The sequence below is a fragment of the Anomaloglossus baeobatrachus genome, chromosome 2 (assembly GCF_048569485.1).
Source record: "Anomaloglossus baeobatrachus isolate aAnoBae1 chromosome 2, aAnoBae1.hap1, whole genome shotgun sequence".
In the NCBI taxonomy this organism is placed as follows: Eukaryota; Metazoa; Chordata; class Amphibia; order Anura; family Aromobatidae; genus Anomaloglossus; species Anomaloglossus baeobatrachus.
This window is the reverse complement of record NC_134354.1, coordinates 592,607,604-592,751,782: the sequence shown is the minus strand read 5'-3', so window position 1 is coordinate 592,751,782 and position 144,179 is coordinate 592,607,604.

Here is a 144,179-nt window from a genome sequence, read left to right as displayed (position 1 = left end):
TGCTACATACATACACACATAGCTCTGCTGCATACATACACACATAGCTCTGCTACATACATACACACATAGCTCTGCTACATACACACATAGCTCTGCTACATATATACACACATAGCTCTGCTACATACATACACACATAGCTCTGCTACATACATACACAGCTCTGCTGCATACATACACACATAGCTCTGCTGCATACATACACACATAGCTCTGCTACATACACACATAGCTCTGCTACATACACGCATAGCTCTGCTACATACACACATAGCTCTGCTACATACATACACACATAGCTCTGCTGCATACATACACACATAGCTCTGCTACATACATAGCTCTGCTACATACATTCATACACACATAGCTCTGCTACATACATACATGAATCTGCTACATACATACACATAGCTCTGCTACATACATACACACATAGCTCTGCTACATACAGACACACATAGCTCTGCTGCATACATACACCACACATAGCTCTGCTACATACACGCATAGCTCTGCTACATACATACATAGCTCTGCTACATACACACATAGCTCTGCTGCATACATACACACATAGCTCTGCTACATACATAGCTCTGCTACATACATACACACATAGCTCTGCTACATACATACATGAATCTGCTACATACATACACATAGCTCTGCTACATACATACACACATAGCTCTGCTACATACAGACACACATAGCTCTGCTACATACATACAGACACACACGTGGCTCTGAGGGGCCCACACACGCGGCTCTGGGGGGCCCACACACAGCTTCAGGGGCCAGCACATACAGCACCGGGGGGGCAGGGCATACACCTTAGGGGGGAGAAGCCCATACAGCTCACCAGGGCCCATAAATCGGGGGGCGGGGAGGGCACATACCGCTCAGGTCACGGTGGAGAGGGGGCCCACACAGCACCGGAGAGGGGGCCCACACAGCCCCAGAGAGAAGAGCTGTGCTGGGGGTCGCTGGCTGGCACTGCAACTCCTTCATCTGTGGGACTGAGCAGGCCGGTCGATAGCTCCGCCCACAGATGAAGTTCAAACCAGGAAGTCTGCGCGTCCAGGAAGGGACGGCGCTGCAGATTCCTGCCGAGGACTTCGGTCCCCGGAACTCGGCCCGGGGGCAGCAGAACTAAGGCGAGGGGGCCCCGGCCAAGGGGCACCAGAACTGACGAGGCCGAGTGGGCCCCCTCGGCTCTCCAGGGCCCCGGCATTTGCCCGGGTATGCCGCGTGCTGACGCGGGCCCTGACCCTAGTGATGTAAAATTGTGGAGAGGGTAATGTCATTAATGTTTGTGGTCTAAATCTGTGCTCATTTCTTGGTGCTCAAGGATAGAAGAGGAGGAGATAATGAATTTTTCCACAGTGATAGAAGTATATTCGTGGGGTTGTATAAAAAAAATAAAGGGTATTATATATTGTTCCCAACAGTGACATACCAAGGGCCTATACAGTTAACTGTTGTAGTTGTCCAAAGTTCATAAAGAGCCCTTGTACATTTATTGTGGAATCAATCACCAAATGTGTCTGGTGTCTTACATGTTTAATGACTTTCATTTATGCCACTTAAACTTTTTATGCACAATTTTGCCAGCTCTACACTTTAGTAAAAATTATTCCAATAGCCACAGTACTTTATAAGGGTGCCTATTGCAGATTTTATATGAAGCAATAATGAGCTACACTGATTTTTTTGTGTCCTTTATGATCACAAATAAATGTGGGCAAACAAGGACGGTATCAAATATGTATCCTATATGTTGAATATACAGAGGAAATGTAGTAGATCAGCTTTTGTCTGGGAGACCGTGACTCTTCTGCTTAGTGTAAATCAGCTTGTTATCTAGGTGTAGACAAAACAATCACTGATCTCGGGGAGACCTGGTCTACTAGGCATTGCTCCCACCTACCCAGAATCCTACTCCACACTGATGAGGGGCAATATCCCGAAACAGCTGTCTGTGGATGGATACCTGGCCTTGGTATTTCCCTTGTCATATTTTTAAACTTGTCAAAGAGTTGGATATTTACTAAAAGGGCCACTTAATATGGTGGTTATGGTGGTCTCCTAAAAAGAGCCACTCCTTGGCTAAGTCTTTCCCGGAGGGATATCTGGCTATTTTCTGCATCTAGACTCCTAACAGAGGCTCCACGGACCTTTTTTGATTTGTTATCTAGGTGGGACAGTTTTATTTTTCTTCAGCCTGTGCACCAAAGATCCATTCTATTAATCCTCATATGAACAGAAGCTTTACCTAACCTGCCAGCAACATCAGTTCTGTCTCTCCTGATCAGCATTAATTAGAGAGAGAAAACTATGCAGCCGCTTAGTTATCTCAGCGATAGCAGCACAGTGCTTATGGATGTGTGGCGCCCTATGCCTGGGTCGCCACAAGGAATAGCTGCATGTGTATTTCAGTATGTTTAACATGTATTGCCAGCTTTAATGAGATTTTGTTTTCTCTGCTGTTCACCACATACATACATTTGCCCACACTGCCTTACTGGGGCTGTTCATCTGAGCTGATAATAAGACTTGTGTGCGCTCCCTAGAAGGAGAAAAGGGAGGAAATTGGGTGTGAGGTAAATTCAGAGAGTGGCAGTAGAAGTCAGGGTGAGCATGTGAGAGGAGTGTAATATGGCGACGGTCCTACCCTGAGGTAACTGTTGAAACCTCTGGAGAGGCCAGTTACAAATTGGCAGGGTATCAGTCCGTAGGCCACCAGGACTTTCAAGGTCAGTTTCAAACTGAGAGACTGCTATTAGCCTTTTCATAAGGAGCAGTGAAATTGCCCAGGAGCTCAGTGTCTGTAAACTTCTAGAAAAAAGTGAGTTTTTCCTTAGGATTCAAGTTGCCAGCTCGCTGGAAGGGATCAAAGATCCAGAGTTTTCTTGTCTTGAAAATCCCAGGATTTCAAGACACCTTTTCCCAGGTAGGGAATTAGCGGCAGGAGGAATACACTACCACTACAATACAGAGAAACCAAACTCTCATTGGGGTAGGTCAGACCACCATCATTGTGAATGCTGTAAGGAATCTTCAGGACTGTTCTACAGAACTTCAGTAAAAGGTAAAAGCTCCCTGTCTGGTCTCTGACTGAATTATTCTCTGCTGCGCCATCCCTACCTCAACATCCCCAGGAACCAGCCCTAGTTGGAGTGGTGAGGGGACAACCCTCCGACACTGTGCATGACCACATAACTCCTGGGGACCTTCAGGTCCACCCGGCCATACCAAAGCCGAACATCCCAACTGACGTCACAAACTATTTATTTTATTATTCTTCTCTCCCCTTTTTATTATCATTTTTAATGCGCATCACAAAAGCCTATTGCACGCGCCCGGTATGGCCACATTGCCACTTGGACCCACCACCGTGATATCAGAGGTCTACCTGGGGCAGCACAGATACTCTACTCTATCATTAAACAAAGCAGTCAGGTAGTTCTGGCACTGCTGACTTTTCTGACTCCGAAAAAAAAGGCGTCTTATAGTCAGAAAAATACATCTGACTAACCTTGCCAACTTTCCCACCTACTGATTGAAAAGTGGGACACTGCCTAAGGCCCGCAACACACATCCGTGCCTCCGGTACGTGTTTGGTATGTTTTTGCACGTACCGGAGACACGGAGACACGTTGACCAATGTTACCCTATGGTAGATGGCACACACACGTAAAATCACACGGAACGTGTGTCCGTGTGGTTAGTACGTGTGTGCGTTTTTCCACACGGTCGACATGTCCGTTTTTGGCTGTCAGCACGCAGGAACGGACCCACTAAAGTTAATGGGTCCGTGCCTGCACGGACGGCACACGTAGCATGTCCGTGTTCAGCACGTACCGTTCGTGTGCATTTTTAAATGAACGATGTCGGGTTTTTTTTTTGTTTTTTTGTTAGATGTCAGTCTACTTACCTTTTTTCTGCTGTTCTTAGTCATCATCCCTTTGGCGCTCGGTCTGTATCTTCCCCTGTCGCATACTCACCGATCCCCGATCATCAGCGCGGCGAAGAACAGCTGTTCCAAAGATACGCGGCTTCAATTAATTTGAAAATGCCGGCCACTCATTAATCAATCTACTATTCCCTGCTTCCTCTGCCCACAGGCGCCTATGATTGGTTGCAGTTAGACACGCCCACACGCTGAGTGACAGCTGTCTCACTGCAACCAATCACAGCTGCCGGTGAGCGGGTATATACTGTGCACTAAAATAAATAATTAATTAATTAAAAAAAAACGACGTGTGGTCCCCCCAATTTTGATACCAGCCAGGGTAAAGCCATACGGCTGAAGGCTGGTATTCTCAGGATGGGGAGCTCCACGTTATGGGGAGCCCCCCAGCCTAACAATATCAGCCAGCAGCCACCCAGAATTGCCGCATCCATTAGATGCGATAGTTCTGGAACTCTACCCGGCTCTTCCCGATTTTCCTGGTGCATTGGCAACCGGGGTAATAAGGAGTTAATGGCAGCAACCCATAGCTGCCACTAAGTCCTAGATTAATCATTGCAGGCGTCTATGAGACACCCCCTATGATTAACCTGTAATTTAAAGTTAATAAACACACACAATGAAAAATCCTTTATTTGCAATAAAAAACACTAACAAATACCCTCGTTCACCACTTTATTAAGCCCCAAAAACCCATCCATGTCCAGCGTAATCCACGGGGGTCCCGCGTCGCTCCCAGCCCTGCTACATAAAGGTGACAGGAGCTGCAGAAGAACACCGCCGCACCTGTCAGCTTCACGCAGCAACTGAGGTGAGTAGCGCGATCAGCGATGATGTCACTCAGGTAACTCGCGGCCACCACTGGATCCTCCAACTGTGACAGCAAGTCTCACAAGTGACAGCGATGAAGTCACAGGTGAGTTGCGGTCTCGGGGGGAGGACTGCAGCTGGCCACGGATAACCTGAGTGACGGCAGCGCAAATCACGCTGCTCACTTCAGTCACTCAGGGGATTAGCGGTCACCGGTGAGTCCTTCACGGGTGACCGCTAATCAGTACGAGACACCCAGACAGAGCCGCTTTATGACAATGAAGTCGGGTGAAGTTCACCCGAGTTCATGCTCATCGCGCAACTCTGTCTGCTGTCAGCCGACATGTATCAACGACATTGAGCATCAAACACGGATCATTTCCCATGGACATTACACGTACGCATACACAGCCATTCCACACACACACACGGCTACCATACGCCATCACACAGATGTCATACATACCGGTGAAACGCCCATAAAAAACAAAACACGGACCCGAAAAACGGAACGTGAGACAAGTACGTTTTTTATGCGGAAGTGTGTTTTTGGCCTCAATGAAACACTGGCTTACTATATAGAATTCCAAAAAATATTAGCAACTTAAATTATTGGGTTTTGTTATCAGTTATCAGTGTAAGGCTGCAAGGCTGTGATTGAGCTGCTGTACAGTTTTTTATATGAGACAGCTGCTTGCTGAGTGACCTGTTCAATTATTAATGGAATCTAAGGCTCAGACGTCCCCTCACAAGTTAAAAGGCATTTGTTTGCCTGTAGAAAGGGCCCTGTAAGGATTTGGTTCACTCAGCTGCGGATTGAGGTAGTCAGAGAAACAATTTATACTTAAATCTTTGGCTGGTTTATTAGACTTCATAAACCAGTAGCTCAGATCAAACTTATACAGGCCCTTTTGGCATAAAAGACAAAGTGAATTCAAATCGGTCGTATACAGCTGCTGGGTCCGCCCTCTCACGAACAGGGTTCATGTCTTTCAGTGTGAACACAGATCTAGAGATCTGCTCACCTCCATACACAGACAACACGTGAATCCAGAGACCTTTTTTTTTACCTGCTGGACCACACCTTAGAGTGGAGATACTGTATGTAAACAGTTGTCCCATCCAACTCTTTAGCTGTTCACAAACTTGGCTCTTATCATGGACATTTAACTCTCTCAACATCTATGTTGAAGCATCTCCCAGGTTCATATCACTGAAGCTGACAACCTCAGTGAAACATATCTCCCCTTCAGGATTTCTACCAGTGACCATCTTACAGGTCCTGATCACAATCTATCAGTTACAACAATATTTGATATCTGATAGCTGTAACCTTCATGTCAGTACCTGTGCCACTGTTCAGCTCCTGTCACCGGGTGATGCCACACCTTTGTATCTGGCAGTGTAGGACGACAACCTGACAATCTTATCTAATTCTCTGGACTTGTAAGCTTGGAGATTTATTTCTATCTTTGATTTTGTATTAACTCCCTAATGTGAACCCTTGTCTGGACTGCTTACTGTATAAAGTACTGAATATCTGTCTTTCACTGGCTATTATATGTTCTGCTTAATCTGGTCCACACCCAGGTTCTCTGCTCCTGTTGCTCTTGTATTGATTTAAGTTTTTGAAGAAAGAGGGAAGCGTCAAGCGAAAGGCTAGAAAAATAATATCTCAGTAATTTTTTATGTACCAATGAACTTTGGTCTTACTTTGGAAGAAGAGTCATTGAGTTAGATATTTTTGACTGACCACACCTTGTCCCTTTTGCCAAACCTCAGCCCATTTTTGCATTTTTTATTAGCAGAAGAGGACTGTCTAATCTATATTCTTGTCAGGTTTCCTCAGACTAGATAAACATCAGTTTGTCTACAGATTTACTGGCCTTTGGAGTATTCAATTCTCAGGGGTTAAAGAAGTTTTTCACTACTAAAGTTACCCCCTTTCATTTGTCCTAACTATTCCTAACACTTTTCCAATATACTTTTGCTACCTACCTTGCTCCTATAAGCAGATCTATCTGTGGCTTTTATATTCCTAATTTGATGTTCTGGCTTTGATCCTTATGGTCTGGAGACCGGAATTGGCCAAACTGAGCAGGACATGTCACTGATGGGAGCGGGGATGCCTCTCTGTGAGTGACAGCAGTCTGGGCTTGCATACACAGATCACACTTTATTCTCCTCTCAGCCTGCTTTACAATGTGGTGCTTTCACCTCACAAGCGATACGATGTGCTGATCATTTAATTGTACATCACCCTGTGATATCACCTGTGATATACTGTACTATCTAATGATTGGCACATCGCAGAACTTGTCAGATGAAAGCACCGCTCTGTAAAGCAGGCTGAGAGGAGAATGAAGTCTCATATGGGCATGGGTTCCCAGACTGCTGTCACTCACAGAGAGGCAGCCCTGCCCCACCAGTGACGTGCCTTGCTCAGTTTGTCCTATTCCGGTCTCAGTTCTAAGGATAAAAGCAAAACATCAACAAAGATATAAAAGTGCAGAGAGATTAGCAGGGTAGGTAGCAGAAGTATATTGGGAAAGTGTTAGTTAGGAATAGTTAGGACAAATGAAAGGGGGGTCAAATTAATAGTGGAAAACTCCTTTAAAAACAAAAGCGAGAGTGATGTCTAAGATTACAGTTACAGAGGGGTCTTAATAGACTCTTGATATTGTTATTTATGCAAACTCGGCTAAAGGTATCTATTCCCCTTAATCAGACTAATGGTCAGATACATATCTCCAAAGAAATTGCTCCAGTGTCTGGTTGGTAGGTTCAGTCTGACCATTGGTTTCTGGGAAGTAAGCAAATGAAAAGGACAATTCCATATTGCGCTTATTACAGAATGCCCTCCAGAACATATAAATCAACATGGAAAAGCTGTGTACCTTTGTGATAAACCTGGACAACCTCTTTAATATAAACAATTTGCTAGTGAACACTGCAAGGAAGGAAATCAAAACAGACACAGAACAGAATTAGATAGAGTTGTGAATACGGATCAAAAGAATTGAGGGAATACTGGGTTCATTACCACCAGTCAGAAACAGACAGACCTGTAAATGAGGGAGATGTTGATTGGATCAGAAGATAGTGATGGTAAATTAAATGAAAATAGTCCATGGGATTACATTCTGGTATATTTCTTTTGTGCATTTAACAAGCTGTACTTGAAGTAGCTGCATGCATAAACCACCAGGTTATACCATTAAAATAAGAAAAAGTGCTGGAATGATTAATCTTAGTATGTTTTTTTAATACAACAAAAGTCTGGCATTTTAACAGGGCTGTAGACGTTTTTCATCCCCTGTAATCAGACCACAGCTGCAGATAGGTTTTCAAGAAAAAAATAAATAAAATGCAGTGTACTAATAAACATACACATATCTGTCACGCTCCCCGGCTCCTCGGCCATGCTCCCCGGCTCCCCTGCCTTGCTCACCGGCTCCCCCGCTCCACAGCCTCCATGCCCCATCACCTGCGGTCCCCAGGCAGCCCGGTCCCCGCTCCCGGCGCCCGGCGGCAACTGTGATCCAGCCCGGCACTCCTGCCTCCTGTGCACCGCTCCCTGCTCTGGCTTCTGGCACCCGGGCCTCGCGCATGCGCATTAGGGCGCGCGCGTGGTCATTGACCCTCTCTTAAAGGGCCAGTGTCCTCCAACAGGATATTGAAGTATCAGGTACAGGGTATATAGGGGGATCCTTTCCAAGTGGGCGGGGCCTGTTCTTCGTGTTTGCTAAGCTAGGAGTCAGGTCTCCTTGTGTCTTGTGCCATACTTACCTATCTCTCTCGTAGAGTCGCTCCTGCCACGCCAACCGGTCCTGACGATACCCGAACCCCGAACGGTGACTGTCTGCCATCCCGTCAGTTCCTACCATCTCCGATCCCTGCGGTGACCCACCTTCTCGCTCCGTTGGTTCCGGATTCTGCCTGACGTCATCTCGGCCTCCGAACCTGAGCTCCGTCGCCCGGACTACCATCAAAGACCCCGTGGTCCCAGGGACTTCTTCACTCCACTCCTCTGCACGGACTGTCCTGCTACCTGTAGTGCTCCGGCTACCGGGCACCTTGCCCTCGGTGAGGTGTTCAGCCCAGTGGATCCACCTCCTGGGTCTGCCCCGTCCACCTGGTCCTAACAATATCCTTAGTGATAGACTTCACCAAACCCTGGATGAGAGGTTTAATGTTAAAAGCAGTAATTGTTATAAGAAAACATAAATTTAGTAAAGGCAAACCAAGATCCTTTGGCATAAAAAAAAATTAGCTGGATCTATTCATGTTGATTTGATCAAATGTCCACCCTTTACCACATCTGGTTTCCTTCACCATGGCTGACAGACCTATCATCCTATGTTTTGCGCATTGTGAACAGGTGCATAAGTAGCAATATATTCCAAACAACTATTAAAGGGGTTGTCCAGTCTAAAATGATAAGTCTGCAGTCAGCCTATGTGACTGAAGACTTATGAATCCTCCAAGAGCACATATTGTACACTGTAAGGTTGTACCGATTTCTGAGTTGGGAATGGCTGTCACGTGACAGCAATTGTGCTACATGCATATTCCTAGCAAGAAAACGGTGAATCCTCGTAGTGCACAGTGTGCCCGACTTATCATTTTAGACCACACAATTGCTTTATGTTGTGTACCTATACAGCTTTTCTTTGGATATCACTGGGGCAGTGATATAGAGCAGTGTAGTTTATCAAACATTATGTAACGTGCAGGTCATCCACTGAGTCAGTGTAAATTTGTATACAATTGATCTTATACTATTGATATTATTTTTTGAGTAAAAACTGAGCAGCTATACACTTATTGCCCGAGGCCACCTGAGAGAGTATGAATTCCTATCATACATTCATACCCAGTATTACTATTTTTAGTGGATGTGGTGGTGTTTTTTATTTTAATTTTATTGGTTATGTGGTAATACTGTTCAGGCAAAGTAACGCAACGGGTGTTTTTCTAAATTATGTTAATTACATAATAAAAGATATAAGTGGTCAATATGTGGTTGTCACATGTCCTATGTGTACACATTGTACTTCAAAGTCTCACACTCAATTCTGTATTTGCTAAATTAATAATTGTTTTCCTAGCTCAAGAGGCAAACTTTCTAGGTATCTTCTGTGCCAATGGTTTCAAATTGATTCCTGTACAGCCTAAACTATTATGGATTGACTTCAACCCAAATCTCTGAAATCTTTGCAGTATTTTTTAGGGTTCACTCCACATTATCGTAAATTTCTTAAAAAAACAAATTCCAAGATGGACAAACTTTTGATTGACTTAACTAAAAAATGGGCTGATGTGACATTCTGAAAACATAAGGCAGTTTGGGCTTTCACTCTGTTAAAGGAATGTTTCTCTTATAACAAGGGATGAGCGAACTGTGTCGGGGGCTTGGACCCAAACACAGACTTTAAAAAAAAAAAAAAACTGTGTCCAAATTCAGTGTTCAGGTACTGTTACTATATTAATAAAGCTTGTTGAAAGGCTGCAGTGCAGCCAATCAACAAGCTTTATTGCATTCGAAAGTTGCCTACCTGCTGCTGTGAACAAAAAAGAAATAGATTAAAAAAATGACAAGGGCTCCCACCTTTTTGTGATAACCAGTGCAGGTAAAACAGACAACTGCTGCAATCCTCAGCTGTTAGCTTTATCATTGCTTGTTATCAAAAATAGAGGGGAACCCATGCCATTTTAAAAAACTAAATACATAAATAAATAAATAAATGATTTGCAAAAATGGTGAGGGGTCCATTCCAATGTTTAATACCAGCCAAGGTAAAGCAGACAGCTGGGGTGTTATATTTTATTAATAAATTAGTGAACGAGGGCATGTGGGTATTTAGTAAAATTTTTACTTTTTTTCCTGTGCTGCTATTTTTAGACTGGGAAGGGCCAAACCATGGGCCCTCCCACCCTGCTAATATCAACCCCCCAGCTGTCTGCTTTAGCTTGGCTGGTTATCAAAAATAGGGCATAACCCACAACATTTTTTAAAAATTATTTATTTTAATAATTAAAAAAAATTGTATAGTATCTCCTTTATTTTTTATAACCAATCAAGTAAAGCTGACAACTGAGGGACGCAGCCCTCAGCTGCTGCTTTACCCATGCTAGTTATCAAAAATAGGAGGGACCGCAGGTCATTTTTTTTTATTTATTCATTCCCTATCTGCGTTTATTTGCCTGTGTCACGCTCCCCGGGTCCTCTGCTCCGTTCCCCGGGTCCTCTGCTCCGCTCCCCGGCTCACCTGCCACGCTCCCCGCTCTCCAGCCTCCAGTCCCAGCGCTTCCCAGGCCCCCTGGTCCCCGCTCCCGGCGCCCGTCGGCTTCCCAGTCCATGGCCGGCTCTGCTGCGTCCTCCTCTCAGCTTCCTGTGTTGGCTTCTGGCACCCGGGCCGCGCGCATGCGCATTAGGGCGCGCACGGTCACTGACCCTTTCTTAAAGGGCCAGTGTCCACGAACAGGAAATGATGCACACAGGTACAGGGTATATAGGGGGTTAATGTCCAAGGGAGTGGGGCCTGTTCTTCGTGTTTTCCCAAGCTAGGAGTCAGGTCTCCTTGTGTTCTGTGAGATACTTACCTCTCTGTCTTCTAGAGCCGATCCTGCATCGCCATCCGGTCCTGCTGTGTCTCGAACCCCGAACGCTGCCCATCTGCCATCCTGACAGTCCGCACCATCTCGGTTCCCTGCGGTGACCCGTCATCTCGCTCCAACGGTTCCGGACCCCGCCTGACATCATCACGGCTTCCGAACCTGAGCTCCGTCACCCGGACCACCATCAGTGACCTCGTGGTCCCAGGGACTTCTCCATTGTCTTCCAGTGCACGGACTGTTCTGCTACCTAAAGTGCTCTGGCTACCGGACTCCTTTCCCTCATCGGGGAGTTCGGCCCAGTGGATCCACCTCCCGGGTCTGCCCGTCCATCTGGCCCTAACAGTAAGAACAGGCCATGGATCCCGCCGAAGCACTAGCGGCCTTGCATGAGGAACTCCAACGCCAGCGTGAAGTCCAGACCCGCATGCTGAACTTTATGACTTCCATGGACGCCCGCTTGAACACGCTACAAGCATCGGTCACATCTTCAGCACCTCCGGCCTCCACTAGTCAATCCACGGCCCCCGCTCCCGTGGCAGCCTCCTCGGATGCTTCCAGACTGCGTTTGGCCTCACCACCCCGGTACGCCGGAGATCCCAAGACCTGCAGGGGGTTTATAAACCAATGCTCCCTCCATTTCACGCAGCTGCCACATTTGTTTGCCTCCGACCAAGCCAAGGTCGCCTTCATCATGTCTCACCTAGAGGGCGAGGCACTGGCGTGGATGAACCCTTTGTGGGAGAAGGAGGACCCTATGACCAAGAACCTCCAGGACTTCCTACAGGCCTTTCGCAGCACCTTTGACGAACCCGGACGCGCCTCCGCGTCTGCTTCATCTCTTCTCCGGTTACGTCAGGGAACTCTGACGGTGGGTCAATACGCCATCCGTTTCCGCACCTTGGCTTCAGAACTCGGGTGGAATAACGAGGCCCTAACCGCCGCCTTCTGGGAAGGACTCTCGGGTCGAATCAAGGATGAGCTGGCTGGACGTGACATACCGTCCACCCTGGACGCCCTGATTACCCTAGCGACTCGAGTGGACATACGCTTCCAGGAGCGGTCCAAAGAGGTGTCCCGTGAGAGACGTCCGGTACGGCATTCCTCTCCTCCACAGAAGCCCGCCGTACTCCAGTCAACGGCCTCAGGCGTCTCCGTCCATGAGCCCATGCAGATCGACCGTGTGCGACAGTCGGAACAACGTCGAGCAGAGCGGCTCGCCAAGGGTCTCTGCTTCTACTGCGGAGAAAGCACACACCTGCTACGCGCCTGTCCTGAGAGGCCGGGAAACTCCAAAGCCTAGGGTTGGTAGGAGAGGCCACCCTAAGTGCTGGGACTCTCTCAGACCCGGTTACATGGACTGTGCAAGTGACAACGGGAGAGACGCGGTTTACGGCTGAGGCGTACCTCGATTCTGGGGCAGCAGGCAATTTCATCCAGCAGGCCACGGTGGACAAGTACCAGGTGCCTGTTACTCCACTCGACAAACCCCTCGTGATTGCCTCTGTGGATGGAAGACCCCTCTCTGACACCATCTCCTGGATCACCAAGCCGCTTGAACTGCGTATCGGTGCTCTGCACACCGAGAACATCGCTCTCTACGTCCTCCCACATATGTCACATCAAATCCTGCTGGGCCTTCCCTGGTTGCGGACACACGAGCCTTCAGTCAGCTGGGGCACTGGCGATATCACTCGATGGGGGTCTTCTTGCCATGAGAAGTGTCTGAAGACCATACAACCTATCCGGCGACCTCCGGTTCCCGAGTCCCTACCGGGACTGCCTTCAGCCTATTGGTCCTTCGTGGACGTCTTTGATAAGAAGGAGTCAGAGGTACTTCCGCCACATCGTCCTTACGATTGTGCCATTGACCTGCTCCCGGGAACTACACCACCTCGAGGACGGATATATCCACTGTCTCCAGCCGAAACAAGAGCCATGTCTACGTACATCACAGAGAGCCTGGCTAAGGGATTCATTCGGAGATCCTCCTCTCCTGCTGGAGCAGGCTTCTTCTTCGTAAAGAAGAAAGAGGGCGACCTACGCCCATGTATAGACTACCGGGGATTGAACCTAATCACCGTAAAGAACAAGTACCCCCTGCCGCTCATCCCCGAATTGTTTGATCGGCTCAGAGGAGCTCGTGTGTTCACCAAGTTGGATCTTCGGGGTGCCTACAACCTGGTCCGTATCCGCTCAGGGGATGAATGGAAGACCGCGTTCAACACTCACGATGGGCATTATGAATACTGCGTGATGCCCTTCGGCCTGTGTAACGCACCAGCAGTCTTCCAAGAATTAGTGAACGATGTGTTCCGGGACCTTCTCTACGTTTGTGTGGTGGTATATCTGGATGACATCCTTGTCTTCTCTCCGGACCTCCAGACCCACCGAGAGAACGTGCAACTGGTCCTACAAAGACTGAGAGAGAATCGTCTGTACGCCAAGTACGAGAAGTGTGTCTTCGAACAGTCTTCTCTCCCCTTCCTGGGGTACCTCATCACCGACACCGGACTGCAGATAGATCCAAAGAAGGTCTCTTCCGTTCTCAACTGGCCTCCCCTTTCTGGACTGAAGGCAATCCAGCGCTTTCTGGGATTCGCCAACTATTACCGCCAGTTCATTCCTCACTTCTCGGCTCTGACTGCTCCTCTCTCCGCCTTGACCAAGAAGGGGGCTAATCCAAAGGACTGGTCACCTGCGGCCGACGCCGCGTTTGGCTCTCTAAAGCGAGCCTTTGCCTCCTCTCCTGTACTCCACCGTCCAGAGTTAAACCGCCAGTTCACCTTGGAGGTGGATGCCTCCTCCTCGGGAGCCGGAGCAGTACTCATGCAGAAGTCCTCCTCCGGGAAGATGGTGACTTGCGGTTTCTTCTCCAAGAGCTTCTCCGCGCCTGAACGCAATTACACCATCGGTGACCGAGAGCTATTGGCGGTCAAACTGGCTCTGGAAGAATGGCGCTATCTTCTGGAAGGAGCAGTGTACCCCGTCATTATTTACACGGACCACAAAAACCTGGAATACCTGCGGACTGCTCAGCGACTGAACCCACGGCAAGCCAGGTGGTCCTTGTTCTTTGCCCGGTTCGACTTCCAGCTTCATTTCCGAACCGCGAACAAGAATGTACGCGCTGATGCCTTGTCTAGGTCTTTCATGCCCATGGAGCAGGAGGAAGAGACATCTCAACCCATCATCTGTCCAAGTAAGATTATTCCAGTGGCTCCTGTCACCCTGGCCCAGATACCGCCTGGGAAGACCTATGTCTCTGAGACTGACAGGCAAAAAGTGTTACACTGGGGCCATGCCTCGAAAACAGCCGGTCATGCAGGTCAGAAGAAAACATGGACTGCGATTGTGCGTCATTACTGGTGGCCATCCCTTCGCACGGACGTCGCCTCTTTTGTCTCTGCCTGCCCCTCCTGTGCCAGGAACAAGACTCCCAAACACCTGCCATATGGCCGTCTTCTGCCTCTGCCCATACCCTCAGTTCCCTGGCAACACATAGCGATGGACTTTATTACGGACTTGCCATTGTCCTCCGGACACACAGTCATATGGGTCGTGGTGGATCGGTTCTCTAAAATGGCCCATTTCGTTCCTATGGCTGGACTGCCCTCTGCCCAGGAACTCGCGGACGCTTATATACATCCCATCTTCCGCTTGCATGGCTTTCCATCACACATCGTGTCCGATAGAGGAACTCAGTTCACCTCCCGCTTCTGGAGGGCTCTCTGTAAACATCTGGGAGTGACTTTGGACTTTTCTTCGGCCTACCATCCTCAGTCGAACGGCCAAGTGGAACGGGTCAATCAGATATTGACCTCTTTCTTACGTCACTACGTCAACGCCCATCATGACGATTGGTCCACGCTTCTTCCTTGGGCTGAATTCTCCCATAATCACCACGTCAGTGAGTCCTCCTCCAGTTCTCCCTTCCATGTCGTCTACGGACTTCAGCCGTCTGTCCCATTGCCGGTATCCTCTTCCTCGGACATCCCTGCTGCTGATGCAGTGCTCCGTGACTTTGCTACCATTTGGGACTCAGTTAAGGCGTCCCTTGCACGTGCATCCCTGCGGATGAAGAGACACGCGGACAAGAGACGTCTGGATCCTCCGTGTTTCTCTCCGGGAGATCTCGTCTGGCTTGCTTCCAAGTACATCCGACTGAAGATACCATCCTACAAGCTGGGACCTCGCTACATCGGACCGTTTAAAGTCCTCGGCAAGATCAATGAGGTCTCCTACAAACTGCAGCTCCCGGCCACGATGAGGATACCCAACTCCTTCCACGTCTCTCTGCTCAAGCCGGTTGTCCTTGGTCCCTTCTCCGCTGCCGCCAGTCCGGCTCCTCCCCCTATTGCTGAGGACGACATCTATGCGGTAAGGGATATCGTGGCCATGAAGACCGTACGAGGTCGACAGTTCTTCCTGGTGGACTGGGAAGGGTATGGTCCTGAGGATAGGTCCTGGGAGCCCAGGGAGAACGTGGGCACTCCTCTGATCCGTGCCTTCCTTTCCCGGTTGCGGGGAGGGGGGCGTGGGGGGGGGGTACTGTCACGCTCCCCGGGTCCTCTGCTCCGTTCCCCGGGTCCTCTGCTCCGCTCCCCGGCTCACCTGCCACGCTCCCCGCTCTCCAGCCTCCAGTCCCAGCGCTTCCCAGGCCCCCTGGTCCCCGCTCCCGGCGCCCGTCGGCTTCCCAGTCCATGGCCGGCTCTGCTGCGTCCTCCTCTCAGCTTCCTGTGTTGGCTTCTGGCACCCGGGCCGCGCGCATGCGCATTAGGGCGCGCGCGCGGTCACTGACCCTTTCTTAAAGGGCCAGTGTCCACGAACAGGAAATGATGCACACAGGTACAGGGTATATAGGGGGTTAATGTCCAAGGGAGCGGGGCCTGTTCTTCGTGTTTTCCCAAGCTAGGAGTCAGGTCTCCTTGTGTTCTGTGAGATACTTACCTCTCTGTCTTCTAGAGCCGATCCTGCATCGCCATCCGGTCCTGCTGTGTCTCGAACCCCGAACGCTGCCCATCTGCCATCCTGACAGTCCGCACCATCTCGGTTCCCTGCGGTGACCCGTCATCTTGCTCCAACGGTTCCGGACCCCGCCTGACATCATCACGGCTTCCGAACCTGAGCTCCGTCACCCGGACCACCATCAGTGACCTCGTGGTCCCAGGGACTTCTCCATTGTCTTCCAGTGCACGGACTGTTCTGCTACCTAAAGTGCTCCGGCTACCGGACTCCTTTCCCTCATCGGGGAGTTCGGCCCAGTGGATCCACCTCCCGGGTCTGCCCGTCCATCTGGCCCTAACAGCCTGTCAATTACCCCAATTTTGCTTCCTTTTGCAGCCTAGTAAGATAGCAAAATACCCGGGGGATCCACAGTATCAACCGTAGTAAATAGCTGAATCCAGGCAATAGAAAAGGTACATATGTATGAAACCTAAAATATAACTTTTATTAGTGTATAGCTAAAAAGTGAATCTCAGTTCACTAGGGGTGAGTAAAACAGACAAACATTAACAATAATAATAGTCATGCTGCCATAGGGCTACAAGTACCCCGTCAGCCACCCACTGGTATAATACGGCAGTACTCGCCTCAAAAGCTTGTTTGAGAATGCCACTTGAAATAAGCTGTCATGGTATAATATAACTATAGATAGACACACATTTCATTGTACCCTTGAAACTGGAACATTCATCAGTTTGTGGAAAGTGTGTCCAAAAATAAACATAATTGTGAAAAGCATGCGGGTATCAGAATTAAATCCCAGAAGGGAACAATCTTACCCGGTCTTGTAGATGCGAGAATGGGCAACCTTTTTAAGGACCACACGGCTCATTGATAGGGGGGGCTGTCCACCAGCTCATCAAATCCCATACCTATTATTGCCGAGTATTCAACTCCAAATAGTAGCGAAACACATTACTCCCGACGCGTTTCATATGGGAAATCATCAGGGGAGTGTTGGTGAAGATAATGAGATATGGCCCATATACACTTTATATGGCCATATTATTATGCCCAGTATTGCTGTAGGCCAAAGAAAAAAAAAGGTACACAATAAGCCCAAATACCATATAGAGTAGCCATATCATGCTGCCCTATCTGTAAGATACTCACCGCACGTGTGCGTGCGTCAGGACTGAATCCTTTTTAAAAGTGCCGCGCTCGACATTAGGGAGCCGGCCCCTTTTATACACCGGCGCATGCGCAGAAGCACCATATCGGCTGATGACGCGCGTTCCCAGAAAACACCGGGACCGGAAGCACGCGTCATCGGCCGCCGCGTCGCAACAAGGCGGGCGAGGCCTCACCAGGTAAACGTCACATCCTGGAGAGTCACGCCTGCTGGCTCAACAAATCAGAACCCGGAGCGTGTTGCTATCGCAACAATAACAAGGTCCGGTTCACCCAGCCAGGCATCATAATAAAGAATCCATGCTGGCTGTAAAGCACAGACATGGTGGGTAAATAAGCTTGTACCGGCAGGTGTGTAGTATTATTAATAGGACATAGACCCATCCACGGAGGGCATTTATTATTTTCGGATAATAAATCAGCTGTCAGTATTGTCTCCTGATACAGGGGATAGTGCAGCTGAACTATAGCATGGACCCAGCAAAGAACACATAGGTGCCGGCACCACAAGCTAAAGAATACAGAGTAGGGACATGGAGGGCATCACATAAAGAGAATAGTAATATATAAAAGGAAGACCGCCTATATAATCAAGTGCACATAGACATGATACATACCATGGCATTACATTCATGAACGGATTCAAAGCCGAGACATGTATCATATTATTATATTCCCCAGAGAGTGGTCCCCAACCAGGATCAAGAATTGGTGCCAGAGGAGGTACATCAAATGAGGACGGGCCAGTTGGAATCAAGCAAGCCTATGTATACAGACACAGCATATGTGGGGGGGAGGGGGGGAAAACTACAGTGCACACTAAGATCTTACCCTTATAAAATCTGACCTTACCTAACATGTGGGTGTCGGCACCCTAAGTATGCCCCACGCCATTGGTGCCCCCACTCGGTCATCGTCTTTCCCTCCTATACTTACCCTACTTGCTGAAGTGCTCCTACAGAAAGGTCGTGAAGGACAAAGACTCATTCAAACCTATTGGTGCCATGGTGTTGAGAGTGTAAATCCAGTAGCATTCTTTCTGGAGTATTAGCTTGTCCCAAGCCCCCCCTCTAGCCGGAGGGCGAATGAGATCAATTCCCATGATTTTAAAACTCTCCAAATCACCACCATGAAAATTGTTGATGTGTCTAGCAACCGGCGTGTCGTTCTTCCTAAGGATGTTATTCTTGTGTTCGCCCACACATCTTCGTAGCTCCCTGATGGTTTTGCCAATATATAGTTTGCCGCATGTACACTCTACCCTATATATGACACCCTTTGATTTGCACGTGATCAAGGATCTGATGAAAAAATTCTTTCCATCATTATGGTTCGTGAAGGCCTTTCCCTCCTCAATGTATCTACAATTGACACAATCATAACATTTGAAGCAACCATAGGTTGCATTTACTGTTCTTCCTGGCCCATCCTCATTGAAGTGGCTATGGACAAGCCTGTCCCCCAGGGATTTAGTCTTTCTGTAAGTGATGGACGGATATGTGAGGAGGTGCTTCTCGATGAGAGAATCCATCTGTAGGACATGCCAATATTTCGAGAGGGTTTCCCTGAGGTCTCCCGCCCCATTATTGTACGTTGTGATAAATCTAAGGATATCAACCGATTCCTCCTTCTTATGATTGGGGTTCAGTAGTGTGGTACGGTCCATATTGCGCACAGAGTTGTACGCCTTATGGATAATCCCCTCAGGGTAGCCTCTTTCTCTCAGGCGTCCCATCAGATCAGTGGGCTGTTGTTTAAAGCCTGCTTCCTCCGAGCAGTTATGCCTCATCCTAATAAACTGCCCCTTCGGGATTCCTCTCTTCAAGGGGCGAGGATGGGCGCTCTCCCATTTAAGCAAAGAATTGGAAGATGTAGCCTTTCTAAAGGTGGAGGTTACAAGTCTGCCATCCGATCCTTTTTCCACCATTACATCAAGGAAAGCCAGTTTATCCCTGCCAATTTCACTCGTAAAGCTCAAGCCAATCCTGTTGTCATTCAGATTAGCCATAAATCGATGGAAATCACACTCCTGGCCCTTCCAGATAACGAAGACGTCGTCTATATATCTCAACCATATGACGACGTCCTCGGTATCTAGAAGGCCACCAAACACCACTGTATCCTCCCACCAGCCCAGTAGGAGGTTAGCGTACGATGGGACACAACAACTCCCCATCGCAGTCCCCCTGAGCTGGTGAAAGAACCTCCCCCCAAATGTAAAAACATTTCTAGTGAGGCAGAATTCAAGTGCCTTGATGACAAAATCACTATGATGGCAGAACTGACTTCCTCTTGATTCCAGATAATACTGAACAGCTCTCATCCCTGCTGAATGTGGAATAGACGAATATAATGCCTCTACATCAATACTGCATAAAAGCATACCATCTTCCAAATAGATATCCTCTATATGACGCAGGAAGTCTGTCGTGTCCCTAAGGTAGGAATTAAGGGACAGCACGAAGGGACGCAGAATTTTGTCAATGTACACACTCAGTCTTTCTGTTAGGCCACCTATGCCTGAAACAATAGGGCGGCCTCTTACAGGGTTTAAACCCTTGTGCACTTTGGGCAAAATGTAAAAAGTCGCCACTATTGGGAAAATTGGTAAGAGATACTCAAATTCATTTTTATCAATAATATTAGACTCCAAAGCCTCCCCTAATAGAATCTTAAGTTCTTCTTTATATCTCGGAAGCGGGTTGGAGTCCAATTTGGCATAGCTTGATTTATTATTGAGGATGTTCAAACATATCTGCTTATAGTCACTTGAATCCAGTATCACCACATTCCCCCCTTTGTCCGAGGGTTTTATGGTGATACTGGAGTCCTTCTCTAAATTTTTGAGACTGAGCATCTCTGTTTTAGTTAAATTATAGTGACTTCTCCGTCCCCACATGCTGTTCCTTACGTCGTCCGACACCAAATTGACAAAAATATCAATTGCGTCCACCTCTGTCATAACAGGAGGCATCTTAACACTCTTGTTCTTTAAATTTGTAAATGGACCCTCACCTAAATCATTTGGGTTCATATCTCCAAGGTGGAAAAGCAATTTCACATCCTCAAGGAGCTCCCCTGGGATTCCCAGCTCAGCCGAGGTTTTTTCCGTCTGTTTTCCAAAAAATGTTTTCCATTTGAGACGTCTTGCAAAGAGATGTAAATCCTTAATTGCCTCAAACTCGTTAAAGTCAGTTGTCGGCACAAAGGACAAACCTTTGTTTAAAATGGATAAATCCATCTCAGAGAGGGATCTTGAAGACAAGTTAATCACCTGAGGAGCCCCGCTTGTGGTTACGGGTTGAGTTGTCCTTTGCTCCTCAGGTGATATTGGTTGTCTAAAAACCCCCCCCTGTTGCCAAAATTCTGTGAAGCTCCCCTGTAATTAGATCTTCCTCTACCCCTCTGTTTTTTATACTGCTGTGGGGGTCTGAAGGAATTATTTCTGGTCTCTGAGTCTGAAAGCTCAGCGTCTGTTGAGGAGATGTCTGTCTCACTCTGCCTAGGGTTACGGTTATTGAAGGAAAAATATACTCTATTCTCCTTTAAGTCCTGCAGGTCTCTTATATAGAATCTATGTTATCTTTCTTTTAATCTATATTGAAATTTTTCTATGACACCTTGCAGAACTAACTCCTTATTGGCAAAGACTCCTTCACCATTAAATTTGCGAGTAATGTCTATATGTTCCTTAAGGGACTCCTCCAGGCTAGTGAGATTCTTTTTCTCTTCCTCCAATAACAGTCTCATGAACCTGAGGGAACTTTCAGTTGCCTATTTTTCCCAAAGGCTCATGAACTCAGCATTCTTGTGACGAAAACCAGGTTTTAATGTAATTCTCAAATGTCGTGGGACACTTTTGTCCTTAAGATAGCTTTCCAATGACTGAACCTCCCACCAAGATGTTATACGATCCTTATAGACCTTAGTAAGATCTTTGAATGCCCCACTCAAAGTGGGTGTATACCTTTTTAATACTAAATTTTTCTCCGAAAAAACATCCTTGGCTTCTGTGGCCCATTGTCTGGTGTCTATGTCTGATGCAAGAAAGCCTGCCATAAAGCAATAATTCAAAATAGTAAGATAGCAAAATACCCGGGGGATCCACAGTATCAACCGTAGTAAATAGCTGAATCCAGGCAATAGAAAAGGTACATATGTATGAAACCTAAAATATAACTTTTATTAGTGTATAGCTAAAAAGTGAATCTCAGTTCACTAGGGGTGAGTAAAACAGACAAACATTAACAATAATAATAGTCATGCTGCCATAGGGCTACAAGTACCCCGTCAGCCACCCACTGGTATAATACGGCAGTACTCGCCTCAATAGCTCGTTTGAGAATGCCACTTGAAATAAGCTGTCAGGGTATAATATGACTATAGACACACATTTCATTGTACCCTTGAAACTGGAACATTCATCAGTATGTGGAAAGTGTGTCCAAAAATAAACATAATTGTGAAAAGCATGCGGGTATCAGAATTAAATCCCAGAAGGGAACAATCTTACCGGGTCTTGTAGATGCGAGAATGGGCAACCTTTTTAAGGACCACACGGCTCATTGATAGGGGGGCTGTCCACCAGCTCATCAAATCCCATACCTATTATTGCCGAGTATTCAACTCCAAATAGTAGCGAAACACATTACTCCCGACGCGTTTCATATGGGAAATCATCAGGGGAGTGTTGGTGAAGATAATGAGATATGGCCCATATACACTTTATATGGCCATATTATTATGCCCAGTATTGCTGTAGGCCAAAGAAAAAAAAAGGTACACAATAAGCCCAAATACCATATAGAGTAGCCATATTATGCTGCCCTATCTGTAAGATACTCACCGCACGTGTGCGTGCGTCAGGACTGAATCCTTTTCAAAAGTGCCACGCACGACATTAGGGAGCCGGCCCCTTTTATACACCGGCGCATATGCAGAAGCACCATATCGGCCGATGACGCGCGCTCCCAGAAAACACCGGGACCGGAAGCACGCGTCATCGGCCGCCGCGTCGCAACAAGGCGGGCGAGGCCTCACCAGGTAAACGTCACATCCTGGAGAGTCACGCCTGCTGGCTCAACAAATCAGAACCGGGAGCGTGTTGCTATCGCAACAATAACAAGCTCCGGTTCACCCAGCCAGGCGTCATAATAAAGAATCCATGCTGGTTGTAAAGCACAGACATGGTGGGTAAATAAGCTTGTACCGGCAGGTGTGTAATATTATTAATAGGACATAGACCCATCCACGGAGGGCATTTATTATTTTCGGATAATAAATCAGCTGTCAGTATTGTCTCCTGATACAGGGGATAGTGCAGCTGAACTATAGCATGGACCCAGCAAAGAACACATAGGTGCCGGCACCACTAGCTAAAGAATACAGAGTAGGGACATGGAGGGCATCACATAAAGAGAATAGTAATATATAAAAGGAAGACCGCCTATATAATCAAGTGCACATAGACATGAAACATACCATGGCATTACATTCATGAACAGATTCAAAGTCGAGACATGTATCATATTATTATATTCCCCTGCAAATCACAAAATACAGCACGGGCACATTTACAAGATTATCTCAGTAAAGGAACATTTTTTTAACGCACACAATTGTTGAGTTTATTATTATTCCAAAATCTATTGATTAAAATTGTTAGAGCTCAACTTGTGAAGTGGACCCATTAAGCCCCAGATCCAGTTGGGTTCACGGATCCTCGGCGTCTTGGGAGCAGCAAAGTAGATGAAGCAAGTTCAATGTAAGTGGTAATACAGTGTGTACAGGATCAGGAGGGACACAAATGAAAGTCTAGAATATCAATCCAAAGACACAGATGTGTGCCCTGAGGAATCTTATAAAGTCCAGGAAGATAATTTCACACTTTGCGCAACATGTAAAGCGCGACATGGAGCAGAACATAGGACAGCAGACCAAGGTGATGGGAGCAGAGCATGGACCCAGGACAACTGTGTAACAAAAATGTACTTTGTTCATGGTACAACCCCTTTAAGTAAACTATTTATTAAGGACATTGTGCTTCTACATGGGATTTTGAAAATATTTTTATTGTAATCAAGGAACTCAGTTTATTTTGTTTTCGAGGAACTCAGTTACAGAGGGAGTTCTGTAATAATAATAAGATAAATATTGAATTGTTCTTTCATACGCTTGTCACATAGAGACCAATGGTCAAGCTGAACGCACCAACTTGACACTCGAACAATATCCTCACTGTTATGTCTCTGATCCCTATTCTCTATTTTCACTTATGAACACTTGTCCATAATTGAGCTTGCCATAATAATCATTAAGACTTTCTTAAGCTGGTGTCACACTAAACGACAGCGACAACGACGTCGCTGTTACGTCACCATTTTCGGTGACGTAACAGCGACCTTGTAAGTCGCTGTTATGATCGCTGCTTAGCTGTCAAACACAGCAGAAGCAGCGATCATAAGGTCGCTGTGCTACATGTTCAGAGAGCAGGGAGCCGCGCTTAGCGCTGGCTCCTTGCTCTCCTGCAGCACACATCGGGTTAATTAACCCGATGTGTGCTGCAGCTACATGTCACAGTTCAGAGAGCAGGGAGCCGCGCTTAGCGCTGGCTCCTTGCTCTCCTGCAGCACACATCGGGTTAATTAACCCGATGTGTGCTGCAGCTACATGTCACAGTGCAGAGAGCAGGGAGCCGCGCGCACTGCTTAGCGCTGGCTCCTTGCTCTCCTTGCTACAGTATACATCGGGTTAATTACCCGATGCATACTGCAGCCACATGTCACAGTGCAGGAGCCGGCGCTGGCAGCAAGAGCGGAGGCTGGTAACCAGCGTAAACATCGGGTAACCAGGGAAAGGTCTTCCCTTGGTTACCCGATGTTTACGCTGGTTACAGCTTACCGCAGCTGCCAGTGCCGGCTCCTGATCGCTTCATTTCGTCGCTCTCTCGCTGTCACACACAGCGATGTGTGTGTCACAGCGGGAGAGTGACGACCAAAAAATGAAGCTGGACATTCAGCAACGACCGGCAACCTCACAGCAGGGGCCAGGTCGTTGCTGGATGTCACACACAGCGACAGCGACGGGACGTCGCTGCAACGTCACAGAAAATGGTGACGTAGCAGCGACGTCGTTGTCGTCGTCGTTATGTGTGACACCAGCTTTATTCTTCTGTAATCTTAGGTATCATAATTGGCTTTGTTTCTTTTTCCAGAAGCTGGTAAATCTGTAGATAAGTTGAACCCTATCTTGTCTGAGGTTAGAGAAAACCTGATAAGGGCACTGGACAGACAGTTTTCTTCTACTTTTAAGAGGCTGACAAATATGTTAAGCTTTGGAATTAGGGACAAGGTGTTGTTATCCATCAGAAATATAAGAATTAAGGTACTGTCACACATAACGAGATCGCTACCGTTTTGGTGACGCAGTAGCGATCCCGTTAGCGATCTCGTTATGTGTGACACTTACCAGCGATCAGGCCCCTGCTGTGAGATCGCTAGTCGTTGCTGAATGGTCCAGGTCATTTTCTTCAAAGGCGACATCCTGCTTGGCAGGACACATCGCTGCGTTTGACACTGTGTGACAGGGTCACAGTGATTGCTGAGATCGTTATACAGGTCGCTACTGCGACCTGTATTGTTCCTGCATCGCTGGTAAGATCTGACTGTGTGACATCTCACCTGCGACCTCCCAGCGACTAACCTGCGATCCCTATCAGGTCGCATCGTTTTCGGGATCGCTGGTAAGTCGTTGTGTGTGACTGGGCCTTAAAGGTTTGCTAAGCTAGGACCCAAGTTCATTGGTCCATATGAGATAACCAAGGTTGTTTATCATGTAGCCTTCTCCTTAAAGGAAGGGTGTTGCGTTTTTTATTTTTGTATTAATAATAGTGATTATGAAATCAAGTATTTTTAATACAAAATTAAAATCACTGCTTATTTAGTTTTTATTTAATTCTAATTTTAATAAAAAAAAGGCACTGGGGGCAGCCATCTTGGATTTGGTGTGGGCAAAGACAGTTACTCACCTCCTTTATGGCAGCCCCCTGGGCATAGACTCCGATAGTGGGGCTCCGACCCCATTTAGTAACATTAGAGAAGGCGTCTGCTGTGACCTGGACGCGTCCCCTGGGCTGTCCAGATCACAGCAGAGGAAGGAGATCAGTGCCATCATTGTGGAGCTCATAGTGTATGCGGTTTGCTCGACTTTACCCCTGTCAACTGCTGGGATGTGTAAGTACGGGGCGCCGGGCCGAATCCTCTCCCCTCCCCCCGCCGTTACCGTCTTCAATGACACCCCCTCCGCCCGCTCTACTTAGCCCCGCTCTCCCCCCCACCGCCGCTGCCGGCGTGCATAGAGCAGAGCTGTGTGTGTTTGTGTGCATGCAGAGCATGTGAGTACCGGCGCCCCTCCCTCCACTCTCCTTGCTGCAGCCGCTGCGGGCGTGCATGCAGAGCAGTGTGTGAGTACTGAGTCGACCACCACAGCATTGCAGCGGTCGCCTCCGGGATTCCACTTCACTTCTAGGGACGCCGCGGGGACTTCTCTGTGGGGACGTGCTCTGGTCACAGGTATGTCAGGTTGCTTACTTTTGTGTCGTGACGCCACTCTCGGTTTTGCGGTCAGGGTAATGGGTGACCGCCACTGCAGTTTAGTGAGTGTCTAGAGCTGGTGGTATATGCAGTTAGATGGTGTGGCCTCCCGAGAGTGAGGCTGGCCCCAGGGGCTCGGCTGTATGTGTGTGGAACAAGAGGTCACAGAAGAACTCAGTCTCAGTCCAGAAATGTCTTTCAACTGTTTACTCACTTTCTGGTGGTAGAGTGAGGCAACCCGGGCGATACTGCGATGAACAAGAGAGAACCAGGTATCCTTCAGGCTGGTGTAGGGGTGACTGCTGACTCGCCTTCCTAGCACTTCTTGTTTCGGACAACCCCTGACTTAAAGTACCGTGGGATTCATCCAGGGAAGTCGCAGCTGCCTTTTCTCCCCTTTCTGACCCGTTTGCTGGCAGCGTGGACCAAGGAAAAGATGACTCCAGGCTCGATCCTCCTTATGGGCCCCCTCATTGTTACTGATGCTCGGGCCCTGTAATGGTTGGTGTGGAGCCTCTAGTCCCACTACCTGCAGGATTTAGCAGACCACTAAATGGATGTCTGGCTCTAGGGACCTGTTTCCCGTGCATGCATCATTACCAGGAGTCCTCGTAGTCAACTCCTTACTGCTCTCTCTCTTCGGGTGTCTTTCAGACTGACTGGGTGGTAATGTACTCCCCCGCCAGCAGCCACTACACGTGCAGGGTCTGACTAGTGTTCCGCTCTCCGGCATCCGCACTTCAGACTTGGTGCTCCACTCCTACTCCCCTGACTGCCACTGCACACTCTAGCTTCCAGCCCCACTACCGCACCACTAGCTGAGATGCAGAGGCCATGCCCCCTCCTGGGTCTGCCCAGGGGTCCCCTGTAAGATGTGTGTGTGACCTGCTTACTATGTGTCTGTGCGTACACACCTTACTCAGCCTTTGGAATTACCTGTTTGTACTCACCCAGCATGGGTGCAGTACTCAGTGGTGCCTGACCAGTTCAGGGGCGCCACATTCCCCCTTAGTTATCAACAGCACGTCCTCGGGCTGCAAAGACAATAATATTTTAATACAACAGTTCCCACACAGGGAAGGCATTCACATAAAAACACTTAAAACATTTAAAACATTATACCAGGTACCATTCTTCACCACCCACCACCTGCAAGTCCGTAACCCACCCAAAACCCTCACAGAAGGCAGGTTACTGGTCCATTTGGTGACCATTTCTGGGCCAGCTCTATCCCAGCCTTTCCTCTAATTTTCCTCTCCTGGGGATGGTGGTTAAAGGTAGGCTCCATAAACAGGCGTACCAGTGTCTTTGTGGTTTGAGAGCCAGGCCCCATAAACAGGCGTGTTCCAGGCTTTTGGACAGCAGGCCCCTAAACAGGCGTGCTTCCTGGTGGTGCAGAGCCAGGTCTCATAAACAGGCGTGCTCTGGTGTTGGTACCAATGAGGTAACCTTTTACACTGCGAGAGTTTGTGGTTATAGCCAGTTCATAACCTTATGGTCCATTTTGTTTAAAGTGCACAAAACTTGGTGCAAAAAGGGAAAAACTTCAAATGTTCTCACAAAAGTCTTTATGGGCGCATTCTTGAACAGGTAAACATTGCTTCAACTGGTAACAAACTTTACTTTTTACTGAAAACTTAGACGGACTTCCTTCTCTCACTGGTGCTTGGCACTGCAGTGCTCTGCTCCTGGGAAGTGGTGTCTTGAGTGCTGTGCACTGTATCTGTATTGGCACTTTGAGCTTCATCTGATGCTTCTGTGTCTTGTGTATCAGCTTGTGCTTCATCTTGATTGTCAGCTTGAGCGTCCCTGGTGGCGGTGACTTTGGGGGCCTGGTGAAAGCTGTAGGGATGTAGCTTAAGCTCTTTGGGCGGTGCACCACGTCTAGGGCAAACCAACCCCTTTCACCCTTGTGCCTGGTGAATTCGACCACATGCCCCATGTGTAAGTCACGACCAGGGTGTCGTCTTGGCAGGTGAGACTGCACCATCTCTCCTTGAGACAAATATGCCTTCCTTGACGCGAGCCTCCATGATAAAGCCGTAGCCTGTGTGCAGGTTGAACTCTTCTACCACCTCACAGTGGAGTGGACCTCTGGCCTGGAACCCGGTCAGCCGCAGGGACTTCTTCTCTTGCAAATCCCTGGCCTCCACTCGCTCTTTTTCAGGGGTAGGCTGCACAAGGGGGTGTCTTGCCCTTACACGCCGCTGTCCTCTGCGGGCTGGCCTCCTCATCACCCTCACTTGGTCTTCAGCCGGCTCCCAGGTCACGTACATACTAGGCATGTAGGCTGTTAACTCTTCCTCGGCAGGGGGTGTTGTAACCTCCTCCCAGCATTGAGGGGACGACAGTGCGACCTCAGGGCCTCCATCACTTGCAAAGGGTGCTGCATCCTCCTTCGGCTGCTCTGGCAGTGGCTCCGGGGATGAGCTTTCATCAGCTGGCCAGGGTGGTGGACCCCTCTCTGACATAGAGGGTGCTGGGACCACTGCAGGTCTGGATGGCAGCCTGGGGACCAGGTACTTGTCCACCAGGTGCGCCGGGAACTGAGTTTTTAAGTGCCTTTTTAGTCGAGCCGCTTCTTTGGCCGCTTCTGGCAGGAACCTATGGGCAGCATCCCCATTCAGCGACTGGGGCGCTGTGACCGCTTCTGGTCTGCAGGTAGGGATAGAAGGCGTTGCGGCCTGGCCTGATTTGGCCGAGGTAGAAGGCGTTGTGGCCTGGTCTGGTCTGGCCGAGGTAGAAGGCGTTGCAGCCTTGTCTGGTCTGGCCGTCGGCACCACTCTGGACATCGCAGCAGGGATCACATCCGGGATCGCAGCAGGGATCGCATCCCACATCACAGCGGGCATCGCAGTGGGCATCGCAGCGGCCTCCGGTAGTAACGCCGGCGGGGTCAGCACACCCGATCGGGCAGGGGCAGTGTGGGACTCACACAGGGCTAGGCCAGAGATGCCCTGCAGCAGGGTCGCCATCACTGGTGTGGACTCCGGATGGGCGTGGGTGGCACCTCCACGCGGGCCTCGCTGCACCAGCATCTGCAGATTCCTTATGACCAGCACCATCTCCTTCCTTCACACGGCGATCTCCCGTCTGCTCTGCTCCTTCATCCTGTCAGCCATCCTCCTGACTTCAGCCTCCAGCTCAGCGGCAGTCATCGGCCTGGTCCATCCCAGCTCCTCCTGGTCTCCGCTTGCAGACTCCATCTTGTCTTGCTCGCCGTTCTCCTTACACACTCCGCTCCCAACTACTACATTCCTGGCGTTCAGGGTCAGATCCGCCCCCATCTTTCTGTTCTCGCCGGGGGCCAGAGCACTCCAGCGGTTCTGGGTCAGCCACACCTCTTCGTGGACGGTTACTTCTTTTTGCTCGGGCTGCTATTGTTTCTTTGGCGCGCTTTCTGCGGTGGCAATATGGCGGCGTTTCAAAGTTTTCAATCGGACCTCCAAAGGCACATGGTCACCTGTCTTAACAGGTCTAGTCCTTATCCTGTTCGTGACGCCAGAGGAGTCGCCCACCACAGCATTGCAGCGGTTGCCTCCGGGACTCCACTTCACTTCTAGGGATGCCGCGGGGACTTCTCTGTGGGGACGTGCTCTGGTCACAGGTATGTCAGGTTGCTTACTTTTGTGTCGTGACGCCACTCTCGGTTTTGCGGTCACAGTAATGGGTGACCGCCACTGCAGTTTAGCGAGTGTCTGGGGCTGGTGGTATATGCAGTTAGATGGTGTGGCCTCCCGAGAGTGAGGCTGGCCCCAGGGGCTCGGGTGTATGTGTGTGGAACAAGAGGTCACAGAAGAACTCAGTCTCAGACCAGAAATGTCTTTCAACTGTTTACTCACTTTCTGGTGGTAGAGTGAGGCAACTCGGGCGACACTGCGATGAACAAGAGAGAACCAGGTATCCTTCAGGCTGGTGAAGGGGTGACTGCTGACTCGCCTTCCTAGCACTTCTTGTTTCGGACAACCCCTGACTTAAAGTACCGTGGGATTCATCCAGAGAAGTCGCAGCTGCCTTTTCTCCCCTTTCTAACCCGTTTGCTGGCAGCGTGGACCAAGGAAAAGATGGCTCCAGGCTCAATCCTCCTTATGGGCCCCCTCGTTGCTGCTGATGCTCGGGCTCTGTAATGGTTGGTGTGGAACCTTTAGTCCCACCACCTGCAGGATTTAGCAGACCACTAAATGGATGTCTGGCTCTAGGGACCTGTTCCCCATGCATGCATCATTACCAGGAGTCCTCGTACTCAACTTCTTACTGTTCTCTCTCTTCGGGTGTCTTTCAGACTGACTGGGTGGTAATGTGCTCCCCCACCAGCAGCCACTACACGTGCAGGGTCCGACTAGTGTTCCGCTCTCCGGCGTCCGCACTTCAGACTCGGCTGCTCCACTCCTACTACTCTGACTGCCACTGCACACTCTAGCTTCCAGCCCCACTATCGCACCACTAGCTGAGACGCGGAGGCCACGCCCCCTCCTGGGTCTGCCCAGGGGTCCTCTCTAAGATGTGTGTGTGACGTGGTTACTATGTGTCTATGTGTCTGTGCGTACACACCCTAATCAGCCTTTGGGATTATCTGTTTGTACTCACCCAGCATGGGTGCAGTACTCAGTGGTGCCTGACCAGGTCAGGGGCGCCACAAGTACCAGCACCCCTCCCCTGCCGCCGCTACTGCTACCATCTCCAATGACACCCCCCGCTTCACCCCCGTGCCGTGTATCTAACTCTGTCCTGTGTGATACTGTCTGCTGAGCTGTGTATCTAATCCTATCCTGTGTGATACTGTCTGCTGAGCTGTGTATCTAATCCTCCCCTGTGTGGTACCGTTTGCTGAGCTGTTTATCTAATCCTCTCCTGTGTGATACTGTCTGCTGAGCTGTGTATCTAATCCTCTCCTGTGTGATACTGTCTGCTGAGCTGTGTATCTAATCCTCTCCTGTGTGATCCTGTCTGCTGAGCTGTGTATCTAATCCTATACTGTGTGATACTGTCTGCTGAGCAGTGTATCTAATCCTCTCCTGTGTGATACTGCCAGCTGAGCCATGTATCTAATCCTGTCCTGTGTGGTACCGTCTGCTGAGTTGCTGTATCTAATCCTATCCTGTTTGATACTGTCTGCTGAGCTGTGTATTTATATCCTGTCCTGTGTGATACTGTCTGCTGAACTGTGTATCTAATCCTGTTTTTTGTGATACTGTCTGCTTAGCTGTGTATGTAATCCTGTCCTGTGTGATACTGTCTGCTGAGCTGTGTATCTAATCCTGTCCTGTGTGCTACCATCTGCTGAACTGTGTATCTAATCCTATCCTGTGTGATACTGTCTGCTGAGCTGTGTATCTAATCCTCTCCTGTGTGATACTGTCTGCTGAGCTGTGTATTAATCCTATCCTGTGTGATACTGTCTGCTGAGCTATGTATCTAATTCTATCCTGTGTGATACTGTCTGCTGAGCTGTGTTTCTAATCCTATCCTGTGTGATACTGTCTACTGAGCAGTGTATGTAATCCTGTCCTGTGTGATACTGTCTGCTGAGCTGTATATCTAATCCTGTCCTGTGTGCTACTATCTGCTGAACTGTGTATCTAATCCTATCCTGTGTGATACTGTCTGTTGAGCCGTGTATTTAATCCTCTTCTGTGTGATACCGTCTGCTGAGTTGTGTATCTAATCTTATCCTCCTGTGTGATACTGTCTGCTGAGCTGTGTATCTAATCTTGTCTTGTTTGATACCGTCTGTTGAGCTGTGTATCTAATCCTATCCTGTGTGATACTGTCTGCTGAGCTATGTATCTAATCCTATCCTGTGTGATACTGTCTGCTGAGCTATGTATCTAATTCTATCCTGTGTGATACTGTCTGCTGAGCTGTGTTTCTAATCCTATCCTGTGTGATACTGTCTGCTGAGCAGTGTATGTAATCCTGTCCTGTGTGATACTGTCTGCTGAGCTGTATATCTAATCCTGTCCTGTGTGCTACTATCTGCTGAACTGTGTATCTAATCCTATCCTGTGTGATACTGTCTGTTGAGCCGTGTATTTAATCCTCTTCTGTGTGATACCGTCTGCTGAGTTGTGTATCTAATCTTATCCTCCTGTGTGATACTGTCTGCTGAGCTGTGTATCTAATCTTGTCTTGTTTGATACCGTCTGTTGAGCTGTGTATCTAATCCTATCCTGTGTGATACTGTCTGCTGAGCTATGTATCTAATCCTATCCTGTGTGATACTGTCTGCTGAGCTGTGTATCTAATCCTATCCTGTGTGATACTGTCTGCTGAGCTGTGTATCTAATCCTATCCTGTGTGATACTGTCTGCTGAGCTGTGTATCTAATCCTCTCCTGTGTGATACTGTCTGCTGAGCTACAGTAGGATTTCTTTATGATTTCAGCAGCTGCTCCCCCTATTGTTTAAGAGTGGAAAATAGCAAACTTTTTTTTTTTATATTTTGCTCAATTAAAAACAAATAATATTATCTAAACAAAACATTAAAACATTAATACTTTACATTTTTTCAGTTATTGACTTTTTTTTTTCGACGACACCTTTCCTTTAAAATTCCCTTCTTTCTTCCTGATTCCAAATGTTTTTTACAAATCCTTGTAAACGGTCCATGCAAAACCTTGTACATTGGAAAGACTAAGGGTACCGTCTCACGCAGCGACGCACCAACGATCCAACCAGCGATCCCACCTGGCTGGGATCGTTGGTGCGTCGCTACATGGTCGCTGGTGAGCTGTCAGTCAGGCAGGTCTCACCAGCGACCAGCCACCAGCCAGCAGCGACTCGTGTAATAATGCTGCACTTGGTAACCAGGGTAAATATCGGGTAACTAAGCAAAGCGCTTTGCTTGGTTACCCGATATTTACCTTGGTTACCAGCGTACATCGCTTACAGGCTACAGAGCTGGCTCCCTGTATACGTAGCTAGGGTACACATCGGGTTACTAAGCAAAGCGATTTGCTTAGTTACCCGATATTTACCCTGGCTACGTGTGCAGGGAGCCAGCGCTGGAGCCTCTAAGCAGTGTACGCTGGTAACCAAGGTAAATATCAGGTAACCAAGCAAAGCGCTTTGCTTAGTTACCCGATATTTACCCAGTTACCAGCGTACGCTGCTTACTCAGAGTCGGTGCTCGTTGGCCTCCCGCAGTCAAACACGCCGATGTGCGTTGCACAGCGGGAGACCAACGAGAAAAAAATGAACCAGAACAGTGTGTAACAATCAGCGATTTCACAGCAGGGGCCAGGTCGTTGCTTAGTGTCACACACAGCGAGATCGCTGATGAGGTCACTGGTACGTCACAAAACCTGTGACTCAGCAGCGATTTCGCTAGCAATCTCGCTATGTGAGAAGTACCCCTAAAGCTCAGACTAAAGATTTTGGGTGTCAACTAACAACATCAATGCTGATAATCTTATCAGTAGGTTCCATTATTTTTTCTTTGTCAAGCCTTGTCCTAAAGGTGTGGAGGTGAGACTACAATGGGTCTCTTGAGGTCTGACTGCTGTGTTCAGATTATAATGTCATGTGTCCACTTCGAGAATAAAATAACGGACTACGAGTCAGTTATGACTTTATCTCATGACTGATGCCAGTGAATTCTGCCCGTTTATTGTCACAAAACTTCATAGTTCTAGGGGAGTAAAGGGTGTAGACAAAATATAGTCCAATCAAATATTGCAGGCTGGACTCAGGACGTATAGGAAGTTGCATAGTCTCTGCTGGATTGGTCAGTCCATATGTTGAGAATTCTCATTTGTGTTCATCATCTTGGGTGTTGGCAAGGATGTAGGAGCAATCTTTTAAGTTACATATACTAATAAATTATATTAAGAAAAATCACTGAATATATATATATAATATATAAAGCTGAATGTGTGTATGTACAGTATGTATGTGTGTGTGTATGTCCGGGATTGGCATCTGCACCGTCGCAGCTACAGCCATTTTGCCCCTATCTACATAATGGGGAAAAAGTGAAACAAAAAGTGTATCCGCACCGTCGCATTTACAATCACAAAATTTTGCACACTCACACGTCTGGACCCCAAGAGCATCATAGGCTATGTTGTGAGGTGAAATTTTAACCCCGCGCGTCCAATTTACTAAACAATTTTGCCCCTATCTATATAATGGGGAAAAAGTGAAACGGAAAGTGTATCCGCACCGTCGCATTTACAATCACAAAATTTTGCACAGACACCTCATGTGACCCAGGGAACGTCATAGACTATGATTTGACAGGAAAATTTAACCCCACACTTTACAGTTACTCTCCAAAAAACATACCTTCATTAAAGTAAATGGAGCCTGGAACTACAGGTTATTAGTAGGAGCTGTGAGTGGTTGCTATAGGAACAAAAGACATACATAGTATAAGAAGCTTATACAGTTAGGTCCAGAAATATTTGGACAGTGACACAATTTTCGCGAGTTGGGCTCTGCATGCCACCACATTGGATTTGAAATGAAACCTCTACAACAGAATTCAAGTGCAGATTGTAACGTTTAATTTGAAGGTTTGAACAAAAATATCTGATAGAAATTGTAGGAATTGTACACATTTCTTTACAAACACTCCACATTTTAGGAGGTCAAAAGTAATTGGACAAATAAACCAAACCCAAACAAAATATTTTTATTTTCAATATTTTGTTGCGAATCCTTTGGAGGCAATCACTGCCTTAAGTCTGGAACCCATGGACATCACCAAACGCTGGGTTTCCTCCTTCTTAATGCTTTGCCAGGCCTTTACAGCCGCAGCCTTCAGGTCTTGCTTGTTTGTGGGTCTTTCCGTCTTAAGTCTGGATTTGAGCAAGTGAAATGCATGCTCAATTGGGTTAAGATCTGGTGATTGACTTGGCCATTGCAGAATATTCCACTTTTTAGCACTCATGAACTCCTGGGTAGCTTTGGCTGTATGCTTGGGGTCATTGTCCATCTGTACTATGAAGCGCCGTCCGATCAACTTTGCGACATTTGGCTGAATCTGGGCTGAAAGTATATCCCGGTACACTTCAGAATTCATCCGGCTACTCTTGTCTGCTGTTATGTCATCAATAAACACAAGTGACCCAGTGCCATTGAAAGCCATGCATGCCCATGCCATCACGTTGTCTCCACCATGTTTTACAGAGGATGTGGTGTGCCTTGGATCATGTGCCGTTCCCTTTCTTCTCCAAACTTTTTTCTTCCCATCATTCTGGTACAGGTTGATCTTTGTCTCATCTGTCCATAGAATACTTTTCCAGAACTGAGCTGGCTTCATGACGTGTTTTTCAGCAAATTTAACTCTGGCCTGTCTATTTTTGGAATTGATGAATGGTTTGCATCTAGATGTGAACCCTTTGTATTTACTTTCATGGAGTCTTCTCTTTACTGTTGACTTAGAGACAGATACACCTACTTCACTGAGAGTGTTCTGGACTTCAGTTGATGTTGTGAACGGGTTCTTCTTCACCAAAGAAAGTATGCGGCGATCATCCACCACTGTTGTCATCTGTGGACGCCCAGGCCTTTTTGAGTTCCCAAGCTCACCAGTCAATTCCTTTTTTCTCAGAATGTACCCGACTGTTGATTGTGCTACTCCAAGCATGTCTGCTATCTCTCTGATGGATTTTTTCTTTTTTTCAGCCTCAGGATGTTCTGCTTCACCTCAATTGAGAGTTCCTTAGACCGCATGTTGTCTGGTCACAGCAACAGCTTCCAAATGCAAAACCACACACCTGTAATCAACCCCAGACCTTTTAACTACTTCATTGATTACAGGTTAACGAGGGAGACGCCTTCAGAGTTAATTGCAGCCCTTAGAGTCCCTTGTCCAATTACTTTTGGTCCCTTGAAAAAGAGGAGGCTATGCATTACAGAGCTATGATTCCTAAACCCTTTCTCCGATTTGGATGTGAAAACTCTCATATTGCAGCTGGGAGTGTGCACTTTCAGCCCATATTATATATATATATATAATTGTATTTCTGAACATGTTTTTGTAAACAGCTAAAATAACAAAACTTGTGTCACTGTCCAAATATTTCTGGCCCTGACTGTATGTGAGGTAATAGGATGTCAGTGGGGAGACGGATAGAGAGATAGAGAGAGACAGACAGGGGAAGAGACAGAGAGATAGAGAAAGACAGGGGAAGAGACAGACAGAGACAAACGGTGAAAGAGACAGACAGAGACAAACGGTGAAAGAGACAGACAGAGACAGATGGTGAAAAAGACAGACAGAGACAGACGGGGAAAGAGATAGACAGAGACAGACCTGGAAAGAGACAGACCTGGAAAAAGACAGATGGGGAAAGAGACAGACAGACATGCAAACAGGGACAGAGACAGGCAGACAGGGAAGGAGGAGACAGACAGAGAGACAGACAAAGATAGATGGGAAAAAACACAGACCTTGATAGAGACAGACGGGGAAAGAGACAGAGAAATAGAGACAGACAAAGACAGGCAGACAGGGAAAGAGACAGACAGGAGAAGACACAGACAAAGAGATGGGGAGACAGACCTGGGAAGGAGACAGACCTGATAAGAGACAGATTTGGAAAGAAACAGAGAGATAGAGACAGACAAAGAAAGAGACAGAGACAGGCAGATGAGGAAATAGGCAGACCTGGAAAGAGACAGAGCTGGGAAGAGACAGACCTGGAAAAAGACAGACCTGGAAAGAGACAGACCTGGAAAGAGACAGACCTGGAAAGAGACAGACCTGGAAAGAGACAGACGGGGAAAGAGACAGACGGGGAAAGATCTGGAAAGATACAGACGGAGCACATTACTTGGCCAATTTAGTTAAATCTGTGTGGAATATCTGTGGTGTTGAAATATATGTTGTGAAATGCTTCCATTAGCTTAGTTTTTGCCTTATAATAATTACATTTATATCTATTTGTTTTGTGGTTTTTGTGTGCAGAATACATTTTTGTTAATACATTCTATTTTGTTAACAGCAGTTATTAACCTGGGCGAAGCCGGGTACATTTCTATTTATTTGTTTTGTGGTTTTTGTGTGCAGAATAAATTTCCGTTAATACATTCTATCTTGTTAACAACATTTATTAACCCGGGCGAAGCCGGGTAGTACAGCTAATATATATATATATATATATATATATATATATATATATATATATATAATATATAAAGCTGAATGTGTGTATGTATGTGTGTGTGTTTTTATGTATGTATGTCCCGGGATTGGCATCTGCACCGTCGCAGCTACAGCCACAAAATTTTGCACACTCACACTTCTGGACCCCGAGAGCGTCATACGCTATGTTTTGAGGGGAAATGGAGGCGAATGGAGCTGGAAGCCACAGTGCAGCCAGAACTTCAGAAGAATGCGCAGCCACGCCCTTAAATGGAATGTTGGCGTGTCACAATGCAGCCAGGAAAAGAGACAGACACAGACAGAGAAAGAGGCAGACACAGACAGGGTAAGAAACAGACATAGACAGGGTAAGAGACAGACACAAAGAGACAGACAAAGAGACAGACTGACAGGGAAAGAGACAGACAGGGAAAGAGAGAGACAGGTTAAGAGACAGACATAGACAGGTAAAGAGACAGACATAGACAAAGAGACAGATACAGACACAGGGAAACAGACAGACAGGGAAAGAGAGGGAAAGAGACAGAGTAAGAGATAGACACAGGGAAAGAGACAGAGGGAAGAGGGAAAGAGACAGACAGGGAAAGAGAGGGAAAGAGACAGACAGGGAAAGAGACAGACAGGGAAAGTGACAGAGATAGATAGACAGACAAGGAAAGAGATTGAGACAGACGAAGAAAGAGACAGAGACAGTCAGAGACAGACAGGGAAAGAGACAGACAGACAAAGAGATAGAGAGAGAGAGATAGAGAGATATATACAGAGGGGGAGACAGACAGAGAATGGGAAAGAAACAGATAGACAGTTACTATACCGGGCGTTAATACATACTATTTATACATTCTATCCCGGGAATGTTAATACATTCTATTTTGTTAACAACAGTTATTAACCCGGGCGTGTGTATGTATGTGTGTGTGTATGTATGTACAGTTAGGTCCAGAAATATTTGGACAGTGACACAATTTTCGCGAGTTGGGCTCTGCATGCCACCACATTGGATTTGAAATGAAACCTCTACAACAGAATTCAAGTGCAGATTGTAACGTTTAATTTGAAGGTTTGAACAAAAATATCTGATAGAAATTGTAGGAATTGTACACATTTCTTTACAAACACTCCACATTTTAGGAGGTCAAAAGTAATTGGACAAATAAATCAAACCCAAAAAAACTATTTTTATTTTCAATATTTTGTTGCGAATCCTTTGGAGGCAATCACTGCCTTAAGTCTGGAACCCATGGACATCACCAAACGCTGGGTTTCCTCCTTCTTAATGCTTTGCCAGGCCTTTACAGCCGCAGCCTTCAGGTCTTGCTTGTTTGTGGGTCTTTCCATCTTAAGTCTGGATTTGAGCAAGTGAAATGCATGCTCAATTGGGTTAAGATCTGGTGATTGACTTGGCCATTGCAGAATGTTCCACTTTTTTGCACTCATGAACTCCTGGGTAGCTTTGGCTGTATGCTTGGGGTCATTGTCCATCTGTACTATGAAGCGCCGTCCGATCAACTTTGTGGCATTTGGCTGAATCTGGGCTGAAAGTATATCCCGGTACACTTCAGAATTCATCCGGCTACTCTTGTCTGCTGTTATGTCATCAATAAACACAAGTGACCCAGTGCCATTGAAAGCCATGCATGCCCATGCCATCACGTTGCCTCCACCATGTTTTACAGAGGATGTGGTGTGCCTTGGATCATGTGCCGTTCCCTTTCTTCTCCAAACTTTTTTCTTCCCATCATTCTGGTACAGGTTGATCTTTGTCTCATCTGTCCATAGAATACTTTTCCAGAACTGAGCTGGCTTCATGAGGTGTTTTTCAGCAAATTTAACTCTAGCCTGTCTATTTTTGGAATTGATGAATGGTTTGCATCTAGATGTGAACCCTTTGTATTTACTTTCATGGAGTCTTCTCTTTACTGTTGACTTAGAGACAGATACACCTACTTCACTGAGAGTGTTCTGGACTTCAGTTGATGTTGTGAACGGGTTCTTCTTCACCAAAGAAAGTATGCGGCGATCATCCACCACTGTTGTCATCCGTGGACGCCCAGGCCTTTTTGAGTTCCCAAGCTCACCAGTCAATTCCTTTTTTCTCAGAATGTACCCGACTGTGGATTTTGCTACTCCAAGCATGTCTGCTATCTCTCTGATGGATTTTTTCTTTTTTTTCAGCCTCAGGATGTTCTGCTTCACCTCAATTGAGAGTTCCTTAGACCGCATGTTGTCTGGTCACAGCAACAGCTTCCAAATGCAAAACCACACACCTGTAATCAACCCCAGACCTATTAACTACATCATTGATTACAGGTTAACGAGGGAGACGCCTTCAGAGTTAATTGCAGCCCTTAGAGTCCCTTGTCCAATTACTTTTGGTCCCTTGAAAAAGAGGAGGCTATGCATTACAGAGCTATGATTCCTAAACCCTTTCTCCGATTTGGATGTGAAAACTCTCATATTGCAGCTGGGAGTGTGCACTTTCAGCCCATATTATATATATAATTGTATTTCTGAACATGTTTTTGTAAACAGCTAAAATAACAAAACTTGTGTCACTGTCCAAATATTTCTGGACCTAACTGTATGTATTTCCGGGATTGGCATCTGCACCGTCACAGCTACAGCCACAAAATTTCAGACAGAGACAAACGGTGAAAGAGACAGACAGAGACAGACCGTGAAAAAGAGAGAAAGACCTGGAAAGAGACAGACCTGGAAAGAGACAGACCTTGAAAGAGACAGATGGGGAAAGAGACAGACAGACATGCAGTCAGGGACAGAGACAGGCAGACAGGGAAGGAGGAGACAGACAAAGAGACAGACAAAGATAGATGGGGAAAGACACAGACCTTGATAGAAACAGACGGGGAAAGAGACAGAGAAATAGAGACAGAGAAATAGAGACAGACAAAGACAGGCAGACAGGGAAAGAGACAGACAGGAAAAGACACAGACAATGATACGGGGAGACAGACGGGGAAAGAGACAGACCTGGGAAAGAGATAGACCTGGAAAGAGACAGATGGGGAAAGAAACAGAGAGATAGAGACAGACAAAGAAAGAGACAGACAGAGACAGATGGAGAAAGAGACAGACGGGGAAAGAGACAGATGGGGAAAGAGACAGATGGGGAAAGAGACAGACGGGGAAAGAGACAGATGGGGAAAGAGACAGACGGGGAAAGAGGCAGACGAGGAAAGAGGCAGACCTGGAAAGAGACAGACCTGGAAAGAGACAGACCTGGAAAGAGACAGACGGGGAAAGAGACAGACGGGGAAAGAGACAGACAGAGACAGACGGGGAAAGAGACAGACGGGGAAAGAGACAGACCTGGAAAGAGACAAACCTGGAAAGAGACAAACCTGGAAAGAAGAAGACGGAGCACATTACTTGGCCAATTTAGTTAAATCTGTGGGGAATATCTGTGGTGTTGAAATATATGTTGTGAAATGCTTCTTTTAGCTTAGTTTGTGCCTTTTAATAATTACATTTCTATCTATTTGTTTTGTGGTTTTTGTGTGCAGAATACATTTTTGTTAATACATTCTATTTTGTTAACAGCAGTTATTAATCTGGGCGAAGCCAGGTAGTACAGCTAGTATATATATATGCATTAGTAAAAAACAAAAGCATTCATAAATATGTGTGTTAGGTTACATCAACTAAACTACATACCCGAGTCTATGAAATGGCTAAATTAAGTATTTTTGGTTACTTAATTCTTATCCCCAACAAAGGTACCTTCACACATAGTGAGATCGCTAGCGAGATCGCTGCTGAGTCATAGATTCTATGATGCAACAACGACCTCACCAGCGATCTCGCTACGTTTGACCCATAGCAGTGACCAGGACGCTGCTGTGAGATCGCTGGTCGTGTCAGAATGGCCTAGACCATTTTTTGATCATCAAGGTCCTGCTGGGCAGGATGCATCAGTGTGTTTGACGCCTTATCAGCGACTTCGTTGACGACTCAGAGCTCAGAAACGTACAGCCACGTAGGCGTGCAACGACCACCGAGATCATTATACAGGTTGCTACGGTTGTTGTATCGTTGCTGCATCGTTGGGAAGATCTGATTGTTTGACATCTCACCAGCGACCACGTAGCGACTTACCGGCGATCCTTATCAAGTCGTATCGTTTTTGGGATCGCTGGAAAGTCGTTAAATGTGACGGGGCTTAAGGGTCCAGAAGCACCTTGTAAGAGGGGGAGTATCGTAGCATTCATCTTGGTACTTGCCTTATTTCTTTCCATTTTTGTCACCAGACAATGCCATGCCTTCATTGCAGGCGATACATTTCAACAATTTGACAATCCTGTTTAATTCCGTTCGATTTGCCATCAAGGCAGGAATCTTGGGAGTTAAGTTCTGTCTTTGGTTTTGTATGAACTCCTTTTTGTAAGTCCTGGGTTGGACTGCTTACTATTTACACTGACAAGCAAAAGGATAATAATGTTTTGAACTTTTGACTTTCAGGCTCCATATCTCACCATCCACTACAGATTCAATTGTGAGACTACCATTATTTTATAGACAATCATCTTGTCTATTTCAAACATAAATTTGACTTTCAGCTATTTAGCATATGATTAGTTATGCATATTGTTGTCTTGGTGGTGGAAAAATCTTTTTCTTCCTGTATACTACAAATTACAACTTATTCTCATATTCTCTAATAGCTAAGTGTGTTATTAATTTGATTGCAAAGTGAAAGGTCACTGGTTCAAATTGAGGTGTAGCCAAGAAAAATAATTTCCCAAGAAATCAGAAACAGCATCATCCAGCTCACATACAGCAGGCATTTGGCCAACAAAATTGGCAAACTGCATCAAGTGAGTGACATGACAGTTGGAAGAATACAAAATGAAGTCCATCCATCCATTCAAAAGCCAAGAGGTGGATGTCCTGGCAATATATTGAAGTCAATATGTTGGCTCTTCACAAGCCTATCAGTTCTGGCACGACAAACACGGCTGTGGAAGTGGCTTGTATGCTTCGTAATAGTGAGATCACAGAAGTCCATGTAAGTACTGTGCAATGCTCGTTATATAAGTCTGTGATGGAGGCCTGAAAATAGGTGAAGTCTCAACTTCAATATCATAATAAGAAGCGTTGGCTCAAGTTTGCAAAAAGAACAAAAAATGGACAGTAGAAGTTTGGAAATGGGTGATTTGGAGTAATGAGAGTCAATAGACTATGCTCTGATGGGTGCAAATAGGTTTGGAAGAAACAAGAGAAAAAGAATCTAGCAGATCGATGAAATTGAAGGAACTGTCAAGTTTGGTGCAGGAAGCCGGATGATATGGGGTTGTTAAACAGCCCAAGGCATTATATACTTGACCAGGATTGATGGTGGTGTCAATGCTCAGCTATATGTGAGTATTTTGCAAGATGAGTTTACATTCAAATACTATGAGTATAAAAAGGACAACATAGTGTTTCAGCAGGACAGCGCACCAAAGCATACATCAAGATTATCAAAGAAATGGTTAAGTGACAATGAAGTAGAGGTACTGGATTGGCCTCCATAATCCCCAGACCTCAATTCAATTGAACACTTGTGGGTAGAGTTGAAAAATAATAATAATAATAATAATAATAATATTTATTGACCTATGCCAAGCCATTAATTACACAACACTTTACATACATCAGCAACATTGTCCCCTTTCGAACTCACAATCTAAATTCCCTATCAGTATGTCTTTGAAGTGAGGGAGGAAACTGGAGAAGCCAGGAGGAAACCCATGCACATACAGGGAGAGCATACAAACTCATTGCAGCTATTGTCCTTGATGAGATAAAAGGCTGTATAAATACTCAAGTGAATTGACCAGTATGCACCATCATTGGGAACATATAGAAGAGACCCTGGGATAAGATATGGGGAAAGAAATGCTTGAATCTGATCAAGAGCATGCCCATAAGTATTCAGGCAGTGTTGAAAGTCAAAAGGTAGATATACAAAATACTACCAAAATGATAAAAATTAAAATTTAGATTTTTAGAAGCAAAACAGTAATAATGCAGGGACATGACAAGAATCTATATAACTAATCATATGGTAAATTGTTGCAAGTCAAATTTATGTATGAGATAGCTCAGTCGATTGTATATAAAATTATGGTAGTCTCACGTTCAAAGTTGTAGTGGATGATGAAATATGGAGCCTGAAAGTTAAAAGATTAAAACATTGTTACCCTTTTGCTCGCCAGTGTATATAGCAAACTCAGGACTCACAGAAGGGAGTTAATTAGAGGTGGGCAAAACTGAGATATTTGGGATTTTCTGTCAGTAGATGCAAATTTGGTGTAGAAATCTGCAGTTTCAGCACCAAATTTGCACCAAATTTGCATCACTTGGCAGAAAAAATGCACCAAAACGGCATCAGAACTGTTTTTGTGCGTTTTTTTGCCAAAAGATGCAGATTTAGTGCATGTATATGGTGTATAAATTTCAGCACCAAATCTGCATCTTTTGGCAAAAAAAAAATCAGTTTTCTGCCAGGAGATGAAGGTCTGATTGAACTCAGTTCACCTGAGGTGAGGTCATTGAGTTCAATGAGGTCCCCTGAAGTCAGTTTACCTGCAATCATAGATGGGGCACTGTGGGAAACTTCAGCTGTTACCGCACATAAATTTGTCATCACTGCTCACAGCTGACGTCACTGCTTACAGCCGCAGTGGGTGGTAATGTTCTCTGCAACCACACTGTAACTGTAGAGAACCGGGATCATAGTGGGATCTCGTGTTTTGGGGATTAAAAAAGGGATTAAAGAGGTTGGGGTTTTTTTGTATTTATTTCATATAAATGATTTTTTGGTGTTTGTGTTTATTTCTTTTCACTTACAACTGAGTATTGGGGTTGTCTCGTAAATGTCTCCCATTACTAATCTAGGGCTTAGTGGCTGCTAAGAGCTGTCATTAACCCCTTATATTACTCCAATTGCCACCGCATCAGGGCAATCAGGATGAGCGGGGTAAAGTGCTGGGGTTGCTGCATCTAATGGATGTGACAATTCTGGGGGGGAGCCCAATAACCATGGGTCTCTCCAACCTTAGACTACCAGCCCCCAGTTGTCAGCTTTATTATAGATGTGTATCATAATTGGGGGGGACCTCACACCGTTTTTTAAAATTATTTATTTAAATAATGAAAAAAAGCCACATGGGGTCCCTCTTATTTTGATACACAGCCAAGATAAGCACACAGATGGAGGCTGCAGCCTGTAGCCTTATTCTTTATCTGAGTTGGGTATCATAACACGGGGGGACCCATGCCAGTTTATTTATTTATTTCTACACCACTATAGAGACGCAGACAGCGTCTGTGATTCCAAGCAATCACACACTGGCTGGAGGTGTGGTTTGATTGCAACCAATCAGAGATGCCGGGAATGATGGTGGGTGGAGGAAACAGTCAATATGTATGAGAGTAATGAGTGACCCCGGAAGTAGTGTTACAGCCGCGTGTGAGACTCGCTTAGTATAACGCTCCTTCTTCATTCCCTATTTTCTTTCTTTTTCCTTATTTTTTTTTTTAATTATCCGAGTGGCCAAATCTGGATAGTTACTCGGAGTTCCCTTAGAACTACATGTTTGGGGTTGGTGCACAGATACTGGGTATCCAATATGGATACCAAGTTTTACAGTCCAGGTTCGCCCATCATTAAAGTTAATTCAAAACCAAAGACAGGAATTAACTGATTCCTGTTTCTGATGTCTGTTTTCTAACTATTCTTCTGCCTAACAATTTTGTTCCCTTTTTGTTCTGCTTGCTCTGACCTGATGACTTGACCATTCCCTGCCAGAATACTTCACTGGCCAGAATCTTCTCCTAGGACTCAACCCAGGACTTATGTGTAAGGGTGGCTTTACATGCTGCGATATCCGGCCCGATATCGCTAACATGACACCCGCCCCCATCGTTTGTGCGCGACGGGCATATCGCTGCCTGTCGCGCACAAAATCGCGCACCCCCGTCACACATACTTACCTGTCCTTCGACGTCGCTGTGACCGGCGAACCGCCTCCTTTCTAAGGGGGCAGTCCATTTGGCGTCACAGTGACACCACTAAGCGGCCGCCCAATAGAAGCGGAGGGGCGGAGATGAGCGGGACATAACATCCCGCCCACCTCCTTCCTTCCGCATTGTGGCTGGAGGCAGGTAAGGAGATGATCCTCGTTCCTGCGGCGTCACACGTAGCGATGTGTGCTGCCGCAGGGACGAGGATCAAATTCGCCCCAGCGACAGCAGCGATAACTGGCAGCGGACCCCCATGTCAACGAGGAGCAATTTTGGACGTTTTTGCAACGATCCAAAATTGCTCCTAGGAGTCACACGCTACGACATCGCTACAGCGGCCGGATGTGCGTCACAAAATCCGTGACCCCAACGAGATCGCTGTAGCGAAATCGTAGCGTGTAAAGCCCACTTTAGTCCATTTCCTGTACTCATGTTAAAGAGTGAAGGCCAGGGTTACCCCGAGACCTCATAGACTGAGTGAATGCATAGAGCCTGCCTTGGGAAGCCCTGGAACTGCTTGGTGACCATGAACATAATTACTTTTCAAAAACACAAACAATAATAATAATACCATAGTACTAAAAACCCATTTTGAAGGGCTGACAATTGTGGTTGAAAGCATTCTTAGGACTTCTTCACACATCCATGTCTCCTGGAAGCATGACGTCCGTTTTCACACATACTTAATATTCCTTGCATACTTTCTGTCTTCTTTAATTGTGCCCTTTGGAACCCACGATCAGCAAGTAACAAATGCTCCTTCATCCATGACTCTTTGCTTTCCAATTCTCTTAACCTCCTGGCTCTTACTGAGACCTGAATTCAGCGGTCAGACATCGCTGCTGCTGCTCTCTCATATGCTGGCCTATAATTTTCTCATACCGCTAGACTTGACAGCAGATCATGTGGATGTGTTGGTCTGCTGCTTTCTCCAAATTGCACTTTCCAGGTCATCCCTCCCGTCCCCTCACTTATCTTCCCTTATTTTGAGGTCCACACTGTCAGGCTTTACAGACCCACCTCCCTGCAAATAGCAGTTGTGTATCGCCCTCCAGGCCCAACCCATCAGTTCTTGGATCACTTCGCCATCTGGCTTGCACATTTCCTAACCTGTGATCTCCCACTCTTGTTATGGGGGACTTTAACATCCCTATTGATGATCCCTTCTCCCCAGCTGTCACTCATCTTTTATCTCTAACCCCCTCTCTTGGCCTTTCACAATCAACTAACTCTCCTACACATGAAGGCGGGAATACGCTGGACCTGGTCTCTGCTCCCGTCACTGCTCAATGCAAGATTTTACTAACTCCCCTCTCCCACTCTCTGACAACAACCTTCTTTCAGTCTTGGTCAAGAACTGTCAATCCACTCAGGACGCCCCCTCTTACCACCCCTATAGGAATATGCACGCCATTAACAGCCAGCAATCTCTGAAGAAGTTGCAGTCATCATTGGCCCCAATCTCCTCACTCTCATGTCCTGACTCTGCTGTAAAACATTATAATGAAACCCTGCAGGGTGCCCTGGATGAAGCTGCACCTGCTACACACAGAGAAACTTGGCACAGATGGCAGCAGCCCTGGCACACACTGCAAACACGTTTTCTCCAGCGGTGCTCTGGGTGCACTGAATGTCTGTGGAGAAAATCCAATGTAGCCGAAGATTTCATCAATTATAAGTTTGTGCTCAAAACATGCAATGCTGCCCTTCACCTCTCAAAATAAGCATACTCCAACACTCTCATCATCACCTCTCTAGCCAACAATCCTAAACGACTCTTTGATACTTTCCACTCCTTCCTTGAACCAAGAGTTCTGGCCCCAACCACTAACCTCATCGCCGATGACCTGTCCAATTATTTTAAAGAAAAAATTTATCATATACGCCAGGAAATTTTGTCACAGCCGCATAACACCACACATTGTCTGACCCCCTACACTTCATCTAGCTCACTTTCACTCTTTGATCTGCTCACAGAAGACGTTACTAGGCTCCTCGCATCTTCTTGCCTTACTACCTGCACTAGTGACCCTATTCCCTCACATCTCCTTAAATCTGTTACCTCAGCTGTCACCACTCACTTAAATAAAATATCTCTCTCTCTCGACTGGTATCTTTCCTTCCTCCTTCAAACATGCCAGCATACACCCATTACTTAAAAAACATCCCTGGATCAAAATTGTGCTGCTCACTACAGACTAGTCTTTAATCTCCCCTTCATCTCTAAACTCCTGGAACGCTTAGTCCACTCCTGTCTAATCTGCTATTTGTCAGATAATTCTCTCCTCGACCCTCTACAATCCAGTTTCCGCTCCTTACACTCTACTGAAACTGCTCTTACTAAAGTCTCTAATGATCTACTAACAGCTAAATCTAATGGCCACTACTCTCTGCTGATTCTCCTGGATCTCTCTGCTGCATTTGATACTGTGGATCACCAGCTCCTCCTCACTATGCTCTGCTGTATCGGGCTCAAGGGCACTGTTCTCTCTTGGTTTTCCTCCTATCTCTCTGACCGCTCCTTCACTATATCTTTTGCTGGCTCCACTTCCTCTCCTCTTCCCCTTATCCTCAGGGTTCAGTCCCAGGCCCCCTCCTTTTCTCTCTATATATTGTCCCTATTGGAGAAACCATCAGCAGATTTAGTTTCCAGTACCATCTCTATGCTGATGACACCCAACTCACGCCTGCATTATTACAAAATACTAGCGATTGTCTGTCCGCTGTCTCCAACATCATGTCCTCCCTCTATCTAAAACTGAATCTGTCAAAAACTGAACTTCTCATGTTTCCTTCCTCTCCCAACCTTCCCAAACCCAATATTACCATTTCTGTGTGTGGTTCTACCATTACGCCCCAGCAGCACACTCGCTGTCTTGGGGTTATATTTGACTCAGATCTCTCCTTCGCTCCCCACATTCGTTCACTCACCCGTTCATGTCATCTCCACCTTAAAAAGATCTCTAGAACTCGACCTTTTCTTACCGTTGACTCTGCAAAAACTCTTACTGTCGCTCTTATTCATTCTCGCCTGGATTACTGAAATTCTTTACTAATTGGTCTCCCTGTTACTAAACTCTCCCCTCTCAAATCCATTCTGAATTCCGCAGCCAGGATCATTTTCCACTCCAACCGATGCCTATGGTCTGTGCCAGTCATTGCACTGGTTGCCTATTCGCTACAGAGTCCAATATAAATTTATCCCTCTCACCCACACTGCTCTCCACAATTCCGCACCGCCCTACATCTCCTCCCTCATCGCTGTCTATTACCCTACCCTTGCCCTCCGTTTAGCTAATGCCCTAAGACTGACTTCCTCAATAATTCAAACCTCCCACTCCCGTCTTCAAGATTTCTCATGAGTTGCTCTGGAACACACTACCAAGAACAATTTGATTAATTACCAACATCGACACTTTAAGCAGGCCCTAAAAATGCATTTCTTTAGACTAGCCTATCCCCTCACCTTCCTCATCTATTCTAGTTCCAGTCTGCCCTTCGTAAAAAATACTTTCAAATCTTGTCCCTTGTATCTTTTGATTGCATTCATCATCATGTAGTTTTTTACACTCTGTATGTATAAATTCTGGCTGGTGAACGGTCCATGCAGCTGGTTTTGAATCCCCTATTAAATCGATGGCTGGACCATATATGTCAAGCTTTTCTCTCCCCCATTCACCTTTTGTGCCTCCCTTATTACCTCGTAGACTGTAAGCTTACAAGCAGGGCCCTCACTCCTCTTGGTATCTGAATTTTGTTAATTTATAATGTCTCATATTGTCTGAACATGTCCCTTCTGAATAGAAAAAGCGCTGCGGAATATGTTGGTGCTATATAAATAAAAATTATTATTTTTATTACTGGAGACATGGACACATGTAGACCCATTAAAATCAATGGGTCTGCGCACACATCCATGTTTTGACATGGACCGTGTGTCACGGAGTATGAAATGAGAGAACAGGGGCTCCTCGGCTGGCCCTCAGACTTGAGACCCTGCGCTGTCCCTTATTTCAGAGGTAGGCTTGATGGTAGCCAGGTATGAGCCCTCAGCGTGACCTTGACTCCTGTTTGAGCCCTGATCTTACTCTCCATTTCCCCCACTGTTTGGGCGGGCTGGAAACACTGTAACAAAACCCCACAGAAATGACACTGATAAGGGAGAGCGAAAACCCGTACACACTGTGTTGAGGGGTATAAAGAAAAAGGAAGGAAGTAAATGCACAACAGGGAAACTTCCACACCACACAAAATAGCAACTACAGATCACTACAAACTGGATCACCACCAAGACCAGAATCGTTGGAGATATGCTGAAGCTATTATCAGCTCTGAGTACCAAGGTCCTGAACTTTATATAGGAAGGAGACGGTTATGATTGGTAATTTGCAACGAGAGCTCCCCAGGAACAGAGCACATGATTCAGCCAACACCCAGCTTTGGCAGAACAACTAGGAGACATCAGGTTGCCTTTCAGGCTCTGCAGTGTAAACAGAGCTATATGCAGCCATGACACCTAATGAGTCTGAAACCGAACATCGCATGACACCATGTGTCTTTGTGGAGCACACACGTGTCCTTGTGCTCTACATGGCAACATGTCCGTTTTCTGCCGGAAGCATGGGTATCACATGGACCACACACTGATGTGATCTGTGTGACATCAGTGTGACATGTACCGGAGAAAACACAGGTGACATAAAAATAAAAGAATTTTTATACTTATCTGTCTCTACCTCTGGTGTTGCTTCTGGGCTTGCTCATTGCATATTCACTGCACTCAGTGTTGACCCGGAAGTAACAGCAGTGCCGGAGACAACATTTCTGGGGACCAGTAAGTATCCCAGCTCATGCTGTCTGTGTGCTATCCAGATGTCACATGGATAGCATAGGGACATCATACTTAAAACACACAATCAAACACATGCACACACATATGAACCCTCACCATGGACTATGCAAAACATTCATGTTTTGCATGGACACATGCAGGAGGCCTCAGGCACACTTGTTCTTAATGATCGCCCCTTCTAAACAGACCTGCAATCACCCAAATAATAAGTAAAATGCCCGTTTGTCAGGCTTAATGATTTTTGAGCAAGTTTATGAAACATTATTTAAGGGAGCAAATGTAATATTCTGTGTACACAGAACAATCATATTTACTGTTCTAAAATGACAGCGGATCAGACCTCATAGTCGATAGATGGTCATTTATCGACCATGGCTGACACTTGTAAACCACACATTATTATTTCCACTGCTTATACTGTACATGTTGTGATGAGGTAGTGTCGCGGGTGGAGGCGGGGACGCTGCGCTCACCCACTGCTCGGGTCCGGCTGCTGCTGCTGCTCGCTGGTGGCTCGAGCGGTGGGCCGGATCCCGGGGACTCGAGCGGCGTTCCTCGCCCGTGAGTGAAAGGGGGATTTGGTGTGTGGTTTGGGGGATATTGTCCGTGACGCCACCCACGGTTATGGTGAAGTTGTGACACCACCGCTGCTCTGGACGGGGATCCCGGGAGCGATGACAGGGAGCAGCTTGGATGTTGGTTCTCCCCTCTGTAGGTAGGGGGGTTGGTTGTCCCGGGGCCCGGTGAGGGGGTAGGGATGACAGGCGGGTTACGGGGCCTGGTGAGGTGCAGGGTCGCGGGGGCAGCGCTCTGCCGCACGGCACGGTGGTACTCACTCAGCCAGTAATTCACACAGAGTCTCTGGTCAAACAAACGGCTGGATGGACGGGTCCCACAGGCGGCTGCGGTTGTTCTCCTCCCGGTAGGTTGATGGTGACTGCCTTTCCCTGCACCTGTGTTTTGTTTACGGTTCCAATTGGTTCCCACCGGTAACCCGCTCTCCAGGTTGGATGGATGCTGAGGGAGCCCCTTTTGCCCGCAGGCTCTGGCCCTGGGAACTGTAGCCTTGGCGGTGACTGTGTTTCCCTCTACGGTGGGAGCTGTTGCCTTCAATCGGGTCTTGGCTGCTGGGAAACCCCGGAGGTTCCCTTCGCTAACGGATTTGACCGATTTTACGGCAACTTCTAGCCTGGTCGGGGTCCGTAGGCCCTGCCGGATGGTGCTGGCTTCTCTTCACTCCCCGATCTGGTACCAGCGGGCTAACGCCTGTCCCCGGTCCGTACGGTTCACTCCAATCAGCCTCTCCTGCAGACGGTCACCACCGTCTGCCAACCTTGCTGAGTGCCCAGGCCACACACCCGGACACGGTCAGTCTCCTCTGCTACCACTTTCCTCTCCAAAACTCATCTGACTCCTTTTCCCGCCTCCAGGACTGTGAACTCCTTGGTGGGCGGGACCAACCACCTGGCCCACCCCCTGGTGTGGACATCAGCCCCTGGAGGAAGGCAACAAGGATTTGTGTTTGGCCTAGGTGTGCCTAGCCGGGGTGTAGGGTGTGTTGGTGTAGTACCTGTGACGACCTGGCTTGTCCAGGGCGCCACATTCCCCCTTAGTAAAATACAGACCGTCCACGGGCTGCCCGTCCATCACCGGTTTTATTTTCACAACTGAAAAAGAGTAAAACGGTAAAACATGTAAAAGCATTATAAAACATTTTACAACGGTACGGCTTCCGCTCTTCTCCCACCCAAACAAACTGGCCCTGATGCTGCCCCTACGAAGCGGGCAGCACCCCTTGACCCCAGTCCAGCACCAAGTTGCCCGAGCGGGTTCTGTCTCTTTCAGGGGACCCGCGTCCATGGGGACCCCTGAACCCCCGGAGGATTGCCACCGGTTATGGTAGTGGCGGGCCTGGGCCATCCCTTTCCTCCAGGCCCATCCTCCCAAATCAGCCTCTCCGGAGGCGGCAACGGTTTCAAGCCAACAAACATATTTTTATTTACATGCCACTAAGTTTGTGGTTGCCCTGCAAGTTCTCAGGCTTGTCCATAAGCAGTTTCTTATGCAACGGTTGCAGATAGTCCCTACGGGGACAACAGTTGCCGGCAACGGCCGGTTCAATCACGGTTCAATCAGGTAACTTCTTTGGTTGATTCATTTTTCACTTGGCATTCAAAAACTTTCAAACTGTTCACTCAACAACGGTGCTGATGGTCCCAACGGGGACAACTTTTTGGCGGGGGACCGCCGACTTCACTTCAGGTCCAGCTCACCGACCGGGGTAGAGGGCTGAGTGAGCGCTCTCCCCTCAATGTCGGGTGTAATTGACGAGGTCACCGGGGAGCAGGATGCGGCTGGGATGGTCTTCAGGTAGGTGATCATTCACATCTCTCCGGGTCACGAAAACTTCGGCCTCCAGGCCCGGTTCATAGATGAAGCCATACCCCCTTCGGGTATCAAATCGCCGGACCTGTCCCTCATATCTCGGGCCCCTCACCCGGAAGGTGGCTCTTCGGAGGCGCTCCTTCTCTTCAATGGTGCGGGCCACCAGCTCCGCCTTCCTTCTTTCTCTCTCAGCAATTTCCAGGCCCATCGGTGTCGGCTCCCTGTCCCAATACGGGGCTGCTGCGAGCCCCTGCGCACGGGTCGGGCCCCGCGAGACCTCCTGGACGCTGCCCACCACTGGCAATCTGGGTGGAAGGTCTCGCGGTGACTTGACCTGGGGTACTGCCTTGCAGCGGCGACCCGGCGCAACCTCAGCCGAGGTGTGGGGAACAGGCACAGGGATCCTCTCCCGCTGAACCTCCGCCTCCTCCTGAACGAGACGGGCTGCCGCGGCCGATGCAGGGTTAGGCACGATCAGCGGTGCCTCCGGCACGACTTCACCAATGTGCTCGGCCTTTGGCGTCTTTCACGGGAACGGTGCTGCACGGTCACGGGCCTCGGCTGCAGACCGGTCCGCTTGGGCGGACAGGCGGGGTACCGCTACCGGTTGGGCAGGTAGCGGGCCTAGTGGTGGGGCGGTGTCAACTAGCGCGGATAGCGAGGGAGGCGGCAGGGTGAGCGGACGCGGACCGGGCCCCTCAGCCGCAGTGGCCGATCCTACAGGAATACAGGGACGTGGGTCTCTTACCCGCTCCTCCAAATCCTCCTCCTCGTGTCTCCTTACAGCCGCCACCACCTCCGCCATGTCGACCTCCCACTCCTCCAGGAGGAACTGCATGCGGATCTGCAGCCTTTGTTGTAGCTGGGCGGTCCGGACCTCCACCCACGCCGCGGTCCCGGGCGCGGGGGCTACGGTGCTGTGGGACGGGTGATGCATCGCTACGGCGGCCTCTTCCAGGAACAAAAAGATGGCCACAGGGTCCTGGCATCCCCGCTTTTATAGCCGCGGGCTACATGCGGCCAGACGCCATCCGTCCCCCTTAGTCTTTTTCCGGCTCCTCCTCTACAGGGGCGGGGTTTCGGTTTTCGCGCCTCCACTGCTCGAGGAGATGCTCGAGCGGGGATTTTTCGCGCCCAAAATGGCGGCTTCTCAAGATTTTCGGCCGGACACCTCCACTTGTACAAGGATAGGTGTTTCGGTCTGATAGAGCGCTATTAGATGGGCTGCCAGTTTTATAAGATGATTAACCTTAATATTAATATAAGCTCCTGTTATTATACAACGCGTATCAGCAAATCCACTGTTGCTTTCCTCAGGACTTCACCTGGAGGATTTATACACTTATTACTGGGGTTGTGCGGGGGCGCACAACCTCCTAAGGTGAGCATTTCCATAATTAATCTTCAGACTCACTCCACGGGGTGCTTCTCATATGCGCTACCTTTCTTTTCTAGTTAACCAACACTTGTGGCACTACTGGTACCAGTATGGACTTTAAGGTTCACACCACTTATGTAGTACATACTGGCCATTAGCACGGACTTTCTAGCGATCCCACCAGCGATCCCAACCTGGCCGGGATCGCTACAAATTCTCTGGTGAGTCACTGGTGAGCTGTCAAACAGGCAGACCTGGCCAACGACGCAACAGCGATCCGGACCTGCAGAACGACCTAGCTAGTCATTGGGGACGTTGTAAAGCAGCTTTTTGAAAGGGAAGGGTCGCTAACGAAGTCGCTGTAAAGTCCCCTTTACACACTGAGACTTTCTAGCGATCATGCTGCACAGCGGGAAACAAAGGACCAAAGAATGGTCCTGAACGATTTGTAGCGATCAGCAACTTCACAGCAGGGGCCGGGTCGCTGATGTGTTACACACACTGCAATGTCGCTGGGGAGGTCGCTATTACGTCACAAAACCGGTGACGTTACAGCGATGTCGTTTGCGATGTTGCAGTGTGTAAAGCCACCTTTACAATGTTTAAAAGATGCATTGTTCTGAAGAAAAACCTCAATTTCTTGTTTTTTTTTTGTTGTTATTTTAATGTGCCAATCTGTTGAAATGTTAATATTCAAATATCGTGTGTTCAAAGAAATTTTATCTAATAAGGATTCTAGTTAGTGTGAGAAAGAAAGGATAATCTAGCATAATGTTTGCATGTTGCTGCTGAAAACTACATTAGCCCAGAGTCATAGGTTATTAGGTAACCTGTCATTTTCTAATTAACTTTAAAGGCAGAGTTCATGTAACCTGCTAAAGCAAAATCAGATTTTCACCTGAGGAACAATTCTAGTATGAGAAAATTTACATGAGCTAAATCCTGTGCAAGCAAAATTAAAATACATGTAATGATAATAAGCATAAAACAAATAAAATGTATTCTTTTTTAAGAAGTTTTATGTAATTTCATTTCAGCAACTTCAAAAGAAGTTCAATATAGAGCTGAAAGAGAAGTGTAAAGCTTTCCAATAGAATTCATTTCTGGATAATAATTGATAAAATAAAAGGAGAAGCAACAGCTCCTCAAATGTACATTCCTTTTTAATCTTGGGAGATCAATGTTTAAAAAAAAAAAAAAATTAGACCAATGTATTTTAATTACTGCATTTAGAAAAAAAAACCCAAAAAATCCACAGATAGTAGAGAAATAAAACAAAATAAAAATTAGCTTTCACTCAACTGTGGGCTATTGATATGTGTATTGATATAGAAGAGAAAGACATAGACTGAAAAATAGTACAAGGGAGCAGTGTCAGACTGGCTACCAGAGGAATCTCCAGTAATGCCAGGTCTGGATTAGGGTATCTGCATTGCACTCCGGAGCTCTCACCTGAGCTTCAGAGTGCAGCCTAGACTGTACCACAAGCGCCGAGTGATTGATTCCCCGGCGATTGCGGTTCAGTTCATGTCAGCTGCAGACAGGCCGGGGTGATCTCCGGTGCTCTCACCTGAACTCCGGATTGCAGCCCGGCCTGTCTGCAGCTGTCATGAACTTTACCGCAATCACCGGGGAATCAATCTCGGCGCTCACGGTACAGTCTAGGCTGCACTCTGGAGCTCAGATGAGAGCTCCGGAGTGCAATGCAGGTACCAGAATCCAGGCCTGGCATTACTGGAGATTCCTCCGGTAGCCAGTCCAACCCCGCAAGGAAGATATACTTTTTTATACACATTTACTTTTTAAGGGATTCATTTTAAGGCAATATCCCATGTATTTAATTTTAGTTTTATGATTTAGATGTTAGTGTTGCTTACAACAAAAATGGGCTGCTGTTGTACATCGCCCAGGCCAAAAACTAGTACTCTAGCAGGATGCAGCTAAGTCCACACTAGTGGAGGCATCACAGGTGCTCCTCCTGCACCTGTGATGCCTCCACTAGTGAGGGCTTAGCTGCATCCTGCTAGAGTACTAGTTTTTGCCTGGGCGATGTACAACTGCAGCCCATCTTTGCTTTAATTAATGCTTAATTTTTGGAGAATATTTATTCATTCCTCTTTATGTTGCTATTTTTATAGATGTTAAGGCTGCTTTACACCAGACAATCTATCGTGCGATAGATCGTCGGGGTCACGGTTTTTGTGACGCACATCCGGCATCGCTGGCGATGCCGGCCTGTGTGACACCTCCTAGCGACGCAGTATCGCTCACAAATCGTGAGTCGTGTACTGCTCGCTAGGTTCCATAATATCATTTAATTTAGTTGTTCATCATTTCCGGGGTAGCACACGCCGCTCCGTGTGACACCCCAGGAACGATGAACAGCAGCTCACCTGCGTCACGCGGCCGCCACCGGCTATGTGAAGGAAGGAGGTGGGCGGTATGTTTACGTCCCGCTCATCTCCGCCCCTCCGCTTCCATTGGCCGGCGGCCGTGTGACGTCGCTGTGACGCCGAACGTCCCTCTCACTCCAGGAAGTGGACGTTCGCCGCCCACAACGAGGTCGCACGAGAGGTAAGTATGTGTGACGGGGTTACTGACTTTGTGCGACACGGGCAGCGATTTGCCCGAGACGCAAAAAGGACGGGGGCGGGTACGATCGATTGTGAAATCGCACAATCGGTTGTACCATGTAAAGCAGCCTTTAGTGTTGCAATAAGGTCACGGGCAAAGTCCAGAAGTGGAGATATGTATCATTGAGGTTCACAGCCTCAGTGATATAAGCCTGGATGCAATCTCCAGCATGTTTAATGCTGAGAGGGTTAATAGGGCACAAAAGGGCCAAGTTTATGAGCAGTCAGATTGCTCACATATCTCCACCCTGAGGTATGATACTTCAAGTAAAGTGGAAACCTGTAGCTTCAATCTGTGTCGGTGTTACTCTTATCATAGAGTGGGACGTTATCTTGAGCGGACAGACCCTGCAGCATTGGACTTGTATTTTTCAGTTTTTGTGCTGGAAACAGGCTGTTTTGTGTGTGTTCCACTGCTTATGTAGGCTGACTAAACCAGCTGGACAACTAAATGAAAACTATTCCTGTGTCTTCATCGACAAGCAGCTGAGTGAGCCACCTCTGTACAGTGTGTAAAACATAAAAAAAAATGTGTATTTATTTTTTTTAGAATGTTGTAAATGATTCTGTTGTACTTCTAATTGCTTCCCAGTGAGCAGCCATAATGGAGGCCCTTCCTTCCTATGTTACCTGTATAGTCATTACAGTAGGATGTGTGCTTTATTGAAGCTGTAATGAATGAGTTTACTGTCTGAAAAACATCATAGTCTTATACAGCTTTCCAGAAGTCATGGAGAACACTATGGTCTTAAGAAAGGGACAGGGAAGTTGAAAAGGCATATTTATGAATACAGACTAGAATCCTAATCAAAGTCATTTTAGTTGGGTTCGGTGAGCACATTTTCAGACCATGTAAAGTCAAACCGGGCCCTATCTTATCATATATATGTGGTCCCCCAGCCTGGCCCCTATGCTGCTAGATATAATGTCTCTCATACTGCATTAACCCCCCCCAATCATTCTCACCTACTCTGGTGACTCCAGCACCAGCGGATCACAGCGCTGTTATCACATGCACAAGACATCAAAGTCCCGGCGCTTTGCGATTATGTCACCTCACTGGGACTCTGACGTCCTGCACATGCGCTCATTGCTGTCATCAGCGGCAGTGCAGTAAATCATGTCTCCCGGCACTACCACAAAGTTTAGCTATATCAGCACGCTGCAAGTGCTGATATAGTTAACAGTAGCGCAGCTCCAGGTGGGTGCCCTCTGAGCACGGCCCCTCCTCACCCGGTAGCTGTGATGCTGATTGAAAGTAAAGGAACAGCGCAGCTCTTCTCTCACTGAGAGGAGCCAGCTGTTTCTCTGATAAGCATTCGCCGTGCCCCGAAACGTGCTGGGCCTGGTCGCAGTCGTTACGCCCCTGATAAGCAATAGGTGGTGGAAAAATCACAGCACGCGCAATTCTGGTCTCTTGATGTATGTAAGTGTGACGCCCTGGACTAGCCAGGTAGTCACATATAGACCCCCACACTACACCTGTTCCCCAATAAGGTGTCATAAGCCAGCCATTAAACCCTAGTCACCCCTCTCAGTGCTTGATGGACACACCAGGGAGCGCAGCCACGTGGTTGGCCACGCCCACCAAGGAGTTCAGAGGGCCTGAGGCGGGAGAAAGTTGAATTGCAGATCAGAGAGTGTGTAGTCAGTGGTCAGTAGTGGAAGCAGGCCTGTGCCCATGTCTGCAGCAGTCTGACAGGTACAAGGGTTGGAGCTCTGATACCTTGGCTAGGAGGCAAACGGTGGCCTTAGTCTGCAGGAGCCAGGAAGACGGCTCGGTGGAACCGTGGTGGACCGGGACAGGGTAGTGGCCCGAGGGTACCGACCCGGGGAACCGACTCAGAAACCGGAGCACAAAGGGGGAACTCAAACCCTGAAATGAGGTCCAGAATCCACTGGACTGAGTTAATTAACTGATTGCGGTCTGGACTATAGGTCCTTTCCCACCCAAGTCCCGACTGAAGACAACAGCCCACCGAGGGGGATAGAAAGCCACCGCACAGGCAGAGAGATCCCACAGGCCAGCGTCTGCGGGCAAAAGGGCTCTCCTGACATCTACCAAGCCGGGGGAGCAGACTCCTGATGCTGCAAGCAGCCAAAATACACAACACGGTGCAGGAGAAAGGCCAAGACCACCGAACCGGATTGGGGACCAGACACAGCCGGCTGCGGGCACCGACCACCATAAACTTGGTTTACCAGAGACTTGTGTGTGTCAATAACTGTGAGTACAACAGTGCCATCCGGCCGCTCACCGCCCTGCACCGCCCAGCTATCCCCAACGGGTCCCGGGGCCATCATCCCTACCCATGGAGGGGTTAACATCTTGCTGCACTACTATCTCCCCCGGGGTGCCCAGCGGTGGTGTCCAACTTCACCACAACCCGTGGGTGGCGTCACGAACTCAAACACGGCTCCGGCCGTGCACCTACCTACCCCCATCCAAAAGCGCCAGCACCCCTTTCAGAGCGAATTGACCCTGGGTCCGGAGGCACTCGAGCCACCCACCAACGAGCCTGGATCCGAGCGGCTCGGCTGCAGCCGAGCGCGGGGCGGTACATAATGACCGGCTGATTCTACACCCGTCAACAATGTGAATGACATAAAATTACAGACAGCAATTAACAAAGAATTATTTATTCTTAGACTGGAAAACGGAACCCATTTTAATATATCTTTCTTTTGTATTTTGAAGGTAAAGGCTTTGTGACCGAAGTATGTAAATGTGTGCATTTTCATGATTTAAAATTTACTATTCCCCATATCGTGGTTATCGACCTCTCATCAGATTACTGAGGTGCTCTCTTCATTGCTTACTGTTTGATGTGTAACCATAGTGAATGCACGGGTTTCAGTCGCACTCAGGCCCTGGAGCTTTTATGGGTAAAAAAGGTTCCTGTACCCCATATGAGAAGACCACTTTTAATAAAGACCTGTGATAGTTTAGGGACTGTTGAAGGTTTTGCTTTGGAGCCCACAAGCTTCATGTTACTCCGCTGCTTACCATGCATACTATAGCTCTGTGCGTTTGGTAATAGCTGTGACCAGTACTGCAGATCATTTTCTATTTGTGACACTGACTGTGTTCACTAAATTGCAATTGATTACATGAATATTTTAAGTCATTTCACTGCTCTGTACACAAACCATCCGAAGGTTTTCCCATCTATAGCACAGGCAAAGTGCATAGTAAGATTCCATTTGGAAAAAAAATTGATCAAATTTATCTTGCGCAAACAAAGCTGTCTACAATCTCACTTTGGTGTTCTATTGAAAAAAAGTCCAGCTTCAATAGATAGATGCGTTATTTTTCTTTTTTTCTTTTTACCTTTTCACATGGCACAAATATAATGGCACATTGGAGGCAAGATGACATGACCGGCGTCAACGACGCATTTCAGGTGACACAGCACTCTTAATCATGATACCGGTAAACATGCAAATACCATACATATACAGTATACTGATACAATAGGTGCATCAGGAGGGGGGGAGCCAGCACTGCTTGAAAATGATGTGCGAAAAATTAAAAGTGTAAATTCACAAATAATTCCAACTGTTCTACAATACAAAAATGAGATTTTTAGCAAAAAATTTATCAACCTTTTGAGCCACCTCTGCCACGTCACGGTAAATCTCAATGGGGGGTCCCTACTATATATTTAATATTTCCATTGTGCCATGCGGCCTCAAAAATTCATTAAAAGTAGAACCATATTAAAGCAACACATTTACATGTAACATTTCAGAAACCGCTTCCATGTTTGCAAGGAGAGGCAACCACGAATAATGGTAGCCCAGGTCCCGGCATGTGCAGCGAACGCATATTTAAGCATCATATGCTTGGGCCTGTTCCACCTTCATTCATGGCTGCTGGGTGGGCACTGTGAGACCTAGTCTTGACATTGTCCCAGTGTGTGCGGCATACAGCTTAACGTGCTGGGACGTAGACTGCCTTTATCCGCAGTTTAGCCTGTCTTTGCAGCATGGGCACGGTTCTGACATGAATCAGGTATATGTTTGCTTTAATATGGTTCTGCTTTTAATTGAATTAGTTAACCGTATGGCACATTGAAAATATAAATATAGCATAGGACCCCCCCTATAGAGATTTGCCTTGACGTTGGCAAGGGCGGCTCAAATTATTGATCAATCATTTGCTAAAAATCTCAATTTGCATTATAGTACAGTTGGAATAATTGTAAATTTACAGTAAAAAAAATTTTTTGCACACCATTCTTGGGCAGTGCTGGCTCCCCCCTCTTTGTGATACAACAGGTGCACCAGACTAAATCAATTAAACACAACTAAAGTGCACTAAACTAAATCAGTGTGGCACATTCAAATTAACCCTTTCTTATCCACGATGGGTTAATACATATGCATAATACAATGAAAATTACTTTTTCTAATTTATATATGCAAAAACATGGATAAATATAAATATAATACTTTACAGACTGGAAAATGATTTTTTGATTAGCAAAATTGTAGTAACAATGGTGCCACGGAATTATTCTTCTTTTATTTAATCCCTAATAAATGGTAAAATATGATATATACCAATACCAGACCTTTAACTCCTTAAGCTATCATCAAAATTAACGCTCCAAGTATAAAGTCAAAACTATGCAGTACTGCAAAATATGTGCCACCGCAAAGAATGACATCTCGTTTTAAACATCACAAACTTTTAAACAGTACAGTTCCCTTTATTATTTATCTCATCTTTTTTTTTTTACTTTTCTAGATTTTTCACCAAAAAACAGACCATGCGTTCAACGTTTATTGGAGTAAGGGGAAGGAAAGAAGGAAAAAGAAGGAAAATGAAAAAAACATATTTTTTCCCATTAAATGCTATTTGTAACTATACTTTGTTTTTTTTTTGATGACTTCAAGTGTTTAAAAACATTACTGTTGTGACATAAATGTTAAAAAGGCTATATTATGATCGCATAGTGACCAATGGTGAAAAATCTAGAAAAGTAAAAAAAAAACCAAAAAAACGTGAGACAAATAATAAAGGGAACTATACTGTTTAAAAGTTTGTGTTGTTTATAACGATATGTCATTCTTTGCGGTGGCACATATTTTGCAGTACTGCATAGTTTTGACTTTATACTTGGAGCGTTAATTTTGATGATAGCTTAAGGAGTTAAAGGTCTGATATAGGTGGTATTGGTATATATCATATTTTACCATTTATTAGGGATTAAATAAAAGAATAATAATTCCGTGGGACCATTGTTTCTACCATTTCGCTAATCAAAAAATCATTTTCCAGTCTGTGAAGTATTATATTTATATTTATCCATGTCTTTGCATATATAAATTAGAAAAAGTAAATTTCATTGTATTATGCATATGTATTAACCCATAGTGGATAAGAAAGGGTTAATTTGAATGTGCCACACTGAATTTGTTTAGTGCACTTCAGTTCTGTTTAATTGATTTAGTCTGGTGCACCTTTTGTATCAGTATATATGTATGGTATTTGCATGTTTACCGGCATCATGATTAAGAGCGCTGTGTCACTTGAAACGCTTCGTTGACGCCGGTCATGTCCTCTTGACTGCAATGTGCCCTTATATTTGTGGGGAAAAAGGTGATCCAGCTCAGCTGTGGCAAGGTCCGGCATGCAGGGATAACACTCTGAGTTAGGGATCCAATACAAGAAAAAAGATAATCCAGCTTCCAGAATAATATAAAATCTTGTGCAAGCTTTATTTTAAAGCACGTAAAAAATATTTATCATTACAAGGAGAAAATAGGGAGCCCATGTGCAGCAACGCGTTTCTAACATTACCTGCGTTCTCGGGCTTGACAAAGAATGCAGGTAGCGTTTGAAATGCGTTGCCGCACATTGGCTCCCTATTTTGTCCTTGTAATGATAAATATTTTTTACGTGCTTTAAAATAAAGCTTGCACAAGATTTTATATTATTCCGGAAGCTGGATTACCCTTTTTCTTCCTTATATTTGTGCCATATGAAAAGATAAAAATAAAATAACGCATCTATCTGTTGAAGCTGGACTTTTTTTCAATTGGATTTTGCTTCAGGTATGGCAGCACCTTGTCTGAGCTCCAGAGGGTGAGAGTCTGATTTACACGGTGAGCTGAATCTCTTTACTCTCTTTGGTGTTATTTTATACAGCCTATTATACTCTATGGAGAGGAGAGGAGTGAGTAGATAAATGAGGCAGAGAGAGACTTAAGAAAATTTTTTACTGAGTTTCTGAGTTTTCTAACAAGTGTTTTACCTCCCTCCAGAGCTTGAGTAACCTTCATACAGTTTTGGACTACTCTATAATGTCCACCATGCTGCTCCTGGTTTTATCTTTATGCTAAAATAGAGAGAGATACCGACTCTCTCTTCTTATGTGCTGAAGTGTGCATGGCAGATATCACAGCAATTAGTTTCCTCTGACCAGCTGTGACGTCTGCCCGGGACCACAGACTCAGAATAGCTGTTACGGACAGACTAAAGGCAAGCTGCCCACCCAGCAGGATCCTGAGAAACCTAAAAAACTTTTACCCCTGTACAGGGATCTGCAATTATTACAGGGTCCAGAAGGTCGCTGCCGATGGAAGCCTGCAATCCAGAGAAGAGTAGTCATCATGCAGGATCAAAACCAGGAGGTAAAAAAGGGACAAAATTGGCAGGCAAGAGAGTAGTCAGGAAATCAGTCTGAGGTCAAACCAGAGATGGCAGCAAAGTACAAAAACAGCAGGCAGGGGAGACATCAGAGTGTTAAGGTGAACACTCTGGGATGTTCACAAGTTGCCTGCTCCTGACCTAATTAGTGTGGATCAAGTGCATGCTTGAAAGAAAAACATCAGACAGTGTCAGATGTAACCTCTCCTTGATCAGAGATTGGCACCAAGAGATTTAATCCAGCAAAAACATTGACTTATATAAACTAAGAAAAGGGGCATGGTCGACTCTAGAGTGGGCACACTCAGATGTGCTCATTGGTCAGTGGGTTGGTCAATGGGCTAGTCCGTGGGCTGATCCATGGGACGGACAGTGGGCTGGTCCGTGAGGTCATCAATGAGGTTGTTCCATGAGGTCATCAGTGGGGTGGTCCTCTAGGTTGACCAGTGGATCTTTTCCCTTATATGGTGATTCCTCTTCCATCTGGACATTTTTTGCATGCCAAAGCAGAGTGTGGAGAACCGGAAGTGGCAGCCATCTTAAATGTGTGTTACATGATGATATATCTGAACTGACTATATAAAGTGAAATAATACATTTTATCAGTGATTTCCCACAACCCCCTTCAGCTCAAGGATAATTAAGTATTTGATCCAATGCCCCCCCTCAACAGTCCCCCCTAAATAATTTATTAGCCTTCTGACAATGGTCTCCTAACCCATCAGCCTCAACTGCAACTCTTTTCTTTTTGCTGCCCATTAGATGAGCAATGCTAAGCCTTTGCCCCCCTAGTCTGTTGATCAGAGTCTAATGTACTCGTCCTACTCTGACTGCCTAGTTGGGGACTGTAAAAGACTGAAGGGGGTCTAGCTGTTCTATATCTACAGAATAGTAACTTACCTCTTGAGCTAAGAAAGTGTGAACTGATGTTTCTACTCCTTTCTCGATCATCTTCCTTACACAGGGAAGAACACTACAAACAATAATAGCTGTTCAAACTTATACACTGATCACATCCTATATACAGAGTTCACAAAAGCATAGGTAACTTCCCAGTTCTTGGAACAGAATATTTAATGCAAAATAGCTCACCCAGATTTTGAGATAAATCAATTAGAAAGAGTAACGCAATTGTAAGAATAAGCTTTTTACCGTTATGCTGCAGCTTTTAGCATTACTGTTTCTGAAAGACTGATTCTCAGTCGACATCCGAGTGCTATCTGCGTCCTCGGGACTTTTCTACCTGATTGTAGCACAACATTAATGGATCTCTTCTTGTTTCGGGTCCATAATCTACCACCAGGATGCCTTTACCAAGATTTCCCTTAAGGTACCGTCACACATAACGAGATCGCTAGCGAGATCGCAGCTGAGTCACGGTTTCCGTGACGCAGTAGCGAACCCGTTAGCGATCTTGTTATGTGTGACACCTACCAGCGATCAGGCCCCTGCTGTGAGATCGCTAGTCGTTGCAGAATGGTCCAGTCCATTTTCTTCAAAGGCGATGTCCTGCTGGGCAGGACACATCGCTGTGTTTGACACTGTGTGACAGGGTCACAGTGACTGCTGAGATCGTTATACAGGTCGCTACTGCGACCTGTATTGTTCCTGCATCGCTGGTAAGATCTGACTGTGTGACATCTCACCTGCGACCTCCCAGTGACTTACCTGCGATCCCTATCAGGTCGCATCGTTTTCGGGATCGCTGGTAAGTCGTTGTGTGTGACTGGGCCTTTACACATAACACAGAGTAGTACTTTTAAGGCTTCAACTACCAACAAATAAGACAATACCAGTTACCTACAGGTATATGTTAAGGCCCCGTCACACTAAGCAACATCCCTAGCAACATCGCTGCTATGGAACAACTTTTGTGAGGTAGCAGCGATGTTGCTAGCGATGTTGCTGTGTGTGACATCCAGCAACAACCTGACCCCTGCTGTGAGGTCGTTGGTTGTTGCTGAATGTCCTGGGCCATTTTTTAGTTGTTGCTGTCCCGCTGTGAAGCACACATCGCTGTGTGTGACAGCGAGACAGCAACAACTAAATGTGCAGGCAGCAGGAGCCGGCTTCTGCGGAGGCTGGTAACCACAGTAAACATCGGGTAACCAAGAAGCCCTGTCCTTGGTTACCCGATATTTACCTTTGTTACCAGCCTCCGCCGCTCTCACTGTCAGTGCCGGCTCCTGCTCTGTGCACATGTAGCTGCAGGACACATCGGATTAATTAACCCGATGTGTGCTGTAGCTAGGAGAGCAGGGAGCCAGCGCTAAGCATTGTGCGCTGCTCCCTGCTCTGTGCGCATTTAGCTGCAGCACACATCGGGTAATTAACCCGATGTGTGCTGTAATTAGGAGAGCAGGGAGCCAGCGCTAAGCGGTGTGCGCTGCTCCCTGCTCTCTGCACGTGTAGCTGCGTGCACTGGTAACCAAGGTAAATATCGGGTTGGTTACCCGATATTTACCTTAGTTACCAAGCGCAGCATCTTCCACACGGCGCTGGGGGCTGGTCACTGGTTGCTGGTGAGCTCACCAGCAACTCGTGTAGCGACGCTCCAGCGATCCCTGCCAGGTCAGGTTGCTGGTGGGATCGCTGGAGCGTCGCAGTGTGACATCTCACCAGCAACCTCCTAGCAACTTACCAGCGATCCCTATCGTTGTTGGGATCGCTGGTAAGTTGTTTAGTGTGACTGGACCTTTATTCTTAAAAGGTCACTTAAACCCTTAAATTAATTGGTTGGTTCAAGTCAGATAATGTTTTTCCCACCATGAGTCCTTATTTGTGTAATGTTCCTGTACCCATTGTTCTCTTATCTTGGTTATTTGCCGTGTATCATCCCCAATCTAGAAATTTTCTATAAAGGTCCTTTGTGAGATAATCCAGCACTATGTGTGTTGTGACCCTCCTACTGCTGGTACGATGACTCTTTACAGCAGCTGTTGTGTCCAGATGGGGGTTTCCCTCAAGCTCCATGGAAGTTGCTGTGGTCGGGAAAATCTGGATCAGCCCATCTTATCTTGACTAATGGCTCTCGTCTTTTTAGGATCACACAGTCTCCTGGCTTGAGACCATGTGCTCCTGACACTGATTTAAGATCTGGAGCTGGAGAATACACATGTCTATCATACTGTATAGGCATGTGTGTTACGGGGGCTGTTGGATAATAAGGGAATGGAAGGCTATCCGGCAGTCAGGCTCCACCGTGCAGAGCTCTGCTGCAGAGTAATGCAGAGGATAGGGGAAACCTGTACCACCAAAGTGGTATTGACACTGTTACATCACAGTGTCACCAAGGCCAATAGCGGCGTATACTGTTTAAGTCACAGCGACTACCTCTTAGCATAACATAGGAGTGGAAATGCAAAAGATTGAGGAATACAACATAAAAGTGCAAAGAAGTCTCACAATCTGTGAGCGTGAAAACACCTGTCTCAGTTAACAGTCACAGAGACTAGGTGTAGTGTGTGCAATATGGCACCTACCTATGTCCGCTCCACTTGTGGTGCAAGGATACGGACAGCAGCAATGCTGTTAGCTTGAAACTCCTGCCTATGACCACTCCCCTAGTGTGCGAGGATACGGACTGCTGCAGGAGGCAGCGTAGTGGAGCGTTACCCTAGAAGGCAACGACCACCTGACCTACCTATGTCCGCTCCACTAAGGTGCGAGGACACGGACAACGGTACGGCTGAAAGGTACAGGAGCATTACCCTACCGATAGCGCTCACCTCAGAGTAGAACCACAAGGCCCAGTCAGACCATGTGCAGCAAGCACCTGCCTATGTCCACTCCACTAAGCTCCACGGACCACAGCATAAGCTGCAAGGTACGAGGGCGTTACCCTACCGATAACGCTCACCTAGATAGACAATAGGTGCCGCAATGGACATGCACAGAGCGTCTACTCCTATGCAGGAACCAAGAGGACTGAGCGCCGAGCAGCGTGCGTCAGGGTCTTATATAGACTCTGTGCCTCATCCAAGATGGAGGACACCAGCCAATCCGCTGCGAGAACGTCAGCAATGACGTCACGCTAGCCTTTCACAGAGCAAAGCATCCTAAGCACATGACCAGCGGCCAATCGGCTTAGAATGTGTCAGAGACATGTGACCTCGTGTCAGCGATGATGTCACCCGCACATGTGCAGTGGCTCCAAGATAGGACAGTCTCCAGCGCTCGCACATGCTCAGTAGCATGGAATCAGAACATAGTCTCCAGCGCCACACAGACCTGGGACCAAGAAATAACATTGCCAGACCACAGCAAAGGATAAGGAGACACGTAGATCCCCAGAAACGGGAACTGTAACACATGTGTATAAGGCTCGTCCATCACTAGTCAGGATATCACACTGTATCTGTAGTATGTGTGAGAAATATAATCATGTACTAGATGCTAAACCAAAAAATATCTGATATGGAGATCTATTTATTAAGGAAAGTAAAACAAGCATTTGTTATATATTTTTCCAGCGTCCACCATTATCTTGTGGATTGTTACATTTGATGTTCCATTCAACCTTTCAACCTTCCCACAGCTCTGTGGAGGCTGAGGAGTGTAGAAAGCTGCTAATTCCCAGATACCAGATAAGTGATACCAGATACCAGACCCCAGAGAAGATCTCTATAATGACCTCTGCTATAGAATATGAACTTTTACCACTTTTATTAACTCCACTTTTACATACCATCAACATCATAAGTTTTTCAGCAGTAACGTTTTCTGTACTGGATATGTTTCACAGCAAGCCTGAAAAGAAAGTCACACAACACGCATAAACTAAAGCCTGCTTTACATATTGCAAAGTTGCATACGATATCGTATGCGATTTGCAACGCCCCCATCGTATGTGCAGCACGTTCAATTTGTTGAACGTGCCGCACATACGATTAACCCCCGTCACACATACTTACCTACCATATGACCTCGATGTGGGCGGCGAACGTCCACTTCCTGGAGTGGGAGGGACTTTTGGCGTCACATCGACGTCACGTGGCAGCCGGCCAATAGAAGCGGAGGGGCGGAGCTGAGCGGGACGTAAACATCCCGCCCACCTCCTTCCTTCCGCATTGTGGGCCGGGAGCCACAGGAGGCAGGTGAGATCTGTTCATCGTTCCCGGGGTGTCACACACTGCAATGTGAGCTACCCCAGGTACGATGAACAATCTGACGTTCAATTCGTCAGGAATGAACGACGTGCATGCGATGAACGGTTTTTCATTCAATCGCAATTGCACGTCGCTGACACATGCTACAACATACCTTACGATGCCGGATGTGCGTCACTTACGACGTGACCCCACCGACATATCGTAAGATATCTTGTAGCGTGTAAAGCGGGCTTAATACAAACCACGTGTAAGTTTATATGACTAATCTGCAATCTCTGGAGCAGTAGAGAGGTGTATGTTTCTACAAGGTCTTTATAGTTTCTCTACCTTGTACTAGGCACATTGATGCCGATGCGACATTCTCAGTGACAGTCAAAGTTCAGTTAACAGTACCTTCGATGACGTCATAGTCACGTGACCAGTCTGTAATCTAACATCTGTACAACATTCACACCAGACTGGTCACATGGCTATGACGTCATTGAAGGTCTTGTAAGTCAGTGCTGATTACCGGGCGGCACAGCAATGATCGGACAAGGAAGCAGAAGCAGCCGGGAGACAGTCTGCAGGACGCGTCGCAAGTACATTAAGTATGAGCATAATGTTTTTTAATAATGTGCTTTTTTTCACAGCCCCTGGACCAAACTGTACCCAATCTGTAACACGAGCTTCCCAGGAAGGCTCATGATCTGGATTGTGTAAACGATCACTATGTGATCAGTATGATCCTCGAACTTTACAGTTCGGGATCATCCATCACTACTTAAGTGCCTTCTACAGCCACCTTATGTGTCTTTGTTAGGACTGTAGGAGCATATGGGGTGAGGGAAAACTAATTTTATTTCTGCTGAAACTTTTTCCCATATATATCTGGAGTCCGTACTTTATACATACACACACAGAGATACATATACCACATATACACACCTATCCACAGTCGTGGTCCAGTTATAGATAAAAAACACTTATTTTTCTGTCAAGAATGTAGTAGTCTACCCAGTCCTTTGTTCCAACATTCACACAACACATGGTGCTCTTCACACATCTCCCACTCACTACCTGTCTTCGTCTTAACCATGGCTCGGTCACCATTTTAAAATTTCAAACAAGCAGCATGCTTTTGGCCTCCATCTTTAGATCTGGACACAACACATGTTGAGATGACTAAAAATGGCTGCCATCAGAAACAGCACATAGCTTATCACCAATATGGCCAGGAATAACACATGGTTTAACAACACAGTATTGCGGCCTAGAGTCCCCACATCCACAACCATGTTCACTCTCATCTGGATTTTTTCCAGTCACAACTAGGACAGGCCCATACCCCACCATTGTTATTATAAGGTGGTGGCTGCCCACAAGGTAAATTTTTGTAATACACATAACTCTGTCTTTCTTTTTACTTTCCTCTTCTACCCAATTCTTCTTATATAGACTTTCAGAAACTCTTTCCCATGCACAGGCAGCAGATAACAATCCATTATCTTCTAGGACACCTTTTCTTTCTTTAAAAAACAAGCTTCCACTCTAGAGGCTGCAATCTTCCTCCCGATGGCATTCCACATAACTTCATAAGCTTTTTACATTGTTTAAAATTACTCCCCCCTTCACGAGTCGCAACTAATGTGCATGGGTTTAACTTGCCATCAAATTTGGCTTAGTGCCAATACGACACAACTGCAACAATTTCTCCATCTTTCTGTATGTAAACCAAGATAAGAACAACAGACAAACAAAAAGACAGGGGAGATGACTCGCAACTGAAACACTAAGGAAAACTTTGACTTTGCAGCACACACTTCCAAATCCGTCCCTGTCCAGCCAAGTGGTCCCTGTCTAATTTCTGCGTTCAAATTTACAAAAACACCTCCGGTGTCACCCCTGGCTACCAGCTGAAAAGACTTTAAAAGAGTCAGTCTAGACCTCAGAACAACTCAGCCTCTACCTGGACCTTGCACCTGGCTCTGCACCTGTATAAGGCTCTGCACTCAATCTACCTGAGCTGGGCTCTGCACTCAGTCTACCTGAGTTAGGCACTGCACTTAGTCTATCTGAGCAGGGTACTGCACTCAATCTATCTGAGCTGGGCACTTATACCGGAACCACAAACCGTATCACAGGCAACCACCATGTCTCCAGACACAACTCAAAAACCCACTTTCTCTCTTAACTACCTATCAATATCCCCTCTAGATAACACATAAAAGGCAGCAGGCAACTGTACACGTGACAGTTCCTCTGCAATCAATATGGCCAAACTCCATGAGACCCATCTGCCACCTGCAGATACCCCAAAAACCGGACACGTTTAGGCAATCAGCGCAGCACACCCAAAGATACACAGGAAAGAATACAGATTATGAAAATCAGCAGACTTACCAAGCTTTTGTTAGGAGGTGATCAAAACTCCTATTTCGGGGTGTCCAGCTCGTCCTTCCACTCCAGTTGCCGATTCTCAAGTTTTGGGCATCTTTGTCTTAAGGGCTCTCATTCAGGGCGCCAATAATGTTAGGGTGAACACTCTGGGATATTCACAGGTTGGTCCGTGAGGTCATCAATGGGGTTGTTCCATGAGGTCATCAGTGGGGTGGTCCTCTAGGTTGGCCAGTGGGTCTTTTCCCTTATATGGTGATTCTTCTTCCATCTGAACATTCTTTGCATACCAAATTAGAGTGTGGAGAACAGGAAATGGAAATCATCTTTAATGTGTGTTACATAATGATATATCTGAACTGACTATGTAAGGTGAAATAATGTTTTATCAGTGATTTCCCAGAACTCCCTACGGCTCAAGCTTAATTAAGTATTTGATCCAATGACCCCCTCAACAAGAGAACAGGCAGAGGTCAAAACATGGAATCAATAGTACAGAGCAGGGTGTGAACCAGGGCCACAGCAGTAATACTACAAGACTATATCTGGTGGTGACAGCAGACTGGAGGAGGAATAATAATGGTGTGGTGCCTTCCCATTGGCTGCGGCTGAAAGGTCGTAACTTCAGCTGGAGCGCACACGCCACCAGTGTCAGCCCGTGGTACGGCAGGTCTCAGTGAAACCCAGCATAGTGGATGGGCATAGCCTGTGCCCACCAGAGCCACTGGTAGTGACTCCTCCCCTATCACCAGCACTGCTCTCGGCAGGAATATGGTTGCGCCTGGTGTTCAAAGCAGAAGTCGCAGGAGCGGACTCTGGTGGAGACGTGACACCAGCTCACATTAAATAGCTAAAATTGAAAGATTATGTTGAGGGGAAAATTCAGGATACTAGTCATCTAATAGCTAGAAATAATGCTAAGTCTCATGTACATACACAAGACATCTCACCCTTTAATAATTGTGTACAGACCTGCACAAAGAGAAATGAGGCAACAACAAATTACCTTTTCTGTAAAAAACAGCAACTCTTTTAGTCCAAGATAGTTTTTAAATTAGGGAATAAGAGCAAGTGTAATTATTTTGGTTGGTGCAGACGCATCCATAGTAGTGTGCAATTAATTACGATTAATACTTAGCCCCCACAGGTTTGCTTTAAAAACACATCTCTTTACACAGGTCTATCACCTTCATTCACTAACCTAATCTTCTCTGTACTCCATTTTTAATTTTTACCACCAAGTCTGGTCTCTCCTATTCATCTTTTTTTACCTCTTCCATGCTGTCACGCTCCCCGGGTCCTCGGCTCCCCTCCCCGGGTCCTCTGCTCCGCTCCCCGGGTCCTTGGCTCCCCTCCCCGGGTCCTCTGCTCCGCTCCCCGGGTCCTCTGCTCCGCTCCCCGGGTCCTCAGCTCCGCTCCCCGGCTCACCTGCCATGCTCCCCGCTCTCCAACCTCCGGTGCCCGTCCTTCCCAGGCCCCCTGGTCTCCGCTCCCGGCGCCCGACGGCTTCCCAGGTCCTGGCCGGCTCCCCTGCGTCCTCCTCTCAGCTTCCTTCCCTGGCTTCTGGCACCCGGGCCGCGCGCATGCGCATTAGGGTGCGCGCGCGGTCACTGACCCTTTCTTAAAGGGCCAGTGTCAAATTACAGGAAATGATGCACATAGGTACAGGGTATATAGGGGGTTAATGTCCAAGGGAGCGGGGCCTGTTCTTCGTGTTTTCCCAAGCTAGGAGTCAGGTCTCCTTGTGTTTTGTGAGATACTTACCTCTCTATCTTCTAGAGCCGATCCTGCATCGCCATCCGGTTCTGCGGTACCTCGAACCCCGAACGCTGTCCATCTGCCATCCTGACAGTCCGTACCATCTCGGATCCCTGCGGTGACCCGTCATCTCGCTCCAACGGTTCCGGACCCCGCCTGACACCATCACGGCTTCCGAACCTGAGCTCCGTCACCCGGACCACCATCAGTGACCTCGTGGTCCCAGGGACTTCTCCATTTTCTCCCAGTGCACGGACTGTCCTGCTACCTACAGTGCTCCGGCTACCGGACTCCTTTCCCTCATCCGGGAGTTCGGCCCAGTGGGTCCACCTCCAGGGTCTACCCGTCCATCTGGCCCTAACAGTAAGAACAGGCCATGGATCCCGCCGAAGCACTAGCGGCCTTGCATGAGGAACTCCAACGCCAGCGTGAAGTTCAGACCCGCATGCTGAACTTTATGACTTCTGTGGACACCCGCCTGACCACGCTACAAGCGGCAGTCACGTCTTCAACATCCCGAGCCTCCACTAGTCAAGCCACGACCCCCGCTCCCGTGGCTGCCTCTTCGGATGCTTCCAGACTGCGTTTGGCCACACCACCCCGGTACGCCGGAGATCCCAAGACCTGCAGGGGGTTTATAAACCAATGCTCCCTCCATTTCACGCAGCTGCCACATCTGTTTGCCTCCGACCAAGCCAAGGTCGCCTTCATCATGTCTCACCTAGAGGGCGAGGCACTGGCGTGGATGAACCCCTTGTGGGAGAAGGAGGAACCTATGACCAAGAACCTCCAGGAGTTCCTGCAGGCCTTTCGCAGCACCTTTGACGAACCCGGACGCGCCTCCGCGTCTGCGTCATCACTTCTCCGGTTACGTCAGGGAACACTGACGGTGGGTCAATACGCCATCCGTTTCCGCACCTTGGCTTCAGAGCTCGGGTGGAATAACGAGGCCCTAACCGCCGCCTTCTGGGAAGGACTATCGGGTCGAATCAAAGATGAGCTGGCTGGACGTGATGTACCGTCCACCCTGGACGCCCTGATTACCCTAGCGACTCGAGTGGACATACGCTTTCAGGAGCGGTCCAAAGAGGTATCCCGTGAGAGACGTCCGGTACGGCATTCCTCTCCTCCACGGAAGCCCGCCGTACTCCAGTCAACGGCCTCTGGTGTCTCCGTCCATGAGCCCATGCAGATCGACCGTGTGCGACAGTCTGAACAACGTCGAGCAGAGCGGCTCGCCAAGGGTCTCTGCTTTTACTGCGGAGAGGGCACACACCTGCTACGCGCCTGTCCAGAGAGGCCGGGAAACTCCAAAGCCTAGGGTTGGCAGGAGAGGCCACCCTAGGTGCTGGGACTCTCTCAGACCCAGTCACATGGACTGTGCAAGTAACAACGGGAGAGACGCGGTTTACGGCTGAGGCGTACCTCGATTCTGGGGCAGCAGGCAATTTCATCCAGCAGGCCACGGTGGACAAGTACCAGGTGCCTGTTACTCCACTCGACAAGCCCCTCGTGATTGCCTCTGTGGATGGGAGACCTCTCTCTGACACCATCTCCTGGATCACCAAGCCGCTTGAACTGCGTATCGGTGCTCTGCACACCGAGAACATCGCTCTCTACGTCCTCCCACATATGTCACATCAAATTCTGCTGGGTCTTCCCTGGTTGCGGACACACGAGCCTTCAGTCAGCTGGGGCACTGGTGATATTACTCGATGGGGGCCTTCTTGCCATGAGAGGTGTCTGAAGACCATACAACCCATCCGGCGACCTCCGGTTCCCGAGTCCCTACCGGGACTGCCCTCAGCCTATTGGTCCTTCGTGGACGTCTTTGACAAGAAGGAGTCCGAAGTACTTCCGCCACATCGTCCTTACGATTGTGCCATTGACCTGCTCCCGGGAACTACACCACCTCGAGGACGGATATATCCACTGTCTCCAGCCGAAACAAGGGCCATGTCTACGTACATCACAGAGAGCCTGGCTAAGGGATTCATCCGGAGATCCTCCTCTCCTGCTGGAGCAGGCTTCTTCTTCGTAAAGAAGAAAGGGTGACCTACGCCCATGTATAGACTACCGGGGATTGAACCTAATCACCGTGAAAAACAAGTACCCCCTGCCGCTCATCCCCGAATTGTTTGATCGGCTCAGAGGAGCTCGTGTGTTCACCAAGTTGGATCTTCGGGGTGCCTACAACCTGGTCCGTATCCGCTCAGGGGATGAATGGAAGACCGCGTTCAACACTCGCGATGGGCACTATGAATACTGCGTGATGCCCTTCGGCCTGTGTAACGCACCAGCTGTCTTCCAAGAATTAGTGAACGATGTGTTTCGGGACCTTCTCTACGTCTGTGTGGTGGTATATCTGGACGACATCCTTGTCTTCTCTCCGGACCTCCAGACCCACCGAGAGAACGTGCAACTGGTTCTACAACGACTGAGAGAGAATCGTCTGTACTCCAAGTACGAGAAGTGCGTCTTCGAACAGTCTTCTCTCCCCTTCCTGGGGTACCTCATCACCGATACCGGACTGCAGATGGATCCCAAGAAGGTCTCCTCCATTCTCAACTGGCCTCCTCCTTCTGGACTGAAGGCAATCCAACGCTTTCTCGGATTCGCTAACTATTACCGCCAGTTCATTCCTCACTTCTCGGCTCTGACTGCTCCTCTCTCCGCTTTGACCAAGAAGGGGGCTAATCCAAAGGACTGGTCACCTGCGGCCGACGCCGCGTTTGGCGCTCTAAAACGAGCCTTTGCCTCCTCTCCTGTACTCCACCGTCCAGAGTTAAACCGCCAGTTCACCTTGGAGGTGGATGCCTCCTCCTCGGGAGCCGGAGCAGTGCTCATGCAGAAGTCCTCCTCCGGGAAGATGGTGATGTGCGGTTTCTTCTCCAAGAGCTTCTCCGTGCCTGAACGCAATTACACCATCGGTGACCGAGAGCTATTGGCGGTCAAACTGGCTCTGGAGGAATGGCGCTATCTTCTGGAAGGAGCAGTGTACCCTGTCATTGTTTATACGGACCACAAAAACCTGGAATACCTGCGGACTGCTCAGCGACTGAACCCACGGCAAGCCAGGTGGTCCTTGTTCTTTGCCCGGTTCGACTTCCAGCTTCATTTCCGACCCGCAAACAAGAATGTACGCGCTGATGCCTTGTCTAGGTCTTTCGTGCCCATGGAACAGGAGGAAGAGACATCTCAACCCATCATCTGTCCAAGCAAGATTATTCCGGTGGCTCCTGTCACCCTGGCCCAGATACCGCCCGGGAAGACCTATGTCTCTGAGACTGACAGGCAAAAAGTGTTACACTGGGGCCATGCCTCGAAAATAGCCGGTCATGCAGGTCAGAAGAAAACATGGAGCGCTATTTTACGTCATTACTGGTGGCCATCCCTGCGCACGGACGTCGCCTCTTTTGTCTCTGCCTGCTCCTCCTGTGCCAGGAACAAGACACCCAAACACCTGCCATACGGCCGTCTTCTGCCTCTGCCCATACCCTCAGTTCCCTGGCAGCACATAGCGATGGACTTTATTACGGACTTGCCATTGTCCTCCGGACACACAGTCATATGGGTCGTGGTGGATCGATTCTCTAAAATGGCCCATTTCGTTCCTATGGCTGGACTGCCCTCTGCTCAGGAACTCGCGGACGCCTATATACATCACATCTTCCGCTTGCATGGCTTTCCATCACACATAGTGTCCGACAGAGGAACTCAGTTCACCTCCCGCTTCTGGAGGGCTCTCTGCAAACATCTGGGAGTGACTCTAGACTTTTCATCTGCCTACCATCCTCAGTCTAATGGCCAAGTGGAGAGGGTCAATCAGATATTGACCTCTTTCTTACGTCACTACGTGAACGCCCATCATGACGATTGGTCCACGCTTCTTCCTTGGGCAGAATTCTCCCATAATCACCACGTCAGTGAGTCCTCCTCCCGTTCTCCCTTCCATGTCGTCTACGGACTTCAGCCGTCTGTCCCATTGCCTGTATCCTCGTCCTCGGACATCCCTGCTGCTGATGCAGTACTCCGTGACTTTACTACCATTTGGGACTCAGTTAAGGCGTCCCTTGCACGGGCAACCCTGCGGATGAAGAGACACGCGGACAAGAGACGCCTAGATCCTCCGTGTTTCTCTCCGGGAGATCTCGTCTGGCTTGCTTCCAAGTACATCCGACTGAAGATACCATCCTACAAGCTGGGACCTCGCTACATCGGGCCGTTTAAAGTCCTCGGCAAGATCAATGAGGTTTCCTACAAACTACAGCTCCCGGCCACAATGAGAATACCCAACTCCTTCCACGTCTCTCTGCTCAAGCCGGTTGTCCTTGGTCCCTTCTCCGCTGCCGCCAGCCCGGCTCCTCCTCCTATTGCTGAGGACGACATCTATGCGGTAAGGGATATCGTGGCCATGAAGACCGTACGTGGTCGGCAGTTCTTCCTGGTGGACTGGGAGGGGTATGGTCCTGAGGATAGGTCCTGGGAGCCCAGGGAGAACGTGGGCACTCCTCTGATCCGTGCCTTCATGTCCCGGTTGCGGGGAGGGGGGCGTGAGGGGGGGGGGTACTGTCACGCTCCCCGGGTCCTCGGCTCCCCTCCCCAGGTCCTCTGCTCCGCTCCCCGGGTCCTCGGCTCCCCTCCCCGGGTCCTCTGCTCCGCTCCCCGGGTCCTCTGCTCCGCTCCCCGGGTCCTCAGCTCCGCTCCCCGGCTCACCTGCCATGCTCCCCGCTCTCCAACCTCCGGTGCCCGTCCTTCCCAGGCCCCCTGGTCTCCGCTCCCGGCGCCCGACGGCTTCCCAGGTCCTGGCCGGCTCCCCTGCGTCCTCCTCTCAGCTTCCTTCCCTGGCTTCTGGCACCCGGGCCGCGCGCATGCGCATTAGGGCGCGCGCGCGGTCACTGACCCTTTCTTAAAGGGCCAGTGTCAAATTACAGGAAATGATGCACATAGGTACAGGGTATATAGGGGGTTAATGTCCAAGGGAGCGGGGCCTGTTCTTCGTGTTTTCCCAAGCTAGGAGTCAGGTCTCCTTGTGTTTTGTGAGATACTTACCTCTCTATCTTCTAGAGCCGATCCTGCATCGCCATCCGGTTCTGCGGTACCTCGAACCCCGAACGCTGTCCATCTGCCATCCTGACAGTCCGTACCATCTCGGATCCCTGCGGTGACCCGTCATCTCGCTCCAACGGTTCCGGACCCCGCCTGACACCATCACGGCTTCCGAACCTGAGCTCCGTCACCCGGACCACCATCAGTGACCTCGTGGTCCCAGGGACTTCTCCATTTTCTCCCAGTGCACGGACGGTCCTGCTACCTACAGTGCTCCGGCTACCAGACTCCTTTCCCTCATCCGGGAGTTCGGCCCAGTGGATCCACCTCCAGGGTCTACCCGTCCATCTGGCCCTAACACATGCACCCAATAGAATTTCGTAACTGCACTTAGACAAACACTGGCTGGTGACCGGTTTATGCAACTTTATTTCAATACCCATATTTATTATAATGATAGCTCAACCTTACATGACAAGCACTTTTTACCTATTGTGTCAAGTCTAGTGATGAGCGAGTACTAAAAAGCTCGGGTGCTCGAAGCTCGGGCCGAGCCTCCCAAGATACTCGTGTACTCGGCCCGAGCACCGAGCCCAATGTTATCCTATGGGAGACCCGAGTATTTTTGTGAAATGACCACCGGCAGCATGTAGAAACCCTAAAAATGGCACAAAAGTCTCCGAAGAGTGCTCAAATGACATGGCAACAGCATGGGGAAGACCCCTTGAAGCATTTATCACTCAAAAGTCACAGCTGTGAACAATTTTGTCCGCGTTTTACGCCATTTTTACGGACTAACCAGAAAACCTTCCAAAATGACACCAAAATGATTTTTCATGGCGGAAATGTTAAGGGCACATACCCAATAGTGAGATAGAGCTAATGTATGTTACTTTTTGAGATCAATACATGAAAGATTTTACGTAAAACATTGTGTGGCACTCCGATGTCCCTGAGAAGAGACGTACATAAAGGCCTCTGAGTCTAATGTGCCCATTTTGAGGAACTGAGTCTTTGTAGTATTTTCCTTTGCCAGGGCAGTCCAAAATTGTGAGGTTCACCAATGCCCCTGCATACAGACGTGCATGATGGCCTGTAAACCTGAAGTGCCCATTGGAAGGAAGTGGGTCTATTGTAGAATAGCCCTTAGGCAGGGCAGCCAAAAATTGGGAGGCTCAACGTTGACCCTGGTTAGAGACGTGCATGAGGGCCTCAAAACATTAAGTGTCCATTGTCAGGAAGGGGGTGTATTATAGTATAGCCCTTAGGCAGTGCAGCCAAAAATTGGGAGGCTCCACGTTGTCCCTGGATAGAGACGTGCATGAGGGCCTCAAAACATTAAGTGTCCCTTGTCAGGAAGTGGGTCTTTTGTAGTATAGCCCTTTGGCAGGGCAGCCAAAAATTGGGAGGCTCCACGTTGTCCCTGGATAGAGACGTGCATGAGGGCCTCAAAACATTAAGTGTCCATTGTCAGGAAGTGGGTGTATTATAGTATAGCCCTTAGGCAGGGCAGCCAAAAATTGGGAGGCTCCACGTTGTCCCTGGATAGAGACGTGCATGAGGGCCTGTAAACCTGAAGTGCCCATTGGAAGGAAGTGGGTCTTTTGTAGTATAGCCCTTTGGCAGGGCAGCCAAAAATTGGGAGGCTCCACGTTGTCCCTGGATAGAGACGTGCATGAGGGCCTCAAAACATTAAGTGTCCATTGTCAGGAAGTGGGTGTATTATAGTATAGCCCTTAGGCAGGGCAGCCAAAAATTGGGAGGCTCCATGTTGTCCCTGAATAGAGACGTGCATGAGGGCCTCAAAACATTGTTCCCATTGCAAAGGAGCGGGTCTCCTGTCGTTGTAATGTCCATTCTGCAAAGAATGGGCGAAAAAATTTACCACTGGGGGTATACCTGAAACAAAGGCCTAACTCTTGTAACGGTCATCATGGTGGCGCATGAGGAGAAGGAGGAGCAGTCCAGCGATTATCCAAAGTCCAGAAGTGTGTACCCATGGGTGACTGGAGGTACATGGCAAATTCCCGTTACAAACTTTAAATTCCGCTCTCATTTGCTGGTGGTGTGGTGAAGTCTGGCCCAATCCAACCCTTGTTCATCTTGATCAGAGTCAGCCTGTCAGCATTTTCAGTTGACAGGCGGGTGCGTTTATCTGTAATGATTCCACCTGCGGCACTAAAAACACGCTCTGACAAAACGCTAGCGGCAGGGCAGGCCAGGACTTCCAAGGCGTAGAGAGCCAATTCATGCCACGTGTCCACCTTGGATACCCAATAATTGTAAGGCACAGAGGAATGTCGGAGTACAGTTGTTCGATCTGCAAGGTACTCCTTGAGCATCTGGGCAAACTTAGGATTTCTTGTGGCACTACCCCGCACCTCAGGGGCTGTGGTACGTGAGGGGCTGAGAAAACTGTCCCACATCTTAAAGACTGTTCCCCTACCTCTGGCGGATTGGACTTGTGCCTCTCTCGGCTGTACGCCTTGGTTGTCCACTGATTCCTGACCTATGCCGCTAGCGTTTTGTGAGGGGAATGCTTTGCCTACTTCCGTGACTATGGCCTTCCGGAACTGCAGCATTTTGGTTGACCTCTCCGCCTCGGGAATAAGAGACATAAAGTTCTCCTTGTAGCGTGGGTCTAACAGTGTTACCAACCAGTAATGATTGTCGGCCAAGATGTTCTTAACGCGAGGGTCACGAGACAGGCAGCTTACCATAAAGTCAGCCATGTGCGCCAGACTCTTAACAGCCAGGACTTCAGTAGCCTGACCAACACGTTGACTGAACATGCTGTCCTCCTCCTCCTCCTCCTACTCCTCCTCCTCATCTACCCTGTCCTCTGGCCAGCCACGCTGAACCGAGGATATGACTGGTGTGCATGTGATATCCTCAATTTGGCCGGAGATTTGCTCCATGTCTTCATCCTCCTCCTCGTCATAGTCCTCCACTGCACGTTGTGATGAGACGAGGCTGGGCTGTGTGTTATCACCCACACCCACTACTGTTTCTTGCTGCAACTCATCGCGCTCCGCCTGCAATGCATCATGTTTGGTTTTGAGCAGAGACCGTTTTAGAAGGCAGAGTAGCGGTATGGTGACGCTAATAATGGCGTCATCACCATCTTGGTGGAGTCCTCAAAGTTTTGGAGGATGGTACATAGGTCAGACATCCATCTCCACTCCTCAGGTGTTATGTGTGGAGTTTGACCCATTTCCCGACGGTTTAGGTGATGCAGGTACTCAACAACTGCCCTCTTGTGCTCACATATCCTGACCAACATGTGCAGAGTTGAATTCCAACGCGTGGGGACATCACACACCAGTCTGTGAGCCGGAAGATGCAAACTGCGCTGAAAGCCGGCAAGGCCGGCTGAAGCAGTAGGTGACTTTCGAAAATGTGCAGACAGGCGGCGAACTTTTACCAGCAGATCAGACAGCTCTGGGTATGACTTTAGAAACCGCTGAACCACGAGGTTGAGCACATGGGCCACACATGGAACATGTGTCAGCTGGCCTCGCCTCAAAGCCGCCACCAGGTTCCGGCCATTGTCACACACGACCTTTCCTGGCTTTAGGTTCAGAGGTGTGAGCCAGTGATCTGCCTGCTGTTTCAGAGCTGTCCACAGCTCTTTTGCATTGTGGGGTTTGTCACCTATGCAGATTAGCTTCAGCACAGCCTGTTGCCGCTTCGCAGAGGCAGTGCTGCAGTGCTTCCAGCTTGGGACTGGTGTGGAGGGTACAGTGGATGAGGATGCGCAGGAGGAGGAGGAGGCTGAAGAGCATGACATTCCGGAGCTGTAGAGTGTGGGTGAAACACTGACTGAGGTAGGGCCTGCAAACCTTGGTGTGGGAAGGACGTGTTCCGTCCCTCGCTCAGACTGGGTCCCAGCTTCCACAATATTAACCCAGTGTGCCGTCAACGAGATGTAGCGGCCTTGCCCACAAGCACTTGTCCACGTGTCTGTGGTTAGGTGGACTTTGGGTGAAACAGCGTTGTTCAGGGCACGTGTGATGTTTTGTGACACGTGGTTATGCAACGCGGGGACGGCACACCGGGAGAAATAGTGGCGGCTGGGGACCGAGTAACGTGGGACAGCTGCCGCCATCAGGTCGCGGAATGCTTCTGTCTCCACCAGCCTAAAAGGCAACATTTCCAGCGCAAGCAGTCGCGAAATGTTAGCATTTAGAACTGTGGCATGTGGGGTGTTGGCAGTGTATTTGCGCCTGCGTTCAAAGGTTTGCTGAATGGATAACTGAACGCTGCGCTGGGACAAGGACGTGCTTGATGATGGTGTTATTTCTGCGTAGGCAACTGCAGGTGCAGGACCGGAGGAGGCTTGTTCGCAGGCAGCATGGACAGGGGATTGGCTCGCATGCACAACCAGCGAAGACGTAGCAGTGACATTAGCAAGCACTGCTCCTCGACTCTGTTGTACTTCCCACAAAGTCGGGTGCTTGGCTGACATGTGCCTGATCATGCTGGTGGTGGTCAGGCTGCTAGTTTTGGTACCCCTGCTGATGCTGGCACGGCAGGTGTTGCAAATGGCCTTTTTAGAATCATCTGGATCCAACTTAAAAAACTGCCAGACTCGGGAAGACCTAACATTTGTACAGGCACCTTGTGTCGTGTTGTTGTTCCGGGGAACGGTTGCCTGACTTCTGCCTGGAGCCACCACCCTGCTTCTTACTGCCTGTTGGGATGCTACGCCTCCCTCCCCCTGTGCACTGCTGTCCTCGCTCTGCATATCCTCCTGCCAGGTTGGGTCAGTTACTGGATCATCCACCACGTCGTCTTCCTCTTCCGCACCCTGCTCCTCCTCCTGACTTCCTGACAATTGTGTCTCATCATCGTCCACCCCTTGTTGAGACACGTTGCCAACTTCGTGAGAACGTGGCTGCTCAAATATTTGGCCATCTGTACATACGATCTCCTCATGACCCACTTCAACATGAGCTGGCGAGAGGCCAGAATGTGCGAATGGAAACGTGAACAGCTCTTCCGAGTGTCCAAGTGCGGGATCATTAATGTCCGAGGACGTGTACTCAGCCTTGTGTTAGGAAGGAGGATCAGGTTCTGAAATGTGCGGTGCAGTATCACGGCTACTGACACTTGACCGTGTGGAAGACAGAGTGTTTGTGGTGGTGCCAATCTGACTGGAAGCATTATCCGCTATCCAACTAACAACCTGTTGACACTGGTCTTGGTTCAAGAGCGGTGTACTGCTGCGGTCCCCAAGAATTTGGGACAGGACGTGCGAGCGACTAGTTGTGGCCCTTTGTTGTGGCAAAATTAGAGCTTGCCCACGACCTCGGCCTCTGCCTGCACCACCATCACGTCCACTTCCTTGTTCCTTGCCAACGCCCTTGCGCATTTTGCAATGCTGTGCTGACGTGTATTCACTAGACTTGGGCGTTATATCAAAGTTTGTGCAAATCGTGCACCTGTACGCTGCCACCGACAGGCACACACGTGCGGTTTTTAAATGCAAGCACGGACGCACTAAGAACCTAACACAGGTTTTAGGAGAAAAAATTAATGACGAGAACTCTGACACTATCAGCCACTGCTGACTGACGTGTATTATACACTACACTTGTGCGTTATATAATAGTTTGGTAAAAACGCACACAAGTGCACCTGTACGCTGCCACCGACAGGCACACACGTGCGGTTTTTAAATGCAAGCACGGACGCACTAAGAACCTAACACAGGTTTTAGGAGAAAAAATTAATGACGAGAACTCTGACACTATCAGCCACTGCTGACTGACGTGTATTATACACTACACTTGTGCGTTATATAATAGTTTGGTAAAAACGCACACAAGTGCACCTGTACGCTGCCACCGACAGGCACACACGTGCGGTTTTTAAATGCAAGCACAGACGCACTAAGAACCTAACAGGTTTTTAGGAGCGACAATTGCTGAGAAGTCTGACACTATCAGGACTGTTTTAGACTGTGTACACCAGCCCCAGATATGATGAAGGCTGGTATACGGTCACCACTAGGAATGGCTATATACCCTGCCTGCCTGCCTGCCTGCCTGGATACTGCTACAATAGTCCTGACAAGGACTCTTTTGGTCACTAGCCTGTATTCCAACCTGGCTATACCCTGCCTGTATACAGCAACAATAGTCCTGAGAAGGACTCTGCTACTGTACTATACCTGGCTATACCCTGCCTGCCTGTATACAACTAGAATAGTCCTGAGAAGGACTTTTGGTCACACTGTTTGCAGCCCTGCTACGGAAATAGCTATAAAGGGCCGCAAACCTTTCCCTGAAGCAGCGACCCTCTCCCTGCACTGACTGTCTGGATAGCTGTGAGCAGAGCACAGCGCGCCCGCCGGTATAAAGGCTCGGTCACGCTGTGCAGGCCGGCCAATCACTGCAATTCCACAACTAACAGGGCTGTGGCATTGCAGTGGTCTGCCAGCCAATCCCTGCATGAGGGCTGGCTCTCAAAAGAGCGCCAACATGCAGGGATGAAGACCACGAGTACAGCATGAGTATCGCGAGATTACTCGGTCCCCGCCGAGTAGACCGAGTACAGTGATACTCGTGCGAGTACCGAGTAGTAACAAGCATGCTCGCTCATCACTAGTGTCAACCCTATTTCCTCATAGATTGTAAGCTTGAGAGCAGAGTCCTAACTCCTAATGTAATTGCTGAAGTATGTATTACTTGATAATGTCTTTATTGTGTGTACATGTCCCCGCTAATGATGGGCAGACTCGCAAATACCTGAGATTGGCAGATCCAACAGGGTTTGATACCAGATATCTGGCAGGATGCCGATCCCCATATAAGTCTATGGGGACCAGAATCCGGTGCTTTAAATGTTGGTAGAAGGGATAGGGTGATTGGAGGAAGCGTGCTATACTTGCCGAGTCTCTGCGCTGCTCTAACGCTACTTCTGGGGCCGCTAATTATCCCACGTGCATATGCAGTGCTTCTCCTATCCACCAGCAGTCCCCAAGCCTTTAGTTGCAGTCAGATAGGCCCCCTGCCCTGTGTGACAGCATGTCTGACTGCAACCAGGGAAGCTGTGTGTCCACTAGAGATGAGCGAACCGGTCCCGGTTCGGCTCGAGGCGGTTCGCCGAACGGGGGGTCTGGCTCGAGTTCGGCTCGTCGAACGTTCGACGAACCGAACTCGAGCCCATAGGAAACAATGGCAGGCAATCACAAACACAGTAAAACACCTAGAAAACACCCTCAAAGGTGTCCAAAAGGTGACAAACAACTCACAACACAACACAAACACATGGGAAAGTGACAAGGACATGTACTCATGCGAAAACAAAACAGCTGGACAAGGAAAAAGAGGAGGACACACAGATATAGGCATGGCACGCCCTTCTAAAGTCATGTAAAACACCGCAAGGTGACTCCAAGCGGAGTCTCCCTTTTTTCCAAAAATTGGGCCCCACACACCCACCCCTTCAGTGGCAGCAGTTGTGCCCCAGTTGTACACTTCACAGCTAGATTTGCATCAAGCACATTCAAAAATACGCCATTCTTATCCGTCCCCAGGATGACACCGGGGTAGGTAGCAAAGTCTTTCCTGATCCCAGCTCTGTTCATCTTGGCTTCTTTTAAAAACACAGCAAGCAAGGGTTACTCCAAGCGGAGTCTCCCTTTTTTCCAAAAATTGGGCCCCACACACACCCACCCCTTCAGTGGCAGCACTTGGGCCCCAGTTGTACACTTCACAGCTAGATTTGCATCAAGCACATTCAAAAATACGCTATTCTTAACCGTCCCCAGGATGACACCGGGGTAGGTAGCAAAGTCTTTCCTGATCCCAGCTCTGTTCATCTTGGCTTCTTTTAAAAACACAGCAAGCAAGGGTTACTCCAAGCGGAGTCTCCCTTTTTTCCAAAAATTGGGCCACACAGACACCCACCCCATCAGTGGCAGCACTTGGGCCCTAGTTGCAAACAGGATGTTTTGATTTGCATCAAGCACATTCAAAAATACGCTATTCTTAGCCGTCCCCAGGATGACACCGGGGTAGGTAGCAAAGTCTTTCCTGATCCCAGCTCTGTTCATCTTGGCTTCTTTTAAAAACACAGCAAGCAAGGGTTACTCCAAGCGGAGTCTCCCTTTTTTCCAAAAATTGGGCCACACAGACACCCACCCCATCAGTGGCAGCACTTGGGCCCTAGTTGCAAACAGGATGTTTTGATTTGCATCAAGCACATTCAAAAATACGCTATTCTTAGCCGTCCCCAGGATGACACTGGGGTAGGTAGCAAAGTCTTTGCTGACCCATGACTTGTTCATCTTGGCTTCTTTTAAAAACAATGTAAGCAAGGGTTACTCCAAGCGGAGTCTCCCCTTTTTTCCAAAAATTGGGCCCCACACACACCCACCCATTCAGTGGCAGCAGTTGTGCCCCAGTTGTACACTTCACAGCTAGATTTGCATCAAGCACATTCAAAAATACGCCATTCTTATCCGTCCCCAGGATGACACCGGGGTAGGTAGCAAAGTCTTTCCTGATCCCAGCTCTGTTCATCTTGGCTTCTTTTAAAAACACAGCAAGCAAGGGTTACTCCAAGCGGAGTCTCCCTTTTTTCCAAAAATTGGGCCACACAGACACCCACCACATCAGTGGCAGCACTTGGGCCCTAGTTGCAAACAGGATGTTTTGATTTGCATCAAGCACATTCAAAAATACGCTATTCTTAGCCGTCCCCAGGATGACACCGGGGTAGGTAGCAAAGTCTTTCCTGATCCCAGCTCTGTTCATCTTGGCTTCTTTTAAAAACACAGCAAGCAAGGGTTACTCCAAGCGGAGTCTCCCTTTTTTCCAAAAATTGGGCCACACAGACACCCACCCCATCAGTGGCAGCACTTGGGCCCTAGTTGCAAACAGGATGTTTTGATTTGCATCAAGCACATTCAAAAATACGCTATTCTTAGCCGTCCACAGGATGACACTGGGGTAGGTAGCAAAGTCTTTGCTGACCCATGACTTGTTCATCTTGGCTTCTTTTAAAAACAATGTAAGCAAGGGTTACTCCAAGCGGAGTCTCCCCTTTTTTCCAAAAATTGGGCCCCACACACACCCACCCATTCAGTGGCAGCAGTTGTGCCCCAGTTGTACACTTCACAGCTAGATTTGCATCAAGCACATTCAAAAATACGCCATTCTTATCCGTCCCCAGGATGACACCGGGGTAGGTAGCAAAGTCTTTCCTGATCCCAGCTCTGTTCATCTTGGCTTCTTTTAAAAACACAGCAAGCAAGGGTTACTCCAAGCGGAGTCTCCCTTTTTTCCAAAAATTGGGCCACACAGACACCCACCCCATCAGTGGCAGCACTTGGGCCCTAGTTGCAAACAGGATGTTTTGATTTGCATCAAGCACATTCAAAAATACGCTATTCTTAGCCGTCCCCAGGATGACACCGGGGTAGGTAGCAAAGTCTTTCCTGATCCCAGCTCTGTTCATCTTGGCTTCTTTTAAAAACACAGCAAGCAAGGGTTACTCCAAGCGGAGTCTCCCTTTTTTCCAAAAATTGGGCCACACAGACACCCACCCCATCAGTGGCAGCACTTGGGCCCTAGTTGCAAACAGGATGTTTTGATTTGCATCAAGCACATTCAAAAATACGCTATTCTTAGCCGTCCACAGGATGACACCGGGGTAGGTAGCAAAGTCTTTCCTGATCCCAGCTCTGTTCATCTTGGCTTCTTTTAAAAACACAGCAAGCAAGGGTTACTCCAAGCGGAGTCTCCCTTTTTTCCAAAAATTGGGCCACACAGACACCCACCCCATCAGTGGCAGCACTTGGGCCCTAGTTGCAAACAGGATGTTTTGATTTGCATCAAGCACATTCCAAATCCACAAGCATTTACTCTCCCCAGGATGACACAGGGGTAGTAAATTCCTTCTGGATCCATGACTTGTTCATTTTGATGAACGTCAGTCTGTCCACATTGTCACTGGACAGACGCGTGCGCTTATCTGTCAGCACACACCCAGCAGCACTGAATACACGTTCAGAGACAACGCTGGCAGCTGGACACGACAAAATCTCCAAGGCGTAAGTTGCGAGCTCTGGCCATTTTTGTAGGTTTGAAGCCCAAAAGGAGCAAGGCTCCAGTTGCACAGTCATGGCATCGATGTTCATTTGGAGATACTCCTGTATCATCCTCTCCAGCCGTTGACTATGTGTCAGACTTGTTGTCTCTGGTGGCCTTGCAAAAGAGGGTCTAAAAAAATTATGAAAAGATTCCATAAAATTGCTGTTACCGGCACCAGAAAAGGTCCTACTGGTACGGGTAGACTGTTGAAGATGACGAGACCGTCCCATGTTTGTCAAGTTACAACTGGGAGATTCACTCCCTGCACCTGCACGGTTGTTTGGTGGAAAAGCCGAGCTAAGATCTAGTAACAGCTTCTGCTGATACTCCTGCATACGTGCGTCCCTTTCTATGGCTGGAATTATGTCACAAAATTTGGACTTGTACCGGGGATCTAATAGTGTGGCAATCCAGTAGTCATCATCACTTCTAATTTTGACAATACGACTGTCATGTTGGAGGTAGTGCAACAAAAAGGCACTCATGTGTCTTGCGCAGCCATGCGGACCAAGTCCATGCTGTGTTTGTGGCATAGAGGTGCTACCCGTTCTTTCTTCCTCTGACATCTGACCCCAACCTCTTTCAACTGAAATTTGACCAAGGTCTCCCTCATCCGCTGAGTCTTCCATGTCCATGGACAGTTCGTCCTCCATTTCTTCATGTTCTCCTGCACCTTGCTCAACATTTCGCCTGCTACTATGCGCCCTTGTCGATCCCTGTCCCCCATGGTCCCATGCCTGCTGCGTTGGTGATGATGAACGTCTGGACCTTCGTGATGTTGTTGTCCCTTGCGCATATGAATCCTCCTGTAGTTCCTCCCCTTCATGTTGTCCCACCCCCTGACTCCGAATAGTGTTTAGCGTGTGCTCCAGCATGTAAATGACTGGAATCGTCATGCTGATAATGGCATTGTCAGAGCTAAACATATTCGTCGCCATGTCGAAACTGTGCAGAAGGGTGCATAGGTCCTTGATCTGAGACCACTCCATCAGGGTGATCTGCCCCACCTCTGCATCTCGTTGGCCCAGGCTATACGTCATGACGTATTGCACCAGGGCTCTGCGGTGCTGCCACAGTCGCTGTAACATGTGGAGAGTTGAATTCCAGCGTGTCGCCACATCGCATTTCAGGCGATGAACCGGCAGGCCGAAAGACTTCTGGAGCGATGCAAGTCGCTCTGCTGCGGCGCTTGAACGGCGGAAGTGAGCTGACAGTTTTCGTGCCCTGTTCAGAAGGCCATCTAGGCCGGGATAGTGTGTTAAAAATTGCTGCACGACAAGGTTCAACACGTGAGCCATACAAGGTACGTGTGTCACCTTGCCCAGGCGAAGTGCCGCACCCAGGTTTGCAGCATTGTCGCACACGGCCTTACCAGGCTGCAGTTTGAGTGGAGACAACCATTTATTAAACTCGGACCGCAAAGCTGACCACAACTCCTCAGCTGTGTGACTCTTATTACCAAGACATGTCAAGCTAAAGACCGCCTGATGCCGTTGCGCTCTGCTGCCAGCATAGTAATGAGGGGTGCGTGATTCCTTCTGCGCAGTGAGAACGCTGGTGGCCTGACCAGGCAGGCTTGGGGCGGAGGTGGAGGACCCAGATGAGGTGGAGGATGCAGAAGCAGTGGCGGAACTTGGACAGACAGAGGATTGACACACAAGTCGTGGGGACGGCAAGACTTGTGCAGCAGACCCTTCACCATCTATCACCATAGTTACCCAGTGCCCAGTCAGCGACATGTAACGTCCCTGTCCATGCTTACTGGTCCAAGTATCGGTGGTGAAATGCACCCGTTCACACACAGAGTTTCTCAAGGAAGCGGTGATGTTGTGTGCGACATGCTGGTGTAGCGCGGGCACACCTTTCTTAGAGATGTAGTGGCGACTAGGCATCTGGTACTGGGGCACAGCGACAGACATAAGGTCTCTAAAATCCTGTGTGTCCACTAGGCGGAAAGGCAGCATTTCGGTAGCCAACAGCTTACAGAGGGATAGAGTCAACCTCTTAGCTTTGTCATGGGTCGGAGGAAGTGGCCTTTTATTTGACCACATCTGAGGGACAGAGATCTGGCTGCTGTGTGTAGACGGTGTTGAGTAGGGTGTCCCTTGAAAAATGCAGGTTTGTGAGGAAAGTGCAGGCGGAGACATGATGTTGCCTTCATCCAACGTTGGTGCTATCGATGTCTGAGAGAGCTGTACACACTCACTTGTTTCCCCTTCCAAACCAACTGACGACCTTACAAGCAAACTGCCTGTTGCGGTTACAGTGGTGGAAGTTTTGCGTGGAAAAACAGGTGTGGCAGCTGTCCCCACAGTCCTAGAAGATGAAGAGCGCGCGGATGCAGTGGAAGGGGCGGGCGGTGGATGGTTCGCTCCACTAGGCCGCATTGCAGCACGGTGAGCTTCCCACCGGGACTTATGATATTTAGTCATGTGACGATTCATGGAAGAAGTTGTCAAACTGCTGAGGTTTTGACCTCTACTAACAGAATCATGACAAATGTTACATATCACATGAGTTGGGCGATCTTTTTCGATGTGAAAAAAGGACCAGGCTAGGCAAGGCTTAGAGGCCATGCGACCTGTTGATCCACCCCGAATAATGCTCATAGGCAGAGTGGTGGCTGAGGATGCAGTTGTAGACGTGCTACCAGTGCTCCGACTCTGTCCAGGAAGGCGCAAGGTAACTTCGTCGTCGGTTGCATCCTCCTCCACCGCCTCTGTTGACCTCCTCGAGTGCCTGACTGGGGGTTGACAGTAGGTGGGATCTAGAACGTCATCATCAATTGTTGTGTTTGCACTCCCCTCCCCCTCAGACCGAGCCTCTTCTTGCCCTGACGGAATATTTAAGTTGTCATCCCAATCGGGTATCTGCGTCTCATCTTCATCAGTATGTTCCTCATTGTCTATAACCACAGGTGTTACAGTTTGTGACAAAGGGTCAACATTATGCTCAGAAACTTGGTCCTCACGGCCTGAATCTGAGTCACAAAGGTTCTGGGCATCACTGCAGACCATTTCCTGTTCTGTACTCACTGTAGCTTGGGAGCAGACCTCTGATTCCCAGGCTATAGTGTGACTGAACAGCTCTGCAGACTCAGCCATCTCAGTTCCACCATACTGTGCAGGGCTGATGGAGACTTCAGAGCTGGGAGAAAGCAAGTTTGATTGGGATGACAACTCAGAGGACTGGTGTTTTTTGGATGCGGTACTTGAAGTGGCAGAGAGGGCACTTGTTGGACCACTTGAGATCCATTCAAGCATTTTCCTTTTTTGCCCATCATCTACCTTTGTTCCTGTTGTTCGTGTCCGTAACAAAGGGAGCACATCGGATTGTCCACGGTAAGTAGTAGACATCTTACTTTTGCTGGTAGATGGTCTATCTTCAGCAGATGATAATGGAGCTTTGCCACCTTCCCCACGGACAAAACCTTTTTTGCCTTTTCCACCACGCCTCTTCCCCTTTCCACCAGCATCTGTCATTTTGCCACTCATGTTGATTGCGACAAGATTGTGGACTGAAAATGTGGTAGTAAAAATTGAGAGGTGGTGAAGATTGCAGTGGTGGTCTAGCTTTATTAACAGCAGAATAATAAAGAATAAATATCCCTGACAATGCAACTTAGTTATAATTAGTTGGAGTGTGCAACGCAGGCAGACGTGCTGCAAATGTCTTTGCACTAGTGGGACTATAGCAAAGTCCAATAGCCACGTATAGGATGCCACTAGGTACACTGAGTGTTTGCTAGTATAATGGCTTGGTTAGAATGAGTTGTAGTGTGCAACGCAGGCAGACGCGCTCTGCAAATGTCTTTGCACTAGTGGGACTATAGCAAAGTCCAATAGCCACGTATAGGATGCCACTAGGTACACTGAGTGTTTGCTAGTATAATGGCTTGGTTAGAATGAGTTGTAGTGTGCAACGCAGGCAGACGCGCTCTGCAAATGTCTTTGCACTAGTGGGACTATAGCAAAGTCCAATAGCCACGTATAGGATGCCACTAGGTACACTGAGTGTTTGCTAGTATAATGGCTTGGTTAGAATGAGTTGTAGTGTGCAACGCAGGCAGACGCGCTCTGCAAATGTCTTTGCACTAGTGGGACTATAGCAAAGTCCAATAGCCACGTATAGGATGCCACTAGGTACACTGAGTGTTTGCTAGTATAATGGCTTGGTTAGAATGAGTTGTAGTGTGCAACGCAGACAGACGCGCTCTGCAAATGTCTTTGCACTAGTGGGACTATAGCAAAGTCCAATAGCCACGTATAGGATGCCACTAGGTACACTGAGTGTTTGCTAGTATAATGGCTTGGTTAGAATGAGTTGTAGTGTGCAACGCAGGCAGACGCGCTCTGCAAATGTCTTTGCACTAGTGGGACTATAGCAAAGTCCAATAGCCACGTATAGGATGCCACTAGGTACACTGAGTGTTTGCTAGTATAATGGCTTGGTTAGAATGAGTTGTAGTGTGCAACGCAGGCAGACGCGCTCTGCAAATGTCTTTGCACTAGTGGGACTATAGCAAAGTCCAATAGCCACGTATAGGATGCCACTAGGTACACTGAGTGTTTGCTAGTATAATGGCTTGGTTAGAATGAGTTGTAGTGTGCAACGCAGGCAGACGCGCTCTGCAAATGTCTTTGCACTAGTGGGACTATAGCAAAGTCCAATAGCCACGTATAGGATGCCACTAGGTACACTGAGTGTTTGCTAGTATAATGGCTTGGTTAGAATGAGTTGTAGTGTGCAACGCAGGCAGACGCGCTCTGCAAATGTCTTTGCACTAGTGGGACTATAGCAAAGTCCAATAGCCACGTATAGGATGCCACTAGGTACACTGAGTGTTTGCTAGTATAATGGCTTGGTTAGAATGAGTTGTAGTGTGCAACGCAGGCAGACGCGCTCTGCAAATGTCTTTGCACTAGTGGGACTATAGCAAAGTCCAATAGCCACGTATAGGATGCCACTAGGTACACTGAGTGTTTGCTAGTATAATGGCTTGGTTAGAATGAGTTGTAGTGTGCAACGCAGGCAGACGCGCTCTGCAAATGTCTTTGCACTAGTGGGACTATAGCAAAGTCCAATAGCCACGTATAGGATGCCACTAGGTACACTGAGTGTTTGCTAGTATAATGGCTTGGTTAGAATGAGTTGTAGTGTGCAACGCAGGCAGACGCGCTCTGCAAATGTCTTTGCACTAGTGGGACTATAGCAAAGTCCAATAGCCACGTATAGGATGCCACTAGGTACACTGAGTGTTTGCTAGTATAATGGCTTGGTTAGAATGAGTTGTAGTGTGCAACGCAGGCAGACGCGCTCTGCAAATGTCTTTGCACTAGTGGGACTATAGCAAAGTCCAATAGCCACGTATAGGATGCCACTAGGTACACTGAGTGTTTGCTAGTATAATGGCTTGGTTAGAATGAGTTGTAGTGTGCAACGCAGGCAGACGCGCTCTGCAAATGTCTTTGCACTAGTGGGACTATAGCAAAGTCCAATAGCCACGTATAGGATGCCACTAGGTACACTGAGTGTTTGCTAGTATAATGGCTTGGTTAGAATGAGTTGTAGTGTGCAACGCAGGCAGACGCGCTCTGCAAATGTCTTTGCACTAGTGGGACTATAGCAAAGTCCAATAGCCACGTATAGGATGCCACTAGGTACACTGAGTGTTTGCTAGTATAATGGCTTGGTTAGAATGAGTTGTAGTGTGCAACGCAGGCAGACGCGCTCTGCAAATGTCTTTGCACTAGTGGGACTATAGCAAAGTCCAATAGCCACGTATAGGATGCCACTAGGTACACTGAGTGTTTGCTAGTATAATGGCTTGGTTAGAATGAGTTGTAGTGTGCAACGCAGGCAGACGCGCTCTGCAAATGTCTTTGCACTAGTGGGACTATAGCAAAGTCCAATAGCCACGTATAGGATGCCACTAGGTACACTGAGTGTTTGCTAGTATAATGGCTTGGTTAGAATGAGTTGTAGTGTGCAATGCAGGCAGACGCGCTCTGCAAATGTCTTTGCACTAGTGGGACTATAGCAAAGTCCAATAGCCACGTATAGGATGCCACTAGGTACACTGAGTGTTTGCTAGTATAATGGCTTAGTTATCAGTTGGAGTGTGCAGAGGACAAGAGGGTACAGTGGCAGGATTGTGGTGCTCTGGGTAGAGGAATGGAAGACTGCCTTTCTATTCCCTCCTAATGGTGAAATGCAGGTAGGAAATCCCTGACCTGGGCTACACAGACGCTGTTGCTGTTTGCAGGACCTGTCACCTATGGCTCTCTGACCCTGCCGGTTGGAGCCCTTAAAAGGACTGCTATAAAGTGCTCTCCCTAAGCTGTCTAACGCTGTGTATGCAGCGCATACAGCTGTATCGGCTATAGGACTCAGGAAGACGGAGCTGCGACAGTGATGTCTGACACCAAAGACGCAGAAGGCAGATAATGGCGTCCGTGAAGAAAATGTCCGGTTTTATAATGCAGGGACATGTGACATGCAGATCCTATCACACATGCCGTTGCTTCTCTGGCTCAAAGTCCACTTAGCTGTGTGTGTGTCTGGGATTGGCTGACATGCTGGCCCGCCCCACAAGACGCGCGCACTTAGGGAAGGAAGACAAGAAAAAAAAAAAAAAAAAATGGCGATCGCCATTATAGAAACAGCAGTGATCTGAAGGCGCTGTTCACGCACACTATACACTGAAATGTGATAATAGTTTGATTCACAGAGTGACTTACACTATTACAGCAGAAACCAAGCTATGATTTAGCTGTTTTTTGGCTGCTAGAACCGTTCTCGAACGTTTCTAGAACTACCGAGCTTTTGCAAAAAGCTCGAGTTCTAGTTCGATCTAGAACATGCCCCAAAATCACTCGAGCCGCGAACTGGAGAACCACGAACCACGAACCGCGCTCAACTCTAGTGTCCACCTCTATTGCTGTAATATTAAAATAAATAACTAAATAAAAAATTTGGCACAGGATCCCCCAATATTATTATACCTAGCCATGATAAAGCATACGGCACAAGGCTGCAGATCCCAGCCTTGTGCTTATCTTGCCTGTGTATCAAAATAAGAGGAAATACATGCGTCTTTTTAAAAAAAAAATATTTAAATACCTAATTTTAAAAAATGGCATCTGGTTCCCCAATTTTGATACTCAGCCATGATAAAGCAGACAGCTGGGAGCTGGTATCCTCAGTCTGGGGAGATCCATGCTTATTGGGCCCCCCAGCCCAAATATAGCAGCCTGCAGCTGCCCATAATTTTCGTATCCATTAAATGTGACAATCTTGGAACTTTACCCGGCTCTTCCCGATTGCTCTGGTGCAATGGCAATTGGGGTAATAAGGGATTAAAAACAGCTCACAGCTACCACTAAGCCCTAGATTAATAATGAGAGGCATCTATGAGATCCCACCCATTACTAATCTGTAAGTGAAAAGAAATAAACACAAACACGGAAAAAAAACTTTTAATTAAAACAAAATACAAAAAACAGGTCCAACATAATCCACACAACGGCCCCCCCCGAAGAAGACATCGAAACGTTCGCTTCAGGGCACGTTTTTCTTGGGCATCACAAACCACTATGGGTGAGTGAATATTACTGTGTTGGATTGTCTCATAGGCTTAGTAAATTAGCATTTCAATGATTTGAAGTGAATATTATATAGGAGCTTCCCCACAGAGACCCTAATCATACCTATGTTTGTACTTCAATATGTGGTAAAGATGATGTAATAGACATATGCATGTTTTCATTCTACTTTTTTACATTTCTAGAAACCTAATTATATTTGCATTGGGTCTATTTATATAACTATTGAGTACATGTTTAAGGACGAACATTAAATCAAGTGCTTAAACCCTGGCCCTATGTAATTCGTCATCAGAGACACTCTTTAAAAGCCTGATAATTGTTATTTGATATATCTGTATGTCACTTCTTGTGGTTATATCATATAATAAATACTTTTATATTTTTGCAAAAAGTTTGCTGTTGACTTGTTTTTGATGTATTTGGTCATTTTTAGGACCATGACTACGTTCTCCTTTAGTTCTCTTGTTATGCAATTTTCATTCTAGGGTGTAGTCCAATATATTTATTTGACATGGTGTCACATTTTGCCCTAATTCATGTAATTTATAAATAATCCACACGAGGTCCATAATGATCCCAGCCCTGCATCTGAACTAACAGCGCATGGGTATATAACATGACCGCCCGCTGTGAGCTTCAGGCAGAGAATGACTGAGCCTCAGCAATGAGTGATGACATCACTCAGGTTATTTGCAGTCACAGCTGGAGGTTCCCATGGTACTCCACCTGTGACCGCAGGTAACCTGACCTCAGTTGAGGTTATTCAGTTCAATGAGGTCACCTGAGGTCAGGTTACCTGCGATCACAGGTGGAGGACTGTGGGAACCTCCAGCTGTACCACAAATAAACTCATCATGCGGCTCAGTCTCTGCATGAAGCTCACAGTGGACAGTCATGTTCTATGGCCGCGTGCTGTCACTTCAGATGTAGCAAAGCTGGGATAGTCATGGGACCTTGTGTGCATTACATCGGATCTAGGTGTTTTTGGTGTTAATAGAGGGGTGAAAGAGAGTGTATTTTTTTGTATTTTATTTCAAATAAAGTTTTTTTTTGGTGTTTGTGTTTATTTTTTTCATTTATAGATTAACAATGGGGGGTCACATAGATGCCTCCCATTACTAATCTAGGGTTTAGTGGCAGCTGTGAGCTGTTATTAACCCCTTATTACCCCTATTGCCACTGTGGCACCCCTGAGGCTTGAGTCACCACAGATGTACTGCACCCCAGCCAGAGGTGTAGTATCTTATTCTCGGGTAAGGAGGAGGTCACAAATCGGTATACACAAACATAGACACACTCTTATTTAGCAAAACTCCATCAGACCAGGGTAATTGCAGCCAGCTGGGAGGTGGAGTCTAGTTAGTGGGAGCAGACTGTAGAACGTAAGCCAGTTGGAAGAGGACGTGGAAGAGAGCAGTCCTGGGGACAAAGGCTGGATCAGCTTGTCTCAGGATCGTGGGAAAGAAGGGGTCCTAGTGCCACGGGAAGTGCGCCATACACCCGTGGACTCTTTTCCACACCGGCATACTGGGGTGGAGGGACTTGGCCGCATAGGGGACTGGCCCCTCAACTAGTGGAGAACTTCAAGACTCAGCTAGCAAACCGGAGGCTAAGGCTCCTGCAAGTACTGGAGCCACATCCGTGCACATCCAGTGAAAAGGTGACCACATAGGGCCAAGGGAAAGAGCTTCAAGCTACCCGATAGGGTCCGTGGACACCAGCTCGAGGCTGTGTGTGTGTAGGCGCGGGACAGATGGGAGAGGTCAGCGCAGGAAGACGTCCAGGAACGGACACTGAAGGGTGTACCGGGTTGTGCCTCCGAACTATCCGGGGATTGGCTGGGGCCCATCACAACAGAACTCAGCCCTCCAAGGGCAGCATTTGATTGTCCAGATGTGATAATCTGGAACTGTGAGTAAAGATCTTGTGCCTGCATTCCTGTGTTGCCCAGTTATTCCCTGCGCCTCCGGCCCTGCACCCCGCCATTACTCCACAATACCATCATCAGCCCTGGGGAGTCAGCTCTACCTGTGGAGAGCTATACCAATTAAGCTGCATCACCATCGACCCCAGGGGAAACTGAACAGCAGCGACGGCATCCATGTTGCCGCATACCACAAGTGGTGTCATAAACTATTATCCCCTGTAAATAATCCCCATGTCATCTTTATTAACAACACCGTCGGGGTCACGGAACCGGGCCTTGCCGCCGTGACATCCTTCAAGCAGAAAGAGAACCACAGCCCGGTAACGAGTAACCCCCAGGCCCTGGTGCGGTGGTGACACCACCGCACCAGGGCAATTGGGATGAGGCGGGAAAAGTTCTGGGATTGTCACATCTAATGGATGCAACAATCCTGGGCAGCTGCTATTTTTAGGCTAGGGGGCCCAATAACCATAGACCTCCTGAGAATACCAGCTCCCAGCTGTCGGCTTTATCATAGATTGGTATCAATATTCGGGGGACCGCACGCTGTTTTGAAAAATTATTTAAATATATATTTAAAAAAAAAAAAGTCGCATGCAGTTCTTATTTTGATACACAGCCAAGATAAGCGCACAGCTGAGATCTGCAGCCTGTAGCCGCATGCTTTATCATGGCTAAGTATCATAATATGGGGGGAGCCTATGCCAATTTTTTATTTATTTAATTTTATACCAATCTAGACACAGACACAGTGCCTCTGATTGGTTGCAGTCAGTCATGTTGTCACACAGGCTGGGATCGCTGTCTGACTGCAACCAATGAGACACGCCGGAAAGTGGTGCATATCCCTGAAGATTGAAGATGAGCGGCCCTGGAAGTAGAGTGAGTAGCCTGGAAGCAGAGTCACAGCCGCATGGATACTGATAAATATAAAGCGCTTGCTTTATTCTTATTTTCTTTAATTTTTTTTTATTACCAGGTGGTCAGACCCGGATTGTTACCGGGAGTTCCCTGAGAATTCCGGACCTGGGGTCGATGCTCAGGTTCTTTTATAGTCTGGGTCTGTCCATCACTTTTCATTGCTTAAGGCCGCTTTACACGCTACGACATCGCTAAAGTGATGTTGTTGGGGGTCACGGAATTTGTGACGTACATCCGGCCGCGTTAGCGATATCGTTGCGTGTAACACCTATGAGTGATTTTGAATCGTCGCAAAAACGTTCAAAATCGCTAATCGGTGACATGCCCCCCTATTCTCAATTATCACCACATATCGGCCGTACGACGGGGGCGGGTGTTATCGCGTTCGACATCACCAGCAAATTCTAGTGATGTCGCAGTGTGTAAAGCGGCCTTTAATTGTATCGTTTGCAGAATATGTTTGCAATATAGAAATAAAATTATTTTTATTAATTGTTGTTGGCTATGTTGCACAAAAGAAGGCACAAAGGAAGGCACAAGATCAATATAGGGGCACTTCTCTGAAAAAGTTGATTCTTACAGTGCCTGTGTTCTATAGCCAGCATTCTTAGCCAAATCCATTTTTATTTTAATATATTTTCAAAGAATTTGACATTGGGTAGTATTATCCCATTTCAGCAGATGACAGAATGTTGTGACCGCAATTGTGTGATATGCTTGTTCGCAGCCAGAACCTGACTAGTGTGCACGACCTCGCTCAATACAAGTGTATGGAGTTGGCACATCCAACTAGTAGGCGCGGCCATCTACTTGGCGCAGCCTTAAGGGGGCTTTACACGCTGCGACATCGCTAATGCGGAGTCGTTGGGGTCACGGAATTTGTGACGCACATCCGGCCGCATTAGCGATGTTGCTGCGTGTGACACTGATGAGCGATTTTGCATCGTTGCAAAAACGTGCAAAATCGCTCATCGGTGACATGGGGGGTCCATTCTCGATTATCGTTACTGCAGCAGTAACGATGTAGTTCGTCGCTCCTGCGGCAGCACACATCGGTATGTGTGACACCGCAGAAACGAGGAAGCTCTCCTTACCTGCCTCCCGGCCGCTATGCGGAAGGAAGGAGGTGGGCGGGATGTTACGTCCCGCTCATCTCCGCCCCTTCGCTGCTATTGGGCGGCCGCTCCGTGACGTCGCTGTGACGCCGCACGGACCGCCCCCTTAGAAAGGAGGCGGTTCGCCGGTCACAGCGACGTCGCCTGGCAGGTAAATATGTGTGACAGGGCTGGGCGATGTTGTGCGGCACGGGCAGCGATTTGCCCGTGTCGCGCAACAGATGGGGGCGGGTACCCACACTAGCGATATCGGGACCGATATCGCAGTGTGTAAAGTAGCCTTTACGCAATACATTCTGGCCGAACTGCCCAATTAGTGACTTCCATTGGGGTTCAGGTCAAGTCTGGGTCCCAAACCGAACTTTATCTAAAATCTGTCTGAACCCGCCGAACCCAAACTTCATCGGGTCCGCTTATATCTACTTCAGACCTATCATTTTAGACTGGACAAACCCTTTAGTGATTACTTCATGCGATATAACCACAAAAGAGGGAATATGCTCTCAGGCACAGCTTATCTGAGATTCTTTATGAAAGGTTTGCCCTGTTTCTCAGTAGGTTTATCACCTCAATCAACAATTCATTTAACTATAGATTGGATAAAAGAAACACCACAAAAGAAATGGTGGAATGGGAGCATAAAGTTATGCAATACTTTTGTCCAGTACTCAAGAATAGCTAAAATTATGCAGTGTATTAAGTATACCAAAGACATTCAAATCAGATAGCCAATCTTATACTCCCGCTATAAAAATTACAAATGTTTTTCTTGGCCTTCAACATGGAAGCAGAAGTTGCATAATATCATGTAAGGCTATGTGCGCACGTTGCGTAATTACATGCAGTTACGCTGCGCTTTATAGCGCAGCGTAACTGCATGCGTCCTGCGTCCCCTGCATAATCTATGGAGATTGTGCAGGGGCCGCGCACGTGGCGTCTTAGAGCGCAGCGCTTCGGCTGCTGCCCGAAGCGCGCATTCTAAGAAGTGACATGTCACTTCTTCCGTGCGCTTTGCCGGCAGCCCCTGCTCTGTCTATGGCAGGAGCTGCAGGCAGAGCGCATGTTCTCTGCCGGCACCATGCGCTTCAGAACGAAGCTTTTCAGCTGCGCTCTGAAGCGCACCTTTTAGGTGCGGTGCAGAGCGCACACGTGCGCACATAGCCTTATTCTCTGTAGCAAGCTAGTAAAAGCATTCTTGAGACTTGGCGGACTATATGAGCAATGGTCTACAGCGCTGCAGTTAGGGAAAAAATGCAAAATTATCCATTTCTAGTATGGAAAGACTTTTTTCCTTGAGCCCCAGAAAATAAATAAAGTGGATTTGATATGATGTGATGAATTTTACCCAAATCTCCCAGCACATTTACTACAAACACACAGCTGCAACACCTCCCGTAGGTTCTGTGGTATACAATAGCAATCAAAATGATTCAACAATGTACACAAAAATTGGATCCACTGGCACTATTATAGAAAGCACAACACGTCTGTAGCAGCTGCAGATAACTGTGTTTTCTGCCCAAGGCATGGAAACTAAATTATATATATAAAACTAAAAAAAATCTGTGCTAGCATATAAAAAGAGAGGGTAGGAGTAGAAACCGGTGTTTCAACAGAATCAAAATCAGCCTATATACCCCAATTTGATTTTGGGGTATTTAAGATGATTTTTAATCCAAAATGCATTAAACACCCATTGCATATTAAGTTTATGCACAAAATGTACAAACTTTCTGCTGTTAGCACTGAAACAAACAAGAACAATTTAAATAGCTCAACACAATTTATGATGTGTTTTTATTTCTTCTTAGACTAATCTCTGGCTGTTATAACCTGGTTCAAACATGATGAATAGCCAGACACCTGCTTCTGGCCGCATGCCTGAGGAATATTTTCCCATTCTTTATGGGCAATGGAGTTCAGCTCAATAAAATTCTTGGGTTTGCCTGATGCAGCTGACTTCTTCAAATCCCAGCACACATTTTTATGGGATTCAAATTAGATAACTGTGACGGCCACTCCAGAATTTTCCATAACTTCTCCTGAAATCAAACATTGGAAGAATTTGAAGTATACTTGTCCAGTTAAAAGGTCCCATGATGCCCAAACATTAGTTCCTCACAGAAGGATTAGCATCTTTGTTTTCCTAGTGTTAAGGCCCCGTCACACTAAGCAACATCGCTAGCAACATCGCTGCTAACGAACAACTTTTGTGACGTAGCAGCGATGTTGCTAGTGATGTCGCTGTGTGTGACATCCAGCAACAACCTGGCCCCTGCTGTGAGGTCGTTGGTTGTTGCTGAATGTCCTGGGCCATTTTTTAGTTGTTGCTCTCCCGCTGTGAAGCACAGATCGCTGTGTGTGACAGCGAGACAGCAACAACTAAATGTGCAGGCAGCAGGAGCCGGCTTCTGCGGAGGCTGGTAACCACGGTAAACATCGGGTAACCAAGAAGCCCTGTCCTTGGTTACCCGATATTTACCTTTGTTACCAGCCTCCGCCGCTCTCACTGTCAGTGCCGGCTCCTGCTCTGTGCACATGTAGCTGCAGGACACATCGGGTTAATTAACCCGATGTGTGCTGTAGCTAGGAGAGCAGGGAGCCACAGCTAAGCAGTGTGCGCTGCTCCCTGCTCTCTGCACATTTAGCTGCAGCACACATCGGGTAATTAACCCGATGTGTGCTGTAACTAGGAGAGCAGGGAGCCAGCGCTCAGTGTGCGATGCTCCCTGCTCTCTGCACGTGTAGCTGCGTGCGCTGGTAACCAAGATAAATATCGGGTTGGTTACCCGATATTTACCTAAGTTACCAAGCGCAGCATCTTCCACGTGGCGCTGGGGGCTGGTCACTGGTTGCTGGTGAGCTCACCAGCAACTTGTGTAGCGACGCTCCAGCGATCCCTGCCAGGTCAGGTTGCTGGTGGGATCGCTGGAGCGTCGCAGTGTGACATCTCACCAGCAACCTCCTAGCAACTTACCAGCGATCCCTATCGTTGTTGGGATCGCTGGTAAGTTGTTTAGTGTGGCTGGACCTTAAGACCTGTTAACATTTACATATATAGGTTAGAAGACTGTGAACTTTTCCTTGTTATGCTGCCACCTGCTGTCAAAACAAAGAACAGCGGGCACAAACCCCTGCTGCTTGATTTACTTGGTACAGTCCTGAACAGGATGTGAAGAGGAGCTAGTTTTGTTTGGTAGCTGTTTTATGCAGAGAAGTGTGTGTTCGGATGTGCTGAAGAAGGCAAGGCCGCATTCTGCCCTGCTGAACAAGGTCCAAGTACCTGAGTGTTGCGTGACATCTCCCCAAGACACAGATCCAAGAAAGGCTGGATGTGGAGCGAGGAGCCAGACAGCACGGGCAAATTACAGATCCGGGACAAAGACTGAACTTTAGAGGTGTCTGCCGGCGGAATACGGGCCCCAACGGTGACGAGGTACCCCACGCTGAAACCTGTAGTTAAGTGTGCACACTACTTTTAGTTAGGGACAGATAGGAAAAGACTCTGCACTGTGTTATACAAGTAAGGTAACAAGGACCCTGCGGTTTTTTTTGCTTAATAAGGATTTTTGTGTTTTGCTTTTGGGAGTACAATCTGTGGCTTCCCACCCTTGACAAGCTATTCAAAGTGGTTGTATGTATATTACATTATATCTACTGCTGTGCACATTCCCGCTTTTCTCTCCCTCCTTTCCCGCACTATTCCTCCACCTGTGTTGTGCAATATGTTATTAAATTTGCATTGATTAACCCCCGTGGTTCCGTGCAGTCCTTGCGTATCCCATTACCTGCAGGTTATTACATTTGGCGTAGTCGGCAGGATATGCAGGCTGGTACGGAACAATGGACGGACAGGGGGGTGTCGCTGATGGAGGTGTTCTAATACAACCTGATGGGGGAATACCAGCAAGGCAACTGTCCCTGGGGGCTATGCTGACCCATATACCAAAATTTACTGGCAGCAATGTACCTCTCCATGACTGGGAGCAGAGAGTGAGGGGCATGTTGAGAGTAGCAGGAGTGACTGCAGAAAATCAAGGGGAGATACTGTTGATTGCCCTTGAAGGCCATGCTCAGGAGACTATTTTATTGCGCCCTGAGAGTGAACGAAAGACGTTAGAGCAGGTGGTGAAGATTCTTGAGAGAGTGTATGACGGGAAACCAGAAGCAGGAGATTTACAGGCGCAACTGTTCTACAGGCTGCAGGGTGAAGAAGAAGGTCTGCCACAGTATGCAAATGCACTCCAGAGAATAATGAGACAAATGCTTACAGCAGAGCCAGAGCTAGCACAAACCCCCGGTTATGCTGACCGTACCCTACGAGATCAATTCCTCCGTGGGTTACATAACCCCAAGATCAAAGGTGCCCTCTGTGAACAGCTCAGGGTAAAAAAAAACCCTAACTTTCCAGGAAATATTGGAAAAAGCAGTCTCCCGCGCACAAACTGAAAATTGCGACCCGCAGAACGCCTGGGGAGAAGTTTGTATGCATAAGATAGTCCCGGGTGAGAAAAACCGAGAACCGAGCCAACTTGAGGCTAAAGTGGATCAGTTACAAGAGACTGTTACTGCTCTACAAGAGTTGCTGAAGAATATGCAAGCCCCGGCGTCAGAAGTAGGAACGACAGCACCGCGGCCATATACCCGCACGCATACCTATCAAGAAGAGAGGGGACAGATCGAGCAGAGACGATCGAGACCCACTGGAGAGTACCAGTGTTCGAACTGTGGAAATCAGAACCATTTATTCTGACACTGTCCGGAGAGGAAGACGTCTCAAGAAAGTCCGCCGTTAAACTAGTGCCTCCCTCCATGGATGGGCACATGGCGGGGAGACCAACTGAGCTTAGAGAAAACCAACGCCCTGAAGATATAGCAGCCAGCACGCCGACGATCATGGCCGAATTTGAAGGGAAAGAAGTAAGATGCTTGATGGATACTGGGTCCCAAGTGACCACCATGCCAGAACAGTTCTTCTACCAACATTTTGGACAAACTGTATCCATTGACAAAGGGGCACATATCAAACTGAGGGCTGCAAACAATCTTCCCATTCCGGTTGTAGGGGTCGTGTGGATGAACATACGTGCATGTGGCCAGAACTTAGGCAAAAAAGGGATTGTGTTAACGGAGGGCCGGTGCGACAGAGAGGTGCCGGCTATCGTGGGTATGAACGTCCTGAAAGAATTAGACCAGTTGCTCTTCAACAAGGGGGGCTGTGATTACTGGAAGATGACAGTTGCTAACAGGCCCGCCCAAAAGGTCTTCTAACACCTTATCCGTGCCCGAGGACTGTGGAGTAATGGTGGGAGCCGCTACCCGGTGGGGAGGGTTCGAGTCCCAAGACAGACAACAATTACTCTACCTCCAAATCGTGAGACAGTCCTCAACTTGCCAGTTGGAGCCCACCGTACACTCGAGGGGATGGAGGTGTTGGTGGAGCCTTACCGTGGTGAAGAGAACGGAGATGAACCGTTGGTGGCTCGCACTTTAGCAACAGTAAGAAATGGAAGAGTCCCTTTCCGTTGCGTGAACACCGGTGAACAGGCCTACACCTTGACCTCGGGAGTTGTTCTGGCCCATGTCTACCTGGCGCCTGAAGAGGTGGCGACCGCAGAATCGATTGAATTGCAGCCCATGGCAGGGGAAGCCTGGACTTGGGCTGTTTCTATGGAAAGAAAAGAGAAACCCACTGATCAGTGGAACAGTCGCGTCATCTTAGGGCAGATGGGAGTGGACCTGAGCCCCTTCGCTTCGGAGCAAGCCCAAGCCATAGAAGACTTTATTTGGGAGAATCAAGCCACGTTCTCCCGTCATGCAGGAGATTTTGGCTGTACTGACAAGATTCAGCACGAAATACCCACTGGAGATGCCCCACCGATCAGGGAAAGGTACAGACAAATACCCCCAAAGTACTACCAAGAGGTGAAAGAGCTCTTGGCGCAGATGCTGAAGAGCGGGGTGGTAAGAGAAAGTCAGAGTCCACGGGCTGCCCCAATCGTGCTGGTCAAGAAAAAGGATGGGTCTACCCGCTTCTGTGTTGACTACCGCAAGCTTAATGGATGCACGGTTCGTGATTCCTACCCTCTGCCCCGGATAGAGGAGTCCCTGTCGGCGCTGGGAAAGGCACGTTACTTCTCCTCCTTTGATCTGGCCAGCGGATATTGGCAGGTCCCTGTGGCAGAGAAAGACAAGGCCAAGACCGCATTTATTGTACCCATGGGACTCTTCGAGTTCAATCGCATGCCGTTTGGACTAAATAATGCCCCAGGAACTTTTCAGCGCCTCATGGAAAGTTGCCTTGGAGACATGAACTTCGAGGCCACGTTGATTTACCTGGATGGCATAGTAGTGTATTCTGCAACCTTCGAAAAACATCTAGAAAACCTGGGTCAAGTGTTTCAGCGATTACGGGCCCATGGGCTTAAACTGAAACCAAAAAAATGCCAGATCTTTCAGGAAGAGATTGAATATCTCGGACACAAGGTGTCGGAAGATGGCGTATAGCCCTCCGATGGGAAAGTGAGAGCAGTGCTACAATGGCCCACACCCAGCACAGTGCGGGAGGTTCGAGCTTTCCTGGGGCTAGCTGGATATTACCGTCGCTTTATCAAAGATTTCGCGAAGGAGGCAGAACCTTTGCACGAATTGCTCCAAGGGACTGCGAAAGGACCAAAAGCACAGATAATTTGCTGGGGACCAAGACAAGCAGAAGCCTTACACCGATTGAAAGAGGCCTTGGTTAGCGCCCCTGTGCTTGCCTATGCAGACTATAACCTCCCTTTTCGGTTGTATACAGACGCAAGCCTCTACGGCCTGGGTGCAGTACTGGCCCAGGTACAGAATGGTACTGAACAGGTGATTGCATATGGAAGTCGGACGTTATGGGAAGCCAAGCGCAACCCCGAGAATTACAGTTCCTTTCGGCTGGAGTTACTGGCACTAGTATGGGCAATAACCGAAAGGTTCTCGGAATATCTCACGGGAGCCCAAATTGAAGTCTATACGGATAATAATCCCCTGGCTCACATCTCCACCGCCAACTGGGAGCAATGGAACAGAGGTGGCTGGCACGACTCTCCAGATACAATTATCATGTGCAGTACCGCTCCAAGCATGAAAATCAGAATGCGGATGCCCTTTCTCGTGTTACCACCGAAGCCCCAGTGGGGGAGAGAGATGAACAGTTGGAGGAAGACGAAATTCCGGACTTCAGTAAATTCACCGCTCAAGTGGTAGAGGCTCGTATGCTGGAAATTACATCGGGCACGACATCACGCCTGCTTGGCCAAACCAGAGAGGAATGGGTGAAAATCTAGTCATCTGACCCAGAACTGCTTCAAGTGAAAGAGTGGGTGATCCAGCAGCGCAAGCCTAGAAAGGAAATACGGGCCACGCTGTCGCACGTGGCCCTCCAGATTCTCAGCCAGTGGGATAAGCTGTCGGTGCAGGAAGGGATACTGTATCGGAAGGTGCACCTAGCTACAGAGTTGGAAGTGCGGTGGCAAGTAGTGATACCCCAGAAGATGGCAGTACCATTGGCCCGAGAGGCGCATGAGAAGGGAGCCCATTTCGGACCGGACAAGACTTACCAGTGGTTGCAAAGAATAGTATACTGTCCTCAGATGCTTCGGGCAGTAGAGAAGGCCTGTAAACTGTGCCGTTCCTGTGAGTTAAGTAAAGCTCCCCCACAGCGAGCACCAGTACAGACTATTGCAACCAAAGAGCCATTGGAAGTACTCATGATCGATTATCTGAAGATTGGTCACTCCCACCGGGGCTATCAGTTCTGCCTTGTGATGACAGATCACTTCTCCAAATTTGCGGTGGTGACGCCCACCAGAGATCAGACGGCTGAATCAGCTGCTCGAGCCATCAGTGATGACTTTATCCGGGTGTACGGCTGCCCTAAAAGAATACATTCCGACCAAGGGGCTTGCTTTCAGGGCGGTGTCATGAGAGAGCTGCAAAGGATTTACGGAATGCAGAAGTCAAGGACTACGTCTTATCATCCACAGGGCAACGGAGCCTGCGAGAGATTTAACCGGACCCTCCTACAAATGCTACGCACGTTAGAGGATGATCGTAAGAATCACTGGCCCGGCTATCTCGCAGAACTCGTGTGGGCGTACAATAATCGTGTCTACTCCACCACTGGGTACACCCCGTACGTGCTACTGTTTGGAAGAGCCGGAAGAGGCATTGAAGAGCTAAACCTGGCTCCCCCCGAGATCAGTGAAGGTCAGAGTGTGGGTTCCTGGGTTGACTGTCATCGTCGACGGCTGGAGACTATCCATCGAATTGTCACCAAGCGGCTGCAAGAAAAGACACATCCACAGCGGAAACCTGTGTGTGAAACCCCGTTCTTGCCAGGGGACCAAGTACTAGTTGCAGAGAAGCACCCGAGATACAAGTTGAGCGAGCGCTGGAAAACAGAGCCTTACATTGTGATCAGAAGAATCTCGCCCCACGGATCAGTATACGAAGTGAGAGGCGAGCAAAGAGGCAGCACCCTCATCCTGCATCGCAATATGCTGAGGCCCTGCTATTCAGAAGACAGGACCAGACAAAGTACCTCGGAGACGGTGCCCGTGCCCGTTCCTGTTACCCTCGAAGAGGGCTCTGACGATGAAGAATGGTGATGGGCCCCGACCAACCCAGCAGACTGGGAGAGATCCACGCCCCCATCCGTTCAAGACACAGGTGCCACCCCTGCAGAGCAGGAGTCACCAATCGCCAGAGATGGGGACGAGAATACTGTACTCCCTGATACGGCGCCGGCGTCTGGTGACTTAGCCGTAATACCACGCCGGACTGAGCGGGCTAATGCTGGTATTCCCCCTGATCGGTACTTGGCAGATGAATTTGTGTGTTCTGTCACTGGATCCTTGTTAAGACATTAGCTCCCAAGCAACAGGTTGTGAAGCAGGGCAGGAGTTGCCACCGTGTGCCCCTGTGCAGAGCACCTCAGGAGAGTATCGGCCGGGACGGCCGAGGTTAAAGAGGGGGGGAAATGTAAGACCTGTTAACATTTACATATATAGGTTAGAAGACTGTGGACTTTTCCTTGTTATGCTGCCACCTGCTGTCAAAACAAAGAACAGCGGGCACAAACCCCTGCTGCTTGATTTACTTGGTACAGTCCTGAACAGGATGTGAAGAGGAGCTAGTTTTGTTTGGTAGCTGTTTTATGCAGAGAAGTGTGTGTTCGGATGTGCTGAAGAAGGCAAGGCCGCATTGTGTGCCCTGCTGAACAAGGTCCAAGTACCTGAGTGTTGCATGACATCTCCCCAAGACACAGATCCAAGAAAGGCTGGATGTGGAGCGAGGAGCCAGACAGCACGGGCAAATTACAGATCCGGGACAAAGACTGAACTTTAGAGGTGTCTGCCGGCGGAATACGGGCCCCAACGGTGACGAGGTACCCCACGCTGAAACCTGCAGTTAAGTGTGCACACTACTTTTAGTTAGGGACAGATAGGAAAAGACTCTGCACTGTGTTATACAAGTAAGGTAACAAGGACCCTGCGGTTTTTTTGCTTAATAAGGATTTTTGTGTTTTGCTTTTGGGAGTACAATCTGTGGCTTCCCACCCTTGACAAGCTATTCAAAGTGGTTGTATGTATATTACATTATATCTACTGCTGTGCACATTCCCGCTTTTCTCTCCCTCCTTTCCCGCACTATTCCTCCACCTGTGTTGTGCAATATGTTATTAAATTTGCATTGATTAACCCCCGTGGTTCCGTGCAGTCCTTGCGTATCCCGTTACCTGCAGATTATTACACTAGGATACTTGTTTGAATCCATATTGCCCTTCACATCCTACAAATTTCCAGTTTGGGGCTTCTGCACACTTTAGGCCGGCTTCTCACTTGTGAGTTTCTCGCAGTAGTGCAATGCGAGAAAATCTCGCATTGCACTCGGACACATGTTATTCAATGAATCAGCTCTCATGTGCAATTTTTTTCTTACTCCAAATCGGACTGAGAGAAAAATCGCAGCAAGCTGCTATTTGAAGAGTTTCTCGTGCGAGTCTCTCCAATGCAACTCTATGGGAGCGTGAAAAAAAAGGATGTCACACGGACTGGCACTCACACCATCCTAGTGACATCCGTTTTTCTATATACATTTATCGCATGTGTCACAAAGCACTGGAAATGAGTGAGGTCTCATAATGTCAGTCAATCTCTATCTCTGTCAGTCGGTCTCTCCCTCTCGGTCTCTATTCTCTCTCTGTCGGTCGGTCTGTCGGTCGGTCTCTCTGTCGGTCTCTCTCTCTCTCTGTCCATGTCGGTCTATTCCTTTCCCCCCTCTCTCATACTCACTGATCCTCGATGATCAGCGCGGTGCTGCACAGCGTTCACACTGCTCCGGCGGCTTCTCCTCTTTTTAAAAAGCCGGCCACTCATTATTCAATCTCGTATTCCCTGCTTTACCCGCCCATTGGCACCTATGATTGGTTACAGTCAGACACGCCCCCAAGATGAGTGACAGCTGTCTCACTGCAACCAATCATAGCTGCTGGTGGGCGGGTCTCTATCATGCAGTAAAATAAATAAATAATTAAAAAAAATGGCGTGCGGTCCCCCCCAATTTTTATACCAGCCAGGGTAAAGCCACACGGCTGAAGGCTGGTATTCTCAGGATGGGGATCCCCATGTTATGGGGAGCCCCCCAGCCTAACAATAACAGCCAGCAGCCGTCCAGAAATGCTGCATCCATTAGATGCGACAGTTCTGGGACTGTATGTACCCAGCTCTTCCCGTTTTGCCCTGGTGCGTTGGCAAATGGGGTAATAGGGATTTAATGGCAGCAGTGCATAGCTGCCACTAAGTCCTAGATTAATCATTGCAGGCGTCTATGAGACACCCCCAATGATTAACCGGTAATTTAAAGTTAATAAACACACACAGTGAAGAAATCCTTTATTTGCAATAATAAACACGAACAAATACCCTCGTTCACCACTTTATTAAGCCCCAAAAACCCCTCCAGCTCTGGCGTAATACATGGAGGTCCCGCGTTGCTTCCAGCTCTGCTACATGAAGGTGACAGGAGCTGCAGAAGAACACCGCCGCTCCTGACAGCTCCACGCAGCAACTGAGGTGATTAGCGCGATCAGCGATGATGTCACTCAGGTTACTTGCGGCCACCGCTGGATCCTCCAACTGTGACAGCAAGTCGCCAGAGTGACAGCGATGAAGTCACAGGTGAGTTGCGGTCTCGGATGGGTGACTCCAGCAGACCGTGGGTAGCCTGAGTGATGGCAGCGCTAATCGCGCTGCTCACTCCAGCCACTCAGGGGATTAGCAGTCACCGGTGAGTCCTTCACGGGTGACCGCTAATCAGGACGCGACACACAGACAGAGCCGCAGGATGACAATGAAGTCGGGTGAAGTACATCCGACTTCATTCTGATCGTGCGGCTCTATCTGTGTCTGCTGTCAGCGACTATTCAGCTCTGCTGAATGGCAGATGACATAGAAAAAAGGAATCCCATAAGCATCAAACACGCATTACACATGCTCTGCTAGTCATTAAATAATTTTAAAAAAGCATCGCACTTGCATTGCACACTGACCTAACGTGAAATAAAATCGGCCGAGTTTTTTTCATGCAAGTCGGATCGATTTTACATGCATAAGTGTGTTTCCAGCCTTACTTCATTAGTGATCAGTGTTTCTTAACTTTGATTTGCTCTGCAACTTTTGGCAGAAAAAAAGCTGTGCAACAATACCTCATTTTAGTTTTGCACTGTCACTTTAATTTCTACACTATTTTTGACTTATTCTCCATTGTAATTTTTTCTGTATTGTCACTTTGGATCCACTTTACTATAAGATATTATTTCAATTTAGTCTACTTATTTTTTGCAGCTCCATAATATTATTCTGTACTACTTCATATTATCTTTCGCACTGTCATTTTAATTGCTTATTAGTAGCTCATATCTGCATGCTGTACTGCTCTGCCACTTTGGCTATTAGGATTGATATGCATATTTGCACTCTTAACTAAACATATTTATTGTTCGGAATTACCTATATATATATATACTTATGTATACACTGATCTCTGTTATCAAATAGATTTTTACTGCTAAAGGCCGCTTTACACGCTACGATTTATCTGACGATATGTCGTCGGGGTCACGGTTTTCGTGACGCACTTCCATCATGGTTAGCGACGTCGTTGCGTGTGACACCTACGTGCGACTCCGAACAATCGCAAATAGGGTGAAAATCGTTGATCATTGACACGTCGTTCAGTTTCAAAATATTGTTCGTCGTTTGGATCGCAGCTGACATATTGCTATGTTTGACACTCTGCCAACGACGAACAACATCCACACGACCGCCTTGGTCAAACAATATATCGCTGAACGATGTAGCATTGTTTGTGAGATGTGCATGTGTGACCGCTACAAAACGACCTATGAGCGATCTCGGCAAATTGTAACAATGATCTGGGCAAGTCACATCGCTAACGAGATCGCTAGCGATATCGTTGTGTGTAAAGCAGCCTTAATTCTTGTAAATCTGGACTGTTTCTTACATATTCCAATATATTTTTTTGTATTTTGCCCATTTTTTCTTTAAATTTAGACCAGTCATTTTATGCATAATTATCTTGCCTACCCACACAATGTGCTTGTTATCCTGCTATCAAGTCCTTTACTCCCTCCAAAAATTTTTGTTTTAAAATCTTTTTAATATCATCTCAATAAAATTACTATTTTACATTAATTATGTATATCATATTTATAGGTTTATAAGGGTTTCCAGTACCAGATAAAGAGAAACAACCAAAGAGCAATCACTGAGCCACTGCTATGCTACACTGTAGGTAAGGTTTTCTTTTCAGGGTATAATAATTAATAATAATTTTATTCATTTATATAGCGCTATTAATTCCATAGCACTTTACATACATTGGCAACACTGTCCCCATTGGGGCTCACAATCTAGAGTCCCTATCTGTATGTCTTTGGAATGTGGGAGGAAACCGGAGTACCCGGAGGAAACCCACGCAAACACGGGGAGAACATACAAACTCCTTGCAGATGGTGCCCTTGGTGGGATTTGAACCCAGGACCCCAGCGCTGCAAGACTGCAGTGCTAACCACTGAGCCACCGTGCTGCACAGGGTATAATTTACTCTTGCTCTTCCAGACATACTGTGGATTCATATGCCGGAAAAGTTCCAGTCCTGTTTCATTGATTTTTTTTTTCAATATTTTTTTCATATGATTTTGAGCATATTGGAGCTAACTTTTTTGTGTTTGGGTCAGTTGTCTTGGAGATCAAATATGACATTCATTCTTTTGACCACTTGCCTCCTTCGGAATCTGATGGCAGCCTGTGAAAGCTTCCCCTTTCTGTTTATTCTGTCTATAGCTATTCTGTCCAGTATACTTTTAACTTTGAATTTGTGATCTATGCTTCCATCTGTTTCCCTAGAAACATTCAATGTCTGAACTATATTTCTTTATCTTTTTTGCTTATTTGTTCAAGGCAATGATCTCTTCCCTTAACTTTTTGACCACTCGTTTGACAACCCAATAATATTAGTGAATTGGAGTCAATTGCCCATAAGGAATGGGCTCAAATTCTTTAGGAACGCTGCCGGAAAGTAATGTCTGGCTATGAATCGTAATTACATCAGGTCATAACAACCAAACAGTGCTTTACTAAGTGCTAATGATGCTTGTCATGAAGGGGTTAAATAATTCTTAGTCTGCAGTAGGCATTAAAGGTGCATTTTTTTTACATTTGAATTGTGTTAAGTTATTTAAACTGTTCTTAATTTGAAATAATTAAGTTTAATCATTTTGATTGAAACTCTAAAAATCCAAACACTATTTTATTTGGGAATCCAACTGCTGCCATTACTGTTCCTGTTGCAAATTTCGAATCACCATACTTAAAATTGAATTTTTGGCTCTTCAAATTGATCAGTGATTAGTATTATTGCTTTGTAGTACTGGTGCCACGCAGTGACTATCGGTGTTCTGTCAGGAATTAGGGAACCTCCAAGCCATCCTCGCAACACAAACTGTAAACAGGGAAGACAATACAATGGTGAGCCCTGGCGCTAGGGACAGGGGAGCAGGGTTACCTCCAGCACTCACCTCGAGGATGTTCCCTACACTCTATAACGTTCCTATACAAGTCATTCCCCTTGTTGCCAATCATGTGCCTAGGCCCTGGCTTGCCCTGAACTCACCATGGCTGGTGAGAAGGCCAATGACTGCTCTATTTTTACCACTGCAATAATACAATAATACAACACAAGAAAGGGAGATAGTGGAAAATCAGACAGATAAGGAAAACACTCCAAACTCCTCTAAATGCAGCTAAGCATAATGGCTGCAATTATCAACACCTTAGTTTCTTCCAGAGACTGGCTCTTTCCAAAGGGCACAGCTTAGAAATTATTCTATCACCGACATCAGATGATAAGACATATGACCTTTTATAGCAAGGGGAGTGAGCACAATGAGCTGCACCTGAGATCAAGGCTACAAAAGATAGCCAGACAGGAAAGAGTCCTTAACCTCTACATAACCTAAAGAAAGCAAATACATTTAAGCATTTGTTAATTTCTTCCTTTGTCCTGAAGAGGGAGACTTTGATCCCTGAAACGCGTAGACCTGTAAAATAAAAAACTTTATTAAATCAACAGTTGATTCATTTGGTAGCAGGGTGGCATTAACACTGTTCTCCTCTCAGCACTGAATTATAATAAGGCATTGTGTCCTTCTGGTCTCAGACTCGCCAGAGGACTCCCCCGAGTGGAGCACACCCATGATAGGTTGTAATTCCGCTAAGATCTATGATGTGAGGTCTGGCTCGACTGTATATCGTGGTCCTCAGAAGTAAATGTTAAGCCCATTACGAAAGCATAAACTTCAGCCCTCAATAAATGTAATTGTCAAAAAGGAGAAAAGAGAAAAATGTTTCTCCATTTAAATTGCTCTTTTGTAATGATGTATACTATATTATTATATATTATTATATTACTCAGAGGCATGAATTCAAGGACAGAAATTCCATCTGATGTTTCGGCTCCAACATGAACCTTTATCAAGGATATTATGTCTGTCAGAGTGATGAAGGTACCGAAGGCCATGTGAATGTGTAGTTATGCTTGGGGGGACCTATGCCTATGTCTGAGTCAAATGAAGCAGAGCGTAACAGGTGCAAATTCGCATATGAAGATAAATGAACAGACCCAGAAGCAGTGTGACAGCCATGTGCGAGACTCGGTAACTATAACTGTCCTGCTCTAATCCCTCTAACCCTTTCTACCACCATTTTACAGCACAATGTTCGGGTCCCCATACACTTATATGTGGTTCAGCGTCCGGGGAGATGTTTGGGTTCAAGCCCGTCCCGAACCGGACTTATTTTTTTTTAAAGTCAGTCTGGACACGCGAAACCCGGACATCTACAGGTTCGCCCAACTCTATTAAATAAGCATAACAGGTACAGGTAGTGAGACACATACTCAGCTCACCTGAGTGGTGCTCGGTCTGGCCACTCCAAGTTAAATAAAAAAAATGGATAAAAGGGACTGGTACAAAAGTCATTCAAGCAATTTTAAAATAAGTCCATTTATTCTATCTTGACATGAAAAAAGCACAGTAGGTACGGAGCATGGGGAATAAAAACAAAAGAGACGCGTTTTTGACCAGTATGGTCCTTAATCAGTGCCCCAATTTTTGGCCCATAGCTGTCAGAAGCGCGTTGCCTTTTGTTTTTATTCCGCATGCTACGTACCTACTGTGCTTTTTTTATGTCTTATATTTTAATTAAGATTGAATATATGGATTTATTTTAAAACTGCTTGAATGACTTTTGTGCCATCCATTTTTTTTATAATAAGTAGAGTTGGCTCTTTTATACTTATATTATCAGTGTATTAGACCCAATTCATATTATCATATATTTGATTAAAATCAGTTTTAGAGTAAAATTGCAATCCAAAATGCCAAATGATAGGGCAATATAAATGATGTAGCATCCAGAAATGTGGCATATTAGTCTCTCACGGCATAAGTATACTTAATAAGTGTCCCTGGAAATGATTTTTTACATAAGACAGCGAGCGTTACTGTGACTGTTGGAGAAAATAATTGTGTCACCCTGTACAGGAAGTGCCCTTTGGCTCGCCAGGCCGAGTTATCTGCAAGCTTCTTTGAATACTTAGACAGCAATGCTGTAAGTGGTTTTGCATATTAACTAAGTGCAAAGTAACCTTCCTCTACCTCCTCCCAGCCCCACATCCTCCACCCAGCCTCAGGAATCAACACTAGGGCTCAGTATGAAATGCGGAGAGGAGGCTGCCAGAAGGTTGTCATGGTAACTGTTCTGCTTTCAGCAGCAACTTTTCTGGCTTGAGAAAAAGGAAAAGGATACGACTAGGAAAAACCTTCACATTATAATCCCATAGGAAAAAAGTACCAAAATGAATTATGCCGATAAGTATATTTATATAGCATAGTGTTTTGTATTTACTCTTTTTTCACAAATAAATCAATAATCCAATGATAAGCCCTTTACTATATAATTTTACCTAAACCTCACATTTTTAGATATAATGTAAATCATATTTTGTTATACAGGAGTCATATTTAATTTATATGTGACTTATAACAAATAATAAAGATTGGAAATATTTCCACTTACCACTGGAGCACATGGAACTGGTTGACATTCTCAGTTTTCTGCGGGTTTTACTTATCTGTACAGACTGGGGTAATGTCAGCAGAGTCATCTCACTATTGTTAGTAGGCATGGGTAAAAGGGAGCCTTAGGTAAGGGAGGAAAGCAACACTAGAGCTAAGGGTGGCTTTACATGCTGCGATATCCGGGCCGATATCACTAGCATGCGACCCATCCCCATCGTTTGTGCGAAATGGGCATATCGCTGCCCGTCGCGCACAAAATCTGGCACCCCCGTCACACATACTTACCTGCATAGCGACGTCGCTGTGGCCGGCGTACCGCCTCCTTTCTAAGGGGGCGGTCCGTTCGGCGTCACAGCGACGTCACTAAGCGGCCGCCCAATGAAAGCGGAGGGGCGGAGATGAGCGGGACATAACATCCCGCCCATCTCTTTCCTTCCGCATTGTGGCCGGAGGCAGGTAAGGAGATGTTCCTCGTTCCTGCGGCGTCACATGTAGCGATGTGCACTGCCGCAGGAACGAGGAACAACTTCGCCCCTGCGACAGCAGCGATAACTGGCAGCGGACCCCCATGTCAACGAGGAGCGATTTTGGATGTTTTTCCAATGATACAAAGTCGCTCCTAGGAGTCACATGCTACGACATCGCTACAGCGGCCGGATGTGCGTCACAAAATCCGTGACCCCAACGAGATCGCTGTAGCGAAATCGTAGCGTGTAAAGCCCGCTTAAGGCTCAGAATACATCTCTTCTGAGATGCCCAACTTTCTGGTGGAATAAAAAAGAGAAGTGTGGACTTTGAGTATGAAATATACTGCAATGTGCCCTCCCCAATGGTAAAATGGTGCCTGAGTTTTTATGGTATGTTTTGTTCTTTCTGTTCTTAGTATTTTGGTTCCTGTACCCATCTAAGATAGTGGGGGTTTAGACACAAAGAGCAATACAAAGTCTCCAAGCCTCAACTTTCAGAACATACAGGCATGGCCGAAAGTGTTGGTACCCTTGAAATTGTTCCAGAAAATTAAGTATTTTGTTGCAGATAGACATAATTTCACACAAAACACCAAAAATGGTCTGGACAAAGTTGTTGACACCCTCAACTTAATATTTGGATGCACACCCCTTGGAATAAATAACTGCAATTAATCGCTTCCTATAAGCATCAACAAGCTTGTTACACCACTCAACTGGAATTTGGGACCACTCTTCTTTTGCCAACTGCTCTAGGTCTCTCATACTGTATTTGAAAGGCTGCCTTCTCCCTACAGCAATTTTAAGATTTCTCCACAGGTGTTCAATGGGATTTAGATCCAGACTCATTATTTGCCACTTCAGAACTCTCCAGCGCTTTGTAATCCTTTAGTAATCTTCAGATTTCATGATGCCCTGTACACAGTCAAGGCACACAGTTCCAGAGGCAGCAAAACAACCCCAAAACAAATTTGAATCTCCATCAGGTATTGTGTTCTATTTTTTGTAGGTCTTATTCCATTTTCGGTAAATAGTAGATGATGTGCTCTACCAAAAAGTTCTATCTTGTCTAATCCGTCCACAAGACATTTTCCCAGAAGGATTTAAGCTTACTCATGTATACTTTGCATACTGCAGTCTAGCTTTTTTATGTTTCTGTGTCAGCAGTGTGGTTCTCTTGGTCCTGCCATAGCATTTAATTTCATTCAAATATCGACAAATAGTCCTCGCTGACACTGATGCACCCTGAGTCTTCATGACAGCTTGAGTTTCTTTCTAACCTAATTCGGGCTGCTTATCTACCATATGGACGATCTTGCATTGCAACTTTTACTCTATTTTTCTCTCATCAATGGACACAACAATACTTACACTGCCATAGGTTGTAAATGTCTTGATCATGTTGCGCACTGTGGACAAAGGAACATCAAGAGATGCACTTGTAACCTTTAGATTGTTGATAGCTTTCAACAATTGGTTCACAAATACTCAGACAGTTCTCTTCTCCTCTGTTTTCTATGCTTAGAGTGAATAAAAAAAGCAAGAAAAAGAGGGATAAAATCTCCTCCAAAAATTCAGCATTTACTTACAACAAATAGAGGGCAGCAGTTATAACCTGCCCAGGCCAAGGAACTAATGCACTAGCAGGATGCAGCAAACCCCCCCAAAGAGGTGGAGGCATCACAGATGCAAAATAAGCAAATCACTCACACACATCCAATTCATGGATGGTGCAATTGCTGGATGATCAAATTGCACACAAGTGGCTTGTGTAGAGTGCTGTTCACACATGTAGGTGAACAGTAACTGGTTAGCAGCCTATTAGTCACCCCCATACTATTCGATCGGTGGGCTGCGCCAGTAATATCCAAGTGCACGATACAGAGACGGGAACTCCAATGTACAAGGCCTAACATTAAGGGGCCTGGCTGCATCCTGTATAAAATGTTATGTGCAAAAACATATATAAAATATACTGTATATGAGGTATTGGTTAGTATTATGGTCAAAATACATTAGCCCACAACCCACTTCACGGGTCCTCATGGTCCAGCATTTACTTACAGCAAATAGAGTGCAGCAATTATAAACTGCCCAGGCCAAGGAACTAATGTACTAGCAGGATGCAGCAAAACCCCCAATGAGGTGGAGGCATCACAGGTGCAAAAGAAGCAAATAACTCACACACTTCTTAGAGTGGTACAGACACATAATGCAATGAGTCAACTTCTCCCCTTTTTATCTCATTTCAGGTGTGATTTTCATATTATCCATACCTCTTACTTGCTACATGTGAGCTTGAATGAGCTTCACATACATGAAACAAGTTGATTATCCACAATTTTGGAAAGGTCCCAACAATTTTGTCCAATCCGGCAAACCGATCAGATGATATTGGATCCGGATTGGACATTGCAGGACCCTCGACCCTCGACACAGGAGGTGTAGGGGGGGTGGGTTCTTTAGTTAAAAAAGATGGAGTCACTTATTGTGTTGTAAATGAATTTGAAATAACATAGATGGAAAAGTGCACAGCACTGCTTACCCTTTCAAGAGGTTGTGAAATGATCCCGTTTCACCACTAAGCAGTGTGGTTGTTGCTTTGTGACATCGGGCACAATCCTGAAAAAATTCCTGGTATGATGGAAGCAGCACCGTCGTGCTATTGCCCAGACGAAGCCATCAATTCATAGAAAATAAAAGAGCGGGCAGCACTCTGCAGGTAGCTTCAGACAGCTTTATTTTTCGATGCTGACAGGTGTAGCAGACATGAGGGAGTACCGTCGTCCTCGTGCTCCCCTCCCTCCACTCCCTCATGTCTGTTACACCTGTCAGCATCGAAAAATAAAGCTGTCTGAAGCTACCTGCAGAGTGCTGCCAGCTCTTTTATTTTCTACTTATTGTGTTGTATTTTATTTCTAATAAAAATATTTTTCTCTGTGTTGTGTTTTTTTTATCTTTACTAGAAATTTATGGTGGCCATGTCTAATATTGGCGTGACACTATGAATTTCGGGCTTAGGGCCAGCTGATAATACACAGCTGGCCCTAACCCCATTATTACCCAGTGAGGCACCCGGCACCAGAGCCGCTGGAATAGTTGGTTACAGCGCCAGAAGATGGTGCTTCTATGAACGCGCCATTTCCTGGGGTGTCTGCAGACTGCAGACTGCAATTCACAGCGAGGGGGCCCAGAAAGCTTGTGCCACCATGTACTGCGGATTCCAGTCCCCAGCTGGCTAGTTGCATCTGGCTGGACATAAAAATTGGGCAAAGCCCACGTTGTTATTTTTGTTTTTTTTTTTAAAAATTACTTAATGAAATTCATGAAATAATTAAAAAAGGTCTTCCCTATATTTTTGGTTCCAAATAGCTGGGTACAAATAGGCAGCTGTGGTTTGGGGGCAGCCAGTACCTGCCTGCTATACGTAGCTGGCATACAAAAATATGGCAAAGCCCATGTTGATTTCTTTTTTTTAATTCATTTAAAAAAAAAAACCCAAACACATAACCCTAGGGTTAGGGGTAAAAAAAATGCGTGGGCTCCCGCTGCATTTTCTATTGCTAGCTAAGGGTAACCAAGCAGCTACTGGCTGATAACCCCACTGCTTGGTGTTACCTTCACTGGCAATGGAAAATCCAGGGAAGCCCTTTTTTTTTTTAAGTTTTTTACCAAAAAAACTAAAAAAAAATGATGTGGTCTTTACCATATTTTTGTATGCTAGCCAGGTACAGCAGGCAGGTATGGGCTGCCTCCAACCCCCAGCTGCCTATTTGTACCCGGCTAGGAACCAAAAATATAGGGAAGCCCTTTTTTAATTATTTCATGAATTTCATGAAATAATTAAAAAAAAAAAAAACCGACGTGGGCTTTGCCCAATTTTTGTGTCCAGCCAGGTACAACTAGGTAGCTGGGGACTGGAATCCGCAACTCAGGGTGGCCCAAACTTTCTGGCCCCCCCTGCTGCGAATTGCAGTCCGCAGCCACTCCAGAAAATGGCGCTTTCATAGAAGCTCCATCCTCTGGCACTGTATCCAACTCTTACAGCGGCCCTGGTGCTGGGTAGCATGCTGGGTAATAAGGGGTTTATACCAGCTTTGTTTTACCAACTGGTATGAAGCCCAAGTTTGACCCGGCCATTAAGAATCTCCAATAAAGGGTTAAAAAAAGACACCACACAGAGAAAAAATACTTTATTAGAAATAAATACACAGACACACTTAGGGACTCCATCTTTATTACTCCCTCTCACCTCTCCACGATCCTGGTCTTCTGTTTTCTTTCTTCTTTCTTCTTCAACCGATGCAGCTCTACTATATCAGAAAGCATGGGGTGAAGAAGAACACTTCTGCTCCCTGTGCTGTGTAATCACTCAATGAGTGAGCAGAGACTGCGGGTTGGTAAGCAGTGATGTCACCGCTGCCACCGCTGCCATAGTAACCTAATGAGCAGGTTACTATAGCAACGGTGATCTCTGATCACCTGATTTCTGGCGCCGCTATTCACCAGCTCTGTACACTACCTAAGAGACACACTAAATCTGTCCTTATCTCAGCAGCACCTCTCCCCACACTAGCTGACTGTGAATCAGAGTGATGAGCCCAGCACCTTCAGGTCTTATATAGACCTGATGACACTGTGCGGCCAGCCAATCACTGTAATGCCACAACCAACATGGCTGTGGCATTACAGTGTGTGGCAGCCAATCCCTGCATGTGGGCTCACTCTGTAAAGAACGCCCACATGCAGGATTGGGGAGCTGAGCATGTGCCCGAGCATCTAGCCGGTACTCGGCACTCGCCAAGTATCTCAAGTACTGAGATGCTCGGACGAGCACCGAGTACCGGCGAGCATGCCCGCCCATCTCTATTCTTCACTTATGTGGATGTTGTGAAGCGGTTTATTTCACCATGGAAAGGATTCTGCAATCATCCACCACTGTTGTCTCTCATGGATATCCAGGCCCTTTTGAGTTCCCAAGCTCACCAGTGCGCTAATTTTTTGCAGAATGTACCGAACTGATTGATTCAGCCACTCCTAACATTACTGCTATCTCTCTTTGATGGATTTCTTCTATTTTTCAGCCTACTGATGGCCTGTTTCTCTTCCATTGAGAGCTCCTTTGACCAGATGTTATTGGTTCACAGCTGCAGCTTCCAAATGCAAATGCCACACCTGGAATCAGCTCCACTCCTTTTACCTACTTAATTGATAATGGATTAATGAGGAAATAGCTCATGCAGCTCATTAAAGAGCTTTTGAGAATTATCCAATTACCTTTGGTCTCTTAAAAAAGAGGCAATTACATATTAATGAACTATAATTCCTAAACTGATAGTGGATAGTTCAGAGATGGAACACACACTGGAGCCACGTGACTACACTCCTGCAGAGTCGCTATGGCTTATTGTAGTCGTGTGGAGACTCTCCAGTGAGAATAACTAGCAAAACCCAACCCATCTATTAGATATTCCGTTGCACCTATCATCAAATAACAGTGCATTTCACAAACTTTACTTGCCTATATTTCAGAAAGCATACATCCGCTCTCACAACTAAAGGTATGTATACAATCAGCATGATAGCGCCAGAATAGCACTGGCTTTAGTTTATATATGAAAATACTGGTGGTTGGTCCTCTTTAAAGGTATTTTACAGGAATAGAGAAAAATAAATAAATTTAATGTCATTATCAATACATTTCTGAATGCCTTTAGTTAGCAAATTATGTTGTCTATGGAGGTAGTCACTACAGTGCTTCAAAATAGTGCGCTGAAAAAAACCTGCCTTAGAATGTTAATAGGACTGGTACCTGTGAGCATGTGCAGTAGGATGTTCTCCTGTTATGACCTGGAGATAGCTGCACAGTACATTGTACATATCTATCTACTGGACATGCTCACAGACACCTGTCCTAACATTCGAGGGCACATTTTTGTTAGTGAAACAAGTTGGCAGCCATTTTAGTCATTTCTTCCCACCAGTGTTTTTTTGCTATTTAAATACTTTCTCCAAACTGATGCCAACATTTCAGTGAGGTTTGGACCAGGATTAAAATGCTGCCCTGGCACACAAACCCACCAGCTAAAGGCCACGTCTCACTAAGCGACATCGTTAGCAACATCGCTGCTGAGTCACTTTTTTTGTGACGCAACAGCGATCTTGCTAGCGATGTCACTGTGTGTGACATCCAGCAATGACCTGGCCCCTGCTGTGAGGTCGACGGTCGTTGCTGAATGGTCTGGACTATTTTTTGGTCATTGCTCTCCCGCTGTAAAGCACACATCGCTGTGTTTGACAGCGGGAGCCAACGATGTGAATGTGCAGGGAGCCGGCTTCTGGCAGCCTGCGGTAAGCTAGTACCCAAGGTACATATCGGGTATCTAAACAAAGCGCTTTGCTTAGTAACCCGATGTGTACCATGGTTACGTGTGCAGGGAGCTGGCTTCTGGCAGCTGCGGACGCTGGTAACCAAGGTACATATCGGGTATTCAAGCAAAGCGCTTTGCTTAGTAACCCGATGTGTACCATGGTTACGAAGCACAGTGTTGTTACACAGGTCGCTGGTGGCTGATCTCTGATCGCTGTAAAGATATACCTGATTGACAGCTCACCAGCGACCATGTAGCGACGCACCAACGATCCCTGCCAGGTCAGATCGCTGGTGGGATCGCTGGTTGCATCGCTTAGTGTGACGGTACCCTAAGTGACAAACTATGGGAACAAAAGATAACAGATGACTCATTCATTGACTTTATGGGAGAGGTTTCTAGACATCCTCTGTGATCTGTGCAGATGTCTCTGTGCAGGGAGTAAGAAGAGGTGAGCTATTCCCAATTCCTATTGTGAGTTGGTTGATATGTATATTTACTTATAGGTTTTACCTTTCATAGTAATCCTACCTGTGATGGTAGGAAGATGCTGTACAAGCAGTGTTTCTCAACTCCAGTCCTCAAGACCCACCAACAGATCATGTTTTCAGGTTTTCCTCAATCAGGTTTTCAGGATTTCCTTAATGTTGCACAGGTGATGGAATTATTCCCTGTCTAACATTGAGGAAAACCTTAAAACATGATCTGTTGGTGGGTCCTGAGGACTGGAGTTGAGAAACACTGCTTACAGTAATCTCCTTAGGACAGTAAGTGTCAGCCCATTACAAGGCTTAATGGCCAGAGTGAAAACTGACCTTTTTTGGTGTGTTTTTTTTCCTGACCAAAACCTGATTTGTGGCAGGAAATATCCTTTGAGTCATCTGCGTTTTTGGTGCGGAATTGGTGCGTTTTTTAGTGCTGTTTTTGCTGCGGATTTGGTGTAGATTCGCTGCGTTTTTTCTACAGAGTGGGTTGTATCAATGAAAAAATGTTGCAAAAACGCTGCAAAGAATTGACATGCTCATTCTTTGAAAAAATGCAGCTATTTGACAAAACAGTCAGGAAATAATCTACAGATGTTTGTGTGTGTGCATGAGATTTCAGAAATCTCCTAGGCTGCTGGGACTGTAAAAATCAGCTTTTTATTAGCATGGGTTTGCATAAAACCAAGGCAAATCCGCAGCTAAAAAAATGCACCAAAAAAGCCATGTGTGAACATAGCCTAAGGGGCACTTTGCACACTGCGACATCGCAGGTGCGATGTCGGTGGGGTCAAATTGAAAATGACGCACTTCCGGCATCGCATGCGACATCGCAGTGTGTAAAGGCTGGATGATACGATTAACGAGCGCAAAAGCGTCGTAATCGTATCATCGGTGCAGCGTCGGCGTAATCCATGATTACGCTGACGCGACGGTCCGATGTTGTTCCTCGCTCCTGCGGCTGCACACATCGCTGTGTGTGAAGTCGCAGGAGCGAGGAACGTCTCCTACCGGCCTCACTGCGGCTTCCGTAGGATATGCGGAAGGAAGGAGGTGGGCAGGATGTTGACATCCTGCTCATCTCCGCCCCTCCGCTCTGATTGGCCGCCTGCCGTGTGACGTCGCAGTGATGCCGCACGACCCGCCCCCTTAACAAGGAGGCGGGTCGCCGGCCACAGGGACGTCGCACGGCAGGTGAGTGTGTGTGTGAAGCTGGCGTAGCGATAACTTTCGCTACGCCAGCTATCACCACATATCGCTGCTGCGACGGGGGCGGGCACTATCGCACTCGGCATCGCAGCATCGGCCTGCGATGTCGCAGTGTGCAAAGTGCCCCTTAGACTCAGGATTTTTTCAGCATAGATCCTAATCTATATTATTATTTTATAGGTGCTCTTTGTATGATAGAGCAGTCAGAGTGATGATTCCTATACTAAATTTCTTATTCAATCTACAGTTAATTGACGTGATCTACCGGCCCTTTACATACCAGCTATTAATATGGATGCCGGCTAACAGTAGAGCTAGGAGTTGTTTCTCATATGACACAGCATGTCAGATTAATGCGTTATTTTGTGTTTGACATTTTTAAGATCACTATTAAATGTCACTCTGCTTTCTCATGTGTTTTCTTTGATAATATAATGTTTACAAGTGAATGTGAAATATTGATTCTGAAATAAGACCTAGATCATTTCCTACATCCGAAACATAACTGTTTTGGACATTTTAACAAATACATTTTCATTTTTCATCCATGTGAGGCAATTGACTTCCTATCTTTTCTCATTGTAGCTGTCAATCTCTGTTACTCCCTTGAGTCAAATTAGAGCATCTATGTTAAAACCACATGATATTCTCAGTAGACCAAATAGTTCAGAGTAACATGTTCTGTTCTGCAGATAACACGTACAAGAAATTGACACATTTTTAAATCTAGAGAAAATATTCACTTTTTCACTTTATGTACTTTAGATTTTCTTGATGAAGGCTACTAAAGAATAATCTTATACATAATAACAAAGTCTATCTTAGCTTGATTACAATTAGAATATGTATTACATCTCTTGATTATTTTCTTACCAGAATCTCCATACATGATCATGATATTGAGAAATTATAAAATAATCATATTGCACAAAAAAAACTCACCTCTTAGATTATATTCACATCATGTTTTAGTATCCGGTCAGCAGGTCTGTCAGAGCTTATGTCTGAAGCCTCCGAAAATGGGATTCAGTAGTATGCGGGGACTATTGACTGTAATGATGAAGACGGAGTCATTGTGTGTTCTGTTGGATATCATCCTTTTCAGCGATATACACCAATTTGAGTGAAGCTGCAAGACACAGTCAACCACCTCAGTTGGTCTGTTAGGGCCTATGTCTGAAATCCCCGAAAACGGAAATCAGTAGTATGCGCTGACAGGACTATTGACTTGAATGATCCAGACGGAGTTGTGTGTCCTGTTGGACATCATCATTTTCAACGATAGATTGAGTCAGACTCCAAGACACAGTCAACTGCGTCATTGGGTCTATCAGAGCTTATTTCTGAAGCCCTGGAGAATGTGATTCACAGTTTTATAAGCTGTCGAGACAATTGACTATAATGATGAAGATGGAGTCATTATGTGTTTTGTTCGACGTCATAATTTTCAGCTATATAGGCAGATTTGAGCCAGGCTCCAAGACACAGTTAACCATGTCAGTGGGTCTGTCAGGGCATATATCTGAAGCCCTGGTATACGGGATTCAGTCATATGAGCTGACGGGACTATTGACTATAATGTTGCAGATGAAGTCATAGTGTGATCCCTTGGACGTCATAATTTTCAGCTATATAGGTTGATTTGAGCCAGACTTCAAGATACAGTCAACAACATCTTGTTGGCCACCTTATATAGGCACTTACGGCTGAAAATGATATTTGACAGAGTACAAAGTGACTCCATCAGCAACATTACAGTCAATTTCCTGGTAAGCTCATGTGCCCATATCCCATTTACTGGTGCTTCAGACGTCAGCTCCCACAAAGCAACTAACCGTAGGCCAAAACGTGATGTGAACAAAGCTTTATTCCTTTCAATCATTGCTGTCAAATTCCCTTCACAAATTTTTAAGAATGAAATAATATTTAGACAGAAAATAAGGGATATGTTCTGTAAATTGTATTAAACTGTGCACCTATCAGAAGGCACAGCAGGAATATGGAGGCAAGCGGTATTTTGTTGCCAACCATCATCATTAATGTTTTGCTGAGCATATAGTTCTTGGTACACAAATATTATTGAATATGGAAAAAAGATAAAACAACCCTAAGCCTCATGTACTTGACCTTTAACTTTGCAATGGGGTTCTTTTGCAAAATCCTTCATGATTCTTAGATCGAGCAGCAGACACCTGCATAATGTAGAGTTCCAGCAGCGGCCATAGCCCTGTGCTCTGTTTAACTATAAACCAGCAGGAATTGATTACAATAGGAACAGCTCAGTGAGGCTTGTTACTGAATATGGATGGCTAGGGGCCAGACGACAGGGATCTGTCTGTTGCTGGAAATTTACTGTTAGTTGCTGGAGTGTGCTGCGGGTGTCTATGCCCCTAGAGCTCAGGAATGAGGAGGATTTTAACAATGGCATTTTATCAGATCCTAATATCTACCAATAGTTATATCTACCAAACTCATTTTTAAATCAGACATCCAGGGGTTTTAGAGAACGTATCTCCATAGGTTGTTTCCTTCTGTCATGTTCTCAGGGAAACCGCCAGAAACTCTTTGGTCACCAAACTACATAATTTAGTAGGGTAGTAAAAGACAAATTCTCACATACTTATTTGGCAGAAAATGTACAGAATTTTCCATGGCTGACAAAATCGTCTTGGAATATTTATATAGATGAGGATGTAGACCAGTTCCCTAATCCCCATATTATTGTAATATATTTTATAAGTACCGTAATCAAGCTTATACATGGTCAAGACCCCTATCAAGAAAAAAAAAATAGAAAGAAAAGAAAACTCTTAATTATTATCTCCAATTATAAATCTATGGAAAGTAACCCTCCCATAAACTGAATCGTTATTGAAAAAAGTGCCATGAAAATGCTATAATTGTTGATTTTGTTCATCTCGTCTAGCAGAAAACAAACAAATTTGTGTAAATGTTGCAAATATCTCCAAATAGCACCAATGAAAATGTCGAGTCCTTCCATATTTGCTGCTCTCAGAATATGGCAACACAAAATAATGATTATTTTAAGTACAGTATATTGTGTGCACAATTGTTAGGCAACTTGTATGTTTAATGATTCATTTTAATATTGAACTACAGTGTTGTCAGTCAATCCAAGAGGTTAATACATCTAAAACCTGAATATGTAAGAAAATAAAAGTGAGGTTTTGTTTATCTAAAGAGAATATCTATGTGCGTACGTTGTGAGAAATTATTAGCTAACAGAATTATTATGCAACTAAACGTAAAAAACGTATATTTTCTCATGTCAATTGTTTACTTTCATCTGTTAAAGTGAGAATAACCAAATGTACAAAAATAAATATCTGACACATAAAAAACAATGACCAATATAGCCTTCTTTCTATTCAATAATAGTCATAAGTCTTCCAACCATTGAGTCTAGGTTTCTACATCTTCCGATGGTTGTCTTTTTGGGCACCACCAACCACAAACCTCCCAGACAGGGAGAGAGGTTCAGCGAGATTACTGTTTTCCTTCACCATAATCTCCGTATTAAGAAGGGCCCACAATTTGTCAATAGAATTTAGGCCAGAAGAGGAAGATGGCCATGTCATTATTCTTTTATTTTTGAGGCCTTTCCTGGCAGCCAGGAAGTGGAGTACTTAGATGCATGTGATGGAGCATTGTCCTGCATAAAAATCATGGTTTTATTGAAAGATGCAGACATTTTTCTTTACCACTGCTTCAATAAAGTGTCTTCTAAAAATTGACAGTAGGTTTGAGAGTTGATTTTAAGTCTATCTAAAATCCGAAAAGGTCAAAGTAGCTTATATGTATAAGGTTGAACTAGATGGACCTAGGTCTTTTTTCAACCTTAGTAACTATGTAACTATGTAATCACTAGAAATAGGCTCGATGCTATTGCATCGGGAGTGTGGTGAAATGAACATCTGTCTATGCTTAGTGGTGCAGACGGGAGCAGTGATGAGTGGGGCTGGGGGCATACAGATTTGTTGGGGGGCTGGAGGCATACAGATCTGGTGAGGGGGACTGGGAGCATGCAGTTCTGGTGAGGGGGGCTGGGGCATACAGATCTGGTGGGGGGGCTGGGGGCATACAGATCTGGTGAGGGGGGACTGAGGGCATACAGTTCTAGTGAGGGGGGCTGGGGGCATACAGATCTGGTGGGGGGGCTGGAAGTATACAGATCTGGTGAGGGGGCTGGGGCCATACAGATCTGGTGAGGGGGGACTGGGGGCATACAGTTCAAGTGAGTGGGGCTGGGGGCATACAGTTCTGGTGGCGGAGCTGGAGGCATACAGATCTGGTGAGGGGGCTAGGGCATACAGTTCTGGTGAGGGGGCTGGGGGCATAGAATTCTGGTGAGGGGGGCTGGGGCATACAGTTCTAGGGAGGAGGGCTGGAGGCATACAGATCTGGTGATTTGGGCTGGGGGCATACAGTTCTGTTGAGGGTGGGGGGCTGGAGGCTTTCAGATCTGGTGGGGGAACTAGGGCATATGGTTCTAGTGAGGGGGCTGGGGGCATAGAGTTCTGGTGAGGGGGGCTGGGGAATACAGTTCTGGTGAGGGGGCTGGAGGCATACAGATCTGGTGAGGGGGGCTGGAGGCATACAGTTTTGGTGAGGGGGGCTGTGGGCATACAGATCTGGTGAGAGGGGACTGGGGGCATACAGATCTGGTGAGGAAGACTAGGGGCATACAGATCTGGTGGTTGGGGGACTGGGGGCATACAGATCTGGTGGTCAGGGAGGCTGGGGGCATACAGATCTGGTAGTGTGGGGATGCTGGGGGCATACAGATCTGGTGGGGGGGCTGGGGGCATACAGATCTCGTGGTGGGGGGACTGGGGGCATACAGATCTGGTGATAGGGGCTGGGGGCATACAGATCTGGTGATAGGGGCTGGGGGCATACAGATCTGGTGGGGGGCTGGGGGCATACAGATCTGGTGGTGGGGGGACTGGGGGCATACAGATCTGGTGGTGGGGGACTGGGGGAATACAGTTCTAGTGAGGGGGGCTGGGGGCATACAGATCTGGTGGAGGGGCTGGGGGCATACAGATCTGGTGAGAGGGGCTGGGGGCATACAGATCTGGTGGGGGGGCTGGGGGAAATACAGATCTGATGGGGGGCTGGGGGCATACAGATCTGGTGGGGGGGCTGGGGGCATACAGATCTGGTGGTGGGGGGACTGGGGGAATACAGTTCTAGTGAGGGGGGCTGGAGGCATACAGATCTGGTGGGGGGCTGGGGGAAATACAGATCTGATGGGGGGCTGGGGGCATACAGATCTGGTGGGGGGGCTGGGGGCATACAGATCTGGTGGGGGGGCTGAGGGCATACAGATCTGGTGGGGGGGCTGAGGGCATACAGATCTGGTGGGGGCTGGGGGCATACAGATCTGGTGGGGGGGCTGGAGGCATACAGATCTGGTGGGGGGCTGGAGGCATACAGATCGGGAAGGGGGGCCATGTACAGCACTGGACCTGGTGATGTTCCTTGGTGCTGCGGCTCCTCTCCCTCCAGTCTCTTCATCTGTGGGAAAGGATCTCAGCATGTCGCACGGTAGCTCCACCCACAGATGAACTTCCATACAGAAGCAGCGGTCAGCAGGGCGCGCTGGGCTGCAAGTACCGGGTTTAAAACGCTGGCAGCCAGGGAAGTGCGGCTGCCGCCAACCCATACGTTGGCAGCAGCACAGAGTTAGAGCTATTTGAAGTAGCGCGCTCGGCTCTGTTATAGTTGGTAGGAGGGAGAGGGAGAGAAAGCGAGATGGGAAGCATGACTCACAGCCATGACAACGGGACACTGACCGCAGCTTCCGCTACTTGCGCACTCGCAGTTCGTGCCCAGAAGCTGCGGTAACGTGTATGTTCGAACTGCGCCTGCGCAACTGTGCAGAGGTGCATGACAGAATAGGGTTACAGAAACTGCCAATTATATATGTAGATATGTAATAATACTGCTCATAGCAGGATCCCATCTCCACTACACTGACTCAAAGTGATAATCTGCTACTTGTTCAGTGGTGGATGGGTTTCAGCCTTACCTTTTCCATGTCTCTGAACATTGAACACCTGGTTCTTCAGGGTACTCCAGGGAGATTGCATTTCTCGAATATGACAGCACTGGAGTATAATGGGTTCCTGATCAATTAATATTTGATTCTTCTTAAACCTTTGCTAGGTAATATACTTCTGTTTTCCTCAACCTTTTTGGTGATCTTGTTAACTATTTGCAACAAAACTTTTGATGATTCTGAGGTCACACCTCAATGCTTAGCAACTTTAAGAGTGCTGCATCCTTCTGTAAGACAATTTTTTACTTTTCAGTGTCAGTTAAAAATCTTTTTTGACCCATTTTGCCTGAGAAAAACAAGCTGCCTAATAATCCTGCACACCTTGATAAATTTCAATATTCTTAGGCCACCGCTACCTCATTACACAAATACACATCACCTGATATCCTTCATCCAATAAGCATTTGAGTTTATACACCTTGGAGTCGTAAAATCTACATAATAATAATAATATGGTCAAAATACTCACTTGTCTAATAATTGTGTAGTGTTTTTTTCCATGGAAAAATAGCAACTAAGGGGACTTTGGCTATAATCCCTTAGGGCAGGTTGACATTAATTTTTCTGCCCATTACATGTCAGGACACAACAGCTGCACATGAATAAAATATTTATGTTTGGAGCATAACTGTGGCATAGGATATATATACCTGGGTAAATTACTAAAACATAATTACAATTTTATACAATTGGTGTAAGCTCACTATTTTAAATAATTATTTAAAAGTTATATTTTATTCACATCCTATATTCCTTTTTACCCCCTCCCCACATTTGCTATTATTCAGTGGTGTATACTAATGTGGCTATTACACAAAGGATATAGGAAGTCAGTAATATCAGTGACCATCATGCAAAAGTAGTAAAACAATATAAAAATACAAAAAATATATAAAATTTCATATCGTCATAATGATACTGACCCGCAGAATAATTTTAACATATCAATTATACTACTGCATAATAAATGCTTTAAAATCCCCCCCCCCCCAAAAAAAAAAGAAAAAGCAAGCATTCTTAAATGTCTGTTTTGCTTTATTCCACAGAAAAAATACTAAAATTGTTTCATTGTATGGTATACCAGTATTATTATTATTATTTATTTATAGAGCACCATTGATTCCATGGTGCTGTACATGAGAAGGGGGTTACATATACAGAACACATATACAAGTTACAATAGACACACTAGTACAGAGGGAAGAGGGCCCTGCCCTTGCGGGCTTACATTCTAAAGGATTTTGGGGAGGAGACAGTAGGTGGGGTGGGGGGGGTCGGGCGGCAGCTCCGCACGGTGGTCGGGCGGCAGCTCCACACGGTGGTGAAGCAGTGATGTCATTGAAGGTTATAGGCATTTCTGAACAGATGAGTCTTTAGGTTCCGTTTGAAGTTTGCAAGTGTAGTAGATAGTCTGACGTGTTGAGGCAGCGAGTTCCAGAAGACTGGGGATGTTCGGGAGAAGTCTTGGAGGCGGTTGCATGAGGAGCGAATGAGAGAGGAGGAGAGAAGGAGATCTTGGGAGGACCGGAGATTACGTTTTGGAGTGTAGCGAGAGATTAGTTCAGAGATATATGGAGGAGACAATTTGTGGATGGCTTTGTAAGTCAGTATTAGTAGTTTGAATTGGATACGATGGAAGATTGGGAGCCAGTGAAGGGACATGCAGAGAGGAGAAGCAGGGTGGTAGTGAGGCGAGAGGTGGATCAGTCGGGCAGCAGAATTAAGGATGGACTGGAGAGGGGCGAGCGTGTTAGCAGGGAGACCACAGAGGAGGATGTTGCAGTAGTCGAGGCGGGAGATTATGAGAGCATGCACTAGCATTTTTGTAGATTGAGGAAGGGGCGGATTCTGGAAATATTTTTGAGTTGAAGACGACAGGAGGTGGTGAGGGACCATACAGAAGTAAAATACATTCTGACCAAAGCAATCCTTTATATGGGTGGGTAAATACATTTTTTTATTGATTTTTAAAAGGCCAAACAAGGCAGAGTTCTTAGGGCTTTAAAAGGGTTGGCCACTACTTTTCCAAGTCTCTTTCATGTGAACTAACTGTTAAAGATAAGCACTTTACTAAATACTTTGCTTTTGCAAATCCTCTTAACCTGTGCAAGGCTGCCACCAAGAATTTTAGGGCCTACACTGGCAAAATTTTAGGGCCCCCTTGAGACTCCACCCAGGCTCCACCACAGCTCTACCTCTACCCCACATACCTTTCACAGTCTTACCGCCACTGTTGCAAAAACTCCTATGCTGTACTACATGCTCACCAATCACACATTAATAGCTCCCATCAAACACCATCTGCTGGCTGAAAATATTATTTATGTAATATACATTTATTTTTTATAGAGGCAGCTGTCTGATTTTTGGCAAGTGGTGACTGTTCACACTCAGCCATCAGCCCTGTCCAAAGGCTTTTTAATCAAAGAAGCACTTGCCTGGGCCTGTCCCGCCCACAGCTGGGATTTAGTCACAGGTACGGGATTGCAAAGCATCAGGTAGGTGCTGTTTTAAATAGTCCTGCTTTTAATTTGTGAGGCCGCATGGCACCCTTCAGATAAATAAAATATTAGTGTAGGACTGCCCCTTGAGATTTGCCGTGAAGTGTTGGGGTAGCTCAAAATATTGCAATGTTTTGCCAAAAATCTCCATTTATTAATAAGTACAGTTTAGAAATTGTGCTGGTGTCCTCATTCTGAAATCAATTATACTACTGCATAATAAATGCTTTAAAATGGCGTGTCACAATGCAGCTAGGGAAAGAGACAGACATAGACAGGGAAAGAGGTAGACACAGACAGGGTAAGAAACAGACATAGACAGGGTAAGAGACAGACACAAAGAGACAGACACAGACAAAGCAACAGACTGACAGGGAAAGAGACAGACAGGGAAAGAGAGGGAAAGAGAGAGACAGGTTAAGAGACAGACACAGACAAAGAGACAGAGACAGACACAGGGAAACAGACAGACAGGGAAAGAGAGGGAAAGAGACAGGCAAAGAGACAGACACAGGGAAAGAGACAGACACAGGGAAAGAGACAGACAGGGAAATAGAGGGAAAGAGAGGGAAAGAGACAGACAGGGAAAGAGACAGACAGGGAAAAAGACAGGCCGGAAAGTGACCGAGATAGACAGACAGGGAAATAGATAGATAGACAGACGGAGAAAGAGACAGAGACAGTCAGAGACAGACAGGGAAAGAGACAGACAGACAAAGAGATAGAGAGAGAGACAGAGAGATATATACAGAGGGGGAGACAGACAGAGAATGGGAGAGAAACAGAGAGACAGTTACTATCCCAGGCGGCGCCGGGTGCTATTTTGTGAGGCTCAATTTTGCCCCTATCTACATAATGGGGAAAAAGTGAAACGAAAAGTGTTGGGGGCAAATTGACAGCTGCCAGATGTCAACAGAGGGACTTAAAGAATGAGAGCAATGGCGCCGAAGAGTATATACCGCACAGTTGCTAAGGTGGGGCCTCGACATGGGATACTCACCACACTTGGGGATATGAACACACACACAAAATGCGCCACACACTACCACGTACTTGAACACATATACCACCCTCAGCACACATTTCACCATGTGAAACAATTTAATAATTACATTTCTATCTATTTGTTTTGTGGTTTTTGTGTGCAGAATACATTTTTGTTAATACATTCTATTTTGTTAACAGCAGTTATTAACCCGGGCGAAGCCGGGTAGTACAGCTAGTTCAATATAAAAACGGAAATGCATATATTATATAGAGTCATTACAATCAGAGTGATCTATTTCAAGTGTTTATTTCTGTTAATGCTGATGATTATGGCTTACAGCCAATGAAAACCCAAAAGTCATAGTCTCAGAAAAATATAATATTATATAAGACCATCTGAAAAATTATTTTAAACGCAAAAATGTTGGCCTACTAAAACATATGTATAGTAAGTGCACTCAATACTTGGTAGGGGCTCCTTTTGCATGAATTATGGCATCAATGCGGCGTGGCATGGAGGTGATCAGCCTGTGGCACTGCTGAGGTGTTATGGAAACCCAGTTTGCTTTGATAGCAGCCTTCAGCTGGCCGGCATTGCTGGGTCCTGTGTCTCTCATCTTCCTCTTGACAATACCCCATAGATGGGGTGTAGGTCAGGCGAGTTTGCTGGCCAGTCAAGCACAGTGATACTGTGGTTATTAAACCAGGTATTGGTATTTTGCACTGTGGACAGGTGCCAAGTCCTGCTGGAAAATGAGATTTCCATCTCCAAAAAGCTTGGCGGCAGAGGGAAGCATGAAGTGCTCTAAAATTTCCTGGTAGATGGATGTGTTGGCTTTGGTATTGATAAAACACAGTGGACCTACAACAGCAGATGACATGGCTACCCAAACCATCACTTATTTTGGCGACTTCACACTAGACCTCAAGCAGCTTGGATTGTGTGCCTCTTCACTCTTACTTCAGACTCTAGGGCCTTGACTTCCAAATGAAATGCAAAATTTACTTTTTACTTGCTCGCACCAGGGCCTGGGGGTTACTCGTTACTGGGCCGCGGTTCCGTTTCTGGGATGCTGTGGTGGCAAGGCCCGGTTCCGAGACCCCGGCGGTGTCAGTACAAGTGAGGATGATGATGGGGATGGTAGTATGTGACGCCACCTGTGGAATGTGGTAAGTTAAGTACCGTTGCTGCTGGATGGGGACCTCTGGGGCAGATGGTGACAGAGCTTAGTGGGTATAGCTCTCCACAAGCAGAGCTGGGCCCCAGGACAGATGGTGTAGTAGTAGGTGATTTATGGAGGAACTTAACATTGGGGTGCAGGACTGAGGATGCCGGTAATAACTGGACAACACAAGGGCCATAGTTTCTTTTACCTTTTACTTGGTAGTTGATGGTACAGGCCCGGGAAACTGGTCTAGCAGGTAATGGAGGTCCAGTCAGCCTGGAGGCAATTGAGGGGATCTACCTAGCTAGGTGGGTTGTAGGCCTTCCTGCTTGCACTGCTTGAAGCTACGCTGAGACCCTCTTCCTTATGTTGGTTCTTGTTCTCACCCGTATGGCAGGCAGCGCGAGTCCTTTACTGGTGCAGCTTCTTCTATCACAGCTCCTGGCTCTATATCGTGCTGTGCTCCGGGAACTCAGTGGACCAGAAGACCTGCAGTCTCCTGCCCTTCGGATTCTGCTACGGGGACTTCAGTTCCCACGCAGCCTTGGAATCCAATGTCTGGTTCTATGCACTCGGCCCTGAGGGAGCTTTTGCGGAGCTCTCTTCTTAGCGCCCATCTTCTCTCCTCTGCTGACTTGTTCGAATCTGTTAGTTTCACTTTCATGTGTGTGTGTCCCTATTAATTCCTCCTCCAGGCCAGAATACCTAGGAAAGCTCTCTTCAAACCGGGTTCTCGAGCTCCACCTTCTGGTCTGGAGTAGGAAGTGTTGAGTGCTAGTGTACCTAGCATGGGAGACCCCCCTCTTGCCTCCAGGCATAGCATCACCCCCTCTGAGGAGGGCAATGTTACTGTGGCAACCGGACGACTGGGGTGCCACACTTTCATCTGAAAACAACACCTTGGAACACTAAGCAATAGTCCATTTCTTTTTGTCCTTGGCCCAGTTAAGACGCTTCTGGCATTGTCTATTGGTCAAGAGTGGCTTGACACAAGGAATGCGACAGTTGTAGGCCATGTTCTGGAAACATCTGTGTATGGTAGCTTTTGAAGCACTGACTCCAGCAGTAGCCCACTCCTGAGGAATCTCCCCCAAATTTTTGAATGCATTTTTCTTAACAATCCTATCAAGGCTGCGGTTATCCTGTTTTTGCACCTTTTTCTACCACACTGCAAAAATGTCTCAGTGGGCCCCTTTAACACATACGATTCATGATTTTAAAATAGTGGTTATGGGCTGAATATATATCATACAAGCCCAGTAAATATAATCTCCCTTTGTGCATGCTCTCCCTGTCATGCGTGCTGTTCCTCCGTGCGCTCTCTACCCTGTGTGCTTTCTTATCCCCCTTTGCTCTCTCTTCTCCCCTTGTGCTCTCTCTTCTCTGTCCATGATCTCTTTTCCCCCATGCTCTCTCTTCCCCCTGCACTGTCTCTGTGATCTCTCTTTTCCTCCTGTGCTCTCCCTACGCCTCCCATGATCCCTCTTCTACTCCATACTCTCTCTTCACCCCCGCGCTCTCTCTTCTTTACCATGTTCTCTTCCCCGTGCTTTCCCCCCTGTGCTGTCTCTGCGCTGACTTCTCACCTGTGCTCTCTTTTCTCCCCATCCTATCTTATCCCTCGTGCTTTCTCTTTTCCCCTGCTCTCTCTACTCCCCTGATGCTCTCTCTTTCCCCATGCTCTCTTTTCTCCCCTGTGCACTCTCTTATCACAGGTGATTTTTCTTCTCCTGTACTTTTTTTTCTTCCCCATGCTCTTTCTTCTCCCCCTGTACTTTCTCTTCACCTCCATACTTTCTCTTTTTTCATGCTCTCTCTTTCCCCATGCTCTGTTTTCTTCCCCTTGCTCTCCCTTCTCCCCGTACTCTTTTTTTCCCTTGCTCTCTTTTCTCCCCAATGCTCTCTCTTTCACCGTGATTTCTCTTCTCCCCATGCTCTCTCATCTCCCCATGTACTCGCTTCTCCCTGTGCTCTTTCCTCTCCCTCGTGCTCTGTCTTCTCCCCTTTGCTCTCTCTTCTCCCCCTGTGCTATCTCTGCTTCCTTTGCTCTCTCTTCTCCCCTATGCTCTCTGTTCTCCGGGTGCTCTCTATTTTCCTGCCCCGTACTCTCACCCCCTTGCGCCGTCTCTGTGCGCTGTCATTTCCCCCCTGCGATGTGTGCTGAGTGCAGCGTCCGGCGGTTGGCGCCTTATGCATAGTAATAAGCCGGCAGCAGAGCTGTGTCACTATACAGTGATGCAGGAGATTAGTGCAGGTGATGTCACTGGTCCCTGCTCCCAGCTTATTACTATGCATAAGCTGGGAGCAATCAGGATGCTGCTTTCATCACACAGCGCAGGGGGAAAAGAGAGCACACAGGGGGAGAGAGAAGGTTACTCCAGGTCCAATATATCAATAATACCCCTTCACTTGCCTGGGTGTGCCGGGTGGTGACGCTGGCCCTGAGACAAGCCAATAATTATTATACAATTATAATTGATAAACAAGCATTCCTATCATCAGATCCTGTAAATGAGCCCTAAGGAAGTAGCAATATGAAGCAGGTCTGCTGAGTTCTTAAGTTGGTAGACCATTTAAATTAACAGAGCAACTCCTCTATATGCTGAAGCATGTAGCATGTAAAAATCTCCTTTCCTCTTACTACAGAGTTTTAAATTGCCCAATGGAACTGACATCAGCACAAGAACTGTTTATCAGGTCATAAAATGGGTTTCCATGGTTGAGCAGATGCACACCAGCCTAAGATTGTCACCCCCAATTTAAGGAGAAGGTAGAACACTTCACATAATTTTAAAATAAATTTGCAGAATTTGCAGAATTTGATTTACAATTCACCAACAGACAGCCACCTCTGGTAGGTGCTAAAGGTATGGCATCAATAACAAAATATCTGAAAAAGCCTTCATATTTTTCCTAAAATACAACCTTAAAAAGGTATACAAAAACATATATTTTTTTCATGAAGGCATTTGTTAAAATTACTAATTACTTTTCATGTTTGTTTTACATGTCATGTTATACCTCTCAGGATGTTGGGTTTCAAAACAGTTTTAGGAAGTGTGTATGTACCGTATATCTATCTTACCTTACAATGTGGATCAATTTTACAACCACCAAAAGATAACTTCTGTATATATGTTTACTTCATAGGCGTGATAAGCAATTATATAATTTCTCTAGAAATATAAAAGGTATTTATTTACAAGCATTCACATCACTTTTGTAATTTAACAAGCCAGTGAAGATTTTTCATTATATAACTTTTATCTGACGCATTAGTTGTGCTATTTGTATTGTAGTCCCTTGTATTAACTATGTCAATGAAATGCTTCTAGGTATATAGTAAGTTTAATAAAAGCCATTGTGAATTTTATCTTAATATATACCACACGTGTAATGACTCATCCTGCACATAACTACTATACTTTTAATATTGGTATGTCTTGTGGTAGAGTCAATTTCATTAGCAGAATTCTACTGAGAAAAACAGGATGTCCTGTTGTCAAAAAGGCTTACAATCTATTAGCTACATCTTAAAATACACACGATAGCTTGCAATTTTACATATTTTCAAATACTGCTTTTAATATTCTAAACACCAATATATTATCAAACTGTCTGCAGTATTTTTAGATTCACTTTGCTATACTCTACATTTAGAAAACATTTTCCAAAAGAATAGAAAAAACATTGAATGCTAGTTGTATTGTATGCTTAGTTAGTGAGTATTATTATTATGCTTTGCTTATATAACACCATCATATTACGGTATATAGCGCTTTAGATACATCACCATCATGGTCCCCATTCTGACTCACAATCTAAATTCCCTATGTATGTTTTTGGAGTATGGGAGGAAATCAGAGAATTACTGAGAGTAACAAAAGATCGTTCCATATTTTTAAAGGGTAAATTTCTATCTCAGTAAGTGATAACATAATTACTAGGGATCCATTGTCAGGGTCCCAATATAAAGATGCCATAACTCTGCACTTCCTTCTCAGTTTTGCCCTGGGCTGCAGTGCTCCTATACCCAGCTATGCTGGAAAAAGCACCCGGTTTCGTACCCATGCCACTAAGTGATGGCATTTTCTGCTTCTGCACATGCTCTACATTGTGGCTCAATTTATGTGGCTTGATTTACACTTTTCCAGTTAAAAAGGAGGTTCACCAATTTCCATTGCTGGCCACATCAATATTATGTTGAGAAACAAGGTTTCACTTAAAGGGGTGGTTCACCCATTTTTTTTATTTTCTGTATGAGCTATACTTACCTTTCTAGGCGTCTTCTCCATTGGCTTGTGTTTCCAGTTCTGGCACTGAGCGGCGCTATCCTGCACGCTCAGTGCCGGTCACATGACCCCCTGGAGCTGTGGCCGCCGGCATCCTCTGACGTCCCGGCATTTCCGGGCTCTCAAACAAGACGGGTACGTCACAGGATGCCGGCGCCACTCAGATTGAGTGACAGGGCTGTGGGCGGTGACTACCGCACGTCACAGCCCAGCATCGAGGGGAGGAGCCGGAGGACGTCACTGTGGAGCCGGCGTCCTGCAGAGAGGCTGAGACACGGGGCGCCAGGGTGCAGTACAGGGGGGGTCTTTAGCTGAATCCCCCCCTGCACGTAAGTATGTGCTCACACTGTCCACCCGCCCGCTCTGCTGCGATGTCAGGAGAGCGGCCGGTGTCGGGCAGTGTGATCGTGTGCTCCTCCCAGCAGCAAGACACTGGCAGGCATGTCACCGCTGTGCTCTGCCATCTGTCCTGCTGCATGGGACCAACTGTCTGCACTCTGTCACCTGCACCACAAGTCACAGAGTGGAGACAGTTGGTGACAGAGCACCTCTGCCCCCCCCCTGTTCTTTCCCCACTCTCTTCTCTCCCCCCACTCTTCTCCCCCTCCCCTCTTCCCCCTCTTCTCTGCCACCCTCTTATCCCTCTCTCCCCTCTTATCCCTCTCTCCCCTCCCCTCTCTTTTCCCTCGCTCTCTTCCCCCCTCGCTCTCTTTTCCTCCCCCCTGCGCTCTCTTTTCCTCCCCCCTCGCTCTCTTTTCCTCCCCCATCGCTCTCTTTTCCTCCCCCCTCGCTCTCTTCTCCCCCCCGCTCGCTCTCTTTTCCCCCCCGCTCGCTCTCTTTCCCCCCCCCCGCTCGCTCTCTTCCCCCCCGCTCGCTTTCTTTTCCTCCCCCCCCTTGCTCGCTCTCTTTTCCCTCGCTCTCTCCTGGCATGGTCAGTACAGAAATCTCTCCATCGTGGAGGGGTGAGAGGGAGTAATAAACATGGAGTCCCTACTGTGTCTGTGTATTTATTTCTAATAAAGTATTTTTCTCTGTGTGGTCTTTTTTTTTTTAACCCTTTATTGGAGATTCTTAATGGCCAGGTCAACCTTGGCCTGACATTTAGAATCTCGGGCTTTATACCAGCGGGTAAAACATAGCTGGTATTAACCCCTTATTACCCAGCGTGCCACCTGCCACCAGGGCCACTGGAAGAGTTGGATACAGCGCCAGAAGATGGCGCTTCTATAAAAGCGCCATTTTCTGGGGCGGCTGTGGACTGCAATTCGCAGCGGGGGGCCCAGAAAGTTTGGGCACCCTTCACTGCGGATTCCAATCCCCAGCTGCCTAGTTGTACCTGGCTGGACTCAAAAATTCGGCGAAGCCCATGTCATTTTTTTTTTTAATTATTTCATGAAATTCATGAAATAAAAAAAAAAAAAAAGGGCTTCTCTATATTTTTGGTTCCCAGCCGGGTACAACTAGGCAGCTGGGGGTTGGGGGCAGCCCGTAGCTGCCTGCTGTACCTGGCTAGCATACAAAAATATGGCGAAGCCCACGTCATTTTCTTAAAAACGTTTTCAGGGAAAAACCTTTATAAAAAAAATGCTTCCCTGCATTTCTATTGCCAGTGAAAGTAACACCAAGCAGCGGGGGCTAGCAGCCAGTAGCTGCTTTGGTTACCCTTAGCAACAGAAAATGCAGCGGGAGCCCACAAACAATGTGATTTTTTTTTTTTTATTTTTAATTAATTTTTTTTTTAAAAAAACGGCATGGGCTTCGCCCATCGAGCACCAGAGCATTTTACTGCTCAATTCATCCCAAGTAATCAGATGACTCCAGTGTCAGCCGATTACTTGTTCTGTGTCCCCCTGCATCCATCGCAGCGTGTACGGGCTGTGAGGTCAGCGGAGTGGAGACAGTGACATGCTCTGCTCTGACACATAGTGTGCTGCATGTCACTATCTTTCTCCACTCTGGCACTTGTAGTGCAGGTGACCGGATGCTGCATGTCACGTTTTTGCCGCAATTTGGTGCCTTTTTTGCTGCGTTTTTGCTCACTGCGTTTTTAATCAGTGCACAATGCCATTAAAGATTGTTGATGAAAAAAATAAAAAAGGTCTGATGTCATTTCCTTATTCAAAATGTTCATTGTATGCAGGAGAGCAGACAGCAGCTGCAGAACTACAAGGCTCAGCATCCTCCATCCAGGACTGTATGCAGTTTTTTACCCAAAAAGAAAAAAAAAATGACGTGGGCTTTGCCATATTTTTGTATGCTAGCCGGGTACAGCAGGCAGGTACGGGCTGCCCCCAACCCCCAGCTGCCTAGTTGTACTCGGCTGGGAACCAAAAATATAGAGAAGCCCTTTTTTTTTTTTAATTATTTCATGAATTTCATGAAATAATTTAAAAAAAAAAATTACGTGAGCTTCGCCTAATTTTGGTGTCCAGTCGGGTACAACTAGTCAGCTGGGGATTGGAATCCACAGTGAAGGGTGCCCATGCTTTCTGGGCACCCCCACTGCGAATTGCAGTCCGCAGCCACCCCAGAAAATGGCGCTTTCATAGAAGCGCCATCTTCTGGCGCTGTATCCAACTCTTCCAGCTGCCCTGATGCCGGGTGGCTAGCCGGGTAATAATGGAGTTAGGACTAGCTGTATATTATCAGCTAGCCCTAAGCCCGAAATTCATGGTGTCACGCCAATATTAGACATGGCCACCATGAATTTCTAGTAATGATAAGAAAAAAAAAAAACACAACACACAGAAAAATATTTTTATTAGAAATAAAACACAACACAATTAGTGACTCCATCTTTATTGAAATAAACCCCCCTCCGCAGTAATCCTGGGTCAGGGTCCTGCGCCGTCCAATCCGGATCCAATATCATCTGATCGGTTTGCTGGAAGGAAGGCAAAGCGATCAGATGATGTGTCAGGATAAAGGATGTGAATCACATCATACATCAGCTGATTGTATAAAAGCCGATTATACAATCAGCTGATGCATCAGTGCAAAAAAAAAAAAAATAAATAAATACTCACGTCTGTGCTGATGACCGGCAGCTCCTGGAGCGGAGTCTGATCCTGGCCCATCACTGCAGGAGCTGTCGGTAATCAGCTGATGAAGTCCCCTGACGGCAGGATCAGCTGATAGCCGGCCGGGCGCGAAAAAGCCGGGGAGACTACGATCAGCTGATGCGTCAGGTGACTGCATCAGGTGATCCACGGCCAGGTCCTGCAAGCTTCGTGCATGCACCGGGGAGACTGCACACAGCCGAAGCGGCGGGACCGAGACAGGGGCTGGAAGCAAGCATGGCACCCGGACCCTGCAGACAGGTGAGTATGACATACACACTCACATACACACTCACTCACACACTGTATATACACACACACACACTGTATATACACGCGCACACACTTTCTTCCCCTGGCTGTGCAGAGCTGCTGTATCTGTGATTTCTCTGAGTGCACATCCACTGGGAAGAGGCAGGGAGGAGGGTTTGGGTGGGAGCAGAGTGGGTGTATTAGACACAATGGGTGTGTTAGATAAGCCAGACACCGCCCTAAAGCCACAAAGAATTCTGGGACTTGTAGGAACTGAACACAGGAAGTCAGAGGAGAGATTAACCCCATCAGAGCTGGAGCCAGCAATGACCGTGTGCTGCTAGTGCACAATGAAAGGTAATTTTGCTGAAAAAACATAATAGATGTGTTGAGGGGCACATATTAGCAAGATTTATCAGAAAAAAAAAAAAATCAGTTTTGGTAACTGGACAACTTCTTTAAATATCTTGTGTTGCCAATAGTGCTTGTGAGAGACGCTGTTGCGGTCCACTCACCCCCTTCACGTTAGCCTGGGCTCCGTGACCTCTGATGTCCTGTGATGTCACATCAACTGAGGCGGGCCACAGTATTCCTGATTGACTGGGCTGAGTGTGGCGTTTCACCGCTCATCACAGCCCAACGTCGCTCCTGCTTGCAGCGCAGGAGAGAACACACAAGATGTTGGGCTGTGATGAGCAGTGAAACGCTGCCCACAGCCCAGTGACTCACAGAGATGGCAGCCTGCATCAGTTGATGTGACATCACCGGTCACGGAGCCTGGGGGTCACACGAAGGTAGTGAATGGACTGCAATAGCGCTGCTCACATGCACTATTGGCAACACAAAGTATTTGAGAGAAACTGCACTTTTCAGGTCATCCCTCCTGTTCCCTCACTTATCTTCTCTTCTTTTGAGGTTCACACTTTCAAGCTTTACAGACCCTTCTCCCTGCAAGTAGCAGTTGTGTATTGCCCTCCAGGCCCAACCAGCCAGTTCTTGGATTATTTCGCCACCTGGCTTCCATATTTTCTAGCCTGTGACCTCCCCACTCTTGTCATGGGGGACTCTAATATCCCCATTGATGATCCCCCCTCCCCAGCTGCCACTCATCTTTTATCTCTAACCTCCTCTCTTGATCTTGCACAACTAACTAACTCTCCTCACATGAAGGTGGGAATACGCTGGACCTGCTTTTCTCCCGCCTCTGTTCAGTGAATGATTTTACTAACTCCCCTCTCACACTCTCTGACCACAACCTTTTTTCATTCTTGGTCAAGAGCTGTCAACCAACTCAGGACACCCCCACTTACCTCCCATATAGGAATATACATGCCATTACATACAACATAATGAAACCCTACAGAGCGCCCTAGATGAAGCTGCACCTGTTACACGCAGAACAACTCAGCGCAGACGGCAGCAGCCCTGGCACACGTTGTAAACACGCTTTCTCCTGCGGTGTT